Source organism: Pagrus pagrus (genome assembly GCF_965226575.1).
Source record: "Pagrus pagrus genome assembly, chromosome: 2".
Taxonomy (NCBI): domain Eukaryota; kingdom Metazoa; phylum Chordata; class Actinopteri; order Spariformes; family Sparidae; genus Pagrus; species Pagrus pagrus.
In genome coordinates this window covers 11,084,143-11,228,321 of record NC_140186.1, presented here as the reverse complement: position 1 = coordinate 11,228,321, position 144,179 = coordinate 11,084,143, and the positions used below count along the sequence as shown (strand labels likewise).

The window sequence follows — 144,179 nt, the reverse complement described above, 5'->3', positions numbered from 1 at the left end:
GATGTTCTGCCATGTTAATTGTAGTTTCTTTCTGTTGACAATGCAACAAAACAGCGTGTTGCTCGAGAAGCGTCCCCATTTCCCGCTCCATTTCTAAACCCTCACAAGACGGGCCAAACCGAACCTCAATTTCCACTTAAGCTAAACTTGAGGAGGAACCAACAACCCCAAAACCTCACCTCAACCTGACCGCAGTTCAACCGCTGCTGGCAGTCCATTTCATCGCTGAGATGTTATGAACCATTGGTTGAGATATTGTTTTACTTTAGGCTTTACTCTGTCTATTTTGGCACCGTAGAAATCAACACTGGCCTCCATGTTAGCTCCATGAATTACTGGCAAACCGGTTCAGTTTAAAAAGGTTCTCGAGAAAATTTAGTCTATTTTGACGGAAAAGTTTAAATAATTTGACGTGGAATGTTTCTTGAGGCGTGAGTGAGAGTCTGATTTTCCATCCAAATGTACCAGTGTTTAGCTGTGAGTCAGGTGCTGCCAAGAGCCTATCAAAGGCTCCTTTGACACGGCTTCTTGGGGGACGGCAACTGTGTGCAGTGCAACACTGACATCTTATGGAAAACAGGAAGATGTGCAAAGAAAACAGAATGATCAGAAATGTTGCAATGTGCATGTTTCTAGTGATTTAAATGATACATTTTCTAGTTATCGGTACTATATTTGGATCCATGATGTACATTTTTTTTTAAAAGGGTTAAAATAAATGTAAAATGCATCCGAGTGTGTTTAAAAAGTGAGTATCCTAGTCTAGTCTGGTCTATGATAATCCATCCATTTGATCACAAATTACTCTTTGGACTCAAACACAGTTTAGTACAGAAAACATTGCCTCGACCAACAAAAGCACACTTCAAGGAGATCAAATGCACCTTTGTCATAATAAAAACAATAATTTACATGAATCACTATTATTGTTAACTTCTCATGTTTTTTCCAGCAGTGGTAAACAAATATTGTCCGTGCTTGTAGAGACGTCCACCAATCACGCGTTCACCAAATAAACTTGTCAGCCTTCAAACATGAGACATTAATCACCATATTTATAAATATTTCATACTATACAGCAATTTCATTCGAGTATGCACTTCATCGCAAAATTCCTAATGGCTCATTCTTTTGTATTTTATTTTGTTTATTTGTGCAACAGCAATACATTTTGTAATCAGCCATTCCTGAGCAATAGAAGATGGAACAATAATGGAACCAGCAGATGTTAAATCCTCATAATTGGCACTGAAAACCTCTTTTACTTGACCACGCGCTGGGTGAAGGAACATAATAGGAGCACAGTTGACGCTTCTTGCACATGCAGTCTTATATTTATGATTGATATGCAGACATCCATTCATGCAGAAGCTGTTTAGTTTGGTAGAAGCTGGAACTTCTAGAGTTTCCCTTCTGTTTCTCATTATAGTCGTTTTCTCTCAGATCTGACTCGTGTCAGAGGATGGACTATAGAAGATCACTCAGAAGAGGGGAGCTGCAGTGCTTTGTGCTGTTGTCTGCATCCTGATGGCTGACATTTTATCACAAAGAAACAGAAAAAAATCTTTGGGTGAGTAGGTGAGTGGACATACATACTGTGGAGTAAAAACGTCCCTGCGGCATGCACAATCCATCCTGACTAATTATTGTAACGCTGATGTAATCGGGTGAGCTAGTGCAGAAACAACACAATAAATCTGTGAAATCACTGAGAAACAGGCCAGGAAACACTTGAGTAAAGACCTTGTTTATGAATCCCAAGCACTCACACACAAACACAGTACTGTGTTTTTTAAGAGCATATGACATGAATAAAAAGTCTTTTTTCATGAGGGTCATGTGGATGTTATCCAAAATGTGGAGCTTACCACTTTATAAATAAGTAATGGGTCTCTTTAGTTGTCTCTTTATGCTTTTGATGATTATTTTTGCACTTTATATGAATAGATATTTGAGGACATTTTTTTATTCATTTACAGCACTGGAAATAGTATGTGTCATTACATCCAGCTATACGCTTGCAGCCCAATATGCAAAATCGTTCACTGACCATCTTTCACCATTAGATGGCGCTCATAATCTACTTTAAGATTTGCTGCTCCTCTGTACCAGTGGGCAGTTCTGCCTGTTCACATTCTTCTTTATTCATTTATACAAAATGCTGATAAAGTAGTTTAATCTAAGATTCAAACAAAAGCTTTATTATTGATTGTTTTTATGTTTAACTGTTGGACTTTTTAATGGTTATGAAGTGTTGGGTTTTTGCAAACAAACATTGATATCAGACATACATAAACATGAACCCTTAAAGGTATGAGTGTTAATAATACAAAAAATATATATGTTTTAATGGCAAGACAATAATTTATGGATGCCTTCTACATGAATCCACACAAAAAGATATCACCTCTCATTTTCCAGAATATCAGGAGTGCTTTTCAATTGGCTGGAGATTCACTTCCTGTTCTCTCTGATGCTTGATCAAGATTTCGAAATAACTGAGGAAATGTTTTAGCTTTGTTACCTTAATTCAGGCTTGTTCTGTGCATTTAATCATGCTTGGAATTTCATATGTGAAATATTAATGGGGTTCAGGAATATCAGTTTCCTGTTCTCACTGAGGTACATGATGGCTTTGTGCTTCTTTCAAAACAGCACATCATATTTGTTTACGTTGGGGGACTTGGTGTAACTGATGTTTAGTGGACTTGACAAGGTTTCTTCTGCTACCGAAAGACAATGTTTATTATTTATCGACAAAAGGAAAAAAAACAAATCCTCAGAACTCATATAGATCAGGTCAAGGGAAGGTGGACCATAACTGGGCAGAGTGGGAGTGTTTCTCTGGTGTCCTGAGAGGAAGGACTGTTGTAAATGGTCACGATCGATGACCCCCTCCAGCCAAGGGCCGAGTCTTTAAACTGAAGGTGGAGGGGGGTAGGTGGAGGAGACGGGTGGTACACTTAACTGGCTGAAGGCAACACATGACACCACGCTCACACATGAGCAAAGCCTCGTTCAGTTCACTCAGGAATGAATTGAATGGGAGTTGAGACGGAGGATAATCTAATAAGGTTGGGCAGTTAAGTTTTCTGTTCATGTCCGATCCTGTTCAAGTCCCTATAAAACATATGAACCTCCTGTCCCTGTGCACACACACATACACATCTGTCCTGTTCATATGACAGCTGTAACCTCAGGGATCAATTATAGATTGGTGACATCATCACAATGTCTGGGTTCAGTTTCTGACCCCATGTGAGGAGGGAATTCCCAGGTTGACCATGTGTTACTGCTGTTGCTGTTGTTATGGGTTCAAGTAAGCATTGGCTCAGAAAATTGTTGGAAATGTGTTTTGCATGTTACAATTTTAGCAAGAGATTTGCAGTCACATTTGCAATGTGGTGGCAGCATTCATTTCATATGGTGTCATAATACCGCAGTAGAGCAAATGCCAGCGCACCACCCATTGAGTTAGACAAACATGGTGTCTTATTGTTTTGTATTTATGAGCGCCGTATTCCAAAACAGTTTCTTTTCTGTGGAAGACCAGTAAAGAAACCCAAATCCTCGACATATTTAGACGAGTACATGTTGAAATGAGTTGGCAAACAAATCAGACGGTGCAAACAAGAGCGCTCAAACCGAGGCGCAGTCAACATCACTCTTGTTTCTGACAAGGCAAACAGCAATCAACAATTTTGTAGAGTGGTGTACAGAGAACAACCTACTGCTCAGTGTCAACGAAACCATGGAGCTGATTGAGGCAAAGATACACACCCCTGTCTACATGAGTGGAGCTGAGGTGGAGCAGGTGAACAGTTTTAGGTTCCTGGGAATAAACATCACAAAGAATCTATCATGATCATCGCACGGCGGTAAAGAAAGCTCAGAAATGGCTTTATTGCTGAGGAAACTTAAGATAGTAAACTTCCTGCTGCGGCTGAAGAAAACCGCCCAGAACATCACTGACAACCATCTTTAATGAGCATCAATGATATCAGTGAGGTGAGGTGTCTGCACAGAGCACAAAGGAAGCTAAAGGATGCTGTCGTCTGGCAAGAGATACAGAAGTATCCGCTGACCTACCACTGGACCAAGGCATTTCCTTTTGATTTATGAATTTGTGTTTGACATTTTTACGTTTGAAGCTCCATCTGAGCTCAACTGCAGAGCAAAGACTTCAGAATTATTCAGCAAACATAGTAATCTCTGAAAAACATGCATTGGCATCAGTGATATCGGTGAGGTGAGGTGTCTGCACAGAGCCTAAAGAATGCTTTTGTCTGGCTTTCGTCTGGCAAGCGATACAGAAGTATCTACTGTCGTAACACCAGACTAGTTTTGTGACTTACTGTTCTTTTTATCCATCTATATATTTCATGTTTTAGGGTTAGGGTTGAGTAGAAAATAGAAGAAATAAAAACTTATACAACAGTGTTGTAAAAATGATAAGATAAATAAATCTCAGATACATCAAAATAAGTAAGAGACTTCCGCCCTGAAAGCAGCTTTTTGAGGCTGTACCAAGCTAGCTAAATGCTAATATCAGTATGGCAACATGCTACCACTTACAATGCTAAAATGCTAATGTTTAGTAGGTATAATGTTTATCATGATCACACTGTAGTTTATCATTTTAGTTTACCGACCCTACATTGGCTCAATAGGATTAAACACAAAGTAAAGCTGAGGCTGATGGGATTGTCAGTAGTTTTAAAGATATTTGGCGAAGTATTGAACAAATTGATTTTTTTTTTTTCAGATTTATTGAAATTCATTCTATGGGAACCACAAATGCCTGTACAGAGTGTCATGATCATCCATCTAATGGTTGTTGAAATACTTCAGTCTGGACGAAGTTGGTGAACAGACTGAAACTGCTGTCCCACAAGAATATATAAGAAAAAGTAAAAGAGATAATAAATAAAATAAATCATCAAAAAAACCCACATTTTTTTATTTATAAATTGTGGCTAGTGGAATTTTTGGTTTTTGTTTGCAATAAACAGAAGAAAATCATTTTTCACATAACCTTACCGGAGATAATGCAAAATATCCAAATGTCTATTCGACAACCGATCAGTCCCAGATACAACAGATGATTATATTTGCCATCTATCTGGGATATTGGCATTCAATCAATGTAACAGAGTTTTATAGAATCTCATCCATTTACAGCCCTTCCCTTTACTCTGTGGCATTTGACCTCTGATGTCTTTGTGGTTTATCCACTGCTGTAATCATTTTTGCTGCAAACAATCAGTCATCAGCTTTGTTTGAGGAGCTCTATTTTTGCCCTGCAGATCTGCCTTTGGAGGCCAAACCAGGAAGAGGTGATGTCATGATGGCTATCACTTACAATGCTCCAGCCAGCTGCAGATGTACAGACCCCCTTCTCTCCTGAGGTATGACCTCAGCCTGGGAGTACAGAGGGAACATCTGCTTGATGATCTGGTTAGCAGGATGCAGGCTCGATCTGATGCAAGACATTACACTGGAGAGAGCTTCCTTGCGTGATGCAGTGGAAAATATTTTTGATCAGTCTTCATCTACTATTGCTATGACTGGAGTCTTAAAATAGGTCAGAAACAAGAAGACGAAGGTTCATGTGTCTCGTCCTTGTACTGAAGTGTACTAATTAATTTGCATTGATTGATGAGACATTTTAGGGACTATTTACCTTGGAAATACTTTAATTCCAGTCAACATGGAAATACCATTGGCAAGAGGATCCAGCAAAACGCTGCCTATTGCTCGAGACTTTATTCTTGACCTTGTGATTTGACAAAATGGGTGAACACTATGGGTGTTTAGTCTTTCAGTTAAACCAACCAGATTTTGCCCCAACTAAATCAACCAACCAGTTCTGTAATTGCTGGCAAACTTTAATTCTGTTGTCTTCTTTGCTGCTGTCAGCTGTTGTTTCACTGTGACTCTCCTCCAACCCATTCACCTCCAGTTTATTGTATCCAGTGCCCAGGTTGAGCTCACCAGGGTCCACCCCATCTCATCCAGATGTTCAGCCGTCATCTTCATCTCCATCACCAACAGCATCTAAGCTCCATCATGGGGTTTCCTATACTCCTCAAGGCTTCACCTTCTTTCTTAAAATATAATGGATGTGACAAAGGGGCCTAATCACCAGAGATATTTCTCATGTGATGTGCACATTGCAATAAATATTTATTAATTCAAAAAAGAAGTCTTTTTCTGACTGAACTACTCCAAGTGCCCGACTGGTCGAAAACAGTACGCACACCACTTGCTTTATCTCTTAAGCCCAAAAAACCCCCCAATTCCAGTGAAAAAGAGTAAATTCCTGCGCACACTTTTCACCTCTGCAATGATAGATTTATTTAAAAAAGGTTGACCTTTCTTTCATGACTGTCTTGCATGTACTCCTCTTCACTGCAAGCACTCAACCAATCAGAAATGTTCAGCAAGCACCACCCCAAAGTTTCTGCACTATTGAAACGTAATACTTTTTGGTCAGTAAAATAATGCACCCGGCACCTAATTTAGACTCTGATACCTGCAGTGGAAACACACTTAGTTCCTCCAAAGCTTCCTGGGTAAAGTTACTGTGGTTGCTTTAAACACAGGCAGGCTTACGTGTTTCTCCCTGTTTCCACTCTTTATGCTAAGCTGAGCTAACAAGCTGCTGGTTTTAGCCTTGTATTTAAAGTACAGCTATGAGTGAAGCAAATAAGCAATTTTTTTCAAGATGTATGCAAAGGGCCAGTATTTGGTTTGCCCGTTCTGAGCTACTGTGCTGCCAATGCATGTAAGCTAAATCATTCTGAAGTCTGTTCCATCTATTTTACTGTCTCATGAAAACAAAACTGACAAAAAGTTGTCTTGTGTCAACCTGCAAGCCTTTGCTGAGCAGCTGAGCTCAGAAGGATCTTCAAAGGTAAAACATGTCAAGCACAAATTCATGAATCAAAGGGAAACGCCCTGGACTGGACGTCTGGAGGCTTTGCAGGTCTAAAGCAGAAAACCCCGGGGCAATTTAGAGTCTCAAAATTCACTTGACTTAGATGTCTTTGCAAAATGAAAAGAAAATGTAAAACACCTTTAAATTCAGTGTGTATGACTAGGACAAAATAGCACTTCCTCAGTGAAGAAAGGCTTCTGAGAGTGCACCTGTATAGTGAGGGACAGCTGGCCCAGATACAGGTGCACTGCTATGTGTCAGCCTGGAACAAGCGTCGGCAGTTGGTTGAAGTTCATCGTGTCACCACCCACTTGTGCAAAATGTGCCACGACTGCTTTGACTGACAACTGGTGCGATCTAGGGTTAACTGTCCCATCGAACAAGTGACCGTGACAGCTGCTGTTAGACACTTCCCCTCCCCAAGACTCGAACACTTCGACTCAATAAAAACCAGGGCAGACCACCCTCCACACTCAGGCCGGGGAATCTCTTTGCTGGGGGTGAACAGAATTGTGTGCGTGCATGTGTGACGTTGGGGAGGGGGGTTGCAGACACAGTCCTCAAGGGAGTCTCATTTTACACAGAGGGTTTAGATTAGAAACACAGCATTGTCTAGCGAGAGGAGCGGTGATCAAACCTTTAAAAGACCTGAGAGAACAATCAATCAAGTGTGATTGAGAGGCAGTGTAATAAAGTTAGATAAGGTGTGTGTCCGCCTGTCATGCACACAACTTATCAGTGAGCCTCGCAGCATTTTAATGGACATATCTTGACCTTAAAGGTGGCTTGTAGCAGTGCCACCCTCTGATTGGTGCATCCTCTGTCTCTGTGCGATGAAGGTAGAAGAGGAAAGCCGAGAGCCCCTGGAGACAGCATTCAAATATTACCACCCCAGACATTATTTCTAGAAGGACTTGCAAAAAGCCGCGCCAAATGAGCCACCCGTTTGAAATGCGAGCTGGCCTGATGCACTGCTGCCGTGCTTCGCATTGCAGCAAAAAATCTGACGGGGTTGCCAAGAGCCCCTGCATGGCAAAATGGATTGCATGTGTGAAGGAGTGTCATCTAAACACGAGTGTCGGTCATCGTAAAGCATTTCCACCCCGTGCTAATTCATGGAAGTCTATGGAGTTAATGTTGTAATCAATCCTAACCCATGAGTCCACTCTTCCTCCGTCTGGTTAGAGACAGGCAGTGCTCCAAAGTTTCTAAATGGCTCCCGATCTTCATGAACCCTTACCTAATAGAGCATACTACTAAGTGGTTTAAATGTTAATGTCCCATCTACACCTTTTAGGTGCAACATGTTGGCCCCGTAGTTCTTATCCTGTTTTTGGTCGAGGGGACAGAGAAGCCGGAGCTTTTCTTTTTGATTAAACACAGTCAGTATGATTATTTCTGCACTGGACAGTGGAGCAGGACTTACTGCCAAAGAAATACTGAGGTGACAGGATGAGAAATGAAATTAGTGCAATGCTTTTTATTCCTGAGCTTTGGGAACAGTGTGTGTAACAAAATAATCTAAACCCAAAGGTTCACTTACTAGCTTTTTGGACCTTGAAAGCAAAATGAAAAAAGAAATGAAATGTTTTAGATGTGACTGCTTGCTGTTAGAATATGTGCTTCAAAATTTAAACTTGGCAAACACTCTAAATGATCACATATAAAGGTCAAATGTGCAGGGATTGAGGAGAATCTATTAGCAGAAATAGACTATCATATTCATAATTGACCCTTCCTCTGTACTCCAATAACAGTTGAGCAAGCTTGGTACCTGGATGAACCTGGGTCAACTTTCCTGTTTCCTGTTAAACTTATATGTGCATAGTTTGTCTATATTTAAATGAAAAACAAGTTAACAAGATGGTCGGGACGTTGCTGGGGGACCTGTAAAAGCAACACTTGATACACGGTCCATGTGAAGACCGTGTATCAAGTCCATGTGGTTTATTCCGTTCCCAAAACCAAAGACAGATTATGTTCAATGTAAAGGGTGGATTAGACTGTGCAGTAGACCTCACCATCAGCTGAACACCAACACACCGTCACCAAAAACACCTACATTTGTTTAAAGGTAACATTACCATGTAAAGCCACATTATATTGACATCACAATCTTCACAGACACATTGCATTGTTTCTAGCCACATCTTACGTCAGCCAGTGTTAGAAAATCAATAGCTAACGAGCTAGCTAATGTATAACATTAAAAAGATTCGGAAAAGGACAGGTGGGTTGGTCCCTGACACATGACACTAATTATTGTTAGTCAGAAAAGATTAAGTATTTATCCATCCATTACATATTGTAGTCGTCTCAATCTGAGTCTATGGCAGACCTACTCAACTAGGGCCACTTTAAAAACCTCATTCTAGCCCTTTGATAATTTTATTAGTCAGCTAATGAGTCTATTATTAGCTATGTCTGTTGCTATACAAAAAAAAAATCTCTTATTTCATTAAAAAGTTTTAACCCAGGCTGTTGAAGCAGAGAGAATTTTTCAAAAATCAAGTTTTTAAAGGTGCATTGTTTTTTTTCCCTGTACTTTTGTATGTATGTCTCTTTTTCTATTAATAGAAAAAATAAGATTACAAGTACATTGTTTTAACACATTTAAATTCGGCCCTGTGGCACTTAATGTTTTTCGACTGATTTCACATCTGGCCCTTCTAAAATCATAGTTGAATGGGCCCGGTCTGTGACAACAGGGTGTTCTACAGATTGTGCAGCACTCTGAGACAAATGTGTAATTTGTGATTTTGGCCTTTATAAGTAAAAGGGAAGAATTTTTGCATCAGGGTAATGATCAAAAGGTAATTGGTGGAAGTTTAAACCGTGGTAATAACAATGTTCGATTAATATTATTCCAGTCATACTTGATGTTGACCAACTTGACTGGATTGGTGGTTTAAACTCTGGTTGTGCTTCCAGACTTGCAGTTTGGTTCATTCGTTCTAGACCGAGGAATTAAAAATTGTTGCCTTTTTAGTTCTGCTCCAGTTCTGGTTCTCACTGGCTTTTAACAAATGTACCAGGAGCTGTAAACGTAACTGTAGCCAGTGCGAACACAAACCAGTCCAAAGTTAAGAGGCAACATGAAATTATTTTCCCATGTTCAAGAACAAGTGAGCAGGTGTGAAAGTGAGCCACTGATATTTGAATTTTACCTTGTTTTCTTCACAGTTTAACCCTTTGTTCAACGTGAATTCACAAAATGTGTTGCAGTTTTATTGTTATAGTACAGTGACCATTAATGGATGTTGGAGGGTCCTGTTAGGCCAGTGGCAGCCCGGTTGGTTTGCCATATTTTAGTGGGCAGAGCTTCATGTGAGCTTACAGTGAGTTAGTGATTCATTTGCTGACAGGTTGATCTGTTTGCAGTTTAATTTAGAAAAAAGGTGGTTGTGATGAACTTATATTACTGGCTGAGTCATTATACCTCCCCATGTCATGTCATGGCTTCAGATTTACAGGGTGCTTACTGTATGTCTGTCAGCCGCAGTACAGGTGACCTAAGGTTAGCTTACTAAGTGACATGTACTCCAAGCGAGTGTCTCAGACAGCAGAGAGATGGGAAAGAGCTGTCCCCTCTGTTGGCCTTTTCTCCTCCCCATCAGTGGCTGGTGTCCCGCTGTGTGATGGCTCAACAATGGGGACTGTCATCTAATTGCATCCACATTCAGTTCTTACTACTGCAGTGCACGGCCATGGGAAATAACAACAGCCTCTCTTTGTCTGTTCAGAGTATGCATGAAACACATTATTTGTTTACCTAGTCTGCAGTGTGAATAATCAAACTGAGATACAGCCATTATCGCATCAGCTGTCATAGCCATTAGTGCTACCAGGGAGAAAATCTCATTTTTAAAAAAGTTTTGGTAGCTTCCTCGCCACTGAGACAATTGTTTTTACATTTCTAGTGGTCACATACTCCCGATCCCTGCAACTGCATTAGTGAATTTAGTGATGTAAAATACAATTTGCTTCCTGTAAGCCACTCAGAAAATGCAGATATTTGCATTGTGGCCTCTTTATGCAGCATACAGAGAGGACGGACGACACGCTTCAGCCAAGTAATTCAATTTGCCAACAAATCTTGTTTGATATTTTATGGGCAGATTCCAGTAGGCCATTTATTAGACTCAATGTATAGGCCAAAAAGGAATAACAGCTTTATCCTTGGTGGTTTACAAATGGCTTTGAAATGGTATGTTAAACAAAATTCAACAAAATATATATTTAACTTTGTTTTTGTGCAGTAATTCAGAAATAGCCAATGTACTCGCTGCTGATTTTGCTTCTTTATGTCAGTCATATAGAGGAATCAGTATTAAAATGAAAAGGTTTCAGAGACCTTGAATCATGTTTATGCAGAATTCCACAATATAAAATTATTCCATTACGATCATATTAATTTGACTTGTAATCAAGTATTTTTACCTTGTGATATTGCTGCTTTTACTTAAAGGTGCTATATGTAAGAATTAGTCACATCCACATCCATAACACATCCATGACTGTGGCTTCTGTTAGCTTGTTAGCTCAGTTAGCCATGCAGCTTGCCAGACTACCAGGGGAGTGTTAGTGTTCACACCACTAGCACAGGAGATATGGACGACTGGTCGAAAGAGGTTTTCAGGCCCGGAGCTAACTGGTTAGCATGCTAGCTTCTGTAGAAATCTCTTCAACACAAAACATAGATGTCAAAACTGTTATTTGTTCTCGTTCAGTTGATGATTTTAGTTAATTTGTGAATGTTTTGAACTAAAATAACTTTTACTCATTTTGCACCTTTAAAGGTCCAATTTGTAAATAAGTAAATTTTTGATTCTCATCCCCAACACGTCAAACGCTAGCCGTGTTTCCATTAAGCATTATTGTGAGCATTTTGAAGAATATAGCATTAGAAATTTCATCGAAAAGGCACAATTCGAAAAAACTTTTGTACGCTTGCTTTAGGTGGTTTTCGTCTTTTGGGAATCAGAGTTAATGTGCAAAATGTTTGATGGAAACATATTTGCCAAATAAACTCTGACATAGCGAACATTCAGCTCAAATCATTGCATTTCTTCATCGTCTCCAGACAGCATGCAAGATGGCCAATGCTAGCTGACATGCAAGAACAATAACGACTTGCCCTGTCGAAAGTTATTCCTGAAGACCTCTCTCCATTTTGTCTCCTGGTTTGTTTACTTCCACAGCCATGCGTGATGTAGCCACGTAGCCCACACCGCGTTATCCTCTGTCAAAATTACACCTTACGTAGCCTAGTTCTTTCGCTCAAAAACAGTTTATGGAAACACACCAGATTCACGTATTAATTATTTATTTTTTTTGTGCAAACTTTCAAAGGTTCGCTTGAACTTTGTGTTACATTTTATGGAAACATGGGCACTGACCCTGACTGTAGGTGGGGTCGGCCACCATCCCAAATGAATTTTCTTTAATGTTGCAGCTGGTGAAAATAAAGACACATTCAGTGATCTTATTATTGCAATGCATAATTTTGTATGAGCTGATATATGTTACAAATGTAAAATATACTGCAAAACGACAAATGTAGTCGGGTATTAAAACAAAAACATCTCAAATGTACTACACTGGATTATAAAGTAGCTTAAAATGGAAAGTGTGCTTAAGTAGGACTACATGTCACTTTTTATCCAGTAATCCAGCGTTAAAACCAAGTAATATCAAAGTAATCTATCTTTATGAGGATATTACTGGTTGATTAAGCTGTTTTAATACCATAAACTGCCATAAAGCCTGATAGAGTCTGCATAAACTCAGGACAGGCCCTTCCTTTGAAGCAATAGGCCTGTAGGTGACTGGAGAAATGAGTGTGCAGCTGCTGATTGTGTGTGTGTGTGTGTGTGTGTGTGTGTGTGTGTGTGTGTTTGCATTGGAGGGAATCCTTGAGCTAAAAAAGTTTGGGGAGCCTTCTTTCTATTCCTACACACAATCATCACCACCACCACCATCATCATCATCATCATCATCCACGCCCCTCCCCCCCCACCCCCTCCTCGCACTGTTTTCCCAGATTTATTCACGTGCAGCTCGCTCCCGCCTCACTCAGACATTCTGTCGCCAGCGCCGTGACGTCACCTACGCCAGGAGCCTCCTCCGCTCGGAACGTTTCCCTCCGCCTGTCTTCAAGATAATCTAGTCCCCCTCACCGCGGCGACCCTGAACTTGACTAACGAGCTCGCGAAAAACGCCGAAAAGGCTTTTTTAACATCAGTGGAGGTTTTTATTAGAGCAACATTTATTTTATTTGACACATTATTCCTGAATGATTAAAATAACGCCCGGGCTGATTAACACTGCAATTACTCCTGTGTTCATTTGAATGGCTGTCATGTAAGCTCGTGTGCACATCAGGTTTTTTTATTTTTATTTATGATAATATATTATACTTGTGAGGCATTTTCCACTAGGAAACCCTCATGCTTTCTGCACCATTTTCGTGCTCTGAGAGGGAACTCACCTCTGTATCTCTGTGTGAATCAGATAAGATATTGTACGATTATTCTGAAATGAGTCACATTATTTCTGATGTACATGCATGAACTGATTCAGCTGGGGAAATGACACCTCGTGTCCTCTGCCGCTGCCCGCCCGGAGGCTATTTTCATGCATTATCATGCAATATTAATGAGATGTGAGAACTGTTGGGAAGTTTCACTTTTGACATTGCAAAATCAAGCCTCTATACACACCCAGCATGCAGGCGAGTCGAGGCTGAACAGGTTGTGTGTGTGTGTGTGTGTGTGTGTGTGTGTGCATTATTGTCTTGAGGTGAGAAGTTGAGATGATGGCATGTGTAAGCATGCTCCTGTGCTTTACCCCTGCACTTGGACGCTTTTGTTCTCCTGACAACATAAATAGTGCTTATCATATCACAATCAAAGCAAGAGGGGGAACTTAGAGGCAGGCTTAACACGGTGCAGTTCAGGAGTTCACTACAGATAAACCACAGACTTGACTGTCTGTCAGTTAAAACTACTGCAAGACATAACAGGCCAACTTTGGACAAGTTTTATATTGAAGCTTAGTTTCAGGCATTTCCTGTCTTTTTGAATGAATATGAATCGAGGTTAATGGGGTTTCTGAGTCCTTAAATTCCCCCGTGCACATGCAGAGGAGTACAAAAATTAACAATCCTGGGAGCTTCTGAGGTGAAAGAGACCCCATTTCTCTCCTCTTTCTCTTTAAACCGCATCAAAACAACCCAACATTTCACCACCTTTACACAGGCAGCCAACTCAGACGTTTGAAAAGAAACCCTCTCTCTCTCTCTCTCCGCTGGTGAGAAAGCTTTGGATTTAGCGAGAAAACCCCGGCATTGTCTCGCAGTTACATAATCCGTTTCCACACAGTGAATGAAGATGTTTGGATGTGTGAAAAGTAGGTCTTGTTATTGTCGGCGATGCATCCCGCGGCGTGATACTGGTGCTCAGCGGAGGGTGAGGCGGCTCCGCGACTCGCTGACGCCAGGCCGAGCAGACCCAAGACAGGCAGAGAGAGCACACAGGAGGGCAGAGAGAGAGAGGAGGCAGAGCAGCAGGGAGAGAAAAGGTACTGTAAACTTTTATCTTCCTCTTTTTTTTTTTTTTCCTTTTTTCTTTAACATGCTAAATGAAAAGTTTCTGTGTCGGTCTCTTCAGTTTCTAAGGTGTGCGTGGCTCTCGTTTGTAAGGAAGTAGATCCCAACAGTAATCAAGGCAACAGTGTGTCAAACTTTTTTTTTCTTCTTCTTCCTTTTTACTCACAGTATCAGACTGGAGGTGAACATGTAGCCACATTTTCGTGAACGTGTGAGCTAACTGTGTTGAAAAGCTGCAGGGTTTTGAAAGAGAGTTATAGTAATCTTGTAATAAAGTGAGAAAGATTACTGTATGTTACAGAAAACAGCAAGTTTGATAGGAATATTGTGGGAGTGGACACTTTTGGACACTGAAAACACCATATATTGAGCTTAAACCTCTCGTATCAGTTGAGATACTGGTGAATGCACTGACATGCTGCTGTGTGCAGTGAATATTCAGGAGGGAATGAAGACTGAACTGCAGTTATTCAACACATGGGAAGGAGATGTGTCAGTGAAAATGCTCCTCCTCAACTGAGAAGTCTTCAAAATGCTACAAAACAAAGAAATGTTCATTTTACTTTGATATGAATCAGAGATAAGTAGCAATTCTTCACATTTTCAGAGGCGTTTTTTCTTTAATGAATGACTTAAACAATGAAACAGTCATCAGAAGTGTTTCCTGATCAAGTTTCTGATGATCAGCTTATCGGTTATTCGACTGATCTTCTAAGATTTGTACTCAATAGTGGTCTTCCTCTATCATACACTTGATAACTCACCATACTTGATGTCATTTAAGCCGTGTATCATGAATAAAGAAGGTTACATGCGTATTACACCACGCTGGTTACATCCTTTTACATCCTGCAATTTAAAATTCAGTCATTTTGACTGGTGCACACTCGCCGAGGCCTACTCCAGCCGGTGCACCAGTGTGCTTCACAGGACATGTGTCCCATGTGTGGTTTTAGTCAATGTGTTTATGAATTTGTGTCTGTCTTGAGTGTGCATGCGAGAGAGGGAGAAAGAAAGAGAGTGAATGAGTGAGTGAGAGAGAGAGAGAGAGACCTACAGCAGCTAAGGCTAGATCCCCTGACATTATTGAAGATGACATATCAGATTACCCATAGGACAGGAATTTGTCCTTGTCCGTGATTTACTTCCAATTGTTTTATCGTCCTGCGTTCTCCCGGCATGCAGCTTTAAATTCTGTTTGAAAATTGAACAAATGGTGGTTTTATAGGATTCAAATGGCAGGGTTAGTTTTACATTTTAAATAAACGGCAATGCAGATTTACTCACAAAACATTGCATAAACATTTTATTTGCCTCGATGTACCCTAGACAAACATCCATCTATCCATCTAGGATTATAGTAAAGACAAAAAAAAACCCTCGCAACTACGAAGTGTAAATATAGGTTAACAGCATTCCTGTATCTACAGAGTCAGTCACAACAGTAGTGAACAACGTCAAAACCCTCCTGTGTGTCTGCACGGCCCGGTCAACATAGCCTGCCATGTGTCGGGGGTGAGGTGTCCGCCCTAACACAACACTAACCCAACACTGAGTGCCAGGCATGGTTGAGATAGCTGCTTGAAACCCCATGTGTTTGCTAGTTATGTCTGCAGTGGTGTGTGGACTGGTGTGTCTGGGACACAAAGAATCTGATCCCAGTTCAGCCCTTCAAAGTCAGGACAATACTCACCACAGTTTTGGTGACAGAGGGTTTTTTTTCCCTAGTGTTTTTCCATGTCAAGTGGGAAGTAATGTGACTGTCAGATTTTGCTCGCTTGTGTGTTATCCTTACCAGGTCGGAGCTGTGTATGTGTTGGTGGTTGTTAAAAAAAAGTGACCCAAGCAAGTTAAAAGAGCCTCCCAGGTCGATGCCTTGTGCAGAACCTCATGTCTGACTGGTTATTTCACACTTTGCTCTTCGACTCTTTCATTTAAAGGTGCTCTGATCAGGATTTTTGGGGCCCATCACTGATCATAATTGCAGGAAGCAGTATCAGCCAAAGCCCATCACTGATCACCAATCAAACGGTTTCTTTACTTTATTAACAGCTATAGTTAGTAGTTTTCAGTGGCATAACAAAAACAACTAAAATGTTGAGGGAATATTAATAAATGATTACATTTATGTGATTGATATGAAAAAGTTATCTGCAAATCTCACTGGTTACAAGTTTCTGTAACGCCAAACTCAAAGTACTTTAACTCCAAACTGTACTCAGCTAAAGTATTTAAGTATTTTTACTGTCAGGATATGTCAGATATTAGCTCCATTAGCTGTTAGCTCCGTTAGCCAAACACACTGCAGGACTCTGTTGCTCACCGGCAGGTTACAGCTAACAGATTTTGATACGGATCCAGTGCAATATATTTGCAAGGTCTTGCCAGCAAGCTGTTTTTGACTGAGGGATAGATGGCAGAAGCCACGAACATTTCAGAATAGTCATATTTGGTCTTGCGCTAAGTATCCAGACAGTGACTGTACCGCCGACACAGAGATAACAGTAACAGCATGAGAAAACGCACTCCATTTTAGTCAGCGTAGTCAGCAGAAGTCAGTTCAGTTTGTCATTTTCGTCTTGAGCCTTGCAGCACGATATGGCGGTTTGGCAGCGAGAAGAGAAACTTGGGTGCTTATCTGATTTGCTTTTCTGATCAGCCTTTATAAAGACCTCTTATCTCCACTATTAAGAACAAATATCTGCAAATAATGATCGGTGGCAGATCAATCTGAGCACCCTCAGTTTCATAAATGTCTGCATTTGCTGGCTACTTGGGCTGGCAATTGAATCTCAAATCAATCTCATCAAAAATGTCTAAAATGCTAAATGTTCTCTTTTACCAATCGTCGACCATGTTATTTTGGCAAAATTATTGTGCAGCTGCTTTTGTTTTGAAACCTTTTAGCATTTGAGAACTTCTTTTGTTAAATGAATAAAAGGGTTTGTAGAAAAATACTGAAAGAATGAATTTTTCATTGTTAATCTGCCAGTATTTTGTTGGATGCATTATTTAATACCAGACATTGGTTTGTTTTGTGTAAACAAAACAAACATTGCTTTGATATTTTTCATAATCATATCAATACTGAAATGTCAAACCTTACTTTGTGACAGCTGCTGCTCTGGAGATTGTTTCATACATCAGTGCTGCTTTGCTATGATTTGTATTTGTGAGGAAGCATGTATATTGCGTCTTTGTAGTGTTACTCTTTACTCAGTAATGACCCTTGAAGGCACTTAATCGAGAAGTGCTCCGTGAAGAGACCAGATATATGTTGTGTTTTCCATCTCTCGCTCTTCAAAACACTCCCTGTCTTACATCTCTGGCTTTGCCATCACCCTCACTTTCTTCCCCTCTTTCTCTTCCTGCATCATTCCCCCTCTCTTCCTCTCTCTCTTTTTATCTATCACCCTCTCTCTTCCTGCTCTCCTCTGTTTATAGCCTGTGACTCCATTGAGCGGGGGCTAATGGAGGCCCCATCCAGGACCCTGCTGATAAATAATGTAGCTTCTTTATAATGCTCCGTCCCAGGGGAAGGTCCAGAGAGCATCATTACTGCCTCCTCATCCTACACAGCCCAGGCCTAAATTGATTAACAGACACTGGAGCGGTGCAAAATGATCCATGGGGCTAGTGTAGTGGCTAACAGCTCGCACCAGGTGGGTCAAAGCCTCCGCCTGTCAGTGTCGCATGATCCCACTCTGTGCTCCCATTAGCCTCAGTTTCTGTCCGGCTGGCTAACTGATGGCCATAACAAGCTACCGCTAACACAATAGCGAGAGAGCATTGCCTGGACTCGGCTGAAGGGAATGTCAAGAGTGGTTTTATGGAGCTGTTGTGTAAATGATGGTGTGTGTTTCAGCTTTTATGGGGAGGAGAGCAGCGGCCAAGGCCACTGCAGGCATCTGTGTTACTCTTCATTGACTGGGAGACTGGGTGATGCACAGACATATAGATATTTGATGGAAGAAATACATCTTTATTGAGCTGACAGTCATATAATCAGTGAAGAGAATAAGTGGCAAAGGATTAGTCAGTTGACAGAAAATGTATCATCTATTAATGATGATCAGTCATCCAAACTAGGGTTGGGCTGATACATGATGTCATTGACTCCTGAGACCTGTACCATCATAAGATCATGATTTTAAAGGGGCCCCACTAGACCACGAGTTGTTGACTATGTGGGAGAGAAAATTAAATGAAGTTTGTAGCTGCTCAATGCACAAACGCTACGTCTCCATGTCCTAATTGCCCCGGTGACTACAGTGGTGAGATAACTCCTTACACCTTACGGCAACTCTGAGGGGACACACTGCCTCAAATTCAGAAACACTGAATTGGAGGCATGAGTGAACTCATGATGTTTCACTGTGGACGTCGTCATATGCCAGTTCAGGAGACATCGCCCAACCATAATCCAGGAAAGAGAAGAAGAAGAAGAAGAAATAATTAAGTTACCGATAAAGATGCACGATGATGGCACGCCATCAGTATTGGACGATAAAGCCTTTAAAATGTCATCATTGACGTGAAATGAATATTATTGCTGAAACAGGTTTGAAAATAAGGTTTCTTATCTATTACTTTCTCTATTACAATCTAAGCAGTCAGAGCTTTGAAGGTGGGATTACAACTGTCCTCTCCTTGTGCCAGTGCCAGGAAAATAGCAGCACAAAAATGGCAACAAGAACGGATGAGATCAATGCAGCTGTTCAGGTTGTCATTAGTCAGTCTGCAGAAATAAATATGCATTTTCTCTGATCTGGATGCCTCGATAAACTGCTCTGACCAGCAAACATAGATCACATGTCATGAATGAAATCTCACTGTATCAGGAAGTGAAACAAGATGGTATTTTAGTGTGTTTGTAAGGGTAGTAACTGAAAGTGAAAGTGATGTAATCAAGATAAGATCTTTGAAGATGACAAAATGCCTCCCAGATTTGCATTGAAGGGCTTCTAGTTTGCTTTGAGTTTAAATATTCAGAACTTGTTTTGGCAGACAAGCTGCAAAACCTAAATGTGAACATCAATCTATGTAGAGTAAAACTGTCGGAGAGAAAGAAACAAACATCCTAGTCAATACATAGGTATAGGAACAGGGAGGCACAATGGCGCCTTTATATTTTGACTGCCTCACAGACAACTCTAAACCAGCATTGTCCAAAGAACCAATACAAAGCCATCAGGACCTTTTCAATAAGCATGCGGTCAGGCCAGCAGTCAGATATTTCTATCTGTCAAGGTTGGAAATATCCAAGAGATATGGTCTCCAGCTGCAGCAGGATGACACTGGAGGATTGTGAAGCGACAGATGTTACAATACGAATTTTGTGGAATCTTCCATCTGAAATGGATTCAAGGTCGCTTTCTGCAGCTACTCCTGAACTTTTGCTGATAGTGCTGCCGGTTACTGAGAAGCCATCAAAGCAGCTTTGTGGCTGGAAGTGGATCACAGAGATGCTCTGTATGTCTGGCTGGTGACCGAGGTACAGAGATGATACTGCAGTGTTTGCCTTTTGAACTTTAGTTCTGCATCAGGCGCTGACAAGTTCACAATGTAATGCAATACTAAACATCAACTTTTTGTGATTTCCATGTTATATATACATTTTAATAAATGTATTTTAATAAATTCTAATAAATAGAACAGCACAGAAATCCAGAAACGTTGGTGTCAGAACAGCGGCAAGCAGAGACCGTACCCTTGATATTTCTGAGTATTGAACCTCGAAATCATACTTTCTTCATACCAACTGAATTGTGTGCATAGCTTTCACATACCGAAAGCAGGAATTAAATGTTTGGTTTTAATCTTGCACTGTAGTGATAAATTGAATAGTCAATCGACAGAAATTAATCTGCAACTGTTTTGCTTGTCAGTGTTTTTGTTCAACTTTGTGAAGCGAAAATGTCAGTAAATGTAAAGGGTTTTGCTGCTTTTTGTTTTCTTAAATCACAGAAATCATAGGAAGATGTTTGGACATGTTATGCAATTCAGATATGTTAAAAAAGAAGCATGTTAATATTCCTCAGTGCAAAGTCCCAGAAAGGTATGGTTTGGTTTTAAGTCTTAAAACCATCACTTAAATAATCCTCCAATCTTGACAACTGCACTACAAAGGAAGGAGCACTCTTGGTGAGAGCGGAAGGTCGGTTAAAGAACATACCTTTTTCTCTCCTACCCTGCATGTGTTGAAAAATATATGCAGGTGTTAGCAAGAGGAAGTGATGTCACTGCTGTGCTGGCGATGACTGATACAGAGACATACATTCACACAATGTTTCCTGTTTCTTTGATGGGGGAGAGTTGTTCTCGTAGGATGCTAGCAGGGTGTGATATTAGAGTGGGGTCATGTGGCATGAAAGATATTAGTGTTGAGATATGTTTTCCCTTGACACACACACACACACACACACACACACACACACACACACACAGACAACCCCGAGTCCTCTCGTATGCCCCCTCTTATGTTAGTAGTTCTGCGTCACTTTTGATCAGCCAATGTGATTCGGGTGGCTAAGCTAAGTATAGGTGCAACTTGCTTCTTTCCTGTCAGTGTGGCTGGCAACACTAAGTGTCCTGGGCCCCCACAACACACACATACACTACACACAAACACACACACACTCGTTGTAAACAGCACCTGTTCTCATCAAACTTCCCTGCCCGTTTGTCAGTATGATGTAGCCGACGCATGCAGTAGCTGACAAAGATAGAAATCGCTATTCATCCCATAATCTGAAGGGCCAAGAATAACTACAGAGCAGTCTTAATGATGTATTTGTTCCTGCTAGTAGGAAATCCAATATACTGCAGGCTTTACTGTCAGAGAGTGATGCGTCCTCACCCATGAGTCAGTGTGGATAAAAGGTGGTGGATTTCTGACAAGCTGTTTATTCGATTCTGGGATTGCATCTCAACATTTATGCACAGCCGGACCTCAACCATAACTACGTTTTTATCTCTCTAATTGCATTCAGAAGAAGTTGAAAAGAAGGTGGAACTGGAAGAGCTCAATGCGCTCTTGTTTTCCCTTTTAAAAGCTAGAATGCATGTACCTCCTGGCTACTGAATTGCTCCTGTGGGACCCAATTGAATGGGCACATTTATCCTGGGGTCCACATGCACTTCCTTTTCATTGTCCTGCACATTGCCAGATTCCTGCCCAAAACCAGGGTTTGTTGGTTGGTGGTGTTGAAGCTTTATAGAACATTTGCCTCAGCGGGCGGCTCATTGAAAGTCTCCTTCCTCTGAAATCTGAAAGACCTTTTCAGATTTCACATACGTTTATGCAGAATCCTCCAGCAAAGACTTTTTTTTCTGCTCTAGTTGCTACAGAGATACTTTTTTGAGAAAGAGCAACAGAGAGGACTACAAAGCCTTTGACCTGCAGTGTCAAGTAAAACTATGGATTGCCAGTATGGATAAATTCAATCACTGCATCTTAAGTGTAATATTTCCATATCTATAGGGGGAGTATGGTAAGACAGAAGTATACTAGTACTTTTAATTGTCTTTCACTTGTTTTGTCCACAACTCAAAGATATTCTGTTTACTGTCACAAACGAGTGACAAACATTTTAGCTGGAAACAGAATTTTTCTTTTTTTTTCTTTTTACATAATTGATTAAATCAATTAACTGATTGTCAGAAAAGTAGGCGATTCATTTCATAGTTGACAACTAATGAATTCATTGTTGCAGCTCTAGAGTATTGAATAGTATTTTTACAAAGTGATTCAGATGTTAAACCTGCAGGCCAAAAATTCCTACAATTTGTGTAGGCTACATATTGTCAGTAAAGTCCTTGACTGTAAATGGCATTAGTAGGTGGTGGTAATGTGACAAGCTGTACGGACAGGAAGCTATCTGGAGAATCCGTTGTGACTCGTCTGCCAGTTTCCCAGAAGCCATGATTGACATGGCCATAACAGCTATAAAGGTGACATCATCGCCTCATCACGGGTCGTTCTGACAGTCTTCTGATGAGACATCAGTGGTGCTAGTGAGGCAAAAGGGGGAGAGGTAAAGGTACGACTCAACATACTGAAGTTGCTACAGTTTTGTGGGGGAAAGGACACAGCGAGCCGACTGCATGTGCAGAGGTGTGTTTGAAATGTCAGATAAATTTAGAAATACTCATCGGTGCTAACCTACCTCTCCTTTTCTTCTAGTGACTGTCAAGAGGATCTGATCTCACATCTTGGAAGCTGAGGATTATCTTAAAGTCCAAAACACAAAGCGATTTAGTCTTTCTTTTCTAAGACTGGACTGTCCATCACCGCTGCTCTCACTTCCTTTGGACAGAAGGGAGAGGGGAGGAGGGCGGCTCGTCCGACATGAACGTCACCTCACTCTTCTCCTTCACCAGCCCGGCAGTCAAACGGCTGCTGGGTTGGAAGCAGGGAGACGAGGAAGAAAAGTGGGCGGAAAAGGCCGTGGATGCTCTGGTTAAGAAACTGAAAAAGAAGAAGGGGGCCATGGAGGAGCTGGAGAGGGCTCTCAGCTGCCCGGGTCAGCCCAGTAACTGTGTGACAATCCCCCGCTCCCTGGATGGACGGCTGCAGGTGTCCCATAGGAAAGGTCTGCCGCATGTCATTTACTGTCGGGTGTGGCGCTGGCCCGACCTGCAGTCCCACCATGAGCTCAAGGCCCTGGAGTGCTGCGAGTACCCCTTCGGCTCCAAACAGAAGGATGTGTGTATCAACCCCTACCACTACAAACGAGTAGACAGTCCAGGTGAGTGATGTGATCAGTAGGGAGAGAGAACAATTGGATTGGTGCATCCTTCAACGTTATATCACAGAAGATGAAATGTATAAAATTAAACTCAATAGAAAGAATTTCTGATAAAGTTAATTTTTTTTTAAATTGTCATGTTTTATCTTTATTTGAATAGATAAATCAGAACAAGGACACAGTGTGTCATAGCAAAGTAACAAATACTCATTCAAAATGTCCCGACTCACATACCACAGTACATGAGTAAGTGAGCTTTAGTATGAGTGAGCGAGTGAGTGAGTGAGTGAGCAAGTGAATGAGTAAGTGAGCGAGTGAGTTAGTGAGTGATCTTAACCATGAGTGAGCTAAAGAGTGAGTAAGTGAGAAAGTGAGCGAGTTCGCAAAAGACTCAGTGAGTGAGTGAGCAAGTGAGTGAGTGATGAGTGAGTAAGTGAGTTAGCTTAAGAAGTGAGTAAGTGATCAGAATTGCATTGAAATTGGCAGCTACTGATCAGACAAGTGAGTAGCTAGATTTAAGGACGCAACATGGCTTTTTACTTGCCCTGGGCAGTAAGGCAGCCATTCAGGTTAAGCCCTGCTAGTGGTTAAGACCACATATCGTTTAATGTGAGCCCTGATTTGATGTTTTGCCTAGTAAAAGGAAAACGATGCCAAAAAAACACTAAACCAATTTACATTTAATTTGAGGAACTTTTTAAGCAGTTTTTAAAGTTTAAGTCCGACACCCATGTTCCTGTCCATTCCTTTCCAGTAATGACTTCTGCAGATGCATACTTTTTTTTTTACTCTTAGGCATCTCTTTATCTGTTTTCTGAAAGTTGTTTTAATCTGTTCAAAACACCAAGAAAAAGAAAATTAAAAGACCTGAGCATAATCGAGATAAGGAGAGATTTAAATAGAGACTGACTAAGCCTCTGAGCTGCAAAGGTAGTGCAGAAACAAGACATATCAAACACTACTTGGTCTACTAAACAGAAAATGAGGGTCAGCTGACAAGATAGAAACAGCTGTGTGCAGGGTGCTTAGTGTGTAAAGGGCCAAGTATGTGTGCGTGTGTGTGTGTGTGTGTGTGTGTGTGTGTGTGTTTGTTCATGTGTGTGTGGAGCAGGAAATTCCATCAGGGAGAGAATGAGGGCTTTGTTTTGGGCATGCTCTGTGCTGCTGGCCTTTTTTTTTTTTACATTTATGCACACATGAAAACACCCAGGCATACACACTCACACGCGTGTTACAAAACCAGCAGGCTATACACACACAAACACACCCATGGCTGCGCGCACAGATTCTCTGAGGATGGCTGGAACAGGAAGCCAGTCACCCAAACACAATGGGAGGAAAGAGTTGTTGCCTGCCCTGCACACTTTTTGTTTTAGCAGCGGGTGGAAGACGGGAGGGCTAAGGTGATTAAACCCCACAGCACCTGTCTGTCCACACTACCCTCCTCTTCTTCTCTCCTAACACCCCCCGCCTACACACACATCCTGTCAATCTCCCTTCACTATTCTACCAAACACCTGCTCCACATATAACCTTTGGAATAAACTGCTACATTGATGCATTGGCCCGCTTCAGCACACATGGGCTACCTGCAGGAACATTTGACAGCAGCGCAGGCCCCATCTAAAATTTCAGCACCAGCTTTATTTATCTGCGCAGATATTTATAGGCACAAGCGGAGCGTATCTGTATGGTTTGTATGCACTGCACCTGAATAGCCCTCACATCAGCCAGGATATTTACCCCAAGTGATGAATTCCTCAAGAATCGCTCAGCTCAAAATGTCTTTTCAGAGCAGAAACCTGAGAGTTTGGGCCAAGTACTGCTGGCTAAGACCGAAAGGCTGGAAGCTGACATTTAAAAAAATGCAGGGACATCTGCGCTCAGAATGTAAAAACATGTAGAGTGCCAGAAAGAGATTTCTTTATTATGTTGGAATAAAATAATTCAATTCTTATTGAGTTTGTATGGAGAGGTTTTGCATGTGTGTGTGTGCCAGATGATTGCAGTGCTGAAACACTTAGACGATTAAGCATTAGACTGAGATAAATGAAGTTCTTCATTAATCCCAGCTGTCAATTATCACAAAAGCCAAGTCACGTAAATCACAGAACAATGAAATAAAGACACTCGAGAAGGAAGTTAGGAAACAAAATCCATAAATAATAAACAATCAGCTCAAATAAAATATAATTTGAGATGCAAAGTATTGAAAGTATTCTTACTTTAATATAATGCCACTGTACATCACCCACATATGATCATTTATGGAGCAAAAAATGACTCTAAGATGAGTAGTAACTGCTTTTCTGACTTTCCATTCGGCTTTGGACTGTTGCTCTGGAAGAAAAAGCATTTTATAGACATTGTCTTTGTCCAATTGGAAAAAATTAATGCCTGGCATATCAAGGTACATCATCACAATGATGCAAAAATCATATAAAAAGTATTAGTAAAAGTATTGCCATTAAACATTCCCGCTCACTGACAACATTGCCCACAATGGCTACAAGTTTATTTAAGTCATAGTAGTAGTGCTTAGTGTCTTAACTGTTACTGTTAAAATTAATGAGAGCTTAAAAGCTTTCAATCAAATCTTTAGAAATCAAAACAGCTTTAGTTGACCTGAAGGATCTCTGCTCACAGGAGAAACAAACTGTCATTGGTTGCATAAAAGCACTTCCTGTTTTAACCATTTTGATGTCTTTCTCCCTCTTAAGTGCTGCCTCCTGTGTTGGTACCGAGGAACAGCGAGTTCAACGCCAAGCATACAATGTTGCCCCGCTTCCGCAACCCTCTACAACAGAATGAGCCGCACATGCCGCAGAATGCCACCTTCCCAGAATCCTTTCCTCAGGCCAACACAATGCCCCCCAATTTCCCCCATTCGCCGGCAAACAGTTACCCAAACTCCCCGGGAAGCGGCAGCAGCGCCACCTTCCCTCATTCACCATCCAGCTCCGACCCCGGCAGTCCATTCCAGATGCCAGGTGAGTACAAACAGTAAAATATTTTGGACTTTTCTTCCTCTTCCTCTTCCTCCAACAACAACTCACTTCTCTGCTCTTTGTTCTGCCCCCTTCCTGATGCAGAGACTCCCCCTCCTGCCTACATGCCCCCAGAGGAGCAGATGACTCAGGATTGCCCTCAGCCAATGGACACCAACCTCATGGCTCCGCCCTTGCCTCTAGAGAGTAACAACCGGGCAGGTAACCATGGCAGTTACTATCTCACACACACACACACACACACACACACACACACGCACGCACCCTCGTCCTTGTGTTTACGGTGATATCATCCACATAAAGCTGTCTGCACCTGCTCGCCTTGATCTGCAGGTGCAAAGATTTCTGGGAAGCCTGGATGTTGTTAAAGTTTTTTTTTTCTCCTGTGGTCAAACTTGAAATCCAAAAAAAGGAAAGAAAAACCTCAGCTGAGTCGATGCCATATCCTGTCAGATAAAACCTGCACAGTTTGTGGAAAGGACCTGCGAGTTTACAGTGAGCCTCTGTCTGTGGGTGCGAGCCCATGGGAAGCTCAAAGCCTCAGCAAATTAAGCCAGGCCTCAGAGCAGTTTTATGAGGTCTATAAAAGCTGGGGCTTATGTCATCTCTGCTGGTGGTAATGACTTGAAACCCGTTAACGATAAGATTCACTAATTACCTCCAACTTTCAGATCTGAAATGGGGTGCAGTAATTGCTGCTATCTCTATTTTGTGGTTTTGGCTTTATTGTGCTAAAGAGCAGACACATCCGAACCCTGCATCCGTGATCGTTAACGACCATACAACGGACGCGTCTTGGACTCCAGAGCCATCTGGTGTAGTGCTGCTGATAATTTCTATCAGTAATAATGAGAATATAAATGATACGTTAATTGCTGAGATCTGAGAACACAGTAACATTGCTAAAAGTCAGATGGAGTGAGGTTTTACAGGTGAGACAACAGACTGACTTTTGGCCGTGCCGAGCAAAACTACGCTGTGTGGATTTGCATTTTCATTACCAATTTAGATGGTTGTGCCAGAGATGGACTCTCTTTTGCCTCCAAGCCGGTCGTGGTGACATTAGATGGGCTTCGTCATCATTCAGGGACCAATGGTAGCTTCCTTTTCACGTTGTGATATCCTGTTGAGGTTCACACCTCATCTACTGGCTGGCTTAGAACCTGTCAGATGGTCTTACTAAAATCGCTATCATATCATCTTGATCTTAGCAACGACTTTGGTGAGCATAATGTTAACACAACCGTTATCACAACGGCCAGTTTGGCCCAAGTTGTAAACCACAACTTTCTCTTTGATGTTTCAATGTTTAATTTCTGCACACACACACCATGTAGGTGTTTTAGTTAAATGATTCTGACCTCACACTGGAATAACAGCTGGACTTCGGTCTGAACTTTAGTTTTCCACACCTGACCAACAAAATATCTGTACAGTTTTATGATCATGCACCCAAGGCCCAAAACTCCTGCCCACACATGGTGACAGCAGTAACGGGAAGAGCTGTTGAAATGTTTGCTGGAGGTGGGAGTTTGGGGAGTTCTTTTCTTTTCCACAAGCTGCATCCTGTACGGGGGAGCTGGTTTCTATTGTAGGCCAGCTCTGGGAAGGGGACAGACAAAACACACCTGCTAGCCAGTGCCCCGCTACAGAGGAAGTTTGGGAGAAGTATGTGCTTAGATAAACATGATTTATTCCTCTCTCTGAGAGAGGGTGAGGCCAGCTGGCACTGGCTCGCCGTCAGATACGACGAGGCACAGAGAGCATGGCCAGCCACCTTCTATTGACTGTTTTCCGGCTCAATAAAGGCTGGCACACAGACCACAGACAGTAGGCATACTTTAAGATGCGTCCGCATTGATTTCGGTCAGCATAAATGTACACAGATGTAGCCAGTGGGTCCTATATGCTTATTCAAATCATTGTTATGGGCTACAAGGGACAATTTGGACAAAATAATTGTGCAGATGAGTAAGATTTATAGCTAAGCTTCTGCTGGCATCAGTGTTTCCTGGCAGCTTGTCTGCACATGAGTCTGCTCAGAAGAATCTTAAATGTGCATTAAATGTGTCTGTCTGTCTCTGCATGTACTGCAAACTCACTCTTGTGACCTGTAAATGTGTCTCTCAGTTGATGTGCAGCCTGTGGCCTATGAGGAACCGAAGCACTGGTGCTCTATTGTTTACTACGAGCTCAACAATCGCGTCGGCGAGGCGTTCCAGGCGTCCTCCACCAGCGTGCTCGTCGATGGCTTCACAGATCCCTCCAACAACCGCAACCGATTCTGCCTCGGCCTGCTCTCCAACGTCAACCGCAACTCCACCATTGAGAACACCCGGCGGCACATTGGCAAAGGTGCAGTATGGAAAGCCCGTCAATGACTCCAATGCACAGACCGTCAACAGATGATACTAAATCAATTCATGCTGTCAATAGATGTTAGAACGGAACAATAACAACAAACTGAGGAAACATTTTAGTGTGTGTATTGATTTTAAAGATGACCACACTGATGTTTTGGGACCTTTGTTTTTGCTGTTGAAAGCGAGCTCTACTCCTGCAGGTGACACTTTATTCTCCCCCGTTTCCTCCCAGGTGTCCATCTGTACTATGTTGGCGGGGAGGTGTATGCAGAATGTCTGAGTGATAGCAGTATCTTCGTCCAGAGTCGTAACTGTAACTACCACCACGGTTTCCATCCCACGACTGTGTGTAAGATCCCCAGCGGCTGCAGCCTGAAGATTTTCAACAACCAGGAGTTTGCTGAGCTGCTGGCGCAGTCCGTCAACCACGGCTTCGAGGCCGTTTATGAGCTCACCAAGATGTGTACCATCCGCATGAGCTTCGTTAAGGTAAGAAGATCAAATTTTAAAAGAGAGAACAGTATTACCCTTTGAACTCTTCTTATAAATTGACTCAATCAAGTTTTACAATTGAGTTACTATTAATACTTAACATCAACGTGTCCATTGTTCATTTTTAAGTGTTAAACAAGTGAAAATTGGATTTAGAAAATCAATTTAAAATCAGTTTCTCCTTTTTTACAAAGTTTTATTTGCGGTGAAAATCTTATCCCCTTTAACCATCAACGTTAACACAGTGCAATCAATAAAGTATTAACATGGGGAAAAAAATAGGAAAAAGTACAACAAGAACAAGTAAAATCTTACGGCATAATTTAAAAACAATGTGTTTTCATGTATTTTCAGGGCTGGGGAGCAGAGTACCACCGCCAGGATGTGACCAGCACACCCTGCTGGATTGAGATTCACCTGCATGGTCCCCTGCAGTGGTTGGATAAGGTGCTAACCCAGATGGGCTCCCCCCACAACCCTATATCCTCCGTCTCCTAGGCTTCACTGTCCTCGGCCCTGCGGCTGTCCACACCCCAGCATTTTGTTCTAAGCAGCGAAAAAAGGGTCACAGATTGGCTTGTGGTTCGGACAATCAGAGTTTTCCGGTAAACTGAAACACAAGCTGATCTGAGACCAGTAGGGCTGGGCGGGTTGGTTTGTTCTCTACTTGAAGGATGTCTGAATTGGGCACATTTACAGTCTGGGAGAGGAGTAAGCAAAGTGAGCGTGATGCAACTGGAAGATACTTGATCTTTGTGACCAACTGTAATAATTAGACCATCACACTCATCATGATGCAAGTATCCTCCCTGATCTTGCTCCCACAATGTCTCTTTTTCATTGTTCTATTATTCTGACTCATTACTAGTCCGCATCTAAATATTCCCTCTGAAATCCAGATATACTTGTATAGCTACAATAATTATGGGACATTCCAGGTCACCAAAATTGGCGTCAGTTGCAGTCTACCGCCTGACTGCCGTGAAGTTGGCATGAAATGTACTTTAGGACATGTAAAAAGTTAGCAGGGACTTGGAGGTTGACCAACATTACTGAATTTTTTAAATCATCTCCAGATACTTAAACAAGTATGCCGTTTCCTCAAAGTGTTCCTTTTTTTTAAGGCTAATAAATTCAAGCAGTACAAAGTTGTAATAAAAAAAAAATAAAATCCCATATCACAGATCATAAAAAATAATAAGAGGGCAAAATTAGGGGGAGTTTGAGAGTTTAGAGTGGGGTGTAGTGTGGGGCATGGCACTAAAAGGGCATTTCAAACTATTCAGAAGAAAAGACTAATGTTTAAATGTTGCTCATCTTGTGTTACACTCGTGTTTCAAATGAATTTTACGAGAAAAAAAAAGAATAGTGTTTAGGTATATTCACTATTAGAGTATGTGCTGTGCAGTCTGGTTTTTGCAAAGCATAGTTTGGTTAGTGTAGTGTTACACATTTAAGACTGGTAGCTAAACACCACATGAAGCAGAGGCAAATACGAGTGCAGTTTAGTTTGTCCCCTGTTGTTGCACTCTGCAGCAAAATCAAATGTGTCAAATGCGGAGTCACATTGAGGACATGAATATTTCAGTGACTGCGCTTCATTCTCTGATTACATCGACTGAGCAAAACGCGTTAAATGACTGTTATGGGAAAATGTTGAGCATTCAAATTTTAATTGTTGACTGAGAAAAGGGGATCAGTTACTGACGTCCCTGTATGATTTTTTTTTTATAAAATGCAGATTTTTGCCCTTCAATTCTTTTATGCTTTGAGCAATCCTCTTTGCTATTAAACTGTATTACTCTTTACATTCTTTTTGTATTTTTTGAACGTTTCTGTTTTGTTTGTCTGCACTTTCACACATTGCATCTTTGTTTTTTTTTTTTGTTTTTCTCCTTTGTGTTTTTGCTCAGTAAAACTCCCAGAAAAGCAGTTTTATTCCATGAATATCAAGCCTCTACTGGAAGATTCAATAAATTTGTTTCATTACTTGCAACTTCTCCGTCTGTTGTATGATCACTGTGTCAGGGCATGTGTGTGTGTGGCGTTTGTGTGTCTGTCTCTTTAATTACAGGCCACGCTTGCATAGAAAAGAAATATGCATCATGGTATTGTCAGGGACTTTCAAAGACATGAACCACTCTCTGTGTGGTGTGTGTGTGTGTGTGTGTGTATGGACGTAGACCTTCAATTAGGGAGGCACAACAATTACAAGTGCATCTGAAACCCAACTGCACTAATGTTAAGCGTGATTGCGTTTTCCAGTAAAATTGCAGGAAAGTGCATGAAATCGTGTGTGTCCTTTGTTTTATGGGGGAACATTGTGACAGTGCTGGAAAAGTTACAGCAATCTTCCAGGAAGCTCCCCTGGAAATCACTGACTTATGTGTATGTGTGCGTGCAGGAGTTAGATTCGACTGCACATGACGTGGGTGGTTTGGTTGCACAGTGGTTAGTACTGTTGCCTCCCAAGAGTTTGCATGTTTCTCTCAAATTCCACAGACAAGCACCTCAGGTGGACTCGACTCTGAATGTCTGATGATGTATAGTATTAGTGAGTCTTCGATAAGGGTTGTGATGTACTTTAAATCCATCTTTTATTTTATTTTATGTATTCCAAACTCTGTTTTCATAAAATGCATTTCAATGGATGTTGATTTGGTGCATTTTTCCAGCATTTTTGCTGTCTTGAGTTAGAATAACTCACATTTCCATTGCTAAACAATATGAAGGCCCACAATTTTCTTATTATTTTACTGTCTTAATGTCCCATCAAATATAAGTTCTTGGTTATAACACTTGTTGCAGTAGCTTTGACAAGTCTCACCGCTTTACTAAATGTTTGCCCAAAACTTTGTCTGTAATGTACTTAATTAGTCCAAGGGATACACAAATTTCAATAATTGATAATTAAATCTTTTTACCAATGAGATGATGAGGATAAGCAGATGTTTGTGATTAGGAATCTACATTTTAATACAAACACAAACTGTATATTCTATTTTCATAATTGTCCAGTGATGAGTTTACTCAAGTACTGTGCTGATGTAGGTGCACTTTACTTGATTATTTCCATTTTCTGCTCCTTTATACTTCCACTCCACTACATTTATTTCATAATTTTAGTTGCATGCTGCATCAGAGTCAAAGACCTGCGTGTACATGCATGCAAATATATGCATTATTTTCTTTTTTACTTTTGATACTTCAGCACATTTATGCCAGAGAATTACTCATTCTCAGATACTTTGAAACTTTTACTCAAGCACTATTTTTCTGGGTGACTTTCATGTTTACCAAAGTTGTATTTTATCAAAATATCTTTACTTTTACTTAAGTACATTTTACAACACTGTGACTGTGTTGTAAAAGGCCAAAAGTGCTCTGCAGCTCACAGGGACACCAAATGGCGCATAAGAGGTGCTTGGTTAAATTGTTTGATAAAGAAAGATGCATTAGCTGCAGTACAATTTGGAGTCCACAGCCATGGACCTTTTACTATTGCTTAATGTTGTGTTTCATGGTTTTCAGGAAGGGAAACGTTTAGGTTCATGTGGGGATGTGAAAATTAACCTCTGCTGCCATCTGCTGGCTAGAGTAGGCTACTGTCATTACGTTGTCATCTTTACTTAATACTTTTCGAAAACGAGTTAAAACGTTTCACATTTGTTTTGAATGGAAAAACGATGCTTTACGTAAATTTTAGTGGTATTTTTATTCTTATTTTAAATATATGTTTATGTATAAATGAATCGCCGGAAGTATTTGTCGGGGGCGGGGACGTACGTCACCGGAAACCGGAAGAGGATGAATGAAACAACCGTTGTCATGTAACCTGTAACACCTCTATGCAGCTGGTACGAGGTCAGCCTGAATTCCTGTTTCAAACTTAATTTGAGTTTTTGCATGAAGCGTTTGTTAGCTGTGTTTCTGACAACTGTACTAACACTCGCAGGACGGACGAACGACGTCTGACGCAACGTTAGCTCAATGTCCAGCGGAAGATAACCAACAGTTTAGTAACTTTGGTGTAATGGAAGTTATCTAACCGTGTCACAGCTAGCTTGTTTCAACATGAGATACAAACAGGATCATGTGCAGCCTTTCGGTTACTATAATAACATTGTAGCTATAATGAGGTTAAATATTAAGCACCGGCTGAGTGTTTTTCACCCTGTCTCTCCTCCTAGATGCCACACATTCATCATAAAATGCGACAGCTTGGCTTCTCCCTCCTCCGCCACATCTCTTGCCTTCCCTCCTCACTGACTGTCCCCTCAGTCACCCGGTCATGCTGCCTCCACCGAGGGGTCCTCACCGGTTCCCAGCCCTGCCACCAGAGCCCTACCCCGGGTCACAGCTGCCAGCACAGGCGGGGTGTGAGCACAGCCCTCGGGCAGCACATACAGGACCTGAGTGCTCCTGAGCAGAGACTGTTGGATAAACTGTACGAAGGGCTGATCGGAGGTCAGCGAGCCTCTCTGGCCGAGTCCATCACTTTGGTGGAGACCCAGCATCCGAGGAAAAAGGAGCTGGCCCAGGTGCTGCTGCAGAGGGTGCTGGCCTACAGGAGGGAGCAGGAGAGTCAAAATGGAGGGAAGCCGGTGGCCTTCAGAGTAGGTGAGTGGTCTGAGTTTGAGTGGCTGAAGGTTTTTTGCATTTGTATGATTTAATGCAATCATTACATTTGATCTGACACAGGTTCTACATTTAGGGAGATGACAATGTTCATTTTTTGTTGACATTCTCACAGTAGCCCCAGGTTCAGTGTGTGTCAGTTTGTTTTTTAGTAATCTGATTAAACAAATCTTAATTTAGAAATGTGCATTTGTGTGCAGAATATAAACTAAGATTAATAATTTCTTTAAGAAGGTTTTGACATGTAACCCCTCTACAGGAAAGAGCCACAGCAATGTACAACTCGTGATATAGAGCTTGGATTTATCAGTGTCCTTCATGTGTCCTCAACATAGAAACACAGGCTTCTCCTGAATAGTTTTACAGATGCGTTCGCTCAAAAATGAAAACTCGGTCATTATCCACTCACCCTGATGCTTGATGAGGATTCTGCAAAGGGTGACCACACAGTAGAGTTTAACAATTGGTTATTGGCTACTGCATTTTGAAATGCACCTTGACAGCCGCAGTTGACTCCTTCCCTCAAGTTTTTACAAACACAGGCTTGTTTCTTCGACTTTTGACCAAAGAACCAAATACACCACATATTTTCATCTGAAGCTGTTGCTGTTGTTAAAATCATTCTCCATGTCCATGTACAAAACAACATGCAGTCAGTGAGCGCAGTGCACTGAACATGACTTTTACATGCAGATGCTCTCTAAACCTTGTCAGTCCAATGACGAGCTGCTTCTTGTGTGGTCATCAGTGTTAGTTTCAATAGTAGTTTCAAACTCACACTGCTCCTCCTCTTCTTCTCCACCAAGAAGGTGTCATTTGTTGCTGATTTGATCTCTTTGTTGATTTCTCAGGTCTGTCCGGTCCTCCAGGAGCAGGGAAGTCATCTTTCATCGAGGTGGTGGGCAAGATGTTGACGGCACGTGGACATAAAGTTTCAGTGCTGGCTGTTGACCCGTCCTCCTGCACTACAGGAGGTAACATCAGAGATCATACTAGTACTGATGAAGAGTTGGTATTGGGTGGTTTACAATGCACAGTAGTTATGAGTGGCAAATTGTAGTGAGATCTATAAATATGTATATTTTTCAGGTTCAGTAATTACAATAGTTTATGTATGTTTTGATGTATTAATAAGGCTTCAACTATAGTATTTGAAGAATCGACAGCAGCAATCCTCCACTAAATTTTATTAACTTTATTCTACAAATTGCCTCATCCATCTCGTTGCAGGGTCTCTGCTGGGTGATAAGACTCGTATGACTGAACTCTCCAGGGACATGAATGCTTTTATCAGGCCATCGCCGGCCTCAGGAACACTCGGTGGAGTCACTAGAACAACTAATGAGGCCATTGTTCTCTGTGAGGGCGCTGGATATGACATTGTCCTTGTAGAGACCGTAGGTAAGACACTGTGATGTCAAAGTTAATTTTCACTCCAGCTTTAATAATATTTTTTATCCCTAGAAGACAGATGTCTTTGAAGTCATAATCTTGGTTTCACCATGTTAGCTGGTTTTCCCTTTTGTAATATACATTGTTTTATATACAAAGTGTACTTTTTGGGATATTTTCTTGTCCTCTAGCTCTCCATCATTTCAAACTGGGGCAAATAATTTCACGATATCTTTAGGCTAAATTGTGAGACACAATATGTATAATTTCCAGGACTGGCAGAAGAATCCAACATGACAGCATTTTGACCAAATACCTCACACACAAATTCACAGTAGTATACCCTACATATGATGTCAAGGCTCTGTGTAACATCAACGTTTCAGAAGAGCGTCTGTTCTTAATAAAATAGATTAAAGTTGTTTTACCCGCTTTCTGCATGTATTACAAGCATGAATTTGACTCATCATGACTAATGCTTTGTTGCTGTACTCGAATACGACAACCATTGGCTGCTAATAATCTTCTCTGTCATTATTAAACATCAATATAGCCAATCTCACAGCACAGCTGTTGACTTCTGTTCAACATATTATGAGCTGCAATCAAATTTCATACTTGTTCAGTTGTCTGGCAGAAGTAAGCAGATGTTAAATAATAATATGACCCAAAATCACAGTGATGCCGATTCGCACAAGACTAATGTAATCACAGGAGCTCTGCGTTTTGGGAACCGTGGCAGATAATTTGCAGTGGAACTTTACAAATAAACGGATTAAAATCAGACGATCTCAAAATGATTGCAAATTACTGGAGGTCCCCAGGTAATACTAGTCTTGAGTTGATAGGGCTGAAGTGGGTAAAGGAAAGTATTAGACAAAAGTAGAACAGTCTGGTAAGTTCAGAAAATGACATCACTTTAATGTAATGAAGCCTTTTAAACCAGGAAAGAACAACAACTGCCGTAGCATGATTTAGCTATATCCAAAATCGAAGACAATATGTAGTCTCATATCACAATATAATTCTATAATAGTGGTATAATGCCCAGCCCTATATTAAACCTTTATTTTCAATTAGTTATTTCTTTATAAACAGAAAAATGGCAACTTAGCACAGTGCCACGTGTCCTTTATCCTTTCCTATTTATGTTCATCAGTGCGGCTGAGTATTGATACAGAATGTTTCGATAACAATGTCAGAATGACCTAATAAGCCCAATGTCACAAATGCGTCAATGTCCAGTGCTGTTTTACCTTACTATGTTAAAATAACATTGCAAAGTTAAAGAGAGTATAAAGTTAAAGTACAAAATTTTATTCAGAAGTCAGGAAATATCTGATCAAAGAATTGGAAATTAAGATAAACTATCTCTGCGAATATTCGTTTTAACATTTTGTACCTTTTGGTACTCAGTGCTTTACGTTGCTGTTACAGTACACATCATATTTTGTCCTATTTTCGGTCAGTGGTGACGGTGAAAATCTGTGTTTTGTTCACAGGTGTGGGCCAGTCAGAGTTTGCAGTGGCTGACATGGTTGACATGTTTGTGCTGCTGATTCCACCAGCAGGGGGCGACGAACTTCAGGTCAGTAAAAAAAAAACCCATCAATGTCAGACGTTATTTCAAGTGCCGCTAACTGGAAGAAAGAGAATATCAAATGTGTTCGGTTGAATAGTGCTGAAGGTTATGAAGCTGGTTCTGATAGTTGTATTAAAACAGTTCACTGAATATTATTCTTCACTGCTGTTGTCTGCAGACTGCCCTGGCATGTGTCTTGTGTATTCAGTAACCTTGGAGCAATACATTAAACAAACTTAAGACAAGGTTGTTTATTTTTGAGCATTCATCTTTTTCAGTTAAAGTTTTAGTAGAAGTCTTAAAATAGTTTTTGTTTTCTTATTTTATGTAAACATAAGTATGTCAGTCAGTTTATTTATAAGCTAAATTAATGATTTAATTAGCCTCACTCATTAGGATTAATATGGTGATTATTGTGGGACATTAAGCAGCTCGACTGACATTTGTTTCCATTATTGTAATTATGTCTTAATTGAAACACATTGCCACAGAAACATAAAAATTCAACGAACATATAAACGGTAAACATATGTTATTCAGATGAGTACAATATTCCCAACGGCTCAGGCAGTTTAAAGTGTTTAAACTGGCAGTAGACGACTTTTTTTGGTGTAACTTATCATTCTGAAGTAAATACTGAAAAAATGACCCCATCCACATTTTGATTTGTTCGCCGACTTAGCTTTTCGTCTTTTTACCGACCACTCAAAATGCTTTACAGCACAAGTCAGCATTATCCATCTCACACACCGATGATTATGCCTTTGAGCAAATTCAGGGTTCAGTGTCTTGCTCAAAGACACTCACACAGGCAGACTGCATTGGTCGGGGACCTTCCGATCAGAAGATATTGCTCTTGCTCCTGAACCACGGCTGCTCCTTTTCTCCATCATATGACTGAAGTTGAGCAAAAATGACATCTTTGTCAAATAAAGGCAAAACAACAATGACAGCCACTCCAGCCTTGGGTACCCAGCTGGTTACAGACACCTGAACTAAACCTGCACCTCAACAGGTGAAAGGCACTTTTTTCTAACGGCAAATAAGCTCAACTGCTTTCCAGGTTTTGGATCAGTCAGAAGTGGACATCAGTGAGGGACAGACAGCAGATTAAGAAAAAAAAATCTAAACTGGCAGCTGACCACAGTGAATCCATCCATCACTCTGTACACAGATCCCAGTGCAGATTAGGTGTCTAGACATCAGATTTATTTACAGTGTTTTGAGAAGTTAATGGACCCCCCCCCCCTCCCCCCCTTTTAATGCCAAAATCTCTGTCCAGGGTATCAAGAGGGGCATCATTGAGCGGGCCGACTTGGTGGTGGTGACGAAGTCGGATGGAGACCTGTTGGTGCCAGCCAGGAGGATCCAGGCTGAGTACACCAGTGCACTCAAGCTGCTCAGGAGACAGTCCAAGTCCTGGAATCCCAAGGTGTGTGTGTGTGTGTGTGTGTGTGTGTGTGTGTGTGTGTGTGTGTGTGTGTGTGTGTGTGTGTGTGTGTGTGTGTGGTGAGGGAGGGAGGGAGGGAGGGAGGGAGCCAAAAACAGACTGATTTAGCATTTAAAAAAATCAAAAAGGATAAGTGACAAGTGTTCACCGTTTGACCCACTGTGCGGCCGCAGCAGAAGTAATACTGCTCTGTAGACCCAACAAGCCATCACACTGAGAGGTCAGCTGACCCAGACGAGAGAGGGAGGGGGAGGATGATGATGATGATGGTGATGATGATGGGGATGATGTCACAGCATCATGCTTTCAGTACTGCAGTGTCTCACTCCTCCCCGCATGTCCCAGCTCGCCCGCCTGCGTTCCTGGCCTGTCCCTTTGTTTTCCCGGCCCAATGCAGCATCTGCCCACCGGGCAAGCTGCCAGGAAACACCCCCACCCCCTGCCCCTCCTCACCCCCCACTCCCACCCTCCCACTCCCCACTCCTGCTGCTCTGAATACTCTGCTGCTGTGTCATGCATTTCGCTGATTAGAAGCCTGCACACTCGACATAAAAGCTTGATAGGCTGCTCTTCATCGTCTCCTCTCTGTATGTTTCTTTACCTTTGCTGACTTGCTCTCTTTTGTGTCTGTCTGTTTGGCCCACCAAAATCTATAATTTAGTCACTCCCTTTCTCTTGTCTTCATCAGTCTGCCTTCTACGGTCTACCTTTTCTGAGCATGAAAGCTTAAAACATGAATGGCATGAATGCTACCTTGATTTCTAACATAAATAAGTGAGCCCTAATGATCCAGACTCCAGACTGACTTGGAATGAAAGTTTTTTTTGGATCCCAGTATCACAAAGCATGTCTCAAAGTGCTGTACACAGAATAAAAACCACATTAGCAAGCGCACAAAGATATCTTAGAAGTGAGATAACTTGCATACAAAGTAGTACATATACATAACCATGCACACTTAGACTGAGTAAAGTTGGACAACTGTAGTTTGGTATTTAGGTCAGACTAAGTGAGTTTGAAGGCGGATGTGAAAAGGTGTGTTTTAAGGCTGCAACTAACAATTATTTTCTCATTTGATTGATTTTTTTTGTAATATGAAATGTCAGAAAATTGTTTAAAAAAATACCCATGAATTATTCCAAGAGCCGTTGAGACATCTTCGCATGCCTTGTTGTCCAAAATCAAAAGAAACATTCAGCTGACGACGGCATCAAACAGAAGAGCAGCAAATCTTCACATTAAAGAAGCTGGAACCAGAGAGTGTTTGGACTTTTTTCTTTAAAATGACTTAAAAGATTTATTAATTATCAAAATAGATGTCAATCGACTGGCCGACTAATTACCCATGCAACAAGTTAACCATAAGTATAGGTTGTAGTCTGTGTTAGTGGTGCTTCCTTAAAGGGGCACTCCACCTATACTATATAATGTACTCAGTTTACTCATCACATTAAATACAGCTAAAAACAGTTGGACTTCAGTGTCTTCAGTGACACTGGATGAAATTACGTAAATGAAATCTCATCTCAAGATCTGTTTATTCTCAAATCTTCGTGTCTTTAAGTATTTGATTATTTTATTTAGATATTTAATTCATATCTTTAACTCCTATCTTCTTTTTGCAACTTCAAAGCACTTTAAAAAAAAAAAAAAAAAAACCCATTTTGAAAAGTGTTATGAAAACTTACTTATCAAAGTTTGAGCTTGGAGACTGCGTAGAGTCAGCAAGATATTTGAAAGCTGTTTAGAAGGCACGGAGGATCTTGGATTATGGGATTATTAGTGGGATAAGTGTAGGATCTGGTGCCTTTGAAGCTCAATCTGTCTCTTGCCACTCCTATATTAAAAAAAAGTGCAATGCTAAATTGTTAAAGCAGCCCTGTGTTGTCTGTTTAGTCAAGTTACAGCTTTCATAAAAGGTATATTTATCAAGAGAAAGTAGTTTCACTAAAAACTCTTCACAGTGATGTAGATTACCCAGAAAAGAGGAGACATTGTCTCTGGAAGAACATTTTATTTTAATTAACTTCTTTAATTGCTGTGGGCACAACTAACAAACCTACAGCCGACTCCATTCTTCTAGGGTGGAGGCAGAAATCTCAGACAAATACGGCCTCTTAAAACACGGCATCTGTATGACTAGACACCAGGAGCGGTGTGTTTTCTTTTTTTCTTGTTTCGTTCTGAACTGGCCCTCGGATAATTAGCAGAACGTGCAGTACGGTTAGTCTCACAAAGTTTGATTTCCTGTTTTTGCATCAGACTCAAATCCGATCCCTGTAAAATGATTAACTTAATGATGTAATTAGAGGATTCATAATTGGCTGTTGATCACAGGCCTCCAGTATTTATCAGGCTTGTCACATTCAACCTCGCCGATTGCCAGTTGATGTCAAATTATCTCCAAATGATACATGTAATTTCATTACACTTTAGCAGTCTGGAGATTGTTGAGCATTTGTGGGGATCAACACCGAGGTCTCTCGTCTCTCCTCCAGACTCTCCTTTCATATTCACAGGACAGAAGGTTAACTTTTATATAAGCAGTTTAATCGGCCCTAAATGTATGTATGGTCTACTCGCTGATGGCCTCGTTTGCGTATGTAGGTCATATAGAGGCATCAGCGTTAAATTGAGAAGGTTTCAACTCCTTGTAGTATGTTGAAGGAAATTCATTACAGCACTCCTAACAATCTTGAATAAACTATGTCATCAAAACAGGACTAAAAATACTATGACAATGGAAAAGTACATATCTGCGTAGATTTCTTCATACTTTCTTTCTCCATTTTTGCCTTTATTGGACAGCTTACAGTACAGACAAACAGGAAACAAGGGGAGGAATAAAATGGTTTAACTGGCAACAACAGTTTTTGGCTGTAATCAAAAGTTGTAGTTATCTCTATCAGCCATTTGGCTACCAGGACAACTTGAATGAATGTCCTGACTTTTTTTGTATTCATTAATCTGAGGCACTTTCAGTTCTGTGTCAGCTTTGATTTTGAACGTTGCCCTGAATTTCATCATGTGCTCTTGAATCTGTAGCAAGCCCTGACAAGAGACGTGGAGTCACTCGTACTTAAAACATAAGTGACATTTATCCCCAGGTTTCATGTGGGAACAAGGTGTTATGAGGAGGCAAATACTCACACGTCTTGTGAAGTGACATGACAGCTTCTCAGAGGATGGAAGTGCATCACTAAAAACATCTTAAACCTCGAAAAAAGCTTGCACCTTTTTAATTCTGTCTTTGTCGTGAGAAAACTAAACTGTTTGGTTTCGCAGTGTAGAAAGAAAAAATAGTTTTTTTTGGTTAAAAATAAAAACATAACTGAGACTTTACATCGTTTATTGGTTGATACAAAACACACATAAATCAAGAATGACATTTTAAAAATCAATGAAAATGCGTCGGAGTTAGCTTAAGTGCTAATTTGTACCCGTAGGCTCAATACAACTTAATAACGGACTTAATAAATAAAAACACTACTATACCATCAAACGAGATTTAAAACACTTATTGACGATTTTTTGTTAACCTACAACACTGTCAGATCATACATATATGCTTTTTTAATGTTTTTCTTACAAGTCTTCAAGTAGTGGGACAATACAATCGCCTCCGATAGCCTCCTCCTAAAACTTTACATACAAGATAAATCCAATCCATATCATAAATCCAGAGTACCACCGTGTTGCTTTAAATTCACTCCTGCATCCTGCACCTCTCTCTCCAACTCCCTCCTCAGGTGGTGCGTGCCTCCTCACACACCAGTGAGGGCATCCCGGAGGTCTGGGCCAAGATGGAGTCATACCGGGACACCATGCTAGCCAGCGGTGAATTCCAGGGCCGGCGGAGGGCCCAGCAGAAGGTTTGGATGTGGAGCTTGATCCAAGAGAGCGTCCTCCTTCATTTTCAGAATCACCCCAGTGTCAGAGACGCTCTACCCCACCTCGAGGAGAGGGTCACCAAAGGAGCCACCTCCCCAGGCCTGGCTGCTGACCTGCTTCTCAAAGCCTTCTCATCATCATAGTGAACAATGGGGGTTGCTCAGTAGGAGAAGGATGGATGCCTCGTGGCTGATCAGGGCCACTCAGTGCCAATGAAAGCCAGCACAGCGTGAGAATATGTGCTCTTGACTCTGTGGTTTGCACAAAAAGAAGCTGTCATGCTCTTTTTAGACTTGATTTGAAATTTAAAACACCTAAGACAGAAGTCAGCCCTCCACAGCTTCTGCATGCTTAAATCCTAATCAGGGAAGAGCTGAGGAAGCTGACAGTGGCTGCTTCTTGCCTTTAAGCTTCAAGAAACATCCATATTTGTGGACAGTGGACGGCAAAATAAAACATTTCAATCATGTTTTACTGTGCTGTGAGATATGTGACGTTACACTGCCAATGGTCTGTGTTTCTACAGCAGATACTAGATATTCTTCTTGAGCAAGAACACTACAGACCTCGATGAAATGTTTAAATAGGATTGGTATAAATATATTTGGGAGAGGGTTTGCACAATAATTACTTTTATACCATAGATACTGTCATGACCAATACTTTAGTGGAAGTGTGATCTGTGATGAGCTGTTTTATCTGACATTCTTGCCCCCCCTCCTCATACAGTGATCAGTAATACACACTGTTCGTCGCTTTGGTTGGCAGCGATCCGTTTTGGTATCGAGTGCCGAAACAGACGTAATTCACTCAACAATTTACGATAATTTCACACTGACGTAATTCAACTCAAATATGATTGATTGATTGATTGACTGTCAATTTCCCATCTACAAAATCTACATAGAAATAGATGAATTGCTGTGCACTTGACTTTTTTTTTCAAGTTTTTCAAAACATGGTTCAAATAAATTGTTTTGGAATACATTTCAATTTAATTGCATTGTTGTATATTTTGCTCTTTTGATAGCAATCATGCAACCGTATACATAATACCACCAGCAGCAACAATAATAATGATGATAATAATAATAGAATTCATGCACAAAGAGCTCTGGTGTCGGTGTTGGCAGATATCCAAAAATTCTGGTAACCGAAACTGAAAAAGAAGTTGAATTGTGCAACTCTATTTGTAACCCAGAAAGAAGAGCGTGATGAAGAGATCAGGCCGAGAGAAATGGGATTTGTTATGATCACTTCTTCCTCGTGTTGAACTGCCGTGGACATTGCTTTGATAACAAACACCAATTTTCTTCGGGAAAAGAAACTGGACCTTCAAAATATGTTTTATTCACTATTTTTTTTCCCCCTGTGTTGAATATTATATGAAAAGAATGATGTGAATCTTAAATGGATAAATGAATAACATTAAATCTGTCAGTACAGCTGGCCAAGCTCTCTCCTCTCCTCGTGTTTGCTCGCGCTATGAAAAAAAGGGGCGAGTGATTAATGTTACCTCTACGAATATTAGTCCTGAGATTTGTCAAAGATGTAATGAAATTTTTCTGCACTCTGGAGCCAGAAATGTCAGTGCTAGGTATCCTCTGAACGAGTCGGCTGCACAGTAACTTCTAATTCAGGCACGATTTAATATTGTTAGAATTCCCTTCATAATGCGCTGCACTCCTGGACACCACCAGAGAACTACAGACAAAGAGGAGAAGTCACACACTCATAACTCTGAAGCAACTTTATTAATTTAAACAGACACGCTGCTTCATTCAGGGTGAAGCAGCTCCAGACTACAGTGTCACTGACACATGCTTGTATCATCTATACAAGGGAATATATCCCAGTATAAGCTTAAAATATCATTGCGACTCTGGGTGACAAATAATCATTTAGTCTATACAATCGACCGACGGCTCAGTACCCCCCATAAATTGCGTTTATGATGATATTAAACAGAGACGCAACAAATCCTTGCGTAGAAGCTGGAACCCCCCGTGGGTGTGAGTTTCTTCAGCCACTAGAGGTCTCCCAAATTCCACTCAGCCCTGGATTCATTATCTTAATGACTGGGCCCTCAGTGCCAACCACCCTCCCCTTCATAACGCCCCCGCCTCCTGCCCTCCATCCATTCTTCATCGAGGTTGCCTAGGGTGCCAGGTCACTCAGAGGTGAGGACATCAGCAGCTGCCACTCTCCTGGAGCACAGGCTGTACTGTAGTCCTCGCCCTTAGTGCCAAACCCTCTTTGACTATTCTCAATCCTCGCTGAAAAACAGAAAGTAGCAATGCTGAGCGAGTACAGTACAGAGCACAGGAGCAGGAGGGTTGAGTGTGCGACTGTGCGCCTTTCAACCTCAACCCTCTCTTTGTAAATAGCCACGGGTGGAAAAAATGAGGTGGATTCAATACTAATCCACGCTTGTCCTTTGCTGGTGTGCTCTGGAAAATACGGCGCCTGAGCCCCCCGACCGCTGGACGCTCTCCCAGGTCGCTGCTCGTTTGCTCCCGCCTGCGTACAAGAGGAAGAATGCCCCTTGAATGCAGATGGATTCATTAGGTCTGAGTAACACCCTTCTCCTCCATCATGCTGACACAAACACATACACGCTGTAACTGCTCTGGCTTTGCGAAAGGGAACAGTGAGTTCTGCAGCTCTGGACACGGTCCACACGCGCACACATGCATATATGTACACACACAGTTGTCTCCAGTGTAAACAACACCATGCGGTTTCACTAAGGAAGATTAACTCAAATGCTGCCGGATCGTGTTCGGCCATTTTAGCCTAAGCACGGGGAATCATCCACATGTGTTAAGCATTTCCCTGGATCTCTTGAATGTAAGCAGAGGACAGAGACTGGCTCTTTGATGAGGTTTTTTCTTGTTTAATCGAGGGGGCTTGCATTGACAGCCTTTCTTTGTGTCAGCAGTCTGAAGTCAGAATGCTTTCCTGGCTCAGGAAAAAACAAAACGGTGCCCTCATACTGTTGTAATAAATCCCCAAAACTCAGCTTTTCCCCCCCGAAGCCTCAAAGTCTGAACAATGGGGCCTCGGCGAATGTCAGTAAATACAGCGAGCATGTCGTTGCACTGACGGACGTCTATGTTTCTCTTCTTGTTGGTTGAGCCAGTGTTATAGTTGGGTTGTTTTCTGGTCGGTCCAGAGCATGAGGGGAGCCTGACACCGAGGGAAATGTCACACTGGCCCTCATACCAGGCTGATCTGGGAGCTCTGTGTGTGAGTGCGACAACCAGTCATGGGCTGCTGATCCATAAAGCCTCACCCCGTCTCTGCCATGTTTGCTCTGCTCCTCACACACAATCACATGCCACCACACTCACCCCACCCTCCCTCCACACACACGGACAACCCCTCCTACACATCTTGTACATACATACATACATACAAGCCATCCATCCCCTGTCACACGTACACACTCGCGCACATGCGCTCGCCGCCTTGCCTTCTCGCCCACCCCGGCCGCTCTGCTCCGACTCGGCTGGCTGCACTGCTGTCTCTCTGTAGTGACAGATGAGTGTGTGAGAAGCATTTCCTCCAGGCTCGGGGCTCGCTTTCAAGACGGCTGCAAAACGATACAAGGAGCCACACGCTAATGGGGTTGGAGAGCTGCAGCGAAGCCCTGAGTGTGTGTGAGCGCGCGCTTCTAGATGTAACACCCCACTCATTATGCTGCCTGATGGGTCACTGTGCAGCCTCTTTATAAGAAGACCCTTATGGCGACATGTCTTATTATATCAACTGCTGAGATGGATGTTAATACCGGGCTGCACTGTGCATGCTGCGTGCTCTCTAGCCTGTAGAGTGATGAGACGTGGTTGGTATTCGGAGTGCGTCTCATTGCATGGGCTAATTCTATTTAACCTGGTGAAGTCTGCTAGATGGTACGGTCAGAATGCCCCAAGGAGGCCAGTATGTACCTCTGCTTTATTACCCACCTGAGGAGGCTCGCTCTCCCACACATGCACACTCCACTGTTTGCTATGTGTAATTTACTGGGCAGCCTGTGGGCCAGGCCTTCATCTGCAGGAAGGCGCGAATAGAGCCTTGGCGCCAGTAATTGGACTTTAGAACTGATTGGGGAACTTGATTGACCCCCGGTAATGGATTTGAGTGAATAATTATTTGTAGTTATGGTTGGAAGATGATATCAGGGAGAGAGAGACCAATCCCACCAGTGTGACTCACCCCTGCCGCCAGAGCAGAACGCTGCCAGCACTCAATTAATGAAATCCAGCTGCTCAGACTCCCCACGTGTAGTGGCTGATCAAAAAAACACACAGGGGTCTGGTCAGAAAAAGGGTTATCTTCATCCAACCTTTCCCTTTCGCACAACCGGCAGCCTGTGGCCCATCACAATAGTGATTATAAAATCTTCTCCACTCCAGGTACAAGACATTAAGGCTGATAATGTCTCCATTATTTTTTAACTGCCTGTGGCAGTGCTCAGCACAGCCCACGGCAGCCATGTTAATGAGACCTCTCAAGATGGCAGGCAGCGCCTCCTCAGGACACAAAATGCAATCACTCTTAATCCAGCACTTTAATTGCTGGCCAAGCCTGCCTAAGTGAATTCAGCTGTTCCATCTCTGCAGGCGAGTGGCTGCACATCGAGAACGCTCCGACATCATACTCTCAAAGATAAACTGGGCTTCAAAACAAATGGGAAGTGATGCGAGGTGGTCCGTCTTGTTAAAAAGCGAGGCTTGTTTTTTCTGGTTTGAGGGTGTCACACTGAGACTGAGAGCTCAGAAAGCACCGGTCGGATTTTTTTCTTCTCTTCCCTCACTGCCTTTACGCATAATTTCGAGCTCTCTTCAGAGGCTTGAAAAGGTAATATGCAGGGAGAACAGCAGCCACCGTCCGTACCTTCCCTCTTTTATCTTCCCTTCTTTGCTCCTTGATTGACCCACTTGCTCCCGCATCATTATCCTCACAGCTCTCCTCACCACAGTAAAGTTCTCTTCTCCCTCTCACTCTCCTGCCTTCATCCTTCCACCAGTCTTGCTGTCATATGTCCCTGTCCCCCATCTCTCCCCCTTCCTCGCTCCCTCCGTGTGACCCCTCATTGCCCTCTTGCCAGTCTCTATTATTTCTGGCTGCCCAGTGGCCTGGTCAGGCTGGTGCTCCGGGGCTCCAGGCAGCCCGTGTTATGACAGGTAACACCGGGCCGCACACTCTCTCTGGTAACACGTGGAGGTCAGCCTGTCATACCTGTCCACGGATCCACTGCGCACACACACGCACATGTGCGCACACACACAAATGCCATGATTCACCGTGTATGGATAACTGCCAGACAGCCCTGGCCGTAACCTTAGATTCAGCAAAAGTGAGCGATGAGGCTCAGTGGAGTAGAAATACACCTTTTCCCATTCTGTTCCTTTGTGCTTGCAAAACAATGTCTTTTTTTTTTCTAAAGGTCTTTACATGATGTGTTGCTTTTACAGCCTTGGCAACCAGTAGGAATGTTGTAGTTGTTCCTGTTTAGCACAGAGGAGGAGGATTTAACTGGATAGTGGCTGTTAACTACCGCTAGACTCCTCTCTCCTGGCATGGCCTGCTCCCTGTGTTAATGACCACTCACAGTTGCTGCCCTGAGGGGGCTGCGGGACAGAGTCAGCCAACATCAGACCCTCACAGCACCTCCAAGACCATCTGCTCAAACAACAGAAAATATGTTCCACATGTTATTTGTCTTCTGCCTCCATTGTTTTTGGCTTGTAGGAAGAGACAGCAAGTTACAATTTGTTTCATTCATAACATTTTTTAATGGAATGGGATTGCTTCAGCAGAGGGTCCAAGCCCGCTCCCTGAATGCATTTCCTGCTCATGATGTCTCATTTCTGTCCAGCTGCCCTCAATCAACTAGTGAATAGCCAAGTTTTGTAAGGTTCAGGGCCAGTAATGAGAACAGTCATCCTCTAGCCGACCGAACAAGCTCTGTCCACCCCGGACAAGATGGTAGCGCCCCGGTAGTCGATCAGCGGTTGTTGTAACCGTGGCATGTTCCTGGCTCCCCGTCTGATCCAGGGCAGTGCCCCACAATACCAGGCCTGTGAGGGCCAAGGGGCCGGCATGGGTTTGTCACGCCAGGTTGACATTTCGGGGAGCTTTGCCAGGACCACAGCACATTTCGTCCTCCTGGACAAGTGGTGTGGGAGCCAACGTGTCAACTCGGGCAGATGGGCAGGCGTCAGTGCCAACCGCACTGGACCGTACCGGACCGCTGGCCTGGCAACTGTCTGCCAGCCAGTCAGACGTAGCGCTTCCTGGCACATAGTGAGGAGGCAGGTGTCTCCCTCTAGCAGCGAGCTCTGGGAACATGTGTTTCTGCAGACAGTGTGTGAGACGGTAAAGAAAAGATCAAAGCTTATAACTTATTGCAACACAAAATAATTGACTTTATTATAATTTTAAAATAATTGAACGTACTATATCATCTAATATATTTATTTTGTGTGTATGCAGGGCAAATTTGACAAATTATTGAAACAAACGAGACAGAGGAGAGACAGCATGGGAAGGTAAAATAAGAAAACCCAAACTCAAATCAGACCACTCTACTTTCAAGCAACTCTCTATGGAAGTCTAGGGCTGCCAATACTGAAATGAAATTTGGTTTTAAAAAGAAGAAGAAGCTATAATTGCAGAATGTTTGTTTTTAATCAACTCTTTAGACTGAAAAATACCCCTTCACACATGAACACATGGTGAGTTGGAAATGCACACAATTCTCACAATTTTAGGCGCTACAATGCTACTTTAGATATTATATACATGGATCCTCTGTAAATTATACAGTCACAGCGCCACAAGAGGTAGCGATATTATTGGCCAATTTGGCCCGTTCAAAAAGTATGGCAATTAATTTAATTTGTATTATAATCGATATTCATTTCTTAATTCCTTCTTCAATAAAAAAAACTCCATCACTTTCAAAAAGTGAAGTACCGACAGCCAGACTAAAAGAATTTTTAAAAACTAAATTTAAAACATAAAAGTCATTCAGTTCCTCGTGTCTTAAGTCAAGTCAAATCACAAGTGTTAAACTTCCAAGTCAAGTCTCAAGTCATTTCTTTTTCTGTCTGGGTTTGAGGGAATCCCGGCGTTAATAAATGTCTGAATAAAGGGTTTCATTTTTACTAGAATTGAGCAAAAAATCTGTTCAAGTTTGTAATTTAATTTCCATATTTTAGCCTGCACATTGTCTGCGAATTTGTAAAGAAACCCTCAAGTTTCCATGTCATTTCATTACATTTGTGTAATGCTCTAAATAAACACAAACTTGCGAATGGAGTTTTAATTTTAAAGGTGCAACATGTAAGAATTGGCCACCTGTCAAAACAAATAGGGGGCAGCATATCACCAGAGTAACTGCTAACTACTGCTAACTGAAGCTGCTGTTAGCTACAGTAGTTAGCTCAGTTAGCAGATCAGCTAGCGATCCAGAGTGGGACAGGACAGGCTTTTGCTAGCTGGCTGGCATGCTAACTTCAGTAGATATCTCTTCAACATAACACAGATGTCATATTATGAAAACTGTTATTTCTTCACATTCTGTTGATAAATATTCTTACATATTGTACCTTTTAATTTTCATTTATTTCACTTTTTAAAACAATAAATAATAAAAATACAAATGTATGTTTTTTATTTTGACATGCACACAAATATGGAAATAAAACCTGATTGGATTATTAAATTTCAGCATTGGCAGCCCTGCTCTTCTGTAATAGTGTGTGTCTTATTTTTAGTATATGTCAGCTGTAATCTTCCTAATGTATTACTGCGAGCAATATATCTGTCAGTTCAGGGGTAACCAGAAAAACTGCAAAAAGAAAACAGGCCTATGCTTTATGGTCAAGGATGATTTGTGAGTTAACGTACGTACATGTTTGGATTTTTTCACACAACTAACACAATCCCATTATCTGTGTTAACATACACACACCTGTGCTTCTGTAGGAGTAAGCCTGTGTTGTGTTGCACATCGCAGCCAGGCCCGCTTGGAGGGAGGGCCATTAATCTTAGCTAAATCAAATAAATCAAGTGCACTTTAGAAAAGAGCTGTCAGTGTAATTGTTGTGATAGCCATTCCCGGGCTACTCCAGGGGGAGCTCTATTGAAAATTGTGCCAGGGAATGCACACTCGCCGCCGTCCAAAAAAATGCAAGGGGCTCTGAGGAAAGATATAGCCGAGGCTGCCCTCTGAATGAAGACATCTGAGGCTACTCAGTAACATGATGAACACTGCTGAGAGTGATGAGATTGAAGTCTGCGGCCATGTTGCTGTGGAGTCCACCATGGTGGGATGTTCGCACAAGGCCGCTGCAGCGTGGCAGGACCCGTCTTTGTGTTTGATCTTCCCCGATGTTAAATGTGACCAAAACGTCCCTAATGCTCTGCTCGGCCGTTAAACAATTTCGCTCAAGAGAAAGATCAAACCTTATCTCCAGCTCCGTCCTGTGCATCTGCGCAGAAAGAGCACAATTTGGTATTTACATTTAAAAGAACGCTCAACCCTTTCAAGGGAACCATATTGGTAGTTGCGGGGATGAGACAACGGAGATAAAAATGGGGATGGAAAGAGCAGCATGTGAAAAGGCTGCCCTGCCCTCGGCTTCCTTCGCAACCAATGAGGGTTAAATGACTATCTGGGCACCTTGGCAACCATTCCCGTCGCCCTTCGTCTTCTTCTTCCTCTAATTTGGCTGTGAACAGGTTGCGTCGGTCAATCAATCGTGTCTTTTATGTCTCTGTCAAGAAAAGATCTGCTATGAAAGAGTCTTGAAATACGTCTGCACATGTGAACAACTTAGATTTTTCTTTCACCCAATCCTTTTATTGTTTACTTTACTACACGTCCTCTCAAGCTAAATATTCCTTCTACATGTTTCTCAAGGTTCCAGCAGATGGTGCCAGACTGTGTGTGTTTGTGTTAACAAAAAAAATAAGAAAAAAGTGAGTGTTACCGAGTGAGTGTGTGTGTGTTACTTGATGTCTGTAAGTGTGCGTCTTTGTGCGACAGCGTTCTTGAAAGATGAAGAGAGCCACTGTCACTCACCTTCACATCAGGTACCACAATAACCAGCCGAGCAGAGGAGCGGGACTAAAGGCTTTTTAGATAAAAGACTAAACAGTATTTATTCCACGTTTGGAGGAGAGAATATTGTGATCACAAGCACAGCAGCCGTTTGTGCAGATGAAGGGTCAGGGTACTCGTATAATCTTATTTATAAAGTTAAAGTTAAAAATATGTATCAACTTCAGTTTTTCTTTGGAAGAAAACCTGCACAAAATCCTTCCTATTGAGGACACGTAACACAATCCACTCCTGCCTTCAGCCCCACACAAAACCTCCCCAAACGTGAAGAGTAACAAAGTAAAAGTAACGGGAAGGGGTTGAAAAAAGATGCAAAGACATGGATGGATGCGATTTCTGTTAATTTGTTTGACCCACTCTCGTCTCAAACGAGAATGGATGGAGGGATTCCCGATGTCCTGATTGGAAGATGGATGAGTGTGCAGCTATGGCTTTAATTGATTGAAGACAGGAATTCAGTTTAGGGATAATTGAATCATGGAAATCATTAAAAGCTCAAGTGCAGGAGATAATTAGGAGAGCTAACCAGGTTGTAATCAACCCTCGGTACGAATCATCTTTAGGAGACGGACAAAAAGGAGCTTGTTATCCTGCGATATTGAAGCTTTCATGACAGCTGATGTAAAACACCGAACCGCTCTCTTTGCACTTAAAGGCACGTTTAAGCGCTTTGAAGCTGCTTCTTTTCGGGTGACTCGGATCGTATTTATTAATAAATGACTGGTGTGTTTTAATATTTCCGTTTACTTTCTTTGCCTAATTGGTCTCCAGGCCGGTTTTCCCTGCTGCAGATTCCCAGGGTCAGCCGGAGGTCAGCGCTCCACTTCATTACTCCATCCAGGGAAATGAGGAGCCTGATTAGTTTGGGCTTGACCTTGGGCTATTCTGTTAAGCTCTCTCCAACCGAATCTCCTCACTTCAGATCTCGGCAGACTTGAATCATTGAAATCATCGTATCTCGCGGAGAAAAACAAGGGCGTGTGTGGATATAAAATTACCATCTTGTTGCCATTCGGTCGGAGAGATTTTACTCCGAGAATCTGTTGGCAACATCTTTAGTTTCAGTGTCACGGGAGATGTGGATGAAGTGTTACCCATAGAAACCAAGTAACCTATGGCTGGTGACTGTCATGGAGTGCCATGGTAACAGCAGAGCCCTAACTACAGGGGAGCTGGCTGGCTTGTGTCCTATCTATTTCAAAGACATGATCGTACTTAAGTAGAGCTGCTCTCCCACTGCCCATTACCATCCTCCTCCCGCTCCTCCTCCCCTTCCTCTCTTCTATAATGTGTTTGTCATCCAGTTGGAGTGGCCGAGCAGTAGCTTTATATTTGAGGCAGCACCCAGCAGGGGGGTATGATCTGCCCCCCCCTGCTGATTCAGGCCGCCCTAAGTCTGGGATGTGCCAGGCCCAGGGACTTGTGGGTAATTCTCCTCCCCCTCCCACCTCCCCAAAAAAACACCCCCCGCAGTGCTTCCTGAATCAGATTGCTGCTGACCCCCGCCGAGTGATGTCTCACCCCAGAGAACGGGGGAACAGGCGCAGCGGGGGGCCGGGCAGGCAGTGATGCTATGCCCCTGGGCTGGGCACCAAACATGCATGTAAATACACGTCCCACCATGCGTGTCCGACCTGATGTAGAGCGGCGAGTGAGTGGCACGCCACGCGATCATCTCCCCCCCGGATGTACCTCAGGTGTGGATTGTCTTTTCTTGAGCCTGACGTCTTTGTTTTTGCATAACACCGCACATCTCCAGCAGCCTGTGCAGACTTGTACAACATCTACGCACCATTAAGGACTGAATAAACATGGATTTTCATATTCACCAATTCATTTTGGTGCCTTTTTTTTTTCTGTCCAAAGATGAATAGATTTATGAATCAACAAGCAGCCTCGGCGGAGCTTTATTCTTTGCAGTTTTAGCCCTGGCTTCAACCCATGCCAAATCGATTCCAGAGGTCATTTTCTTCCTTCATTTTCTCTTTCCCGTGTGCCACTGGTCCTGCTCTGCAGCCCGAACTGAAGGCTGTCTATGGCAGGACTTTGTGTGTTTATTTTCTCTGTTGGAGCAAAAAAAAAAAAAAAAAGAAAGAAGGAGATCTGTCTCCACTTAGCGAAGCCTCGGCTCCTTCACAGGGTAAAAGCCTCGATGGTGAGGGAGGGGAGGGGGAGTCTTGATGCTGAGTGATGCATGAATGGAGTTTACTGTAAAAGAAGGGGAAAAAAAGGAGAGGGCAGTGAAGAATGAGGAGGTAAACATGGGAGGAGGGGCAGAAAGGGAGCGATCCTGTGTGATAGGAAGGTGTACAGTATATGGAGGTATAAAGGGGGGGGGGGGGGAGTGCTGAGGTAGATGTAGTGAGCAAAACAGAGAGAAAAAGAGACAGAGAGAGAGAGAGGCCAGGCAGCTGGGAGCTCCCACAGACACGCACTTCTGTCTAAGCAGCTTTCCTCTCAGGGCAGGGTCACGGCGGGTCACGGCGGGATTACACTTTTGGCAAACAAGAGGGAGCTCCTCTCTCACAAAGCCGTGCACGACTCCCCCATGACTCTCAGCAGCTGTAATAAAGCCAAGGCAGCCTGAACCTTCAAACAAAAAGCTAACACGCTATCGATCGACAGCGGCCAACTTTCGCGAGGTGGTGTCGAAAGGTCGACATTGTGCAGACAGCTCGGGCCGGGGTGAAGGGCTATTACTGGGATGAGGGAAAACTCCAGCGTTTAGTCTGATCACAGAAATTCCTCACTTTTAGTTGACAATTTCAGCAAACCGTCAGCGCAGGAGTGGGGTTATTGTTATTGTCGTCTAAAAATACAAAAAAAAAAAACAGCCCCGGCATGTACAGTGCGATATTTCAAATCAGAAAATCCAAATGAGGTTTTTCTATCCTTTCAATCAATAGCCATCCCCTGCAGTGCCTGCATGTCTCTTCACTTCCTAATCAACACTTCCACTCATGGGGAGGTCAGACGAGCAGGCGCACAAGTGCCCCGAGCGCTGCTTTGAACTTAATTAAGCAGCTTTAAACACAGTCGAAAAGATTCATTATTACACAGGCAAGATGAGCAGCGAGATGAGAACACGGCCCCTTCAACCGGAGGAGAGTCGGCTTCGGCTGGCTGTTGAACCCACATGGGTCAACACTGAGGGGCGCAGAGATGGAGGTCCCGTCAGCGAGGACTTGCCAAATCCCTACAGGGCTCCTCTTTTCCTAACAGCTCAAATCTAACTCTTGACTTAACACGTGGCGCGGACGAGACTGGATGCAGACGTGGACAGTGGTGTTATCCGTTAAAGCAGCAAAATAAAGGAGAAAGAGAGGCAAAAGATGGAGGCGTTCATGTAGGCAGGAAGGCTGCAGCGTGCCACCAGGGTGCTGTGAGGCAGGGCCTGTTAAAGGAGAGCTCCAGACCAAGGTGTTCTGTAGCTCGGGGGCTAACGGTGATAAATGAGTCCCTTAATGTCGGCAAACACTTTATCTCTGCTTCATCTGTTTTCATTAGGCAGGGCCAACCTTTGGCTGGGCGAGAACGTGCTGTAACTTTCATTACTACAACACAGGAAGGAGAGGGAGAGAGACCTCCCATCGGTCTAATAAAAACACCAGCTAGACACCATGACAGATCCTATTCCTTATTATTATGATGGCACGCCACCGTTATAAATTAGACAATGCTGCGTCCCTCAAAGATGATCACTGCTCTTTCCTCTACCGTCTCCCCGCTGAATCATATCTGCTCTTTTCTGCTGCTCTCATTGGTCTGAAACATGCTTTTCTGAGCTTTTCTCAGCCTTTATTTTTACGTCTTTACTTGCTATCCTCTCTGAGAGGAATATTGAGAGGCCACCAAGGCTTTTTGCAGGATTTGAGGTTATGTATGCAGTCCTTGTGAGCTGATTTGCATGTGAGGAACCTAGTCAGAGCTGGGTAATATCCAATTTGACCTCCAGTGGAGTCTTACAATAATATGATCATTTTCTGTCAGTATTTTACGCTGTTGTTCCAGTTAATTTAAATAAAATGATATTGAGCATTAAGACTGAACAGTTGTTCAATATCCAAACTGCAGGAGCTGCAGTACAAATGAAGCGTTGTGGTGCTACAGAGCAGGACTGCAGCGATACACCAGTTTTAAGGTATACCGTGATATCAAACTTGACGCTTATCGTACCGTCTGCATTTGCTTAACTGAGGTATTGGATTCTGATAACTGATAATAACAATAAGTGCTTGAAACCCTGATATTTTCAGGGATGGTTATCGTACTTTGAAAATTTTCCAGATGTGAGGGAACATGTTTGTTTGGTACATCATATTTGTTTTATTTGTTTTCCAGCGACAAAACGAAATGCAACAATTACGATTTTCACTAAAACCGTGACTCAAGTAAGTTGCAATCACAGCATCCGTCAAAATAATTTGAATATTATTTTTTAACATATTGCAGGTCCCTCATTATGTTTTCAGGTTTTTGGTTTACATAATTGAATTATTTTTTCCTACAAGTCAAAATGTTACAGTTAAGTGATATATATATATATATATATTTCATATCTCGCAAAGGAGGTTACCTGTTTCCGTTTGTTGGTTTGTGAGCAGGATTACACAAAAATTACTGAACAGATTTACACAAATCTTGGATGGAGGGTGTGTCTCAGCCCAGAACAGACCCCATTAACTTTTGGCACAGATTCAGGTATTCCTTCTTATTTCCTGTCACAGTGTAAGATAGGGCGTTTTTCAACATTTTCGTCATTTTCTCGGAATAAAACATGGATCTTGATATTTATGTGTCTGGCATCTCTGAGGAAATACAAAAGGGGACTGTTGGGTATTGGCGGATGTACGCACTCTACTGAGTGCCATTCTGGTTTATACATTTATTTGTTGAGTGATGCAAACATTGTTTTTAGAGGGTTTATTTCTTTCATTTTTATTTACTGTATATGGACTGTTATTTTTATTGGACTTTAAAGACTTAAATATGGCTTTATAAATATTCAACAGAGAAGATCTGTAAATGTACAACAGTATATTTTCATTTTATAAATTATAGTCAGCGGCACCTGAGTATCGTATCCATCCTAGCAGCTAGATACTTTACAGCATGCCTGCCTGTTCACAGTTGGCCGAATTGTCTTCGTAGCTCACCTTTCATCTTTCAATATGCAAATAAACTTTAAAGTAAAGATAAACAGAAATGAGTCTAATCTGTACATTGTATTAAATCATAAATTAAATCATACAGTGTTTCTGTATTCATGCATAACAGATACTGAGCATCTATTCACTGAAGAAACGAGCAGTAATGAAGATGAAGAAAACACGTTTGTCATGTTAAGCAAAGTGTCTGAGCTGGTGGATGAACGTGACGTGCGCCATCAAAAGAACGAACAGAGAAAGAGACAAAACAAACTGCTGTAATATCTGATGTAAGCTTTACTTTCAAATCCTGTTACATTTAGATCTGGCAAGTTGAACATAAAATAATGCCAAATAAAGAAAACAAATACAAAACCAAAAAAAGTACAAATGATCTATTTACCAGTTATCGTCACAACCCTGTACAGCCTTAACAATGGAGTAATAAAAAAAAGCTTTGTACAGCACATACCAATCTTTACCGAGTGCCAAAAGATAAGATAGTTGAGCCTTTTTCTAATCATAAAATACAGCCAAACGTAAAGCTAACTGATTGTATAGACAGTGCAGTGTGATGCTAACTAAATGCAACCGAGGGAGTTAGTTTTAAACACAATTAAGTGCTAAAGAACTATAGAGAGGGCAATGTCATGCATACTCTGAAGTGCTGAAAAGGTAGTCAAGCTTTTTAGAAAAAAAAAAAAAAAAAAAAAGGTCACTGTGCTGCTTTACAATCGGGCAAAAATAAACAGAATAAGTGCTTAAGAATACTGGATTTCAGAAAGATAGAGCCCTGTCGCCTTTCTAAACATTACACTCAAACTAGAGGGGACATAAAGAAGTGCAGCCATTCATGATTAACTCCGTAATAAAAGGCAGACATTTTTAAAAGGTGTCAAGAGTGAGCACTTTTTTTTTTTATCTCCATCTTTTTTTTCTCTTTTGGACCCTGACAATTAGTTTGACTCATTCTCAGAAGTCTCAGGTGGTTTCCTTCCACCAAGTGGCACTAGAGTATAAAAGATAACGTAGATAGTACAAGGAGAGAGAGAGAGAGTGTGTGTGTGTGTGTGTGTGTGTGTGTGTGTGTGTGTGTGTTGGAGGGATGCTCCTTTCACTCCAGAGACAGCATGCCAGACATTGACAGAGCAAAAAGGAACAAACAAACAGCAGTGTAAAGGGGGACAATCGAGGCATCGCTCCAGAGCAGGAAGTGACGGATTCAATCCTAACATCACATCTTGCGGCGAGTTAACATTTTGGTCTTGACAATTCATGTTCTCTGTCCAATCAACTTTTCTTTTTTTTCCGGACATGTTTCTAAGTAGAAAAATAAAAAAAAGAGAGAAGCAACAATGATTCATAATCAGAAAATGCATGAGTAAAATAGACAAAAGGAAAACATAAGGAAAATAAAAAAACAATCCCTTTACAAATAAGGGATTTTGGCTTGAAGACCACTTACAAACACAAGTGTTATCAATAATGGGTAAAGCTTTGTTTCTTTCAAAATAAAACGCTTGTACTATGCTGCCCCTATCACGCAAACACACTTCTTTTTGAGCATCTTACGGATAAATACATATTCTCTGAATCAAAAAGTGCAGCACTGTGCAAAATTGGCTCATCACAATTTAGCCTGGGACCTTTAGTTCCCAGGGAGAGCTTGACCTCTACCGTCTAATTCACGCAATTTGTATTCATTTACTTTCTCCGATTTCACAGAGGCAGACCCTTTTGCACCGCTAGAAATGTCTACGTGTGAAACTAAGGGGTGTTGATTGAGTCATTTCCAGCAACTACTGTCCATTTCACAGTACGGTAACTTGGTGGATCTAAGTTTGCACTTAGGAAATAAAAAAAAATGGAAAATTAAAGGTTTAAGTGCTTTTGGCTTGAAGTGTAACTACATTAAGTGCAATTAAAACTCAAAAGGTTGACAGGAGGAGGAGGAGGAGGGGGCAAAAAGCAGTACCATGTCTGCCGGCCTAACAGAAGCCAGTGCCATTGAACACAACGCTGTACAAGTGAATGGCTTTGCTTCATCATTGCACCTACAGGAGTTTTTCTTCTTTTTTCTCACAATGGGTTCTCTATGAATGTTAGTAGAAAATGTTTTATTATGATGTAAAAGGCTCAGTAAAAAAGTAAAAAAAAAAAAAAAAAAAAAAAAATGAAAGACAACAAAATAAAAACCAAAAAAGACACAGAAGGCCACCAAACACACTAACTTTCCCGTCTTTTTCCAGCACAGAAGACGTCCCTGTTCACACTTCTGTATCGCTTCATTTTTCATGTACATAAACAAAAATACATTCATTCAAGTCATTTTGGAACAGTTTTTTTTCTTTTTTTTGTACACAAAAAATTACAAAAAGCTCCAAAAAGCACCATTGAATCGGCCTGTGGTGACCATGCCTGCGGGTAGCTCGCTAACCCGGAGCCGGTCACCTCCACAAAACAGTTATCTCATATATCTCTTCTAAGTATAGGTGCGTCATACATAGTTCTGCATACGAAGCTGCTCTGATATCTACCTGGTCTCAGAAAGAATTCATGTTTTTGTCTATGAGTGCAAATTCATTGGCAATTTATATTCACATCTAATTATAAGGACTAAATCTGTACTGATTCCCGTCATGATAGGTCCGATTGAATATTTCTTATTTACATTATCACAGCTTATCTTCTGTTGTGTGAGCTTACAAAAACTTAGCTAGGAAACCATTTGAATGTGATTTATTCTGAGGCGGAGGCGATATCAGGCGGCAGCTATGCATAATATGGTTTCACCATTATACAAAAAACCAACAGAAATCAAAAAGATGGGAGGGGGAAGGGCTACAAAACTATGTACAAGACTGATAAATAAGTAAGTGCGTGGTTTGAGGCGTTGCTTTGGAAACGTGCCTTTGTCAATGAAAAGCATTCCGTTTCATTGGTTCTGTCCACGTTGCACCGCTAACACTTCAGGATATCTCGAATTTTTAGCTTCCTAATGACGTCAAAGCTAGTTGAATCACAGAAACAGGCATGCTATTTCGATGCATAATAGCAATAGACAAAAATGCACTAAAATATAGCACTTGCAAGTTTTCGTTTCGTCTTTTCAACTTTTTATCTCGTCAAACGACTAAAGAAAAATATCTATAAAACTGAGATACATTAGTTTCCTCAGATAATGCAACTGGGTCCAGGTCATTCAGACATTTAAAAACAGAAAAACAAAAATGTAATAGAGAGTAGTAGTTGAAGTAGTAATAATTCAATTGATAGAACTGATAAGAAAAGCAGCTTTTTGATATAAATGCATTTTTAGCATGTACAGCCTTTTTCTCTTATAAATGTTTCTTTTCTTTTCTTCAATATGTTTGTCTGGTCCAGCTTATTCTGCTGGTCTGATTGGAAAAGACGTTTGCTCCCACTGCAGTGGTCAAGTGTCATTCACACCACCGTCCGAGGAGTGAGGGAAAGAGCGAGGAGAGGCGGAGGAGAGGAGGTGGGCGAGGTCAAACAGTCTTGGCCCTCTCCATCAGTCCCAGGTAGGCCAGGAAGGAGTGTTTGTGGGAGGTGGGTGAGGGTGGAGAGCGGGAGGGGGACGCCGAGTTGGAGGAGAAGAGGAGAGGAGATGTGGCGGGCCGCCATCTGGAGTGGAGGTGCGAGTGGAATGTGAAGCGGCTGTTGTGGGTGAACAAGGTGGTGAGGGGGATCAGGTGCGCCTGGTCGCAGTTCCTGTACTGCTCGAACACGTGGCGGGAGGAGGGGAGGAAGAGGGAGGGGCCGCCGCTGCTCGGTCCGCCGAGGTTTCTGGTGGCGTTGTTGCCGTTAGTGCTGACCAAGCAGTGCAGAGAGCTGGTGGCGTCCGGCTGGTGGGACTTACCCAGCGTGAGTGAGAGGGCGACGGACTGGAGCGCCTGGGACGCCGATAGACTCATGAGAGGGCTATTACTCCCACTCCCCCCGCTGCTCCCTCCTCCTCCGCTGAACAGGAAGTTCTCCTGGCTCTTTCGCAACAACGAGCCTCCCAGTGATGTTCCCTGGAGTGGCAGCTCCTCTTCTCCTGCCTCCTCATCGTCCTCCTCTTCTTCTCCTCCTAAGCCTCCGCCCAGTCCCCCCGCTCCTCCACTCTGGTGTTTCTTGAGGTGGCGGCTGAAGACGAAGGGGTGTGTGGTGGTGAAAGGGCACTCTTGGCAGCCGAAAGTCTGGCGCGGCGCGTGCTTCAGCTTCTTGTGCAGGTTGAGGTTGTCCTTGCGCTTGCAGCTATAAGAGCAGCGGTCGCAGTGGAAGGGCCGCTCGCCCGTGTGCACACGCACATGCTCGATCAGCTTATTGGCCGTCTTGGACAAGTAGCCACACTGCTCACACTTGTAGTGGTTGCCCAGGCGGTGCCCGCGCATGTGGGCCTCCAATGAGGCCTGGTCGGGCCACAGTCCCTGGCAGATGCGGCAGCGGTACTCCATCTTACAGTGCGTCTTAAGGTGGCACTCCATGGCCGCTGGACGATTGGTGGAGTAGATGCAGAAAGGGCACCTGGGTAATGCAACACAAGGGAGGTAGGGTGGGAGAACACGACACACAAAAGCAAAGGACAGTTGAAGAGGAAGCGTGCAGTCAGAACTCAAATAACACACCTTGAAATTTCATAACACAAAATGATGAAGAGGAGAAGGACAGGTAAAGGAAAAGTGTGTGTCATGTACAGTTCTGTGTGCTCATGGTGGTATGTGTGGCAGTTTAATGGTGGGAGAATTGAAGTGATCAGGTATATGTGTGTGTGGAGGAGGAGGGTGAGGGGTGGTGACAGGCTGGAGAAAAGATTGGAGCAGTAGGACATGAAGGGAAATGAAGGAATGGAGTGGCACTTACATTTAAATAGCACCTTTCATCTGCTCTGGGCCCCAAAGCGCTTCACAAACCCTGCAGAACAGAATCACCTCAGAAAAACCTCGAAATGGTCAAGGCCCTCTCTCCCTTTCTATACACTGCTACAATTCTAGAAATACTTCACATTGCTCAAGTGTATAATCGTGTATACACTGCTCTAGAAAAAAAAAGTCTTTATCTGGACTCGAGGGTCAGAAAATATCGGCAATCAGAGTTTGTTTAAAACTTCTTTGCCGTTAAGGTCCATTAACTTATTCTACACCTGTTTGGCAAAATCCCGCCTGCTTTTGAAAGTAAATGTATATAAATATAGATGTGGTTTATGTAAATTAAGAGACTGTGTAAACCTTGAAGAACTGAAAATATAACCCACATGTGCAAATATAAACAGTACAGCAAAGAAGTTGACTTAAAGCAGACTTTGACTAAACTAGCTATAAAAACAATATCAAAAGAGCTCAGTTCTTCCATCGCTGTTCTTCTCCCTTGAATAAAAAGAACCTAAAATAACCTGCTTCTTTCCCCTTTGAATGCTTGCTTAAAGAAATCAATCTGGCTTCAAAAACATTAAAACCAGACAGAAGAAACATTTATAAAACCTCCTGTACATGTATTCACGCACACACTAACAGCTAGCAGCAAATCCTCAAGTTGGTGACTAAAGATGCTGTGTGAAGATCTTTGAGCTATGGAGGGGGCTTCTTGTGTGTTTGTGTTCTGTCTAAAGTATACGTCCATGTAACTGTGTTGGCAGTTCCCTAGTTTACATGTAGTGAAATGCTACCGCTACTGATGGCTGCACAAAAAAAATGCAGAATACAGATCTTTGTTTATGACGAGATGAGGCGATAATCATAATGATACTCGATGGTTCTGCACATGCACAGGCTGAAGTTATGAGAACAACTGAAAAACAAAAACATGGCGTGTTGTTACTTGATATGAATCTGCATTTCCCCCTAAAAATGTAGGCAAATATTGTCATGTGTGGAAGTTTTCTTTTTTGCTGTCTGAATTTGCATCTCAGTACATGATTCTGATTGGCCTGAGCTCAAACACTAACATCATCAGTGTGTGGTGTGGATGCTGAGATCAACAGATGGGCTTTATGTTAGCTTGACAGGCCTGAAATGGGACATAAATGTGTCACAGTACAACAAAGGCTCCTGTGGGACTGGAGTATGGAGATGGAGAGGGAAGCATGTGAGGAGACTAGAGCTACAGAAACAGTGGATATTAGAAAACAAGGCTGCCTGATCAATAAAAGGTCATAACTACAGTATATCTATGCATGCATGAGTGCTTGTTTATATATTTGAGTATGTACGGGTGTGAAGTGTTTGGGATGCAAACTACAGTGCAAGTTAAGGGTGGGAGAAAGATACTTTCAGTAATCAGAATTTAAACTCTAATTCTCGACATTGTGATCACCTGTAACAATTTTGTAAATTCAGGCTGTGCCGAACAGCTGAACCAATTGAATGGTGAAACATGTCGTAAACATCTGTGACATTGATGTTTAGAAGCTTGGCTGCTTCTTGAGTTTTTGGGAGGATGGCTGAGGATGAGATAATGGAATAAATTCAACTGTTTGTTTTAATTATGGATTATAAATTGTCACACACTGAAAAAAAATTAATCATGTATAGAAATAAACAATTTTGCTGCAATCGATAATCATTTTATCATCGCATCGTGGCTAGGGGTGTAACGATTCTGGGACGCGATACAAACAACCACCACCTTGAGTCATGGTCCCGTCTAATGGATCCGCGCCGCTCTGTAGCCCCAACCTACTACCACCGCTGCCTCAAAACTTAGTCTTTTACTTTCACTTTCAACATGGCTCACATGAACATGTCAGTAAGCCCATCAGTCCTGTCCTCAAAAGTACAAAAACTGCACAGAAACCCATTTCCCCCTCAAAGCGGCCTCCCTTCACGCCTCAAAAATAGAGTTTTGTCGGACTGTCAGTCTGCGGCAAACAGCTGCCTGCTTCTGTCAACGGACTGTGCTCAATATGTTGCATTCAGTGGCTGCTCGTAAATTACAAAAGCTGGGTCACATTTATCACATCAAACTTTTTAAAGACTTTTGACAGTGTTCTGGGGACCGTATTTTCCTCTGAGAACAGCTTGTTTATTCAGTTATGGAAAAAATAAATATTTCTCACTTTGTATTATTACCCCATTAACATTGTAAATATACCAAAACTACATAGTGCCCCTTTAATATGTAGACTGGTCATGAAAGAAGTGTATATAGAAGTGTGTAAAGTGAATCTACCTTCATAGTGTTCTTGATATTCCAAATTGAAGTTGATTTAATAAAAACCTGACATCTTTTTCTCCTTTTTTATTATCTACCAACCTCAACCCTGCCACTGACCGGACTGTACGAACCAAACTGTGGATAAAAAAAATACTATAAAACAAAATCTGAGCCAAACTGTGGATTTAAATAAATAAATAAATAAATAAATAAATAAATAAATAAATAAATAAAATAAAATCTGAACCAAGCCGTGAATTACGAGAATCGTTACACCCCTAACCGTAGCCATCTGAATCAAATGGGATTGTCAGGTTCCAAGAGATTCCCACCCCTAGCAAGTAAGGTTTGGACGTTTGTATGTTAAAGCTTTACATTTCACAAAATGCATGCAGTCTATTAAAAATGTCAGATCAGAAATGTCATATATATATATATATATAAAATTATAAATTAGGATTGACTTGTGTGACTCTAGTATATGATCTTACAAATGTAAAGAGCTGACATGTATGGAGTGTGTTCACGTGCTTCTACATGATTATCTTCTAGGGGTGTGCCAACACATTTTATACAACACAAAGTACAGTATGCAGTATATAGTGTATCTGTTTTTGGGGGAGAAATTAAGTAGCTTTCTGGGATGCAGGTTTCATCACATATTCTTGTTTGGCATGGCTGTTAGCTGTGGGCAGTGGAACAACAGACCCTGAGGCGAAGCCCATTTCCCTCTCCCTTCTGTTCATTGCAGCCACTGCAGACCCACAGACCACTGTCTAATAACTTACACTTGCCAAGAGAGGCTGTCAAGCTAAACTACAGCTTGTATCATTTCATTTGCTGGCTGCAGATGATGAACATTAAAGAGAGGTTAACTGATTGAGGACACATGGCTGGAATAATCTTCAAATAGACCAGCAGTCTGTGTTTCTGTCTTATTAATGAAAGTTTACAGGTGAAATCTGTATGGCTGGTATAATCAGCTCTTACTAAAACGAATCATGTGAATGTCAGCAAGCTTTATGTGTTTGAAATGATTTATCTGTCTGTATCCTTAAAGTTCATTTATATGCATCATTTCATATATGTAAAGTAAGTTAAAGACTGCATGTTAAATAAGACAAATATAAATATGCTTTTGTTGGCACACCCCTAGTATAGGTCTGAGTCTGTATTTACTGTATGTGTGTTTTTGTGTGCAGTGAATTTAAAGGGTAGGGGGGGTGAGGGAGGGGGAGGACGGGCGGAGTTAGGAACCTCTGTCTGTACTTGCTTTCCTTACTTGAGCCCTCCGGAGGGGACGGTGTGGCACTTCTTGTGCTCCAGCAGCTGCTCGGGCGTCTTGAGGAACTTGTGGCAGACGTCACACTCGAACATTCGCGTGATGAGGTGGATCTGGAGGTGCCGCTCATACATGTTACGTGTCTTGCACACAAAATTGCAGAAGACGCACTCGAAGCCTGAAGAGAAGGAAGAGAGGAGAGGGTGAGTTAAGACGGAGTTTGTTTTGAAATGATGTTGAATTTGATCCTTTTGTTGCAGAGCGGTTGTGCTCTTCATACTCAACATGACTAAAATCTGAAACAAGAGTTCAGATAAAGAGAAAATCAGTTCGGGCTGAAACTATCCGTTATTTCATTGTAGATGAATCTGTCAGTTATATTCATGATTAATCGATCAGTTGTTTGTTCTATAAAATATCCAAAAAATAGTGAAAAATGTTGATCTGTATTTCAGAAAACCAAAGATAACAACTTCAAATGTCTTGTTTTGTACACAACCCAAAGATATTCAAGTTTACTACAGAAACCAAAAAATATTCACATTTACGAAGCTGCAATCACAGAATGTTGACTTATTTTTTGCCACACTAGACAAAACATCCATTTTCACAAGGTGAGTAGTACTCCTCGTCACTAGTAAACTGATCTTTATATGTACTGCACTGTTAAATTACTCAATGGAAAAAGAAAAGTAAATCAAAACAGCCTGGATTAGGCCTCATTTGGCACAATTAAGGGAATGGAGTCAAGATGTTAATTTCGACACTTCAGGACTCATTTGCAACTTTCTGAAACTGTTCTAGATTCACGGGTGTATTTTTGTATGACAAAAGTACTAATGAATGATCCCTTCTCTTCTTGACACCCATATTTAGTCTGTCACCCAGTGTGAGCAGCTTTCTGACTAAAAAGCAAGTGTTTTTAGTCCCGATACAACTCCAAAAGATGAAGGTAATTAGACGTTATGATGGGCTTGATGGCTTTAAAAGGCTCTCAAAACTGACTTTCTCAATCAGCTTCTTGCTTCTTCTTCAGGGACGAACATATTCGAACGGTTTTCTCATTTCTTTTTTTTCTTACTGTGAGCTAACTGGTGTGAGGTGAGCAGGGCCAGTTGGAAAAAGCTGACTTGATTTACATGATTTAGCGACATCTGAATCATAATTTGATGACGGTTGGAAGGTTCATATATACTGGTACAGAGAAATAAAAATAAAATGAAATGATGAAGTTAATCTGGTTACAGTGGTTCCTACAAGTCCTTGCCTTTGTCAGACTTGTCCTCAGTTCCTGATCCTGAGTGGCTTCCAGAGCTGGACTGGCTGCCTGCGGAGGAGGGCGGGGCTAGCAGGCCCCTGAGTTCTTCGTTACCGTGGGTGAGGTCTCCGCCCTCCGAGCTGTTGAGTGAATCGCTGAGGGCCGAGAGAGACGAGGAGGTGCTCTTGGTCTCGCTGAGGGGACTCCTTGAGTTCAGACCTGGACACACGGGGACAGATAGAAAGTAAGAAAACTTTTAATAGATGTAACGTAAAAGGTAAAACTGTACCCTTTGCAGTTAAAACCCACATTTTTCATGGTGAAAAATCAGTTTCAAGAGCCCCATCGTTATGCACATGCATACAGACAAACAGAATAAAAGCAGGCAGCCTCCACAGTCTTGTGCTCTGGCTGAGGCCCCGCTGCCAGTCAAATCTAGATGCAGTGTGCTTTTATTGATCCCTCTCTCTAAGTCCGCAATTCACTGGGAAGAGAGAGGGAATTAGAAGGGGAGGGGGCGAGACGGAGGGAGGGGTGAGGAGCGCGGGTCATGGCCGAAGGAGCTAAGATGGCGGGAGCATCTCAGGGCACAGCTCAACAAAGGGCATTCACTCTGGAGGGAGTGAAAGGAGGGAGAAAAGGCTGCACGGATCCTGAAATGGTTGACCTATCTTTATAATACAGACACACAGACATACCAGACAAACTCTAAAACATACAGGGATGCATACAGCACACATACAAAGAAATTGTAAGCCATAGATGATGTGATTAATTACTTTCAATCAAATCTAAATATACGGGGGTCATTCACATCACAGTATTAGCAGCATTTTGAATACAGTATTGAGGAAGCTTTTATCTCCTTGGCTGCAGTATTTAACATACACTTGCCTTCTCTTACAACATCCAAAAAGGCTAATGTCACAGAATGTAAGCAAAGAGGAAGACGCTGCTTTCTGAGGCAGTGGGCCTCGACCTTGAAAACGCACCTCAACTGAAAAACATTTCATTTTCTCTTTTACTGAATAGCTTCGTCTGCGATTGCCTGGCAACATTCATGATATAGGGAATGGAAATAGAGACCCAAAGTCTGACTGTCACATAATTCACCACCTTCCTCCACTACGGAGAAGTATACCCGACCAACCCTTTAACCGTGTGAGTCCAGCCTTCACAGGGGGTCAGCCTGAACTATGACACCTGCTGAGCTCAGCCATCTCCTGCGTGGGCGTGTCCAGATAACCAGCCTTTTACAGTCAGTAAGGATCCTCTCTAAGTGGTGCTTAGCCTCTGAAGTATAGACACTTTAACAAACAGGGCTGGACCGTGAAAAAATTATTGAAATCACCACACATGGAAGGTAAGTGACTAGAAGCCGCACTCCTGTACATTAGTTTGTTTGGTGGTGGTGTCCATCTTGTGTGAGACTGAGATAAATGCCAAGCCGGGCTCAGAGACTTAAAAGATGGCCACAGTGGCATCGTAAACCCAGCTCGTCTCCAAAGGACCCAGGGCCTATTGATTTTTTCCCCTCAGGCACGATAAGGGCCAACCTTCTCAGATAAACAAGGCCACTGTGGCCTCTGAAAGACCCCTCAGCTGTCTAGGCCGGACAATCCCACCCACCCACACACAAGCACACACACACACACACACACACACACACACACACACACACACACACACACACACACTGAGGAGCAGAGGAAGAGCAAAACGTCAGCAATAAACTGGACAAAGCTGTTTTAGACAAAAACACTCATATCGACCACCAGGGGTTCACACCAGCAGCTTTAAAAGTCCAAAGAAGGTCGGCTGGAGGAGGCTTGTGTGTGAAACCCAATTCTACTGCTTTTCTTTCCCGGCGCCCTCTGAACCGACACTGGACTGTGAGTTTATGAAGTTTAGGTTACTGTCACATTAGGATGTTTTGACTTGAAACAGCCTTTGCTGATTTCCTTTCAAAACAGTAAAAAGCCGGGAGGTTACAGGACAGTCGATAAGTATGTAGACAGCATTTATGTTGTGTTGGTTTTGTACTGAGGCACAGTAGATCTGAAATTAAAGAGCTGAATTCATTATTAGTCAGTTACTCTATTAATTAATTGCTGATTTGTGTACATTATTATTTTTGCTGATTGATAAATCATCAGTAGGAATGCACAATATATATTTGACCGATAAATTATCGGCCCAATAATGGAAAATTTATATAAAAAAATAATAGATCATCCATCATGCTCACATCTTTGCCTTTCTTACTCTCAGATGTGCATAATCTACAGGTTAGAAACTTTTATATTTAAACACAAAGATGTGAAATTATCAGTTATCTTATCGGTAAAAAAAAACAAAAACATGGTTAATTACAACACTGAATTTTTATGATAAGAATTAGTGAGCTTTACAGAAGCTCACAGACAACAACTAAAAAAGATCAATAGCCAAAAGTTCGCTTAACATTAGCTTTTATGTTGCAAACTGCATTGTTTGACTTTAATTACTCATGCACGCATGTGACCTCCATCCCACTTGCGGAGGCAGGTGGCATGTAAAACAAAGAGGCAACTGCGGGAGTCGCACATGCAGACAGCGGAACGAAGTCTATTTTATTTAAAACAAAACAAAAACTATTTCGAATAATCTCCAGTGTTGCAGAAAATACATAAATTCAAACACTTTCAGTGACACATGCTTATTCACCTCTATTTTATTTTAAGCTTTCAAGGCCTTGATTTTTTTGCTCAAATTTCACCAATTTTAAGGTCCCATTAGAACCCTGAAATAAATTAGCTGCAGTCCTACATGAAATATGAATTGTATGGGTACAACACAGAGTTTGAGCTTTAATCTGAGTGTGTGTACACCTACAAATTAATAACGTAGGAACTGTAACCCTTCATTGGCTGAAAATGGAGGGAACATGTATAAAAACACTCCAATTCTTAAAACCCTTCAATCTGAAAGTCGGCTCTTTAACCTCGGCCGTTGTTTAAATTTAAACCCCATGTGTTGGAGTACAGAGCCAAAACAATAGAAAATGTGTCACCGTCCAAGTACTGCACTGTATTTCTATTCTGAGCTGTGAACAAGAGCCACAATGTGTAAGCTACCACCCACTCTAACATGTGAGAGTAATTTTGAAAATAACTCCATAAATCATTTTTTCTAGGGGTTGAATCATGTACTTTGCTACTATCCAGTTTGAGAACCCGGCATGAACAGCAGAAACGAGCATTACTGCTGACACGATTAGTCAATTGATCAAATGATTAATCGACAAAAAAGACGAAAACGGCAACTATTTTAATAATTGCTGAAAAGCCAAACGTGCAAGAGTCGGCTTCTCACCTGTGCCGATTTTCTGATTTTCTGTGTTTATGTTTTGGAGTGTTGGTTGATATAAATCAGGAAAAAAAACAAATCTTTTTACTAACAAAAATAATATATAGAATAAATTATATGTTAGTTCCAACCCTTCATTACACCAGCACATATTTAAGACGTTATCTTTATGATGCTGTCATTCAGAACCAGTGGATCATCAGGGATTCTTCTTTACCTGCATGTCCGGTACTAATGTGGTTCTTCATGTCGTTCTCCTCCATGCAGACGTAGTCACAGACGCTGCAGCAGAGCGAGAACATCCACTGCTCCTTGTCCACATGGAGCGACATGTGGCTGACAAACTGGGCGTTCAGCTCCGTCTGGAAATCACACACATGGCAGCTGGACAGAGAACAGAGAGGAAGAGGAAGGAAGATGGCAAGAATAACAGTCAGCTTTAGTGTTATATTATGTCCGCATAAATTGGTGAGTGGCACAGTGCGGATACATTTATTTTAATTTGTGAAAGATGATTGAAATACAGTATTTCCACACCACAGACATGGTGCTATTTGATTTCTTTTCAGATCATTAGCCACATAAAAGTATTAGAGCAATAGAACAACATTTTGGGAAATACACTCATTCATTTTCTCGCTGAGAGTTAGATGAAAAGAACACTCTGCAAGGAAAATATGAAGCTCCAGCCAGGAAGCAGTTTTAAGCTTAGCTTAACATCAAGTCATTTTAAATTACATTTTTAATGACAAATCAAATGTATTTATTTATCATTTTATTATTTTACTGCTATTAATTTTACCTTAGCTCTTTATCTTGCTGTCCTACACCGACCTCTGCTCGTTTGTTGGTCTGTGTTTTTGACATGCAACATAATGGTTGTTGCTTGTGTGATTGTGGACAGGGTAAGCTGCAAATTAATTGCCCTCTTTGGGATCAATAAAGTCGTCTGAATCTGAAAGACTGTAGGCAGGGGGAAACAGCTAATCTTCATATGCCAACATGTCTAAAAATGACTAAGGAGTCACTGTGAGGTTGCCACACAACCTGCACAGACTCCAGAAAGTCATTACTCCTGTACAAAAAAATAGTTCTCTGGGTTTACTGGCTAGAATCTCATTATCTGCCAATAACTGATAACATTAATTTTGCATTATCAGGCTAATAAATTATCAGTCAGATTTAAATTGTGCATTCTTAATTTGAACAATATTTGTTGTCATTACTGTTTTCATTCTTGAACTATGCCTTTGATAACTATGTATTTGATAAACAGATGTGAGTGTGGTATTGATTTTCTCATCTAACTCTCATAAAAAGAAGCAAATAAGCATAATTTCCAGATAAATGATTCTCAAGAATAGAAATTGAAATTGAAAACAAAGAAAAAAAGAGCAGCTGGTGAAGAAATTAAACCAAGGATAAATTAGGAATATATAATATGATTAGAAATCAAGCAACTGATACAGATAAATCAAAAAATGCCTTGCTTCCATCATCTCATATTGTCTGGATGCATCCTAAAAAGGAGTTAGGGGTTGCGTTTTGATCTGTTATCACTACCTGTAGTAGTAGGGGCAGTTCTTGCGCTCGGCGGCGTCAGCTGTAACAGCGCTGACAATCTGCTCAGCGTCTGTGTTGACCAGCTTGACAGAGTGGATGGTCAGGTGCTGATTGAGGTTAGCCCTGCACTTGGCTGCGTAAGGACACAGGTGACACTTGTACTTCCTCTCTTCTGCAACCAAACACACACAGACACAAGACCTCGGGTTACTGTAAACATTACCTCAGATGATATTTCATTAAGTCGTGCTCAGCCTCCGAGCCTTTAAAGCAAGCTTAAACCTAATTACTTAACGCCTAACCCTGCCTCACCTCCGCCTGACCCCGACTGCAACTCTGATCCTGGGAAAAGGAAGAAAAAAACACCTTGTGATGTCTGACTAAATCAGCCTTTCTGGGAAGCTGAATATTCCTGTAGATGCCACAAGATGGTGAAAAAATGAAGCGAGTCCAGATGTAATTTCACTGTAATTGTGAGCAATATAAAATCAAATAAAATACAAAAACACAATTGTTCCTTTTATCTTACGACAAATCAACATAGCACATCTTCTCCCTCTTGCTCCCCCTCGAACGCACACACACACACACGCTTACACACACACACACACACACACACACACACACACACACATGCTCACACACACCATTTGCCCCAAGGACATGAAGCCAGGCAACCTTTATGTCGCCGGGGAAACCAAAAAGACCATCACACTGACATATGCCCCTGCTTCTGCTCTCTGTGGTGTGGCCAAGCTGTTCACAGCCAACACTCTCAGATGGTGTGTGTGTGTGTGTCGTGTAGTGTGTGCACGCAAAATGTGAGAGCATGTCCAATTGTGTGGGGGCATTTTGTACACGAGTACACATTTGTGCGCCCAGTGATTTAGTCTGTGATCTCAAGTAGGTTGCATTAATTTCTAATCCGCCGTTAATTTGCTTTAAATAAAACTGTGCAAGCAGAATATTCATTCTTTCTTTTTTTCTATTTTGCTAATAAGGAGCGAGAGATGGATTGCAGAGGACAGTGACAGGGTAGAATGGATCAATTTGGAGCAAAGAAGGGCCAGGTTTGAAAACACAGTGTAATCAGGACACAAGGGAGTGAACAGCCTCATCCTGAGGAAGTCTCCCGTGTCTGTGAGTGTGAGGGAGAAAGTGAAAGAGGGAACCAATCGTAGCTGCATCAGAATTACTGGCGTGTGTGTGTGTGTGTGTGTGTGTGTGTGTGTGTGTGTGTGTGTGTGTGTGTGTGTGTACTCTGTGAGGCATCCCTCTAGCTGGGTAATTAGACGGGCAGTTTTCCCAGTGAGACTAATCATGGTAGTAATCTCTTTAAAGGAAGGGTAATCTAGTCTAGTAAGCCTTATTTACTTACTGTCGGCAGCACAAACACATGCACAAACAGCAGCCAACATCTATATGCATCCATCTATACATTAACGAACAGGTGTGGCGCAGTGATGTGCACATACGCTGATGATGTCATTGTATACGTGCGTGGATTTACCTGTGTGTAGCGATAGATGTCTTGAAAGAGTCTGCTGTCTACCGAACACCTTGCCACAGACAGGACAGGGGAAGAGCTGCTCGTTTAGTCTCCACTGGGCGATCCCGTTTCCTGGCTCCCCATCATCCTTTTCTGAGTCTGGAACACACGAACGCAGAGAACCATCCTCATCATTCACTGCTGACACAATCAGCCACAAATGCATCTGCAGGTGGACTAAGGGCTGTGAAGTCATGCTGTTATAAATCAAAGTAACTTTAGTTCAATATATATTGATGTTGAAACCATAACACACTGCTGTGGTATGTGCCCATGTCCCAGTTGTGGTGTTTTGGTTGTTTTTTCAGTGCATCTGGGGCATTTTGCTTTTAGTCAATAGTAGACAGTTGAGAGGTGACAGGAAAGAAGAGGACAGGGGGGAATGATTACAAAAAAGGTCATAAACGACTTGGGTAAAGCTGCAATTATAGTAGAGTATAAAGGATGCTTCAAAGCTTCTACGTTGCTATGGTAATTGATGTCCAAATCATCATTTGAAGGCAGGAGACATTGCATTCGCTGAAGAAAAAAAAAAAAAAAGGGGAGCTGTTATGAGTGGAAGCTTGTGTGTCCAGTGTGAAGTGTGAAGACATGCGTCGCCCACCCCCTGTGATGTCTAAGCTTTAAATAATCGCATGTGATTCTCACTTAAGCTTCAAAGCCCCAAAAATTGTACTCGGGACAGTCCTTGTGCGTGTCTTAACTAGAGTCTTTCTGAGAATAGTAACTGAGCCCGACCCGAACTTGACAGCCATTCTGTTTTTTAGTACGCGACTCAGGTCTGACACAAGTAAATGTAAGCTGAAGCACTGAGTTAGGAAAGTAACAAGTAGCAGGTCAGCTGAAAGGAAGGAAGTTGCTGCATCTTGCCTAGAAATAGTCTGGCGCGTAACCCTCAATAAAACCACTTTGGTTTTTGTATGTGACATTTAGCGAGTTGCAAAAAATGCTTGTAAGGTGCCCCCAACTTCTAAGCTAACCTGTTTATTCCCAGAAAATGTCAAACTATTCCTTTAAAATCTCAAAAGAAAATTAAATGAATACATACATAAAGTAAGACATTTTCTACCCAGCTGTTATAACCTCATACGGTATTATGTTTCTGTGAAGGTGCCCATGTGCCCTCCACCCACCCATCAGTCCTAATTTCTCCTATGGAGACTGTGTGGTTTTCCATGCTAATCAGCCTGCATGCTACACACTTCTCCTCCGGCCTCCACCCTACTGCACAGAGACAGTCAGGAGAGGCTGGAGGGCGACGGGAAATATGACACAGACGAGAATTAAATGAGATGACAAAGGGAAAGAAACAATACACTCACATAACATTTTGCGAGAAGTGGAGGAAAATTCGATCTGTAGTTAATGAATGGTTCTAACCTTTAAGATTATGGGCCACATCCTCAAAAGCGTAACATTATATTCACTCATTTGGCTGCTTTAAATCGTGACAACTTAATACTATCTGTTAAAGTATCACATCGCAAAAACTAGAACGCTGTGAAAATGAGCCACAAATCTATTCCTTACCTATGTAATCATGAAAAGTCTCATTTCCTTCAGAGTCAGGGAAACAACAAAACAACTGATACACTGTGGGCTAATTTGCTAACCCACAAGATTGAAACCTGTCTGCTACCGTTTGACAGATGCTCCTTGTCTAGCCTGCGGGAGCGATGCAGTGCAAATGCATTCTTAATGTCAACGGCAAGCAGCAGTCCTTTGCTCTAAAGCCTGCAGCATACACAGATCACTACTGAAGCTCTCCTTACTGCATGTCACCCCTCCTTCCCTCCACCCCTCTATCAAAGAAATAGGAGTGACTGTAATATTCAGATTATAGAATCTTAAGAAATGAAGTTTCTGCTTTGAATTTGACCTCTTCACATGAATAGGGCACAGAGTAATTCACAAGGGTAAAAACAAATTGACTTTTGTCAATGTGCTATGCAACTTTCACAGATGGAGGCTCGATTATCTCTTTTTTCTTAGCATCTATAATGTTCAAAGAACATACTACACAGCCTGACCTTTGCCAAAACATTCGTATTTGCAAGGCGCTACAGAAAGAAAAAATATTCTTTATGTCACTCAAGAGTTTTAATAAAGGAAAGAAAAACTTAAAGTTTTAATTATTTGCAGATGGAAATCAGTGCACACAAACTTGACTTTACAAAAGAGAAAGAAAATGACAAAAGGAATGAAGTCATATATCGCACAGTGTAAATTCAACAACAAGGTGTGGGAGCTCCTTGAGGTCACATTTTTTGATTAAGATTACTTTAATGGACACCTTTAGTGGACAACTTTTTAAAAAGCCATTCACTAAAGGTGTCCATTAAAGCAAAGGATGTTTTCTTGCATTCATGTGAAGGTATTTTGTGAATCAAATGTTAAAGAACAGATGCATTGGCTTTGGAAGGTGGTATGAAAGGACATTTTACTATAATTGCACTGACTCACAGACCCTTAAGCATTTTTTTTTTCTGTAAAGGTCTCAGATATTTAATCCCCATTCTCACACATCTTTTTTGAACTGTTAAAGCGAACTACAGCACGTTTGGTTTGATATAAGCATAAAAAAATAAAAATAAAATTCATATTTTACCAAAGGAGAGTGGCATAATTAAATGTTATTGCTCTGCATGTCTCATGTTCTTTTGATTCGAGGGAAAATATCATTTTAAGGAATACCAAATATTTTCTGATGACTTGGAGTACTGAAAAAATGTATCCGTTTCTCCTTTCTACTGTAGGTCTCACTGCTGTAATAAAGGTGCATGAGGGCACAAGTGTGTGTGTGGTTCCTCACAGGAAGTGAAGGTGCGACAGAGGCAGACATTTGTTAGTGCGACCTGTAGGTCACAGACTTTCTGACCTCCTGCATTAGCTGAAAATCTCCTTCTTTCCCATGATGGCCCTGATATCTGTCTTCGACCGGCTATTCACTCTTCTTTTCTCCAAACTCGTCTGTGTGTCGCTAATTCTGAGAATCATTGACCTTCTTATGGGGCTTGTAGCTGAAGCTTAGCACATAAAAGCATTAACTTGTCCTGACTCACAAGTGAGACTTGGGGATGGCCTGGTCAGGGCAGTGGCTCGAGGCCACGACCTGGCAAACAGGCTGATGATTAAGCCAGTTAGGGAGTGGCGTAGGCCTTGAAGTGGTTAATGGTTTAATTAGCGCTATTAGAGCTGGAGAGAGAGGGACACAAACAAGAAATGAAGGATTGTACTAAATCCCAGACTGAAGGGAGAAGACAGCAACTTCTGAGGTCTCGCTGATGCCACTCAAACTCCTACTCGAGTATTCTTTCTTTCTTTCCTGCTTAAAGGAAAAGGCTCACTGTTTTTATTTTATCAGTTGTTGCACACAGAGAAATAGTCACTTCAGTCCATCAGTGAATAAAACTGCAGCCCTGAGATCCTGTTTTTTAATCAAAACTTGACTATGATAACCAGGGGTGTCACGATTCGATTTGACTTTCGATGTTGAGGTCACAACTTCATTCGATTCAATTTACGACGTTGAGTTTTTCAGCAGACACCTATACAATTTTCGCTACTGAGTCTTGATTTGTACGGATCAACAGATTACTGGTTAGCCATTTATTTTTGTAGAGGTTTGACCAAGTTTTTTTTTCAGTGAAAAGGTTAAGTGGGTATTAAACACCAGGAAGGATACATGCATTCAGAATGGTCTTTTTGCAATGCAACTGAATTTATAGTTAAAACAAGGCAGAGGGAAAAAAACACTCAGTTTAAGTGAACTCAACCGCACCATCAGTTCAATTTTCAAAGGTTATATTAGAGCAAAAGGTAAAGATAAATCTGAGCTCTTTATAGTTGAGTCCAGTTCCCTATGCAGATGAACAAGTCAACTTGCCAGGGACCGATATCGGCTGGTTCATTTTCCAGATGCCTATATATACACTGCATAATGTTTATAAGATCTAAAATTCACATTTCAGTGACAGGCCATTAAAATAGCTTACAACATGTTATTTCTACTAGTCATTTAAAAGTCAGTGATTTACAGTCAGACACTAACCTAGAATTGAATTTTCCATTAAAAACGGTTTCTGTTTGCTGTTCATCATAGTTCTTAGAAAGAAAATTGGAATCGGCCAAAATCGGAGTTGGCAAGTCAGACTTTTTAAAAATCGTAAATTGGAATCAGCCATGGAAATTACAGTTGGTGCACCTCTGGTTTGTTTTGTTTCAGTTCAGTTTATAAAGTAACAAAAAAACTGAACTACTAACCAATTCTTGTTAACCAACACCAAAAAAAACCCCCACATAGTTATGAGTTAAATGATCCAAAAAAACCCCCAAAGCTTTTGTAAAGAAGAGGCAACAAAAGGACAAAGTGGTCACCAGGCTTTCGTCGACTCAGTTACCTTGGTGAGGGATTATAGACAGCTGTCGCACCTCTGGAATTTTTCTGTCAATGACGCCTTCATTGTTGACATAACTCCAGAGGAAGTCAAAATTACTCCATACTGGCGACTTCAGAGAAGCAGGACGAATTTTCTCCATTTTCTCCATCTCTGGCAGTGGTGACAAGTTGAAAACTTTAGCTGCAAGCCATCAGTAGCTTGTCTTTGGAGTGTTTTTTTTACTGTTTATTTGGACGCACGCAAGTAGGAAGGGCTGGAGAGAAGAAAAATTCTGGGATGCTTTTGGTTTCAATGATCAGAATTGAAAGCTCATTTCACTAAATTTTCATTTGATTTCCAATCAATTTTTCCAATTCCCTATACTAACACAAGTTCATTTTCTAATATGTAAATACAATTTTTTAGAATTGTTTCGAGACAACCATGACACAGCAGCCAACTATCACTCATCACCTTAAAATAATTTTACAACCAGTAAACTGTACATACCAATATTAACACCACAACAAACTAAACCTTTGAGTCTCTTAATACTAGGCTCTGTAAGAGATGCCAACTAACAGGAACGGATGGTAAAGTTCACCCAACAACTAGAAATGCTTACCAATAATTGGAGCAGGGGAAATAAAACAGGGAGAGAAAGAAAATAAAGGCACACTAAAAGACATGAACAGGTGTAGATGGACACACATGAAGCAGAGAAAAAGAGTAAAACTGTACAACAGTAAAAGAGCGAGCTGCAGAGGCTGGATCTGAAGCTTAAACACACAAGGGAAAAGGGGAGGTGGGCTGGGCGAATTAACTTTCAGGACACTCTTGACACCCAGAAGCCAATCAGATTTTCATTAACTGGCAGAGGGACAGGCAAAGCTGGCACAAGCTAATTAACCTCTGGATCTCTCACTGCCAAAGGAACATGGAGGGAAGTTCTGGGATGCCAGGGAAGAGGGGAGGAGAGGGAGACAGGAGGGAGGGGTGGGGGGATGCCCTGGGCAGAGGCCTTCAGGTTGGGGAAATGTGTGAGAGTGCAGAGAGGCCGGATGGAGCTCTAAATATGAGAGGAGGAGAGGGGAGGGGGAGATCATGTAAAGTTGGAGGTGGTTAATTGTGATGTGTCCTTGTGGCCTTAAACTCGGATTTAAAGGTTTTTTTCCCTCTGTAGTAAAATGTTAAGCAGCCCGTCAGGCTTCAAAGAGAAGGTGAGAGTGAGCGTTGTGTGCGTGCACATGTATGTAAAGTGCATGTATAATGAGCATAATCAATTATTTCTCTAAGCTACAGTGGGAATAACATGAAGCCTTAGATACATGAACACACTGTACTATGAATGATGCAGCTGGTAATATTTACTTGTTTTGGTCAGCTACAGATTATTTTCTGTCTGTTATTAACTCCACTATGGAGGTTATGTTTCCAGCCTTGCCCGTTTGTTGGTTGGTTGGTTTGTCAGCAGGATTACACAAAAACTACTGAAGGGAATTTCCATGAAACTTGGATGGAGGATGGGTCTTGGCCCAGGTTAGGCCCAATTAACTTTTGGTGTGGATCCAGATAAAGGAACAGATCCAGGAATTGTTTGTTTAACATCGCGAGATAGGGCGTTTTTCAACCATTTTGTTAATTTCTCAAGAAATAATGCATGGATGATAAACATCAAGTGTATTACACTGGGTACAATTTGATGCAGATCCAAATAAGAAATGTGCATGGGTGGAGGTATGCGCTCTACTCAGTGCCATTTTAGTTTTTTTGATAATAATCTTCCTGTGAAACCAGTAAAACAACAATTGTGCTGCTGCCGCTAACATCTCTTTTCATTATCGATTAATCTGCAGATTATTTTATCAGTTAATTGGTCTATGAAATGTTAAAAAATTGTGAAAAATACTATTCACAAGTATTTTTACAAGATGATTGTTCAGTTTACTGCCATTTTAAATCACTCCTTCAAACACAGCTGAATAAAGCTGCTTCGCTTGGTTCCAATGCTCTTATTGTTGCTTTTGTTTTGTTGTTTTTCCTATTTTGCCTGTTTGTTATATTTATTTTGTAGTTTTTATATTCATATTTGTAATACTTGAGACACTTTGTCTCTTTTCTCCATGTCTTTTATTTGCTCTGTTCGGTGGGGTTGAACCAGAAAATTTTTGGCATGTTTGTCTGGAAAATTATTAAAGTTCTTTGTTGATTATCATAATAGCTGCTGATTAATTTTCTGATCGACTGACTAATCAATCATGCGACTAAACACTGCAGCTCTACAAGACAATATGATCAAGGATAATCCTGCCTGCAACAAAGTGCCAGTGATATGTCTGTGTTCCTCTACTCTACATCTCTATTCATGGTTCTGTGTGTATGTGTGCTGTGTTTTTTTTTCATGTGTCTTACCATGAAATGCTGCCCTGGTAGAAGAGCTGGCCTCTGCGGGGGAAGAGCTCTTGGAGCGCGAGTTAAAGGGTGATTGTCTGAAGCACTCGTCCAGGAACGGACTGAAACATGAAACATAATAATAACAGTTACATGGCTACTAAATAAACACATCTTTCAAACTACATTTAAAAATATGGTTTATTACCTATCAATAAAAACATTTTATTATTCACATTTATTATTCAGTATTTCTGACTCACCTGTTTATTCCCACCATGTTACCGTCTTTGTGGTTGTTGGATTTGCTGACTTTTTCTGTAAAAACAACAAAAAAACGCCTGAAGTCAATACAACAACATTCATATTGTAGTTAACATTTCTATTCATTCATCGCTTTATGTATTCAAATCTGCGGTTATTTATTTCCCAAACATGACCACCTGCTATCATGTGACCATCCCTGTGACAACTAACGACTTGGCCACACTACACAGCGTTAAAAGCCGTCAGATCTCTGTGCTGTTCACACTACACAACTTTCTGTTGGGAGTCTTGCAGTTGCTGTGCTTTGCATGCTACATGACTGATCAGCAACTGGGGTCACACACTACAAGATCACACACGCGAGATATAACACGGGAGTGACGTGGTCCAAGCAGTCAAAGTTGTTTGTGTGCTGATTTGTAGCGAGAAAACAAAGATAAAAAAGAAAAGAATACTTGTGAGAAGATGGATCATGATGCACGGACAGCAAGGATTATTAGTGCACTGAAAATGTGAAACTGCCTGCTCGTATTGTGGTTCAGCAAGGACGACACGGTTTCAAATACTGAAAAACTTGATTGTATGTATTCTGTTGGAAACTATAAGCTATTATTGTGCCTAGTCCATATGAACAGATGCGTGATAAGCCTGGGTTAAGAGAGCTACTGTGGATGACAGCAGAGGAGTGTCTGCTCTCGTTGGCTGTAGCCGTTCCTGGCTCCCCAACCCATCTGCGGCCAGATATTTAGCCTGCTAGATATCCAGCAGCCGTCTGTGACATGCTGGCTAACTGTCCCTGAGCTCCTGGATCACATCTTCCAACGGTTCACACATACCGATTCATGCATGCCGATCTGCCTCTGATCTGGGGCTTTTTGTCAGTGGTCTCCAAAAACTGTTACAGAGTGGAAGATCAGGGCTAAAATCCTGTAGTATGAGCTCAGCTTAAACAAACTATGGATGATAAAGAACATGGTTGTAGTGGACCTGTAGTTGAGAAAATGCGTTTTTTCAAAAGGGCAAGATTTAATTTTCACGCTTGATTTGTGCTTATATTTTAAGTCCTGGGTCCACCGTACAGAGCAGATATTTAGATATGACAAGCAGCCACTATAAATTACACTCTGTTAAATAGTTACTCAAACTTTCCTGTACATTTGCCATTACAGAACAGAGAAATAAATGCTATATAATCCTGAATCCACCATGTCAGCAAGGGTGTTCCAGCCATCTGGAGAGGTGGGAGTCTCTGTGGTGGGCCTGCTGACCTTTGGGCCAAAAGCAAGGCCAACAACACCAATATTAAAAGATGAAAAAGAATAACAATCCGCATGGCTGGTCAGATCTTCAATGGACTACCCAGCTGGCACATGTGTGTTTTTGTGTATGGTTGCTCTCTTGTATATAAATAAGAAAGTCTGCTGAAAGCGATTAATCAGAACAAAACATTTTTAATATCCTTCAGGTGGAATAAATACAAAGTTTGTCCAACTGGTGAATATCAAAGTAATCTTATCTGCTAAGAATTCCCCCCTCTAACATCAGCACCATCACTTGCTGGGCTGTTTATCTCGACTTTTACCAACTTCTAAAAGCTCAGAGGGTTTTCTTTCTCACCCGCCATAGCAACATGCTGCTCAGATTAATGACACTGTACAAGGTGATCAATTATTCACCTGCTGAGCAGAAGCAGACAGCTCCTGATGTGTAACAAGCCTAACATTTTATTTCACAAAAATGTGATAATATCTTCTGACAGTAGTGGAGGCTCTTTTACAGGTGAAGTCTACTGGAAGTCTACATTTGCTGATTTTAAGAGGTGGGACCACGAGCATGATTTGTTACATCAAAAATAATTCGGAAGCCAATCCGGTTCAGATGTTCAGCCAACTCAAGTGTGAGACATCTTCTGTCCTGCAGTTAAACTTGTGAAAGTTTGGATAAGCCATAAAATTTAAACTATTTTTTCATGGCGGAGTGCTGAGGATAAACTGAGTTGTCTCAGCCTGAGGAAAGAAGGAGGTGCTCTGTTCTGTGATGGTACGGTACTAAATTGATGTTTACTTTGATTCATCCTTGACATATTTTGTCCAAACTAAGGGGAAGCCAGAATCAACAAAAATGTAAGTACCTTATAACAGCTTTAGTGTAAAAATATTATGACAGATTTCAAAAAGGTGGGACGCTGTTCTTCTCACTTAACGTCTTACAGGCATCAAATTCAAAATGATTGTGTATTTACAAAAAACAATAAAATTTCAGTTTGAACATTAAACATCTCGTCTTTGTAGTGTATTTAGAAGAATATAGCTCAAAAAATATTTGTAAATCATTGCATTCTGAGGAGGTATGTGCTTTAAAGAGTGCCATTCTAGTTTAAGTTTGTAATATTTCAAGTGAAAGGTGTCAATAACTGAACTGCTGCCTTTTGGGTTCTCGCAACTTTACAGTCTTAGCAAGGTTCACACACCTGCCCTTCTTGCGCCTACGATCACACCTATTTTAGAGTCATGATCACACTTGAAACCGATTCTCTATGAACTGTCAAATGCTAGGGGAGTTTGTGCTGCATGCACCTGTAGCGACACATAGACAAGAAGAAATGAGAAGTCCAAGTGCCGTTTCAGCATGAGTCACTTTAAGTCCGGAATGGTCTTGTTCAGAACATAGAAATCATTTCTCAGCGTGGCTGAGTCTTAAACAGAAAATGATTTTAAGAGGTTTTTAAGTGGTAACTAAAGCGAGAGTTGTAAAATCAGCTAATGCTACTACTCGGGTGGCTGATGTGAGCACGGACTACGGGTGTTCAGCCGTAAAGAGCGCTAAACAAAATGCCTGAGAATGGAGCCATATGTGTGAGTTTCAAGGCGATGTACTGAAGTGAATTTCAAAGCTGCAACCATCTCAGTGTTCAGAGCGACCTTGCTACTGATGTGTCTCTGAGGTCCTACTGCTCTGGGTAATTCATATTGATTGCTCATTGTGTGACAGCAGCCAGCTCTGTTCCAGTCCCCCTCACATTCAAACCCAGTTCTAAAGGGGGGGGGGTCGCGCTTGTCGCTGTTGCCAGGCTAGCGATGCCCCGGCCTCCCTGGGTGGGCATACTGTGTACCCCTGCTGCCCTCTCTACCCTCCTTATCCTCTGCCCCCCGCTACAACCCCCTCCACCCCACCCTACCCTAAACACCCCACTCCGTCACACTGCTCGCCAAGGACAGAGGTCTCTTTCCACGTTGCCATGGAGATGCCGCACGGGAGAAATGTAAAGGGAGGGAGGGAGGGAGGGAGGGGAAGTGCAGGGGGTGGGGGGCGTGTGCAGCCAAGTGTGCTTGAGCCGGCATGTCTGAAAACGAGTCAAGGGAGAGAGAGAGAGAATGAGAGGAAGGAGGAGAGGGAGGAGGGAAGAGAGGGGGGCATTTGTGCAGACACCACTCCCCATGGGGCCTTGTGTGAGTGTGTAAAGGTGTGCATGCAAGAATGTGTGGGAAAGAAAGACTGTCAACGTGTGAATTTGTGAATATGTGTGAGAGCAAGAAAAAAAAAAAAAGAAGAAGAATTTTACACAAGCTTGTTTCTCTATGTGGCATTTAAGCGAAGCAATCACAGGCTGGATGGAACTGGGGTCACAGCCCAGGACGACAAGCTTGACCCCGCCACCCCCCACCCCACCCCCCGCACACACACTCACATCTACACCTTTCCTCTGGGGGACAACGGTTCCACCTCAAAGCTCTGTCTTAATCTAGCAATACAAACAGCTGTCTGCTGCTTCAATGTCACTTTCATGGCCGTACAGGTAAAAAGCAGGATGTCATTACATGTCATATATCCTTGACTTTACTACAGAGCCACCAGAGGATGGAAATGGAAACATGTAGGTTTTATGGTTGAGTATCAAAAGCTGTCCAAGGTTTAACGCTGCCGTGCTGCAGGGAGAAAGAAGACGTGTTGCTGTGTGTGTGTGTTGTGGATCTACTGTTGTTCAGAGAACAGTGTGTGCCTGACGCGTCTTGAACGAACATACCTGACAATTTGAACAGTAGTTCGGAGGCCATTTTGACCGATATGTCCTGGGAGAAGAGGTCTTTCTGGGGGCGGGCCAACGTCTCAGGGAGGTTGCTCATCGGCTCACTCTTCTCGCTCGCCCCTAAAGTGCTGAAGGCCAGCAGGTGAGAGGCAGGTGGGGTGAGTTCAGAGGGGGGCGGGTCCACCTCCATGGGCTCTGCCTTTACCTTCACCTTCTGGAAGTGGGCATCTTTGTTGTTCTCTGCAAAGGATCAAACGAGGAATATTACTGGTTAGATTCTGCATAAAAAGGTTCATCTGTTGGACATTATTGAGGAGCAGAGATGATGTTTTATTCACAGATGAAGGTTACCGTGATCAAAAAATATAGAAACCTCTACAATGTGATAGGTTCAAGGCTGTCCTACTGTATTTCATTAAAATGTACAGGGATTCACATTTTTGGTCATTCCATGTATATACACTCAGACCTCACATGAAGGCTGGTTTGGTCAACGACTCACAAGTGGCCCTAACGACTCTGTAAGGATACCCCCCACACAGAGTTTAACGCCTGCACTCCCCTTAGAACTGAAGAAGCCTCTTGGATGAGAGGTGAAACATCTTCAAGAAACTGAAACAAATCCAGTTGCCTACGATACAGCACTTAGAATTACCATGACCTGCATGACTGAAAACCTTCATCAACATCAGACCTCAAAATTACTTATACTTAGAACTAGACTGGCACTGAGTAGAGCGCAAACATTCATCAAGGCCCAGCAGTCGCCTTTAATTCAATCAAGCCTAATCCTGTATCAAATAAAACATATTTAAATTCGCTAGATCCAGATTTTTATTTGGATCCACATCAAATTGTACTCACTCATAGTTACGAGCAAACAAGATCGAACAAGATTCATGCATTATTCCCTGAGAAATGAACACATAAATGTTGAATATCTCGATATGTTAAAACAGAAATTCCTGGATCTGTCCCTTTATCCGGATCTACACCAAAACTTAATGTTGTCTATTCAGAGCAGAGACCCATCCTCCATCCAAATTTGGTGGAAATCCGTTCAGTAGATTTAGTTTAATCCTGACAAACCAACAAACAAACAAACAAACAAACAAATGGACATGGCGAAAACATAACCTACTTGACGGGGGTAACTACTTAAAAAAACAATGACCAGCAGGCAAAAAAATGGGAGATCTAAAAAAGATGAATGCATTTTTGTAATTTCCTTGTTAAAATAAATGTATGTAGGCATAATGAATTGTAGTGAAACATGTAAACATGCATAATGTATGTCTTGCACCTGTCAGATGCAGCTCAAACTCACACAAATCACACATCCGCCTCAAAAAGCTCGATGATCAGCAAAACATACAACAACCTCAATCATTAGAGGCTCAATCAGGATGAGGGAAAAAATCCACAGAGAAAGAGGATGGACAGACATGTAACAAATGGAGAAATGATTTCTTTCCTTGAATGTTTAAACAGATAATTTTCAGATAAGAATATTAAACACATAAAATGAACACTCTTTGACTTCCATCAGAATGTACAAGCGTTCAGCATAAAAGCATCAAAGATGATGCATGAATGGAATTGAAGCTAAAAGAGGGAAGTCCAAAAAATCAGTCAAAACATGAGCATTGCAGCTAAAGCCGAGCTGAGCCGGTTAGCATCTTGCTGTGTAATTATTAGGGCACGAGGGCATCGAGAGGTCACACTCTCGCTTAGGGGGGGAAGAGGGCTCCTGCAGCTCGCGTAGGTTCACTGCAGCAAACAGGAAAGACACTAAAACGCTTTAAATCCTAACTGAAAAACAATGAATTCTGTGTTTATAATAACTGCTGGACATCAGCGTCTCTGATTGAAGGTAGCTTTTCAGGACATAAACAATGGCCTGAAATGGTGAAAACAGCTGTTGACTCACTTCTCACACAAGTTCAAAAGGTGAGGCGAGGCTAAAAATAGTCGAGATGGCATCTGTTAGGAATGTCCCGAGCCGATCTGGAGAATCAAACACCGACTCTGCTCTCTCAACGGATATTAAAACAAAAGACTATAGGCCACTATAAAAAAATATTGGAAACTATTAAAAGGAAACTGTGTGGCAGGCTATATTTTCTTAATGCAGAGCTGTTCCGTTGTCAGAAAGTGGCTCTCTAATGGTCTCTGTGGCTAAATATACTCGATTAAATGTAGGCCTACAGTAAGTATACTCTGTGCAGCTGCACGAGGTGGAAAAAATGAATAAATAAACTTGGATTGGAGGGAAAAAAACACCAGCTAGTATCTGTATATCCAAGGTATCTGATCTTTTGACTGCAGCGGTGGCAGGAGGCAGTGTCTCAGTGTGGTGACAAGCAAGAGCAAGACAAAAGCAGTGGGGTTGATACAGTGCTGCTGACATGGCGACTCAGCACGATTATGGGATATATGAATTTGGCAGGGCATCGGGAGCAGTGGGAGGGGTGGGGGGGAGGTTAGAGGAGCTGGAGAAAGAGTAGGGAGGGAGGGAGATACAAGACAGTAACCCTGTGCTAACCCTGCCACCCCCCTCCCCTCGCATTCTCCACTCCTCCGCTGAACGAGGCCAGTGTGTGACACCAAGACTGGACCTACAGTCCATTGTGCGCACGTGTATCTACTGAATCAGTGTTTGTGTGTGTACACTACTGTGTTTATGTAGATGAATTAAACTCCCCCTTGCCTCCTCCCTGAGGTCCAGGTGTCTGGTTTAGTGGTAGTAGCCAGCATGTGGGGGACACTGACAACCATCAGCCCCGCTAATCCCTTAATCAGGTGGCCGGAGTTGGCCAAGAGTAACCTAGGAGAGGCTGATGGAGGGGCAGAGCAGAGGAGGAGAGAGACGGGAGGGCGGAGGGTGAGGGGGGCACGGCTCTGCAAGGGTCAAACAAGGGACAAGCGAGCCTCCATCACTGGATCACCAGCCCAACGACAGAGGCTGAGTGGACTGCTGTGCTCTGCGAAAACACACACACACGCAAAAACACATCCGCGTACGACAGGGCACGATACGGACTTGAGCTCTCAGCACAGGGACAATCAAATGGAGCCGTTACAGACAGATCACATAACACAGAGAGAAAATATTTGATCGTAAACACGCTGACAACATGTTGAAAGCATCACATCACGGCAGGGTAGATCAGAAGTCTACCTGTCACAAAATGAAAAAAATAAATGAAAATATGGCCGCACTCGCATAGTGATAATAGCTGTGGCTTTTTGGTCTGGGTCATGACCTAATGTTCTAAAGCCATAAAAAGCAGCCCTCAGTCTGCCTCCATCCAGCGTGTGCGTGTGTGTCTGTAACGGAGTAAGTGAGTGTGTGTGTGTCTACTTGCTTATGTGTCATCCCCTCTGGTGCAGAAGCCTCCTCTGTGATACACCAGCTGCCATTAGGCCACAGATTCAGGTCCAGAGGAATGTGTATATGTGAAAAAAACTGCCTGTGCCCGCTCTATAAAATAAATATCATAGCTTTTCTTCTTTTTTTGTGTGTTAGTGTTGATTCAGTTCCTCTTAATATTACTTCAAAGTGAGCCAATGAAACTTGGGAAATAAATGGGGTTAAACCGCAGGCTTTTAAGTCTGTGTTGGTGTGTGTTTTACAAATGTGCAAAATTAAAACTGGCATTTGGTGGTTTACATTTTATTATTTTTTTGTGGTATTATTTGTGAAATATCAAAAAGCAGGGAAACAAACCTCTAATGTTTCATCTCGTCTAATTTATCGCATTTGTGATAAATCACACATCTGTCCTCTTAAGGCCCAGACATACCACACTAAAATCAAAGAACTCGCTGTGGCGAAGGTCGACTGTTATGTCGCCTCATGTCTCGGCCAAAAAGCTGCATTTGAACACACCGCAAAGACTTCTACAAGCACATTCTGCAAACTGTTCTGATTAAGCTGCATTTTTTGACACCGCTCTCGCTGACAAAGCCGCTTTTAATCAAGAAAACGTTGACAAAAAGTTGCAAATGGCAAAGAGGCGGAGGAGAAAAATAAGGAGTGACCACATTAAATGGGTGAAATCATGGATACCACAGCGGCAGGCTTAAGAGTCTAACCCTAACCCTTCTTTTTCAGTTTCTCTTTTCAGGTACTGATCATCAACTGAACAGCCAATCAGACTGATTTATCTCACCGACGAGCCACCGCCTTTTCTACGCGCTCAATCGGCCAAAAAGCCGCCAACTAGGGCTGTCCAATGACTAGAGTCGTGGATGCTCACTGACGCCCCCCACAATAGTGTGTCAGAGCTTTTAAACATAAGACAGCTACAACATCCTCCAATCATTTATCGTTGTCATTTTCAATTTCAAAGACAACATTTAAAGAGGAAGGGTACACAAAAACAGAATTTAAAAGATTCCTTTGTCACATCTGGTGTATATTGTCCCGAATCTTTAAAACTTTTATTGCCAAATTCTGTGAGCATTCCCATTTTTCCCGGAAGGTTTGTTGAAGAGCAGGTGTTACAGTTAAGTACCCTTGCACACCTTCTGGCTGTTGTTTGTTTGGGAATTAAGCAGTGAACCTTTAGTTTTATTTTCGGTTCAAGATTTAAATCTTTGCCTCGACAAATGCACATGGATCCTACTTGTAAAGCACAAGTCTGGATTAGGTAAAAACTTTTGACCCCGTGTGACCCTTAACCAAGTAAAAGACTGCAAATGAAAGCTTCTTTCAGAACCATGTGGTCTGTAATGAAACCATGTTGCACAGTTTTACAATGTGTCTGAATGCGATCTGTATGCCAAGTTCCTCTAAATGCACTATACATACCTTGTTCCTTCTGACGCAGCACTACTCAAGTTTTGAGTCAGAATGAAAGTGACTGGGGTTTGTGCGATGCTCTGTTTTTAGTGATCAACTTTGACCTCAGGTGTCTACTTGAATCTGCACAGAAGTGACAGCCTGTTTCACTGAGAATGTACAATAGGAGGGTACAGACCCTGGATGGATCTGAAACTAGACCTAGACAAAAAAAAGTCACATACCATTAGTGAGTTAATGCACGCAAAGTCAATTTATCGCACTGCTGTGATGCATTGGCAGCAGAGGAACAAAAACTTGGACAAACAGACAGACAGGGGAGGCAGACAGACAGACAGACAGTGGGAGAGGCAAAGAGGAAGGGTAAAGATTGTCAAACAGTGCCAGGAAAAGAACACCCGAGGGTAAGAGAGGGAAGAAGAAAGTGGGATGAGAGAGAAGAGCTGGGGGAGGAAAAGAAGGATGAGGAATTGCTAGAGCCTAAATGACAACCTCTCCACCCTCCCCTCCGCCCGTTATCTACCCTTCTGCCTGCTCTGTTATTCGACATCTCTCCATCCCTGCCCCCATCCCTCGCTCTCTCAATCTCTCTATTCTCCTGCTCTCTAGCCGACCTGCTCAGACAGGGGTGAAGAGTTCAGGCGCTTCAAAGGCTGCAGTGTGGAGACTGCATGTCATGTGGGAGCCACAGCAGCCTTGCCTGCAGACTTCACAGACAGCTGCTGCTACAATTGATCCTCGACCAGCTAGCTCTGGGTAGTTCAGCCTTCCAATGGTCACAAGCTGCAGCTACATCTGACTCTGGAGCAGCGCGCTTGATAAACAGCCCATCAAAATCCAGATATGGCCCTTATAAAGCCGCCCTAAACAAAAACATTTGGCACATGCCGGGGCTGATCTGTGGCTGGTGAAGCTTTATCATACGAGGTCAAGACAAGAGATGACAAGTGATTGCCTCTGTGATTCTATCAATCACTCCTTCTACCAACCGAGGAAACAAACACACAAACACACACAGCAAGGGGTGAGAGGAATCAACTCTGCATTTCTGTAAATAGAACTATAGGCAGTGATGAGAAGCCAGTGAGACAGAAAGAGAAGACGTGGAGTAAAGGAGGGTGGGAGTAGGAGAGGTCAGCGAGCGGCCACATTGAGGGGGCATGATGAGGACACTGTCAGAGCCGTGTAGAGCTTAACATAAAGTAATACTGTACAGTAATGCCAGTGTTGTGACTTAAATGGTGACCTGCTTACAGAGTCCGCTGTGTTAAGCTTTACTGAGTAAATAGTGAATCCTTTTATGTCAGGATGAAGATAGATAATGAGCATTACATTCACTTACTAACTAAAAGAGTAAAGGCTATATATTTCAATATATAAATAAATGTTTTTATATAATAAATATTATTTTCAGCTCTCCCTGTGCTTGGTTTTTCATCCATTCCTAATCTTGCTTGATAGTATTTTCTTCTGGAAGCCATAGAAATTGAGGCTTCCCATATAATTTAAAGCTCCTGTTAGTAAGATTGTACAATACTGACACTTTGGGATCGAAGGTCGGGTCGGCCGCCATCTGATAGCATCGGTATTTGGTGAGTTAGGAGACCCGAAATTCAACTGTCTTACCAACATGAGCTTTAAACTTTTGAAGGCGGCATCAATCATTTAAAAAATCTTGGACATATCCCTGATGGGCCAAGTAAAGACAATGCCTTCCTCTTAAAGGTCTGGTGTCTCATGTTTACAGTTTTTGTTTGTTTTTTGTCCCTTATTTGCCTTTTTGCCCACAGTTCTTGTAATGTGGAAAATCTGAAAAATTTTCAGAAATAAAATAGAAGAAACTATTTCTTTCTTTTGAATTAAATTCAAGATTTTATATAATTTTCTTTGTCACATTACAGTTGCTGAGCAGCGCAACTAGTGTTGATATAATTTCCAACCTTTAACTGTGCTTTACTGTCCGTAGGAGTAGTGCAACAAAATGTAATACAAACAAAATATTCTAAGGCAAGGTGTTGGTGTTTTGGTTATAATTGGCTGTTTGCATGCTTGACACTGAACAGCTGTAAGAGTCGATACTTTGGTCATTCTATCAACTGCAATGGACGTGTGAGTGGTGCAAATGTTCAGCAATTAAACAACAACATGTAATAAATAACAAAACATAGTTTTAATGCAATTTAAGCAACAATGTCAATAAGCCCGTCTGCATCTGTGACCGTAAACTGCTTTCAGACTTCATGAAAGCCTTCCACTTTGGTTTACTAAATCCCCTCAGCTACCTGAAGGCAGCAGGTGACGTAATGTGTGTATCTGTATCCAATGTCATGCCAAAGAGCAAAGCCACTATGCACCATGACACACTGTGGTTACCTCCAGGAAATCAACCACAACCAACCAGCAATAATCACTCTGGTCTGTTACAGCACTGTTGGTATTCTTCTACTTTATCTGTTGCATTTTAATTAATGCATTTTAAAGGGCAAAACAGAGAATGTTTCAGTTAAATTTAAAAGTGGAAAGAGAAAAGAAACCCAGTCATGCAACTGTCAGATTATCCAGCTGACAGTGAGAATATCCACGCTGCAGGCCGACAACATGTGGTATGTCAGTTGGTTGTGGCTCCTGCAGTCGAGGCAATCATGTGAAATCTTTTGAGGGGAAGCCAGGTGGAGCTGGCATCCTTTGATTATAAACAGCGTTAATTATCACTCAATCAATCAATCAGCTTTGGCCACTGCTGCAAGACCTGCCAATGCTTCTGGAAATCAACACCCACTTTCTAGCTCCTCGCTGCGTTCGGCTAATTGTTCTGACGCACAGACAAAGACCGAAACAATACACGTTCTTATAAAAACTACGAGCATGTACTCAAGGAAACCATGGATAAACACCAGTTAACATTAAAGCTACATTTGATTGGTAACCAGAAAAGGCTCATGTTGCTTTGTTCATGTGGAAGCAGGCTGTTATTGTCTGCAATATGAACTAAAAGAACCTCAATCATCAAAAATGTGTTGCTGCCAGTTTGATTCGAAGTCTTTCTGCACCTTAGTGGTCAAAATTGCTTAATGCAACTTTTATTAGCAAGGTAACGAGCACTGCAGAGGGGAGAGGGCCTGTAAAATGTCCTCAGAGATGGAGGGCCTGTTCCTAAGGAATGAGGAATGAGTTAAGCCAGTACAAAGTGTGATTTCACACCTATAGTGAGGGTGGCTGGATGGTGAGTGGGTGGCACGGCTGTTACCCACACGATGCCAGTCTGCCAGGGCACCACCTAGGGCCTTACACCCCCCCCTCTCCTGCCTTCCCCCTCCCTTCCTGTGACGCCATGTTCCCCTTGCCCTGCAACACCAGTGCCCATCTGCTAGGACACGTTAGCCTCTGGCGCCAGGGACTATTTAGCCCGGCGTAATTAGCCCCCAGACACCAGCAGCCTGGTTTTAAACAGATGTGGGGGAGGTAGCGCTAGCAAGGCGACTCAACACGACCAACCAATGTTTGATAAGGAAGGGGTGGGGGGGGTGGGGGGGTGACCTAGTTAAAGGGATGATGCAACTCATGTTACAGCACAATGGCCAGTAATGATGACAACCCCACTTGCTCCGATTGTCCAATGCCATGGCCGAGGAAGGATGAGCAACAGAAATCTAATTAGGCTGTGTCCATTTGCTGTATGACAAGCAAGACTGAGAAAATATGCACTTATAGCTGTTTTGTACAAAGAAAACGCTTTTCCTAAAATCCCCATTGTGATTTCCCTATTCTGGTATTCTCACTGGGGCTGACCTTTAACAGGGGACAGAGAGAGGTCACTGTGTAGATGCCCTTGAACCTCATGACCGTAATCACACGTGACTGTAACGGTGCTGACCTTTCCCTGGCTCTCTCCTTTCCTCCTCGCCATCTTTTCCTCCTTCCCTTCCCCCTAGGGTCATTTGAGGGTCCAGACTCTTGTCAAGGCTGTCACTCTAGACGGCCCTCTCCATCTACCGCCCCCGCTGTTGCCATGGCAATGGACGGCACTGCGCTCCGAGGACTGTGTGAGGGGGCAGAGGGAGCCAGCGGACGGATGAACGCTGCAGCATCTTTCCCTAACCTAGGTCAACCTTGCAGAGCTAGTGTAAGTGATGGGAGGGGATAAACGCCGGCCGTGCTGCTTGAGGACCAAATAAACTGGCAGGATAACATCAGTGCAGGGGATTGGAAAATGGCAAAAATGACGGGAGAGAAAGAGGGATAACAAAGATGAAACAAAGAACATAGGTTGGAGGCAGTACAGTGGAGGAATTATATACAGCCCACATCATTCTCTCAGTTTTTGTCTCGGATTTAACACAAAGGCGAACGTCTTGAATTAGGTTTTTCTGTTGTTTTTAAGTGGTAATCATGTCATCTTTGTCTTCTTTACACAAAAGCACACTCACTCACGCACACACACGGGGGAAACGTGACCTGGGGGCAGGCAGTGGAGCAGCACACGTGTAGTACCACAGAGCTTCAAGCCAGCATGAGTCACTGTGAACACCAGTCAACCCAGAGAGAACAATGGCAACCGGTGTGTGAGGTGTCTGTCAGGCACGCACACACTGGCACAGGATGAAGAGCGGCGGATGGAGAAACGCCCCACTGCGCCACCATCAGACTGCCTCTAGCTTTGGTTTTTAACACTGTGGATGGATGCATATTTTCACAAGTGTGTCACATTTTATGGCTGCATAATTCTAGCGTACTAATCATTCCAATGTTGAAAGCAGTCTTTTTTTCTACAGGAAATGTAGTTCATGAGGCCTTTAAAATACATAGTTAAGGGGGGGGAAAAAAGGAAAAAAAAAGGTGTATCATATAGCTCGGGAAACCAGCTGTGTTGGTACAAACTGATACATACTTCAGCAAATTTCATTCTTGACAGCCTGAGAGATACACTCCAGCAGCCCACAGCGGACAAACACCTGTCCATAACACACTTGAACTGGCCCTGGCGCTCAGGAGTGATTTTGTATGTAGGCTAAAACAAGCAGCAGCTTCAACGTTATCTAGCAGCGATGCAAACTGTGTAGTATTCGAAAAACAACAGCGCAGCAGCAGCACACGCACTGTGCCACAAAATAAAGAGCTAGGTTTGAGTCTCTGCCTGAGGACTTGTTAGCAACATTCTTGCTGAGCTCAAACCAGAAGCTGTAAAGGCTGAACAATGCTGCTCTGGATGATGTCAGAGTGGTCCACACAGGTTGAAACATGATGTGTGTCAAATATCTTACTGTTTAACTGTTTGGCATAAACTAAGAGGCGAGTCAGGGTCGAGTTAAATATACAACACTGATTCCAAAAAAGTGGGCAAATAAAAACAGAATGCAATCATTTCCAAATGAACTCTGTTCACCAACAACGGTTTTATAGTCTTCCTAAGCCTGTGTCGTGATATCCTTTACACAATGGTGTGTTTCACAAAGTGGTGAACCTCAACCCATCCTTGCTTGTGAACAATTGAGTCTTTCGAGGACTCCCCTTTCATAACCAATCATGATACTATCACCTGTTACCAATGAACCTGTTTACATGTGAAATGTTACAAACAGGTGTTTTTTTTCACCAAATCTTTCTTTGGTGCAAGACTATGGTGTCAGCTGTGTTTAAGTCAATGGGAGATGCATGGACAAACACACTAAAAACTTCTGATGAAGAGATGCCTCCAGGAAATGAAAGAACAGACGTCAGAGAGTAGGTTAACTACCGTTTTTTTCCAAATTATTGAAAGGGCTGATAATATCATGACCAAACGAGGCAGGTCTGACCAAATATCACTGATGAGACTGAAATTACACTGTGAATAGGAGCGTTCCCCAAACAAAACTGAGGGGCAAACAATGTGTTGATAAAAACTGAGAGCCTTCATCAACATTTGTGTTGCTGGCATCAAGTTCATAATATGCATAAATTTACTAAAATCAATGAAGTTGATGAGAGAAAACATTAAATATATTGTCTTTGAACCGTTTTAATTGAAGTTATGTGAAAAAAAAGGATTAACAAGTGATCCCATTGTGTTTCATTTACGTTTCAAACAGCATTGTTTTGAAGACATCAGAACAGGAAACTGTTGCACAACACAAAGCAGAACTGAACCTCGACATACTGCTTCTTGTTCACAAAAACTGGGAGAAAACCATAGATGCAACGAAGGGGACCGTAGAAAGAAAATGAAGGGTCAAGACAAGTTACCCGAATATCATCACTGAAGATACAAAGTCTTCGCAGCCACAATCTGAAGGCCTCAAAGAAACTATTTCACCACATATGCTTTTCCCCACAGGTACACTTTGCTCACCTTTGAGAAGCCCCCAATTTCAGCTTGGTTAGGTGTGCTATGGTAGAAAACAACAAAACCCTTTTATGTGTCACAACCTGAGCTGCTATTGGCTGATCTGACACTCAAAAAGCCGACCGGCACCACAAATATCAATAACACAGTGCATGAACTGTTCTCTCTTAGAAATACTTTTGGATAGAGGACACGGATTTTTAAAAAGGTATTCAAGGTTGTTTGCGTAAAGTTTTTTTCACAAACTTACAGAATGCGCACCCAAATTTGATGATTTGTTTTTATCTAGAATAATAACAATAATACCTGAGAGCTTAATCAGCAGCTCAGAAGCCACCTTGACGTTGATATCCTGGCTCAGCAAGCTGTTCTTCGCCATGGGACTTCCTTCCCTTGGTTTCAGTGGCCCCAGGCGTTCAGTCACTGCTGCTGCCCCCGCTGGTCCATCCTGGCAGAAAGTCGCAGGGAAGCTTGGTTGGACCTGGTTCTGGGATTGAGAGGATGGTCTGGGGCTCAATGCCTCCTCCACTTTGGGCTCTTCCTTCAGGTGGAAAGGAGACTTGAGGGTCTCTCTCTGGTTGGCCGCTGCAGACAGAAAGAAAAGAAATTGAAGGAATGGTGCGATATGAAGACAGAGAATGTAAGGGGAGACTAAATACTGGTTGTGACCAAACAAGTGAGGTTCGTAGTAAAAACAAGAGGCCAGGTGGAGGCTCTTTCTGTTACAGCATCTCAGTGTAAGACAGCAAAAAGTCTCTAAAATTTGCATGCACTTAAGAGCCACGTACTGCATTCTGTGTACCTTTTATCCTTCAGCTTGAGATGAGCATCTAACTTTAATTTAATTTGACGCTAACTGATAAAAACAAACAGCAACACCTGAAGTTGAGTTTAATATCCCACAAGGACATTATATCAACATTTCTTGAACTTGAACATCTTTTATGAGTGAAGATGACTACACAAACAACATAAAGTATGATACATGAATGTGCAAATTAAACAGAACAACAAAGTGGCCCACAGTGGATTTTCACAGTCTTGTCACTGCTACAGACACCACAGTTGGCGTGCTGTGGGCCAACACAGAGGGTGCAACCTCATGACTGTCTCTCTCTCTCTTGGTCTTTAGAGCATCCACAACAAACTCCCAATTCATTTCCTTCATCTTTCTCCTCCATACTGCCCCCCTTCACCACCCCATTAATTTCTCTCCACTTTATTCTCATCTCTATTCTACTTTAAGTCTAGTTTCCTCATCCCTTCTCGCCCTGGCCCTCGTCTGAATCCTCTTCAGGCGTAAGGACATGAAATAATTCCTGTACTTCTGTAGAGCAAGATAGCAATCGGCTGAAGCCTTATCATGCCATCTCTGCAGTGTGTAGCCTAGGTTGGGGAGTGAACTGTCACATGGATCCCTCTGCTCTAAAGTCATCTTCAAGAGAAACTGGGCCACATCTAATCCGCCTAAGATGAATAATTAATAATTAGACATGGAGCAACTTCCGATAGTCGCCAAGAAAAGAACAGCGGGGCAAGCGTCTCTCTTTGTGTCTCTCAGCACGCTCCACTACACTCTGTGCTAAAACAAAGGTTTACACAGGCTATAGCTTACAACATTGTTGAAATTTTAAATGGCTATAAAACGCAGAGAGACGATGTGGAAGAATGTTTTTAAAACACATTCTGTCAGTTTGTGGAAAGTTATTTGATATCTTCGTTTTATTCAGTGCAACTATGGGAACCATGGGGAAGGTTAAAGGATACTATTGTCCACTACTGTAACCTGATTTACTACAGGTGCACCGTGCCATTTTACAGCACTAATTACAGTACTAAGTATTTCATGAAGTGGACTGGCTGTTGACAGCACAAATCAGCATACATGACACTTGAAACTGTTACATGAATGCATGCACAAATTTTGCTTCTAGCACCATTTTCTGTCTGTTGCTGTATATGTATTTTTAAAATAAGCCATATTATTGAAAGCTTTTGAAAACTTTTAATCATTTTATTTTTTGTAAGTTTCTGACTTATATAAGATGATAATTATCTAACTAATCTAATTAGTTAGATGATAATCATCATCTGCTTTCAAAAGAAGTGGAGAAACAGCATGTATCTGCACAAGCATGAAGCTTGTGATAAGTTTGTGTTGGAACACATGTTCACTGAAATGTTGCTGTGTTTTTGTTGGCAAAAGTAAACACAAATTAGTCAATCTGGATGCAACAGTATCCTCAACTATAGTGTTACGATTTAGACTGTTTTACACACCAGTTAAGAATCAAACCTGGCTACTAAAGCAAAGTTTAAAAGGCAGTCTTTTACATTTGTCAACTACAATGGTTACTCAGTACATGTGTGCATACCCCTGCCAAGGCCCAACAGTCCCCTTTAATTCAATCAAGCCGCATCCGATATCAAATAAAACATATTTAAATTCACCAGATCTGATTTTTTTTTGGATACCAGCCACCTAAATACGCCTGTTTTTTTTTTCAATCAAGTTCTATGCATTATGTCCTGAAAAATTAATGAAAATGCCTAAAACACCCTAATTTGCAATGTTACAGAAAGTAAGAAAAATATCCTGGATCCTTCCTTTTATCTGGATCCGTACCAAAAGCTAATGTGATTTATCCTGGGAATATGATGTCATTTTGCATTTTGAAATAAGCAGATAACAATAACAATAAAATAACAAAGTTGGGGAGCTTCTAGGGACCTACTTCTGCAATTATCCATATATTCAAATCAAAATTCAAATCACATTTAAGTAATTTAATTTTTTTTAAATTTTAATAATTAAAGTTGTATTAATTTGATTCCAATGATGTTTGATTGAGACAGAGTAGGGTACCAAAAAACATATCAAAATGTCATCAACACCCAACCCAACCCTTGACATATCAACAGTTTTCACATAACATGTACACCACTACTATCTGTTTGTCACACACACATACACACACACACACTCATGCACGTACACAGACACAGGGCATGGATATAAGAGAGGCTATCACTCTTGGGCAGACCGCTGTCCAGTCTCCTCTGGCCCCAGCAGAGATCTGCTCCGCTCCTCACCCTACCGTCTCACCTAACATCTCTAACCGCCACAGGCCTGCCGCCCCCTGCCCGCATCATCAATCTGTGCCGGCTCCAACCCCTCTGATTAATGATGATCTATGCCGGAGGGATAGAGGGCTCAGGGACAGGGGATACGGGGCAGGAAGAGGGGACAGGTGCTGGTGTTTTGACCACCCATGTGGTGCCACAATGCCACAGTGCCACTCTATGGCAGGCTTGGGCTGTAGTTCAAGAGGGGGAGAAGGAAGAGGTTGAGCGGTGGGGGAGGAGGCGGTGGCGGGGGGTGGGAGGGGGGCAGTGACCTTCAAGTTCAGGGGCAGTGGCGCAGGGTCGCACGCAGCACCAGCTGGAAATGTCACACCGTCAGATGTCAGCGGGCAGGCTAAGTATAACCTGGTCAGCACCTGGAAGGACGTCCTCTAATTAGAAGCGTGTTGGGCCATGTCGGATCAGACAGGGACAGCACACTTGGTCACCGCCTTACAAACACACATAAAAATACACTATCCTGTCTACCCACGCAGACACATACTTATCTTTATCTTCGGAGAAATGCTTACTTTGTGTGTCAAGCTGCTCTGCACATAAGCTACTGACAAATACACACTGAACACAAACTTAGATTCTTAAATTCCTCTTCTCTGTGGCCTCACGAGAACAAAAACAACCCCAGGACGTGCACTCACACACAAAGTCACACCACTCCAGTGACCTTTTGGATTGTCGCTATAAATAGAGTGTATTTCCACTAAGAATCTATGTTACATAGCCCAATGAATTATTTAGTAGCCCAAACCAATGGGCACGTTTTTTTTATTTCTCTAAGCTCAATGACAAAAAAGACAGAGCACAGTACCAACAGGAACAATTCAGCTCACACTTTGGCCTTTTGTCTGTCCAAATTTCACAATCACAATAGCATCATGAGCATCGAGTCTCTGGCAGAGCATCTTGTGAAATGAACACAGATCTGAGGAGGAGGTAGGCGTCTCTGGGTGACTTGGCATCTCTTCTGTGAGCTTCTTGCCTGTGTGAGTACGTACCCAGGCCAATGTCAGCCCCCTGACATCGCATGATACTGTACGGATGGTTCTAGCTCCGGGTTGACGATGCTATCAGTTTGTCTCCATGTTATCACACCCTTCTGACACCTGCCACCAATGCTACTTCCATCGCCGTTCTCTCGCCCGACTCTCTCCCCTTCGCCACGCTTCTCTCTTGCGCCTCATCCGTCTCGCTGCCAGGCGCTTGTCCACTCCGCCTCACCTCTCGCTCTGTGGCCAGGGCTGCCGTCAAATAACTTCATTAGCTTTCCACCTCTGTCACGCCGGCCTGCTCCCCCTCTGACAATTGGCTGCTGTTTTCTCCCGGATAAAAAAAAGAAGCACAGGGCTACGTGGGGCAGGTTGAGAACCCAACAATAGCTGACAGTGTGCTAGACACTGGACAGTGATACTGATGGCTGCAGTGGGGATGTATGGACCAGAGGTCACACACAAAAGGCCTGCCTGTGTCTGCTCATGCGGAGCTGGAAAGCAAGGGACATGTAGATTAAATCTAGATGTTTACAAAAGAGACAAAACTTAAGAGAAGACATTTCAAATTCTAAATATTCTGGTGCAACAAAAGCAAAATATTTTTACACTTGAACATACAATTGATGCTGCAATGGTGTTGTCAAATAACAAACTGTCTGTCACCAGGATAATGACACGAAAAAATAATCCATGCTCTCAAAAATCCGTAACAGTATTCAAAAGGTCTAAAAATGTACAATGTTAAAATTCAAACTGCGCCCCATTTCACTGTAACCAAAGCATTGCATGCAAGATACTCTCCCAGGAAAAAGATAAATAAGACAACTGCAGAAGCATCATGACAGATGCAACACCTCCCACAACCCCCTGCATGCCAATTATTCACACCCAGCCAGGGTCAAGCTCGTTGTGCCTGTGTCACCGCAGCGGGAGGTGGGGGTGGTGTTTGGAGGGTGTGCAGTGCCCACTGTCATTATTAACTCAGGGTCCACTGGGCACAGGGTAGGGGCTGTGCATTTCAAAGTGCTTCGGTGGCTTTCATCTCTGAATCAAAATGTGGATCACACTGGATCGCTAACGGTTGTGTCAGCGTGCAAGGATAAAAATCAAAGGGTATCAGTACAAGACTCAATGGAAAGCAGGGCAGTCCAAAAAAATGATATGCTTATTATGTCAGAGGTCAGGAAGAGTTCACTGGCTTTTAATGCCTGGGGAACTCGATGCAACTCCCTCTTTGCCTCCTTCTCGCTCTCCCTCACATGCTGTCACTTTATCTGTCTCTTTTTTTTTATCTTTCCCTCTCCAGCTTTTTTCTAGACCCCCCATTCCCTCCACCCCTCCCTCTCCCAGGCCTTGTGGGATTGAGGCACTGAGACAGCAGTGTAAAAGCAGGAGGGATGAGCTGCTCGTGTACACATTCAATCTAGGTTGGCAGGGAGGTCAAAAGAAATGGAGTCTAGAGGTCCCAAGAGGAACTTCCTCACCTCTCCCTCCCTGGCTGCTCCGTGGCATGGGTAAGTCTCACAAAGATCTGAGCCCCGTTCTTCTCAGTTTCATAACCCTCCATCTTTAACTCCGCCCCCCAACAAAGGCAGAACTTTGTGATCAAAGCAGCAGTATTCATTAAAACCCGTCATCATGCATTCAAGTTCAACATCCTCTCGCCCTGTCTTTTTATATCCCTCCTCATTCTCCTTGAATGATGCCCTGACTAAGATGTCCGCCACTTGACACTGGACTGACATTGCGAGGAGCCATCTTGGCTCCTTTGGGAGTTGCCTCTGCTTGATTGTGCAGTCTGGGAGTGAAGCGCAACTGGCACCCAGGGGGCATCCATGTGGAGCCGGGGCGTGCGAGATCGAGGGGGAGTTAACTAAGCCGGCCCAGTCCCTGTGCATCCTGGCGGGGTCACAGGATGGCGCTGAGGGCGCTAATCATTTCAAATTATGAATTCCTTTTTAATTATGAATTATGCATAAATTTTTAATTAATCTAATGTTCCCAGGGTTTTTTCCTCCCATCCTCGCTCAAGATCTCAATCTAATTACACAGCATTAAGTGGAAGACTGGCAGCCGTAGCCTCGACCCCGACGCTGAACCTCGGTCAACCTTTTTCCATCAATCTTGCCATCGTCTCCAAGCTCATCCTTTGATATTGTGCAACATGGTGAAATGCATCTAAACACGGCCTGGACCTAGTACACCTTAGAGCAGCATGTTTCTTAAGTTTGTTTAAAAAAAAGTGCTGTGTCATTATGTTAGAAAGCTGAGGGAAATTCCATGTCACATTGCAACTTTACCAATGGCATAAAAATACTGAACTGAAAGAGAAATTTTAAGTCTTAAACTACCTCATGAATGGCACATATTACTGTTTACACTGCTTTAAGTCAAACAGCATCAACTGCAACAACTGCAATCTGATTCATTTCTGAATGAGGCTCTCACCAAAATACAGTCGCTCTATGTAAAGCATCCTAAATACAGCTTCAGACCCACTTCTAGGTCATTTTTTGTTTCATAAACAATTATAAATACCATTAAATATATACCATTTTGTCAGTCATATTAATACTGACACATGCAAACACAACTGTAAGCGGGAAAAAGATGTCTAGAGGTTACAGATCTTTAAATCCCCTGACAACTATCAAATGTGGGTGAGAAAAATTAATCCCTCAACTAGTATTGAGGTGCCCTTGAGCAAACCATTTAGTCCCCAACTGCTTCAACGGAGCTAATCAGTGACCAACAGGAGAGGACTTTGAGAGTCATTTTAACTGTGTGCTAAAGAAATCCATCATACAGCATTCATTCTTGGATGGATAACTAATCTCAAAAATTGTTTGACATTTGGGTATTATAATGACATTTTTAAGCAAATAATAAGCAATTCAAAAGCAAACCATTTATCTATAAGATTAGATGTGAACATACTGTACTGCTCTGATTTAGGTCATGACGTTAGTGCTGCACAGTGGCACTTGAGTTGATGTTTAAGAACATCTTCGACTCTGCTGCTACCAATCATGGTGGTACACACAGTCATTTCTCTACATCAGGTGCACTATAACTGATGAATAGCAAAAACATCATCTCCATTGACCATTTAGCAGTGCAACTTTTAAAAGGCATGAAGCCACTCAAGCTTCACTTTTAAAAACTACTGTAAGAAGAAAGCTCAATATCAAATTCCAAGCATACCATGCAGGAGTAAGGAGACTGAGAATGTTCTGTTATTATGCGAAGAATGTCTGCTCTCTTTTGCTTACTCCAACACACCTTCGTCGTACACAGAAGCGGCATGACACAAGGAGGGTGCCAATAAATCAGTTAGATGTGCCAGCTTTAGGAGTATCCACTATTTGAGCACGGATCGAGCCACCATCAGTGAGATGTGTTGTTTTTTGAATGTAGATCCTTTCTGTGTGTATCTCAGTGTTGTACAAGCTGGACAGCTTTTTGTGGGATGTTATTGGAATATTTCAAGCCTGTGTGTCTGTGACTGCCTACTATGTTTTTCAATAACAATATGCAGTATGTACAGTATACAATATGTGTACTGGCAAGACCTTTTGATATGTAGGTGCTACTGTACATCATAGAGAATTTGAGTGCGGAGTGCACCTGAGCAAACTTTTCCCATACAAAAAGGCTATTTTTCTGTGTTTATTTAATGTTTAAAGTCATTTATTCATTTAAATTAAATATTTTTGTTCTAATATACAGTATTTTGTCTTCCTCAAATCAGTACCTATTCAAGTTTTGAATTCTTTGGGTGTTGTCCTTACCAGTTTAAAAAGGCATGTGGTACTTGTGAAAAGGCTAAAAGTCCATGGCCTGCTTTCCTACTATACTCATGGGAAAGACACAGAAGCCAAGGTTGTGAATAACCCTGTGTACAAGTGAAGGCATGCCTGATATCACCAATCTGCACAATAATATTTAAAGTCTGAAAAAACATCAGCTCAAACATACGTGTCTAGAGATGCACCCAAGACCCATGTAGCGTTATTTCGCACAATTGTGTAAACTATTTCTATTCAAACACCAGAGGGTTTTGCGCTTTTTTTCCCCGTGTTTATGTCCATAAAAAGTCTAAACACCTTAATGTATTTGCAGCTGTCAAAAGCTAAAACTGTCTATTCATTAAAGGCTTGAACTAACTCCCAGACATTTTAGGCTCCCATTGTTTTAAAATCCATTAAAAACAGCTCACAGAGACGTACTGCAGCCTTGACCTGAAACGATAAACATAAAACTGTTTACACTTCTTACGAGTGTTATTTCTGGTGACAGCGAAAAATCAAAACAAAACTTAAGGCAAAAGGGGAGACAACAGAACGAAGATCAGAACGCATGTCTTCACGTTCAAGTCTGGAAGAAGTGAAGCACTTTTTTGATAAAAGTGCAACCGCAGCGACTGGAGTTGAGAAGTCAAGTTGAGAGAACAGCACAATAAACAGAACAATTATGGATTACAGGAGTCAAGCTGGTAGTGTGACTGTGGAAGCTGTTTTTCTCAAAACCATTTTAGTTGATGCGATGTGTCTTACACTTGGACAGTTGGAGGTTTAGTCCTTTTTATAGGCGATAATGGCAATATGGTATACCGACTTTACACTGGTGTTAGGCTTTTAATTTTGATAGACTCCTACAGGCTGGTGCCATTATAAACAGGCTGCAAAGTTAGTAAAAATAAACACAGGGATGACACATAGAACACATTAGAACTGAAATGATTAGTTGTTTTTAAATCAGTTGATTATCTGAACGTGAATTGTCAAATCTTTTGATAAGTCTTTTGTCTTATGTGTCTTTTGATAATGATAAGTCGTTTAAAAGGCGTACTATGTAACATTTTTTAAGTTTTTGGAGCCAGAAGTGAACATTTTTTATCGAGAGACTGCAGTTGGATCCGACTGAGAACCCGAGGAGATGCCATGGTAGCCACTTGTCAATCACAAGGTAACCACGGCCAAAGTTTACCCTGTTTAATTGTCTATTTTACTCTAAATGGGACCATCATTTACAAAATGAACACCATGCTATATTTTAGAAGACATTAAACGAGTGAATGAGACCCTAAACTCATCACAAAACTGTTTACAGAGATCTTCTTCTCATAAGCTTACATACAATCACATTTCTTTTTGAAACCAGTGGAACTGCCACTTTTCAGGCCCGAAAGCGCTGTCCATATTTTATACAGTAAATGTATATGTATGTAAATATTGTTTGGCTGTTGGTCGAACAGAATGAGCTCTGCAAACTTGTGATGGTCACGTCTTTGCTATTTGCTTAAATTCTAGTAGATTAACCAATAATGACAATATGCTGCAGCGCTGGACTGCACTGCATTTTTCATTTTATGAAAACAATGATGCTAACCTGAGAGCTTCATAAGCAGGTCAGTGGCCGTCTTGGTACTAATGTCAGGGCTGAAGAGGGAGGCTGTGGTTGGACCACTGGGACTGGATCTGACCCCGACTCCTACCCCAACTCCAGGCAGGTCCAAGGAGTTTGCACTGCTGCTGGGACGATCCCTGCACATGCTAAAGGGGGAGAGCACAGACAGATCTCTCTCCAGTGGCTCCTCCTTGATGTGGACGTGATTGGAGGAGGCCTCGAGCGGCGGCGACGTCTGCTGCTGAGTGTCTGAATGCAGCGGGGACACCTCGGTCCCCCTCAGGTCTGCCGAGCCGCTGTCACCCATCAGGGAGCCCTCGCCCTCCGTGTCTGTGGTGAGCTCCTCTTTCACCTTGACGTCTGTGCGGGGGAAGTGCTGGTGGCAGCGCATGTGAAGTTTCAGGCTGAAGTGACGGGAGGAGGTGAAGGGGCAAAGTTCGCACTGAAACGTCTCACCCCGGTCCTGGTGCTGATGTACCTGGAAAAGGTGGACAGGTTGTGTGTCAAATCACTGCTTCACTGTGGCGCTACAGAACATCAAGAGCAAAGACGAGATTCTTTGCTTCTTCTGAGTTAAAATTGTCATTGTTAAAACACCAACAGTGTTTAATTATGTCATGTAGAGGATATATTACAAGTTTAACGAAAGCATGCATATCCTTTAATGTTAATAATTATATTCCAAGAGCCATAATAGCCACTAATTAAAGATGATGTGAGTGAGGGTGATGGAGGTGCAGAGTCACAAGATGAAGATATCATCTCACCTTCATGTGGGACTTAAGATTGTCTTTGCGAGCACAGCGGAAGGGACACAAGGGACACTGGTGGCTTTTCAAGCCTGTGTGGATGACCATGTGTCTCTTCCAGTAGCTCTTGCGTTTGATGACCAGTCCACACACAGGACACTGAAACGGTTTGCCTCCATCCTCAGGGGAGCCTTGAGGGCGCCAAAGAACATTGTTACCTTTTACAAAGAACATTCAAGGAGTTTTAAAAGCCAGTCATCAGTCTTTCAGTGTGTGGAAATATATACTATGCTGCTGAAATGTACCATTGTTACTGTTACAAAATAAAAGCCATGCCTTTCCAAATGCAGACTACAGTATTCACAGATCTGGAGGAGACAGTTACTCCACACCTAATGGTGAAAACTATCAAGGGAAATGCCAGCTGGAAGCAATGGAACAATGGGAGTAAAAACTCAAGCATGTTTTAGTATCTCGATTATTGTTGTTGGCTTCATATCCGGCATCCATTACTGTTTAATTGGTCTTATTAGAAAGAGGCATGATTGCATTACAAATTCTACAAGGGCCTGTCAGGATGGCTTCATAAGTATTCCAGTGCCGTTCCTTGAAAAACATCTGGTAATCAGTGTTTGGTGAAATTACTGTGCTCAGCCATTCATTGACCTGAGGTGTAAAACCTCGAGACTGCCTATTTGCAACAATAAACCGCCATCTGCGGCCCAACCTCTCCAAGCACAGAACAGATCACAATGCAAAAATGACTTCTGCTTATTCTGAGTCGAGCCGAGTGAAGCGGAAATAAAACAGGGGAAAAGTGTGTGGGTTTCGTGCCTTCATCTTGGTGCTTAACATACCTGTTTCCTATCTAATCACAACCATGTTTTATTTAAAAAAAAAATTTAAAAAAAAGGGAGACTTTCCTTGTACATTCAGAGCACCCGACATACCCTGCAATACAGTTTTATAGTGGAACTGGCAAGGGACGACAATAAAACAAGACATGACAGTCAATAATCAAGGTCACATTTTTCAGTCTGGCGACCAAACAACTACCTGCATTTTTACAGCGCTGCTCGACCTTGACGGCTCGTGGGTTAGAGCAGACCCCCTTTTTAGCATGCAGATCACAGAATATTACATCGACTGCCTCATCTGTCTGAAGTCAATTTGATCCAGCCATTTTAGATTTGGCGGGGTTGCGACACAATCCCTCAAAAGTGCCCATCCATCTCCCTGAAAACATTCTGTTCTCCCTAAAGGCTACTTAGTGAGAGCCTGCACTTTGAAGCTTTCTCTCTCCCTGTGCAAGAGTGAGATCTCTGTGTGCACCATTGTTTGGGTTATATGTCTACATCTGAGTACACACTTACAGAATATACTGCATGGCCATTTGTGAGTAACAGAGAGAGCATGAGAGGGAGAGCGAAAGAGAGAGTGTGCACGCATCTGTATCCAGTCAGTGGAAAGTATGATGTGTTTGGCCTTAAGTCTGCTGTGCTGATCAGTGCAGAGGGCTCTGGTTAGTGGGGGTTGAAGCCAGGAGGAGGCTGCCGAGATGGATATGGACTCCAGGGCTCCCCACTGTGCCGAGCACACACTGACGGCCCCCTTTTGGCAGCACGCACATCCGAGCACAAACGAGCTGGTCTGGGAAGGCAGTGAGGTCTCAGTCGGAACCCCCCGTTGAGCCCACAGACCATTTCCCAGACTAGAAGGCCAGCCAGGGCTGTTTTCTCTCGGCTATGCTCTCTGCTCGGCTGACAGTTAAGCCGAGGCTACACCACTCGCTATTTCAGCGCCAGTGAGGTGAGAACAAAACCATTACAAAACTAGAGAAAACATGTAATGGAAGTTCAGAATTGTGCTTCTTCTGATTTTTTGGTGACAAGTAAACCTGCTACTCCACACAATGACAGCAGAAACATTTTATCTTCCACTGCAATATTAGTTTCAATGTATCAGTACTAAGAGTTCCAATTTGCATTTCATGATATAAGTTTTACTCTTTTGGTGAAGGCTGAATGGGAAGAAGTATAATGACTGGGGAAATATTTCTCTTGAACTTCAGGTAAATTTGTAAGATTATTATTCAAAAGAACAGGGCATGGTGAGGGAAGATGAAAACTTTCCATAAATGAAGTGCAGCTGAAAGGATCTTGAACTGTCGTAGTCTCTTTCTTCTATACAGACATGAGGTCATTTTATTTCAGTGTAGCAACCTTGTTTGAGCTTAAGTAGCCTCATTCAGTGGCAGCAATTGAGTGTGTTTTCAGTGTTCTGTAACTGTGGCTAAGCTGAGCTCCACTCTTATTATTTGTATCAATGCAATAACTGTAGTATTACTAGGACTACATGTGTACCGATTGCTTTAGTTACATTATTTCCCAAAATTACCTGCTTGGCTGTTTGGTTTGCCTCTGCCCTTTGGAGTAGACGGCAACAACAACTCTAGGCTCTGGGTTGGTGTAGAGGGCGTTGGAGCCTTCTGGTTTTTGTCCAGCAGGGGCTTCACATCCTCTTGGAGGACCCCAGGCGTCGCCAAGGAGGAACCATCCTTCTTCTCTGCCAGCAGGTTTCCCGCTGCCCTGGCTGCCACCTCTTTGAGCAAGGCAGCCGAGGAGGTCATTGACACAAGTGAGAGAAAGGAACTGGCTGAGCCTTGGTGGTCAGTAGGAGCACTGGCCGTTGACGAGGCTTGGCTTCTCTCACTGACTTTCTTGGAAAGTGCAGCGAGGGTAGAGCTAGCTGACTGTGGGCTGAACGGAGAGTTGAAGGCATCAAAGCGCACCACATCATCTCCTCGACCACCCGCTCCAAGAGCGGGCACTGCAGATGAGGCAGAGGTGGAGGAGGACGACGAATTTGTTGAGGAGGAGGCCACGGCATTCTTGTCTTGAAGTACAGCATTCGCTGCTGCTTTTAACTTCTGGATTGCAGAGTCCGGGGACAGGCTGGAGCCACAGGGCGTGGAACAGCTGGCTGGTGGCCACTTATCTGCAACACCTGCCCATACAAAGCCACTGCCATTGCTAGGGGTGACAGAGTTAAAGGGGTCATGGGGCTCTTGCTTAATGTTGGTAATTGAGGGTGCCAAGGAGGCTGGTGAGGCTGAGCCGCTGTTGTTGTTGTTATTGGCCAGTTTTCGAGCAAGAGCACTTAACTGCTGGGCATGGTGGGAAGACGGGGAGAGGGTCAAAGGGGGGGCTAGACCTATTGGTGGAGACTCTCCCCCAGCACCTCCCCTGGATGACCGTCCCAGGAGATCCCCGGTGTCAAGTTTCAGCGACCCAGCCTCTAGGAGGCGCCGTAGGTTGCTGCTGAGGGGTTTTCCCAGGGCACGAGATGCTGCCTCACCATACAGTGATGATACCACAGAGGAGAGTGTGTCCTGGGTCGAGAATGCACCTCCATCCAGTCCAAGAAGTTCCAAAGAGGCACGATGGATGGGTGTGGGGCAACCCAATGAGCTCTCACCCCCGCAGGTATCTGGGTCCAAGGACCCAGTGCTGACTCCAGGCCGTTCATCGGGAGAGGAACCCCTGGCCAGGAGGAGCTCATCCTGGGTGTCTCCATAGGACGACGACTCTGAGCGTGTGTCAGAAGCATTCCCAAACCAGCCTTCCTCCTCCACAGGACCGTCATCTGGCCCTCCTTCCTCGGTGCTGTCCAAATCTGTAAGAGGAGAGTGAACATACAATATACAGTTAGAGAACAGAAACAAATGCTGTGTTGTGGGACAAAGGTATTAGGCAAAGCATCATTTCCACTCAAAGTACCCTCAACTTTTTGACCAAGGAACTACATTTCAAACAACTCCTTCATCCCGTCATTGTCTGTGTTTCCACCAAAGTCTAAGAACCCACGAAGATAAGGTAAATTAGTCCATTGATGTATGACAAGGCAACAGTTCTTTTTAAAAATCATTTTTGCATGCCTCTATACACACAATAAAGGCCTGAACTCGGTAACTCCATGTAGAAGTGTTAAAGCACAAGCAAAGCACAGTTCATGGAGTGGAGACATGGCTAAAGTTTGTCTAACAGTTGGGCATTATCTTTTTGGCTGAACACTCAAGTATACTGATTAAGAATTGTAAACATCAAACATTTATTACGAAGAGTTAAGCAGAGGGCATAGTCATAGCCTTTGGCTGACAGTAGATCGCTTTTAACATTAGCGATTACCATTTCCTATTCACTTTTATTATTTCACATTCTTGCTTGTCTGATGTGGAAGCCTAATGAAGACTACTATTTTGAACATTCAAAAACACAGTTGCCTGCTCAAAGCAAAGTCAAATGCTCAGCAATGAGAGCACAAATGACTTCCAACACAGATTCAACCTCTTTCTTATATAATGGCAGTTTTCCACAAGGCGCATCAAAGATGTTTGAGTAATTTAGATTTTTCTGTCCTTTTTTTAACCATATTTTTCCCACCCTTGGTCTGGAAGAGTCTAGTAAAGGGGTTACCATGACAACGGAGTCCTTCTGGGAGGCTAGACAGCAAAGATTAGGGTAATGGAGGTTACAGAACTAGATTAATATTCATGAGCCTGCAGATACCACCGGGGAGCCAATAAGGATAGGGTTAAGGTCACCAAGGGTCATTAATATACACTTCATGTATCAATATTCATAAGCAAAACATTACAGCTTGCCAGACAAGGGCGAACAAAGAAAAGTGAATATTCCTGATACATATTAACAAACCTCCATAAGAATATGTCAAAAGCACCAAGCCTGGGCAAAGCAAAATGTCAAAACTGACTTTTTTTCTGCTGCTCTTTGGGTTACTGTACACAACCTCACAAAACATCTGATAAAAAAGGAAACAGCTGAGATTTCTGACAAAAGTGGGCACTTACAATCATAGAGCAAAACACAAGGCAATAAAAGAATTATTTAAAATGTCTCACACGCCAACATACATATATCCACACACGCCAAGCTGTCTTCGCCCTCGCGACCCTGACAGAGGACTGGTGGGTCTGTTTACAGGCAAAGGAAAAATGGTTGCCAGGCAACCCAGCCCCAGCAACCTGTTGGGATCATTAGAGTTGGCTGACATCTGGCCAGCGTGGCTCACCGTGGTCCACAAAGGTGACCACGATCACAACCCGCTATGACCGCTACTCTCCTGCTGCAACAGATATCAAACAGGGCTTACACACTTCCCAACATCTTATCATCTGTCTCACACATACACACACTCCATGTTACTTTTTTTTTTAAACCAAAAGCTGACGGAAAATGTCAAGATGCCACAAACCAACACAACAGATTATGTTATAAAGCCAAATTGTCTATAAACCTACGTCTAATGGACTTCACCTAGACAAACATACAAGATGCAAGAGACCGATTAGCATAAACAGCATACATGACCCTTTTCATGTCTTATGATTGTTATAAAGGTGAATGTAAACTCCATAATGCACTGATTGTGAACCCAATTTCCCATGCTCCTCGAAGCCATTTTGCCACCTGAGTAGGGTTAACAGGAAAGAAAGAGAGGGAGATGGAGAAAGAGCCAGTGAGTCATGCAGGGCAGGGCTTGACCCATTTCCATGTGACATGTGAAAAGCAGCAAGAGCCACTAATGGCTGTAATGTGGTTAGAGGGAAATCGCTAGATTGCTGACCCGAGGTCTCAGCTTTGAGGCTGAACTCTCTTGCTTCCAAGGTTCACTCTTAAATCTCAGGGTTAGGTGCAACTGGACGCAAGACTACACCACTAGGCTTCTGCCGGAGTGCTACAGTGCATCGATGCACTCCACTACCATGGCTTTGTGTGTCACAGGCGAACCACCCCCGTAGGCGGAATGACATTTCCCAAGGTCATGGTCTCCGGCCCAAGCTCTAAGGGGGCTTCGTCTGAGCTCTGTACTTGCTGCTGTATGCCCACCGCACACATGGGGACAAACAAATGCACGTGCACACATATGTTTAAACTACACAGCCAAGAATGTGATTTAACGCTGGAGTCCTGCCCCCACTGCAATTTTTTTTCCCCTGACACACATTCAACTGCTTTGCCTCCAGTACGGCGGCTGGCTCGGCGACAGTAACTGCAACCTCCCCCAAGTGATGGAGGCATGGAGATACGGGCCGAGGCGGCAAGCGTCTGCCACTGAAAGGGAACCATTTAGCGGTGTAATGGCGGGGATGACTTGCATGTTGAGACAAACAGCTGCGGGGTGCTCAGCAGTCTGGATCTGTTATCACTCACACATGGGTGATTCAGTGGTGCAGTGGCGGGGGATTTTCTCTCTGGGCCACAGGGATGTATAGCGCCACCACATTATAGACAAAGAGAGAGCCGTTACAAGTCAAAGTGCAAGCTGAGGCTGCATTAAGAGAGGACCGTGAGGCTTCGAGACTGGCTAAAATAAACTGCCTTGAGATTGAACAGAGATGTACAGTGAGCAGCTAAAAATATTTTGATGTAGCACCTCTGTGACTTACAGTGTTTGGGAACCTGCGCCTTGTGTTAACCTGTCATAAAAAAAGGAGACAGAAAGCTCACAGCCTGTAACTACAGCTAAAAACAGTTGGACATTACAGGTAGTGTGCTTGTTCATTGTTTCACCACGCGGTGCTGTCAACAATCTCCATTTGTGAACTTGGCAAGACTATTTTGGCCGTGGCTTTTCTAGGTCAGAGAGGGGTGCATGTTGTGTGTGTGTGTGTGCAGGCACATATGTATGAGTTCGGTACAGGAGTCAGCCAGATTTCCCTGTCACACAAAATGATCGCTGGTAAGGGGAAGAGCGAAGGGCTACTGGAGTAAAGGTAGGTCAGGAGGTCACTCATCACATGACTTGTGTAAGGCTGCTGACTAACATCTCTCTCCTTCTTTCTTTCTTTCCTTCTTTCTTTCTCCCTCCCTCCCTTTCTCATGAACACACACACATACATACACACACACACAAAGCTATTCTGTGACTTAGCCAGGCATGAAAATTGGCCTCACTGACCCCAGGCCTGAACGGGGTATGGGGGGAGAGGAGAGGGGGAAGGCGAAGGAAGGAAGGGACAGATAGAGGGATGGTTATGGGAGGGGCTGATTTGGCTGGGCAGGAAAGAAGAGGAGGCCATTAGCCGATTAAGGCTGGACAGGGGTGCATCGATACTGTGCTGATGTCAAAATGAGAGCCATGGCCATGAGCTAATATAGCAATGAGAGTAAGAGAGGCCAAGAGAGAGGTAGTGCAGGTCGAGGAATCGCTAAAATCTCAAAAGATTGCTGACCACAAAGCCATAAAAAGGAGAGAAAACATAAAAGACTGCCACAACGTACCAAGACTAAAGCCACCACATGTACATCGCCAAAATGATTAGCCTTACATCTTCCCTGCTATGAATGGGGGGGGGGGGGATTGCCGTGTGCATGTGTGGGTGGGTTAAGGAGGTAGAGCAGGGGGTGAGGACATAGGAAGGAAGGCAGTAGTATGGATTTAGTGAGGAAGGAGCCACGGCGGTAATTAAGTGTCCGGCTGGGCCCTGGCGGGGGTTGCCACGGCCGCGGGCTATGCTAATGAGCACGCCCGGCGGTCAGGGCTGCCTTATTAGCGCCTGCTGGACAATATGGTGGGAGAGACGCTCTACTGGCGGGCTCACGTCTCGGCAAATGACTAACAGTCCTCCCGAGGAGGAAGGTAATTCCATTAATTGGGACACACTGGATCAGGATCGCTTCCCTTCACTTTTTTCCGTAATCTCTCACTTGCTTGATCTCTTTCACGCCCACAGGCTTTTTTCATCTTGTATATGTCTCCCATCATCCCTTCCCCCCTCTTTCTGCCGTCTCCATAAACAGCAATGCAAATACTAAAAATAAATTAATAAATAAAAATAACACAGATGCTCTAAATAAATCCAGCTGGATGTGTGGGAGCTCGCAGACATACATCCCCTCCCTCTCTCCCCGCTTCACATTAAATTATACGCCATCAATCTGTTAAATGCTGTTGTTCTTTTGCAGGAGCAACATGATAATTGCTCCAAAGTTTATACATCATGTTATTTCCATTAGGAAGTTGATGAAACATGACAACCAACAAGGTTACGGGCAAGACGTGTGATCACTGAAGCAAAATGCCGTACAATGGAGCAGGTAACTTTTTTACTTTTGAAGAACTTGGTGGTGTGATGGTCCATGCCCTGTGTTGGGACATACATTCCTTTAAATTCACCTATTTAAAAGAAGTTGGTTGTATGCATACATTACGTAATAGTATACATACGAACATTATGTAGTCAATTATACTGTATAGAAGTTGTCAAGGCCTTTACCTATACTGACTTGAGAAAAACTTGAAAGACCCTTTTTGTTCCTTCTATGCAAATATAAGCTAAACATCCCTCCAGCAATTGACATGTGTTCTGTGCATTGATCAAGGTTCATGTTAGACATTCAAACATTGTGAAAACTCCTCCATTTCATCTACAACTGCCTCTGTTACCCTGTCCAACTGGTAGTCTGTGACAAAGACATAAAGAGCCCATCTTTTAGCTGGAATCTGAGGTGAGGCGATACTCTCAGTGAGGATCAGGGTTCAGGCAGCAGGGCTATATATAATGGCGGTTGAGTCGTATTGAAATGTAGTGCAAATTACCATCTGTGTATTTTCGGCCTTGGCCTCCGTGGTTTGTGGGTACTTTGGGCGGCATGCCAGAGGTGAAACAGGAAGGAGAAGTGTTCTTGGAAGAGAATGAGACGACTGAGAGCCCCAGACCTCTGAAATTCCTCATTGCAGATGAAGTGCACTTTACCCCCCGGTTTATTTTTCCCTTCCATTTTTAGCATCTCATGTTAAAAAAAAAATACTTGCTCATAACCTCAAATGTGTCATCAAAGCTATGGATCTAAACTGCTGGAGGGAGCGAAGTGGTATGTCTATTGCATCTTTGCAGCATAAACTGACACACATTACAAAGATTGTGATGAGAGGAGATAACAACCCAATCTGATTAGTGACAAGTGATTGTCCTGATATAATTCAATCCAGACTTAAAAGTATGTGTGCAACTTAAGTGTTGTGTGTTGTACATGTGTTTGTATTATGTTTGTATCGCTAAAATATAAATTTACTGTGTGCCTGTATTGTTGTGACATCTGGACACATACAGAATAAAAGTTAAAATAACAAACCTATTTTCTAGATTCTGATTTATTTGCTGCCAACTATCAAAATCTATGAATTCAGCTCGATTGCAGAGAGGTGTTTCAAACTTTTCCCACATTCCCAGAAAGACAGTCAATTTACATTGCACATGCAACAACGTCCTGGTGCAAATGTGTGAATATGGTGTGAGACCATTACAGCAAAGCCTGTGTTAGTAACTAATTGCCCAGAAAGAGGCATTTACAACTTTTTTTTCATCTCACTTTAGAGCACCCTCTGTAGTTGAGCACAGAGAGTATCTCACTAAATGATTCGGATTATCATTCTAGCAATAATCTACATCCCAGGCTTCAAGCAAACCGTGTTACCCAGCTAATGACACTAATTGGTGAGTGAAAGCAGGCCAATGTTCGCTGTCACAGTCCCAAAAACAGCATCAAAATGTTTGAAATGTCTAGTACACATGAGACTTCAAATCCCATCTCTGTCTACCAATCCCCATTTCAAGTGACAAAGGGCAGTCACTTTCTAATTACTTCACATTACTATCAGAGATTTTCAATGTCATGTTTGTGTATTTTGCTTATTTTTCTTCTTCAAAAGTCTACTGGAAAACCACACTTTTTCACATTAAACCCAAGCTAAAGCTTCTGTAAATGGGGAGAACTGCAACACTTTAGGAAAACAAATTAATAAGTAAAAGCCATTAGAATCACCAATGATATGTCTAATGTGTCAGACAGAAAAAAAAGCCTGAAGGTATAAAGACCTGGTGTCCAGACTTGAAAAAAATATATTTCAAATGTTTTGTTTTAACTTGAAATCTGTGTGTGCTAAGCCAGTTAATGCTATACAGCCACAATGAAGCTATCACTACACTAGTCGTGTCCTGTATTACACTTAAGCAGCATTTGTTATTTTAGCCAAATCCTTCCTCAACTGGGTTGTAAAGTTAACCTGAGTTTAGAAAGTAAAATGAAAAATGCTGACTCTCACTCACGAGGAGAGACTGTGTCCAGCTTCTGCATATGGTGTTATTCAAGTGCCTCCTCTTCGTAACGATTAACCACTTATCTACAAATAGCCAACGGCAATAAAGATCGTCCACAGCAGCCAAACATGATGGAAATTACGCATCTTTATATAACCAGATCCAAATTGTCAGTTTGCCAACATAGAGGCTTGGTGTCGCTAGCTTCGGTCATATCATGTGCATTTTGGATAAACGGAAGGTAAGGTGCTCAATTGATACACGCAAATGCATCGCTCAATTTCTATATTTTTGTTTAGCGTTCAACAGTCCGTATTGACATGCCATCTTAATCTATTTGTGCAGTTGATTTCAGTTGTGAATGTAAGATGCAAATATTTACTGCCGATCATTGGGGAGACATCAAGGAAATTACTTTAATTTACTGGCCTCCAACATGGCTAGCTATTACCAAGACTTTCAATGCTAGTCTATTGACAAATGATTAGGTTCTTAAAATAACCTTAAAGACATGTCAGTTCAGTGGCTAATCTAGCTGATTAAATACCAAATCAAAATATTTCATCAAAATCATAATTCAATATTGCCAAAAATTCATTCCAGTATATCGTCATATCATCCAACCCTACATGATGGCAATGATTTCTGACAAACACAGAGATGCTCGATTATTGTATTCATGGATGATTCTGATGCTCATGCAGGTCAGAGATATCATGTGCATTAAAAATCAGACAGATTAAACCCACTGATACCACTGACCAGGGTCAAAATTAGCACCAGCCACTAGCCAAAAGCTGTAATGTGAAATATGCAGTCAGTGGCTGGTAGATTTGCTTCACTCACCAGCCAAAAAACAATGGTAATCTATTGATCTGCTGGTACATTTTGAACAGTCAGTAGCCATTTGACCAGAGGACAAAAAGCTTAATTTTGCACCCTGTGCCTGACAAACGTATGATACACATGATATATACCCCAAGCACATTCATGTGTAAATAACTCTACAAGCTACTGGATCTCGGACCAGCTGTATGGTGGCACTGATTCTGACTGGGTATACTTGAAGGACAATGGACCTGTGCTACAGCAGAGATACAAGTATTAACTGGATAATTATAAAGTGAAAAGTACTTAACCCCGAATACTGGTATTCCCAAGGCACTGTTTTGGGACAATCAACTGGTCCCGGGTCAACATCTTACTAGATGATTTTACTGACAAACCTGGTGACAAATTTGTTATCATTATTATTATTGTGAATGACTGGTCCACTGCTTGCACAGTTTTTGGTAATGATGAGTCATGCTTTTTATTGGATCTGCTTTACAAGCACTGACCTACAGTAAGTAGCCATTAGAAAAGAAGACCTCATGTCCGACAAGGTTGTACGCATTTCCTCTCATCTTTAAAAGCAATTCTATGCATCAGCTCTCCAGCGATTGAATATGAAAAACTACAAGATAATTTGACAATTCAACAGTATAATCAGCTACAGCAACAGCTACAATCTGTGGATCACCACTACAGGTTTATCCAAAACGGACAACATAACCATTTTAATAGTCTGAAAAAATAGGCAAGTATTAAATGTCAAATGTAATATGTAGTTTCTTCCCATTCATTGTATATAATTCATTGGTTTGTCGGTAAGTGAGTGAACATTTCTTGGCATAATTATCAAAATACCAACTGCCTGTGTATTCAGAAATTGTTTGTCTGCAAAAGGTTTCTATTCAAGGATTGCAGGGAAGTAATCCCAAAACAGATGAGGGTGTTGGGGTCTTTAAGAGCAGGGTGTCAGTGAGGGGTATTACTCAGAAGCATAAATCTAATCCCAGCATTTAAAACTGCTGACCAGCCTTTCTGCTCATAAAGAATCATTTGGTCACATGGGTTTGGAAAGTGCTAAATTTCTTCAAATCATTTCATGTTGCATTGCACTATTTTGTGTATTTCAATCTTTACTGCTTAAGTCCTCTTTACATACCGCTTTTAGTTATTTGTTTTAGACATTTTTAATTGTTCTATTGTAGGCTAAATACACAATACAACCAACATTGCTTTAATTTCAACACAGTCTTTCCAGAATTTGTAATAATTTGTGTTGTTATCATGAGTCATAATATAACACTTCATTTATTGTAGATAAAAGCCAGATGCCAAGTCTGTCTGCAACCAGCCAAAACACAGTCCTTTCATTTTTGAAAAAGAAGTAGGCTATTCAGGACACTATTGAGACGGCATGTTACCTCAAACAAATTAAGAATAACTGGCCTTCATTCTCATAAAATAATTACTCAAAATTAAACCTTTGAGTTTAAAATTCTATTTTTGACTGATCCATTTACACCATAGATTTCCGAACATGTATGCCTGCTGCTAATGTACATGAAGAAAAAAAAAAAAGGTTGCAGGATAAATAGGCCGCACCGCCAGTAACGTGTCTAAATGCTATACAACGTAGACCAATCTCTTGATTTTGTGAGAAAGTGCTGTTCATGTTCATCAAGACTTCAGCCGTTCTATCTCATAGGAATAGGCTTATGTGGGTGGCATCCTTCTTTGTAAAAACTGAATACAGGCAAACACACGCAGCACACTTTAAAACACCACATATGGTAGGAAAAAAACTTTAGTGTTTTTCCATGCACATGTGTGAAAAACACACACAAAAAAAGATGCCTCTGACACAGACGTGCTCACAACAACACATTTCTTTTTCAATAAACGGCCAATAATGGGCTGCGCACTTACAATGCACTTGCTAGCGTTACATTTCGACCAGATTAATTTGGCGTGCCGCAGTGGTTGTTTTACAGGTATTTCAGTGTTTCCTACAAATAAATCCAAAATCCAGCATGATGATAACCAGTTTATTACAGCTACAATGGAGGCATTACAGCTTTTCTTACTTTCACAATTTCTTCTTCTCAAACACTGAGTAATTAGCATATGCCCGCTGTTCAACTAACATAACTCCCTCGCGTATTTGCTTTATATCAGGCAAAATTGTCATCAATACAGCTCACATTACCATTTCATGTGGTTTTGAAAACTGCTAATTATAAGCCGCCTGACGTACGAGTCAGATCCCATCATTTTTTTCTTCCGGTTGACAAAGTAACCTCATTCAACCAAGACGTGGATGTCGCACTTGCATTCTCAAGTAGACAGGGTACATTCTTTGGAACAAGTGCGAAAAAGAACAGGCCATCACCCCGCTGTGTAGTTTTCTGGCATACTGAAACTCCTCACAGAGGTGATTGTGTGTCTGTGGAAGAGAAGTGAGAGAGAGAGTAGGAGGGTGGAAGGTGGGAGTGTGTACAGCGTCCATGTATTGTTTGTAAATCGCCCTATTGGCAAAAGGGACACTCGGCTCTATAGCAGCCAGTCCACCCAGGGACACAAAGCAAGGTCCGGTGGGAGGTGGGGGTAGAGTGTGAGAGGTAATTCTATATGTGCATGTATGTATGTATGGGGACAGCGTGTTAGAGCGATGGAGGCAGTGTCTATTAGAGAATGGGCGACAAGGGAGAATGAGCAGAGCAGCGAGGAAGACGAAAGGGGGAGGGAATCTTGAGAACTGAGGGGAGGCTGGAGAAGATGCCTTTTTTTTAATGCTGGTATTGCTTTGACGGCTGTTTGGCAGAGGCGCCCAAGGCAGTGCCTGCTTGGATTTTAGCCTGTCACTTAGGACAGGGACACTAATCAGCATTGGTCCCGGTCCCTACCCCAGGAAGAGGGGGAGCACTTTCAGGCCATTATTAAAAAAAAGGGAAAAGGAGGGAGCAAGAGAGGGAGAAGAATTGCTGTGGCACAGCAGGAAATGCTAACCGCTAACCTCATTTACATGCAGGTCCAGGGAGAATGGGGGGGGAGCTTATTCCGTTTCCAATCTCCATGTTAAATGCTGGCCAGGGCAGCTGATGGGAATGAGAGGCATTGTTCACCCCATGCTGCTCTTTCCCTCCCCGTTACACCAATACCTGCCTCGCCTTTCTTCAAGGTATAAAAAGAGACATTGCCTCAGTAATTTCAATCTGCACCTGAAACCTATATGAACCTGACATGCTATGTATGCGGCTGTTTACTTTGTGCAGACTGTGTACTGCAACCCTCATAGGTCTATCTGTTCTGTCATAACCAGGTTGTGACCCGAGGCTGCCGCATTCAAAGCCATCCTTCACCCACTGAGTCTGTTCTGTGGCATAATGATTGCTATGACAACCATCACTTAAAGCCACGGGTAGGTGGAGGAGAGATGTCAGCTTCTCGTCTGCTCTTCTGATGATCTCATTTCTGGCTGGCAGGTACAACAAGGTCAAACCACTGAAACTGGCAAAGTGGCTGCTTGCTACATGCAAATGACAGAACCCGAGTTTCCAAACAATTACACTGGCCTGTCCAAATCGACACGGGGCTAAGCTCGGAGAACCACAAGGTGGGGGATAAAAAAAAAAAAAAAAGAAAAAAAAATTCAGGGGAGTCAGAGAGAATGAGATGTAGAGGGAGGGATGCCTGTCTTTGGCCAGCTATGAGCACTAAGTCTGGCTGTGCGTGCCAAATGAGGTTTTTAAACGGTTTTTCTGGGAGGATTTGTGCTAATCTAGAAAACCTTCTGGAGGAAGTGCAAATACATCTGCCGCTGACCACTCCCCTGTAGAGTACGAGGGATTAATGACATGGCAATCTGAACCAACATGGCCCCCATTCAAAACACTCGTGGGCAGTGGGAACATACGGGCAATCATGAGCTGAGCCATCTGATTGACTTCTTTTTAGAACAACTTGCTACCTAAATCCATTCATTCATTTAGAGCTGCAACGATTAATCAAATCAAACACTGGCAATTTTTAATAATCGATTAACTGTTTTGAGTAATTTGCGTAGGAAAAAAAAAAGTAAAAATTATCTGATTTCAGCTTCTTAGATTTGAATATTTTCTGGTTTCTTTAGTCCTCCAAAGTCAATACATTTGGGTTGTGGACAAAATAATACATTTGAGGACGTCATATTGTGCTTTGGGAAACACTGGCTGACATTTTTCACCATTTCGCGACATTTTAGAGACCAAACAACTAATCAATTCATTGAGAAAATAATCGACGACCATAAATAATCTTTAGTTGGAGCCCTACGTTCATTATCTTACCCTGTTATTTCTCCAGATTAATTTGCAGGGTTTTCCCTAATATTATAAAGCTTGGGTGCAGCACCCTAGTCATTTTGGGCAGCACCTAAACCAAATGAGTGAACAAAAACAAATTACTTTCCCAGATCTAATGGTAGTATTTGGTCTCCATCGGACTTCTCTAGCAAGTTTTGTCTTTAAGCTTTTCGGTTGTTGTCAATTTATTATCTGCTTGAGCTTTTCCAACTTTTTGTACACAGATATGGTGTTAAAAATGATATGAAATTCCTTTTTTTTAAAAATAGAAATAAATCAAATACATGCAATTAAGTCTCCCACAATCCTCGAGAAAGCACTGATTTATTTCTACTTATGCTTATAGTTCTTACAGGTACCATAAACTACAGGGCTCTTCACTCACAATGACATATTCAGTGATTAGCTAATCTCATTAGCATCACAAGGGCAAAATCAAGTGACCAAATACCCTTGGTAAACAAAGACAGGATGAGACCCGCATCAAAGTGCGCATTTAATGCATTAAGAGAGGCTACAGCTACGTTGTGCAAGAGGGGGAGCCTCCTCCACAACATTGAATTAGTCAAGACGCTCACCTGCGTATTCAGCATCATAAATAACCTCACACGGCAGTGACAATGGCTTTCTCAGAGATGACATCACGTCAATGATTTTAACTTCTCAGGATTTTTGTCTCGCAGCCAAAACACTTCCACTCTCCTTTTAGAGATGATATATTGTTTCCCTAGAGAGCTGTCACTGCCTTATGGTCCTACTATCCTGTGTCTGTAACAGCCCCCCCCCTCCTTCCTTGTACTTTTAATCTCCCTATAAAACTGATCCTACAGCCCAAAAAGCTGCAGACACGCAGCTGTTAGCCCGGGCTAGTTAAAGACATTAGCCTGTGCCTTGCTCTTGACTGCCTAAATGTGCAATGTGGAAACACTTCCACACCAAGAGGAGAGAGGGGTTAGCCTGGCTAGTGCACTAAAGGCTAACTAGAGCCAGGCTGTGCTTGAGAGAGAATATCTGCATGCATGTGTGTAAGAGGCCTCCTGCCCTCCTCTACCCACACAGGAAGTGAGGTCATCTCATAGCACTGCGCTGCGCAGAGTGCATTCAACGAGGGCGACAAAGATCAACGTGTTGGCCAAAAGCCATTTCAAGCCCCCTGGCAAAATATACATACGCTGATAACCTTACACTGAATTACCACGTTTTAAAAAGTAGCTTTATGGAGAATTAATGTATAATATGCAAAGCAATATGTTTGTAGGACAGTCAGAAAGCAACAAGCAAAAAAGAATGCACAGCCAAAAACAATAATCATATGCCCCTTTGCGCCAAAAACTTCCCTATTTCACGTACTAGTTAAAGATGTACCACATGCTCCAAAATTTCTTCACAGCCCACAAGCGATGGTCTTTCTTCTAAGACAATTGAGGGAGTTCTTTATATCTCTACAATGTAATTTTAGTGTCTTTCTAGGAGTGAAACGTGAGACAGAGTCCAACAATAAATCACATCCCTGTTTAGAGCGGGCGTCTGGCACGACTGGCCGGCTTCAGCTCCCCAGACCACCACCTCCTCTCCACTGCCGCTGCCTCCTCCTCCTCCTCCTCCTCCTCCTCTCCTCTCATGCTCTCCATCCCTCATGCCTGTTAAAGGCTTGTCCTGCAGGGCCTGGATGCACTTGTGTGGTACAACAACAGAGAAACCGCCCAAAGCTCTTAACAGCTCTTCCTCTCCACTTCCTCCCTCCCTCCATCTCCACTGCTACCACCACCACCACCAGCTCCTCTCTCCCTCTCCACTCTGCTCTGTCTTTCCCAGCTGCACCGGCGAGCTGTTCCGTATGAACTGCTGCCAGCTGAAAGCCTGCTACTCCTGTGAGATTGCTATTACTCAGTGCAAGCAGGGCTCTGCGTAGCCAAAGGGCTGCTCTCCGAGCTGTAGATCTCCATGTTGTGACTTGTCAACACGGGAAAAATCGTTACCAAGGCTGAGGCACTTCCATTCCACACAGAGGGGGTCTGATTGAGACCAGGCAGACAGACAGGCAGGTACTGTACTGGAGGTATTAGGACGACTACTGTTACCTGGTTTTGTGCTGCATAGGATTCTCTGCTTAGAGGAGGCACTTTGAAGTTATTAGATAACAAACATCTGAAGAAGGAAAAAACACATTCCCACAGTGAATTTCAACTTACGCTATCGATATTAAATTAAGTAATTTGTAATCAGATGCTGAACAGGATGAATCAGAGGTTTTCTTCTGAGAGACAACATTTTAAAGTTGAACGATTCATGGAAACCAGAGATGTAGTGTGATAACGTTGTGCAGGGATCATGGGAGTTGTGGTCTTTTCACAACCACCATCTGACACCAAATCTGACAGTGATTCAGGAAGAAATGTTCTCAGACAAGGTAATTATTTGACATATTATTTGACTTATTATCTAATCTTTCCTGCATTTCCCCAGAAGTTAAAGCATGAGACAACCAAATCAAACCACTACCTTGGATAAAATTATAGATTTCTCTGGGTTTGAACATTGTTGGAAACATTTGAGATGATGTCAAATACACAACTCAACAAAAGGTCTAGTCATTTTTAGACATTTCGATGTGGAAATGTTACTCATTAAAAGTTTTTTGATTTTATAATTTGTACTAGACTGTGGTGTACCAGAGTAACAGAAAATACTTTTTAAAGATGCCAGCAGACAACGAATGAATCACAAGCTGGAAAGAACAAGTTTTTGAATGCTTATTATCCCTAGTAAATGCAGGACTGTGAAACGTTTTGCTTCTTGCACTGAGAATACCTGCTGTTAAGTATAAATGTGTTTTTTCTGAGTTATTCTTTAAAATAAAATTACTGTCGCTGTGGTTTTACAGCTGTATGCCTGCACATAAATCAACAAATAAATGTTTTAAATCAGGCAAAATAGGTCAAATAAAACACCAATCTGACCGAGCATTAAGTAGCAACTTTTATCTTTGAGAATGCTGCAAACCTGTAACAGATTCAATACCCACCCCATGGACATACATATTAATGCACATAATAATATTCAAAAATCAAATAAATGTATTAAAAACAGTCAAATTATTACTTTTCTTTAAATAAAGACACTGTCATCATTTTGTAAATGTGCCACTTAATAACTTTGGGTGAGCTACTTTAGACTTCAGGGGCACAACTAGCCTCTTTTACATGCACATGTAAACACTTTAACAGCTCTTCTGCAGAAAACTAAATTATTAAACACTCGGGTCTCCTTCCAGTGACCTCAAACATTTTCTAATCAAGAAAATTTGCGGTTTATACGACAAGATAAGAGCAGCCATTTAGGAGTGTAAAAAGTGAGCAAAATTCCACGGTGTACCAGGGTTTCAGGTGAAGGTTACACATGTTTTCGGACAAAAACATGGGTTTTAATTCTTGCCAAGGTCACGTAAACTTTTTTCTGCTTGTTTGAAGAAAAAATCCAGACATGTGTTCATGTTACTTTTGAATAGATAAAAATAATTGGAAAAGGGTGAAAACTGGGGAATGGTGCTATGAAACTGATAAAAAATAAATTAAAAAAATACTTGTATTCTGGGTCAATAAGTTCACCAGTATAACTCCAACTTAACTACAACACCATGCTCACCTGTAGTAACATTTTGGAAGGATCTTTGATTGTATGCCTGAATACCATACAGTGTGTGACTAACTATTTTGCCATACTCACACTGATAAACAATGGCATTCATTAATGCCTGAATGTGCAGCGGGAGGCAGTCTGAGCACCATGCAGAGAAAGACTGGCACCCCAGCTTCGATACCAGACACACTTGGGTTATGCCACCACAAAGGCATGTTTGACATATCTTTTTGCAGAGGCATATCTTACACTAACTTTGGTTGAACAACATAGACAAACGTTCTGTCTTATTCACTAAAGCTCTGGCTTTGCATTATTTACTCGTGCCATCCTGTCTGTATGTAAAAGATGTGCTGGGCTACCATGACTGTACCACTTTTTCCTTCCTGATACCTATTCCGACATTTGAACTTTGTTTATTGGTAAGTGTGCTTATCAGATGCCAGCACAGTTAAAAAATATTATTTTTCAAAATCTGTTTAGATTACAACTGATCTTTTAGGCCGATGCCGATACCAACACGAGGGAGGAAACAATTCAAAAAATCAATATATTGGCTGATATACACACATTTTTTGCAATGATTCCTCAAATGTAGTTATCCCAACACTTGTGACACAGACATTTAAGAAGGAGACAAGTTATTTTACAGTTTAACAATAAACTTTATTGTCTAAAATGACATCAGTGCACTGATACAATAAACTTTCCAGGAAATTTAATAATCATTATTTAGCCCCAAGCATATTTTTCTGCATTATATTACTTTTTTTTTTTTTACATATCCGTGCATATCAGACAACATATACATGTATACAGACATATCTGTGATAGGCAAATATATAGGTCGGGCTCTGATCTGTATACCACTAACCCTCTATGGATGTTAAGTTACATGAGTCGCCTGCCATTTATGGTTATTGGCTATTCATGCAGTGAAAAAATCTGTTAAGTTGCATACATGTATGTAGGACATTGCTGAGAAGTACCAGGGTCCCGTTTTTAATAAATAAATGATGTGATATCGGATTGTGCATAACCTCGTGAACTTGCCTGTACCCAAGCATTTGGTGTCATAACAACACTTGGCTTGACAAGCATAGCTTACATGCTAACAGGCAACAACTGGAGCGCCATCAAAGCTTTTCTGTCAAGACACAGAACATACTTATTTAGTTCACCTGGTATACTGAGGCTAAAGCACTGCACAGAACAATTTGACACGAATGCACATGCTGTTATCATTTGTGCAAAAGCTACACCCTTAAACATCAGTTATGAATCTTTAAATTTAGTGTCCTGACATGTACAAGAATCTTATTTTAATGAAGATGTGACTTGCTTGGCTACTTTTGAGCTGAGAGAAAGCGTCTTTATTCTTACCTAGTTCTATAGTGACACTAGACTGTACTACAGTATGTGAAATAAACAGGCACATAAATTCACAAAGAGCTTTGGAAAATGGTATTTTTAACGTTGTATTAACCCTGAATCTTATCACTTACATGATAAACCTCCATGCTGCAAATGTGACTTGCCAATTGTCTAAAGTAGCGAATAAGGTTAACATTTGTGTACAAAAGATCCAGACCTTGAGGCTCAGCGACTTCTTTGAAACCAGGCCAATTAGACCTTACCCAACTGTTTATTCACAGTCTGTGTTTTCATTTACTCTAAAACACAAAAGACAGACTTCAGTTTGGCCGCAGAATATGAACGTTCCCTGACAGCAGGTTTCTATGGTCTCTGTTACAGCGTATGGGGAGTGAGGCATCCACCACCTTTCCCCTGCCCTTTAATTCATTTCTAAGTTAAAGCCTGTGTATCATTATTCGCTTGAGCTCCATTCGCCCGACACCACCAGAGCACCCAAGCCCCATCAACTTGGGGGGGACGTGGCGGTGGTGGTGAGGTGGGGGATTCTTGGCAGAAATTCCCCACAAATTTTATGCCAAGAGCGAAATGGAAACCTCCTCTCATTTTCCTTTCCCCTTATACCAATGTTTTCAAGCCCCAGCCCCACCAAGGTCATTATAATCATAGCAAGTGGAAGGGAGCCAGTGACCCGCCATTACAGTAAGGTAGAGAGCCACCCAGTCAGTCGGCTATTGGCTGATGAGGAGGAGCAGAAATCTGTCCATTTCAAATGAAGAAAGCCAGGGGAGAAGGGAGCAGAATACAAGCCTTCCTCCAAAAACACTTAAGGTTGTGCTCTTTATGATATGGACTCTCAGTATTTTTGACATACTCGCCTACTTCCCTTGAAAGGCTTTGAGGACAATGATGACGACTGGTTGAGAAATAATGAAAAAAAGCTTTTTAACCCTTTTATATCATATTCACGGTAATAATGTGCACTTAATGAGCACAAACCATGCCAAAAAAAATACAAAAAATCAATTTGTTTGTATTCTTATATCAAAATCCAATCATGTTTTATTCCTATTAAACAAAAAGGATGTGTGCTTACGTACGCTTCAACCAACCAATATCAACCAATAATATCATGACATCCACCCATCAATTACTCTTCAACTTTTAGCTGCACAGATTCATTAGTTGGCTAGCTAGCAACACCAATGTATGTTGGCGTGCCTTCAGGTGTTTGCCACGGCACCTTGTTCAATTTCCTGTAAAATACCATGATTACGGCCTGCTGGCTAGAACTTATTCACTTTCAGGAAAGTTGTACAGTGACAGCTCCAGGCATTTTTACAGTGGACTGCTTCAGCAACTACATGGAGCATACGATGGGCTTCATCTCTCTCTCCCTGACGGATTCTGCTCTCACGCTCACTTTTTAGGGTTCAAGTCAAATTCCTCCCAGCGTTGTGTCCTTCATGCCTATTCTGTTTCACTTGGAAAGGCTTCCGAATACAGAAGCTAAATACTCTCAATGCTCGTGCCTTGTTCAACCTGATGACAACACAGCCTATAATGTGTGCATTTTGGCTTACAATGTGCCAAACAATACTGAATATCAAGCCTTATTCTGACTAAACCTTTGTGTAATTTTTAAAGTCAAAGACACATACACAAAAAATAAGACCTAATAAGCATTTTGACTAACCTTAACTTTTAAGAGTGAGTAATAAAGCAGCAAAATTACACAAACAATAACACGCTGCAAGGTCATAAAGAATGGCAGTTTTCATTGTGGCACCAAAGGTCATGTTTACTTGTCAGAGTGAAGGCGCCATACTGTACTGTGACCTCCATAGCCGGCTTATGTACCCACAGACACACACACACAAACACAAACACACACAGGCTGCGTATTCACTTTCACATGTGCACACACACACTTAAAGAATAGTCTCCTCTCACAAGCTGTGCCACAGACAATAGGACAGTGCACACTGGGCTGCACAGCCCATATATCTGGGTCTGTGCTAAGATAAAGCACCTCCAGCATTAAAGCCAGTGTATTAGCTTGGCCTTTTTCACCACAGATGAAGAGATTTGAAGCTCGATATTGTGCTTGTTGGCTGGCACACCACCAGGGTGTTGTTGGCTGAATAATGAAAACACACAGACTGACAGCGAATGGCATGAGGTGACACTTCCATTCTAGAGTGGGAAGATCCAAAACAAAGCGCAAAAAGCTTCTGACAAATTCATACTTTTCGGTGACAGTTTGTTGACTGAGGAGGGAAACAACTCCTAAATCAGAAAAAAAAAGGCTTTCATTTAAACCCCGGGAACACAGGCACAGCAGTGCTCCTAGTACAGAGCCTACACGGGAGTACATGATTACAGATACGTGGGTGAAGATTTTTTTGTTGCAGACCAATTACAAAGTTTAATTGAAAGGTTGACATGGGCTACCTTTGGTCTTCTTGGCCAAAAGATGGAAAATACAGGACTTCATGTTTGACTGATCCAGACTATATAATGATGACAGCATGAAATACAGCTTTCACACAGCACCTTTTTCAAACACAAGTTGTTTATCGTTAGGGAAGCTTTAGTGAACACAACCTCATTGCTGGATCTCACAATTATGTTGTCCATCATGTTCTAACATGTGACGATGATTTATAAATATAAATCACAATCAAACCGGTTTAACTAATTGTTTATCTTACATTTTAAACTAACAAAGCATGTCCTTAAATATTCTAATCATTATGAAGCATCTAAAAATAAAAAATCATAGTAGTGAAAATTCAACTTCAGGGTACATTTGGATGTTAAAATAGACAATCAATTTCTATTCCTTAGGTAGGCAGCATCGCAGCAGGTGCTAAAACATGATGTTACGTCTGCTCCACAAACACATAAAATCTATTCCAATTTTGCAATATTTTGAGACTACTGACTCATATCAGAATAATATTCAAAAACTATTAATATACATGTGTCCCCGTTAACAAGGTGACATGTCATACAATCCTACACAATGAGTCACTGCAATTACCAGAGAAAAGGCACTTATTTTCTTATTTAGAAGGAAAATGAACAACTTATCAAAGTATCAATGGGCTGTACTGTACTCCATACTGGATTTTTTATCAAATCATGAACAAGTTTACAAACGCCCTGGAAACATTTTCACACATATTCTTAAATTAAGTAGATGAATGTCAAGAACGAAGAAGGGAAACTCAGGAAAGGGCAACCTGTTTCACGTGTCGTAATGAAAAACTACTGCGAAAAAAAGCTTCATGATTACACTTTACCCTTTATACACTTCATAAGACACAGATTCTGGTTACTGATGAGTAAAATAAGTTCAGTAGACAAGGTCCCTAAAAGAAGTCTCAGTATGCAGAGTGTTAGTAAAAAGGCTGCAAAGGGTCACGTTCGGTTATATATCATGACCCTGTTCTGTGCAGTCCAACCATGTGGCTTACAGACTCCTTATGCAGCAAATCAGGGAAGGCTCACTGTCCAAATATCCCCCTGTCACTCACACACACACACACACACACACACACACACACATACAGTCAGTCACCAGTGTCACCCAGTCTCGTCCTCTATGCCTCCCAGCCAACCGCTGCAATTTCCCAAGTTCAACCCTAGGTCAAGCAACTGAGCAGTAGATCAGTGAGCATTACCATTAAAAAAATAAAGAAAACATTGGCGTATACTGTGTGGAGCTGCAGGAATTCCTCTGATGTACATTTGATTTAATGTGTCAGAGATCTTAAACTGTGACAGGTGAGGGAGCGCACCCCTGCCTTGAACCCTACATAAGAAAGCTGTACGTCAGTAAACTGAGTTAAGGAGACAACTTAAAAGTGTCTTTTCTGGTCGTGGCTGGTTATGCCGAACAGCTGGCACGGTCTGACATTTAAGAAACGAAGAAGATAAGTGTCATAAGATAAATGTACCGAGCCGTCATTGATTTAAAGATGAATCACTCAGTTATTCAATACATTTGCATACCAATGTGACTAATTGAGATGTTTGCTTACGCATGTATTGAGCAGAAATGATCAAGAGCATTAAAAAAATGTCACTCTGGGATAATTCCTTTTAATAATGGTTGTCATTGCCCACTACCATCCAGGCAATCCTCTAGTGGCCGGAGTGTGTTATCGCAGCTTTTCATTATCTGGACTGATAAAAGGCACAATACGAACATCCAAGATACCGAGGGTCAAATGTACAAAAGTAAACCAACCTACTAGCAAAATCAACTCCACGGGAATTACAGTGTGCTTCTGCTGCGGCAGGGTGTTATTTCAAGCAATGTAGAGGAGCATTACAACTGTCGTTTCCTTTTTCTAACCGCGTTATTGATCGTAGTCTGTCTGCAATGAATGGCTGCAAAGGGAAGGGGGGGAAAACCCTGAACTTCAGGTGACCGACCATGGCTCTGACATAGCCTGCATGCAGACTGGGAGGGGTAGAAAAAAAAAAATACATTGACTCGGGAGAGAGGGGGGGAGAGAAGAAATCTCTCCATACTTTTTAAAGTCGACGACAAACAAGCGCGAACAAATTGGGTTCCGCGATATGGAAGCCAAACTGTGAGGCGAAAGTTAGACGTTTATCGCCGAGGAAATGAAGTTTACCGAGCGTTGCTAGATAGCGCTATTGCTAACTAGGAACACTGGGGTATGGGTAGCCAGACTCTGGCTTGTCTGATCCGACTGACCCTTCATTTTATTGCGGCCAGACTCCCAGATCCTCCCCTTTCTACCCGAAAAGCGACCAAGCGAGAGGCGAACACATTACCGAAAACGCTCGGCCGTTGTTCCTCACACACAACCGACACATATGCCAACTGACCGCAACCTTTAACGGAATCGGACCTCTATCGATTTATACTCTTTAATAAAGCCACGTATCATTTATCCACTCACTGCCTGGCTAACGTTACCCATCGCCAACAACATGGCTGCCTCGCTCGGACCTAAAAAGGGAGAAATAACCTACGCCGAGTCTTTTGTCTGTTTCACCTCTTTAACCCTAAACTACTGCGCAAAACACACGGAGAGCCGTTAAAATGGAACAAATCGAGTGAACGACTTACGTGAAGGCAGGCGCTTGGGTTGCTCCTGCTTCCTCCTTGGCATTTTCCCCCGTTTTTAATCACATTCTCGTCCTTGTTTAGGGATAAGAAGAAAAAAGGTTTTTCCCATTGAGACTGGAGGCGCCAGTGATGGCAGGGACTTGGTCGTGCACCTGGCTTTGCTCGGTTTAAAGTGTATTGTTGGGGAATGGGAACACAGGCGGAGGAGGTGCCGCTGTTGTTGTTGCCGTGTCTTGACTATGGCTGCTCTCGGTGCAAGTGTGTCTCCGAGCCCCTAACTAACACTAATGCAGGGATCAAAGGGCAGCAACAGCAGAGCAGACACACTCACGCGCGCACGCACACTCACACACTCACTCACTCTCTCTCTCGCACACACACATACACGCGCGCGCTCTCTCTCTCTCGCTCTCTCTCTCTCTCTCTCACACACACACACACTCGCTCACACACGCGCTCACGCACGCGCTCTCTTGCGCGCACGCACACACTCGAGGAGCTCGCCCCCGAGAGCGGCGTACGGACAAGGTGCCCCCAAGCTTTCAGGGTGTATTGCTGGAAAGAAAATGTATTTGAAAAAAAAAAAAAAAAAAGCAAAGAGTATAATTCAGCAGAGGGGCCATATTGATGGAGTCGAATTACGGGAATCTATTTAATTTCCCTGCAAAAGAAAATGATAAAATAATAATAATATAACAGTGAGTGACGATGGTAATTTATGCGAATGATGCAAACATGAATGTCCATTTAGACGCCATGAAATGCGTAAAGCAGAGGCGCGTTGAAGCATGGATTTTTACATGCTATGACCAAATCTTCATTGTAATTAAAATGAAATATAACATTTGCAACATGGTAAAAATTAAATGTAGAAAAGGCTTTTCTTGACTAAAACACTTGATTTTGCAAATGTATGCATTGAATATATCCTCTGTAATAGTAATAACACTTTGGTAAATGTTTTAATAGTAATATAGTACATTTTATATGCTCAAAAGAGAAAGACATTTCAAGCCTCTCCTCTGAAAAGTTTCTCCCAGGCTTCCATTTCACCATCATTTATAAACTGTATAAGAGTTGCATAAAGAAAAGCAGCACCTAAAAGCTGCAGTTTGAACTTAAGCTTAGTTAATAAGAGGAAACATCCACATGACCAAACATCCTTTATTTAAATCTGGCTTATTTCTGCCATCACCCCCTTCTACCTCTGTTCCCCATACACGGGCTTCATACATGTCAGGCAGCTAATTTAAAAACTGCCTGCTGAGTTTTACCTAAAATTTGTCTATTAAAAGAACAGCAGAAAAAGAAAGGTGCATTGTGTGGGAACCAGAATGAAATCAGGTGGAGGTTTTTAACAGGTGTCAGTGTCAGAAAAATGTCCAACAATTATCCAACCCAATGTAGTCATCTCCTCATCAAAGTTGAGAGACCAGAACTGGCCAGAGCTGAATCCTCCTCCCTCTCAGCTGGGTGTTGGGGCTTTTTCACAGCGCAGGCTGTCCCCCACTCCCTGCTGTTGGACTCCTCCAGGCTGCGTTCTGTTGGCCTGCCGCGTTCTTTCACACCTCGGCCGTGTGTGAGGAGAGCTGTGTCTTCATCCCTCCATCCTTCCATCCTCCAGTCCTCCTCCTGCCATGCCTTCCACCCACCCCCAGCGGAGGCGCAGGAGGCTCGTTACCGTGGCAATTAGTGAAAAGCCCAAATTAGCCCTCTTGGCTGTCCACAGGTGACAAAGACACTTTGCATTTCTGCTAATTAGGAAACAGAACAACATGATTAAATGGGGCCTATCAGGAGGAGAGTGGACAAACATGTTCCACAAATAGAAAAGAGTTATATATTATTGCATCTCCTGCATGAAACGATTAAGACATCCCATTAGGTTTTTCATTTGTGGAGGGGATAATGTGGGGATGCAGTGCTGAATGTTATAATGGTTTATGTTGCAATTTTAATAGACTGTGTGGAGACAGCTGTGTTCCTACCTGCACATGCGGATGGACAAGCACTCTGTCCAAAGAGTGAATGACCTTCTATGAGGAAAAGTTAAATTCTTTTTGGTTTCTGTATTTTCTCCACATTGTCTGTATTTTTTTTTTTTTTTGTGGACAGTACAAAATATGCATATGGCAAGACCTCTAGACGATTTCTCGAACTACCTCAGGGAAAACGACTCTGTTTAAGAACTCAGATACCTAAAGTTCTGCTGGTAAAATATTCCACTTTGACAAAGAGTTTGTACTACATATATGTGATTTTATGCCAGAGCACTTGATAGAAATAAGTTGTAAAAGATGGAAAAGGTTACTTTGAGGGCATACGCAGACATTTGGTTCAGAGCAGCTACCTTGGTTTAAAATGCAATGCAGACAATGCAGCTCTGGTTTGCACGTCTTGATGAAACCACAGATAAATGTCTTTAGATCTCATGGTCATGTTTGATCCTTTTGACAGTAATGAATGAGCAAACTGAATTTACAGTCTTATTCCAGACTTAAATCAGTGTAGACATTCAAATCTTTCGCCTCCGGTGCTATCATGCCCACTAAACTTTTTCCACAACAGAATTATAACCTACATTATAGCCTAGTAGTGTTTGTCCTGGTGGTGTTTTTGTTCCCAGTTCACTTTGGTCACCGTGGGGAGGTCACAGCCTGTTCTCTGACCCCAACAATGCCAGGCAGCTGAGGTAATGCTGGCACCAGTACAGTCTGCTGATAGTAGCTATGGCAACACTGACATGACCTCACTCAGGGTTGAACCTAAAGGTCATTCCCCATTGCTCCAGCTATATTACCAGTGACAGCTCTCAAATTTCCCAGCTGGAATGCACACTGTACATTATACATTAATGGGAGCAGGCTAACACACACACACACACAAACAAACACACACAATAAGCACTGTGTATTCTAGTTTTCTAACGAAGTGAAGAATATATTTGAGGTCAATTAGAATTGTTTTGTCTCACTTCCCAATAACTGGTGCAGGATTCCTGCTTTGAAAACAGCTCATACCGTCGGCTGGCATTATTACTACTTATTAAAATGGTTCCCTATAGTGGCACAACAGTTAGAGGGGGCTAAATGAGTTTCAGGTGCTTCAGTGGAGGATGGAGCAGACTGGAGAGAAATGAGCTAACTTGCTCATGTGCCTTGGGGGCAAACTGAACATCCTCCAGCTTCTTCTCCTGCTCTCTGCCTCTTTTTTCTCCCTCTCCTCTATCCTCCCAGGCCCTGTCCTGTGCGGGCAACGCTGCTTGGGCTAACGTTAGGCTCGGCCAGTCAGATGTTGCCCTGGGGTAAACAGAAACATCTGTCCCCTGCCCAGCCGTGACTGTCGCTGAGTGATAAATCCTGGGGTGGCTTGTGCCAGCGCTGTCCGGCGTGCCACCTGTCCCCCTCCTACACAATATCCCCAACCCAACCCCTGCGCATACACGCGCACACTTCACCCTATTTGCACTCGTCCGCCTTCATCCTGACAGTGTGACAGAAGCAGGTGGTTCACTCCCTTTTTGCCCTCTGGCCTTCTATGCTCTCGTCCTCGGTTGGCACATTTATGCAGGGAGCGAGAAGGGTTGTCGCCTCTAGCAAATACCAACGGAGAGATCCCTGTACCAGGTTATTCAGCGGTGGTGGTCCTCGGGAGCTCAAAAGCCTATAGCAGTCGTTTCCTTTAATCAGGCATAAAGTCTGCAGATCAGATAAACTAAGTTTCACAAAGGTCAACAAAATGCTCAGTGAAAAAAAGAGATTTCAGAAGAAATGCCCTGCTTTTAACTTGTTTATGATTTTTTTATCCTACAACCCATCTGACCTTCTTGTAAATTCAGCTGTCAGAGAAAAGCATGCGCACATAATGTGTATTAATTCATACTTTCTCCCGTCTTACTCTCCCGCTTCCACTTCCTCTCTCTGCTCCGCTACTTTTACTAGTGCGACAGAGGCAGGTGGCCAACTTCCTGCCCTTTGACCTTCAACAGTTTCCCCTGCAGTAAGGAGACAGTGCAAACACACACACACACACACACTTCCACACACACACACACACACACATACACAGAGGAGGAGCCTAGGTTGCCCTGGGTGAACTGGGGCAGAGGTCTTGCAAAAAGGCCCTGGAGGGAAGCGAAGGTCCTTCGACTCGGGGACAAGAGTTATTTTAGCAGTGCCAAACCTGACAGGCTGAATGATCATCCCCGCGGTGCCAACACATCAGTGAATATGCACATCAGAGAGAAAGAGAGACGTACAGTATGAAATACAAAAGCTGACTAAAAACTGAGAGGCTGATCAGTGACACGCCCATCGCGAGCACAGTTCTAAAAACAATGTGCTCTTTTATCATTTCAAGCAGTTTTCTTCCAGTGCATTTTTTCACATAAACTCACAAAGCAGTAGGACAGTAACACTGCCACCTGTCTATAAATCACTTTTTTATTCCAGAGGCTGGGTGAGCAAAAATAATTACAAAAAGTGTTACGAACAGCTATTCATTTGACCACCTCTCTGCCCTTGGCTACTTGACTATCTTTTTTCTTTACAATATGTTTGAATTTATCTTGCAAAAGGCCAGTGATAAATTATTTTTTACCATTTAAGATGATATCAAATGAAAGAGCAGACCAGCGTTCGAACGTGTGCTCTTTTGAGCTGTACTTCAGCCTTGTGCACGTCTCTGTGTGTATGATTTGCATGTTTGTTTTATGCCTCTATGTGTGTGTAAGAGGACCCCTGCTGATTAATGTCACTTCATATTGTAATGGAGCGTGCTGAACATGTTCTGATATCTGTAATGTGTTACCAGTCTCAGCTTGATTTTACTGCCATGGTCTAATAGGATATTGCCACGATCACAATTTGGATTAACTTCCATATCGCTGCTGTTAAACCGAGTGAGGTTTGTATGTGTGCGCACACAAATGATAGAGGAGTGGGGATGTCTATCAGGGTGGGCTGCTCTGGTCGATTAATTTCACATTCACCACCTCCTTCATAATGTAGCTCTTCTATTTGTCACCACGATAGTTTTCATTATGAACAGTTACAGCTGCTGTTTTTTCCTCTCATTGATGCTGCGACGAGGGAGGAAACATTTTTGACCCTTTGTAAAATAAGACACTGCTGTTTGAATATGCTACGGGGGATACTGTACCGACAAGTGCTTTCTTTTATGATTGGCTTGCCTCTGCGCGCACACATACACACACACACACAGGTATAACGAACCCTAGTAAAGAGGTCTGGCATGCTTTTGTACGAACATTTTTTTGTCAGCAGGGAGCAGGGAACTCTATGCAGAGGAGGCTGCCCTTGCTCTGTGAGTCCTTTGTCTCCCCGCATCCCCAAGCTCCACCTCTCTCTCCGCCAGCCCTCCAATGGGAGAGCCTTCAGGTGTTGACCTTATCGGGTGGAGGTCAAAGCCAGGTCAGGGATCTGTTGCTAGGCTACCATCAGATAAGTGGCTAGGGTAGGCAGCAGTGAGTAGCTCTGTCATTCAGGGCTTGTCATGTAATCTTGTTCATTTGCAGACAATTGTCTGGACGTCAGAAAGGCTATCTGGCCCATACTGTTGTAATGAAACACATTAAAATATTAAAACCGGCCATGCTGAGCATTGGCAGCTCCACTTGGCACATGTCTTTTTTTTACAGTCATGCCAACTGTCAGGCAGTAACATGAGCCCCTTAAATACGCTTGTGTGGTTGGCTGTGTCGAAATTTCAGAGTTGTAGAGGATAGAGGGGTATTCATTTGGGGTTTTTTCTTTTTAATTTTGTCCTGCATCATTTGATTTATTTGACAAAATAAGAGCTCTTTAAATATGCCTCAGATTACCACGATGCGATTCAACAGTTACACGTGGTCATTAATGCAACCTAACAAGACAATGTTATCTGTGTCTGTAAGCATTTTTGTAAGTCGTTGCTAATTTATGTATAACACAAACTTAATTACATTCAAAAATGTGTAAGCATATGTAAGTAACATTTTAATAAAATCAATACAACCTTGTGATAAAACTATAAAAGTGCACTATTTAGTTTTGGGAAACTAAGAAAGGTAATACTTATTTATAATATTAATTAGGTAATAATACAAGCTCAGAAATATAATTTTTTTGTTTGATATATTTCCATAACTGTATAAAGAAGCTGTCCTCAAAAGAGAATAAGGTCCCAAGAACAGCATTTGAAGATAGATATGTGTCTATTTAGAAGGTCCTGCAAATATAAACCAGGTAAAATTGTATGAAATGGTGTTCTGTGTCCTTTGTTTAATATTTTTTTTCCCCAAACTACATGGTGCACCATTAATTTCATCAAAATGATTTATATAACCAGTGCTAAAAGACTTCATATATCGATTGGGAAAGAACAACTTTATACTATTATCCATCTGTATGTATTTCTCCTGCAAATACTGTACATAAATAAATAGATGAATTCATTCATGACTCATTTAGGGGTACAGGTGGGAAGGCATCTTGTTGTTTGCTAACCTACAACCTTTAAATAGAGTACAAAGAGTGCTACAGCAGTCTGTTTGAAGAGGGAGGGGGGAGGTGGGGAGGAAGGGAGGGAGGGAACGAGGGAGAAAGAAACAGAGAAAAAGAGAGAGATAGTTGTTGCATCTTCACACAAACATGGTCTGTTCTCCCACTCTGCCATTCCACCACCTGGACCGAGCTATGTGGGAGACTGCGCCACACAGTGATGAACGACACCAAACAGGACAATTTCTGTTCACACTGTGGGTCATATGGAGTAAGACGGCTTGACACAGCATCTGTGTCATATCACAGGTTCCTCTTTGGTGACACCTGCATTTTGTCAATGTCACCCGCTCGGCCGTTCAGGTTAACCGCCAGGGCTGGGAGGAAGTGGCCTTCGGAGGGAGTGTGAGGAGCAAGACCTCAGACAGTTAGACATAAAGAGACCTAGATAAGGCACGTGGCAATTTATCCATGCCAGTCCTTGTACTGTAGCTCCAACATGGGATCTCGTCTGTTAGATTGGCGCATTGTGAAAAGAGGTTCTCAGTGTCTGGGCGCTTGCCAGCTGACATTCCACGGAGACAAATTGAGAGAGAGGCTCCGGCAGATTTATCGGGCCATTGGCTCGCCTCAGGAATTCTCTTGTAACATGGCACTCCTGTGAAAGGGATAAAGAAATTAGTGTAAAACAGCCCCCCACGCCCCCTCTCCCACAGCACCCGTTTGGATATCGACTTGTAACCCCCCCCCAGCACACACACACATACACACTTCCTTATTTTATATAAAATGTGGATGAATACAAGATGGATGGGTCTGTGCTTCAGTCCTCTTATTTCGATGAATATTCAAGAGGGTGGGCAAGAGAACGGTGCTGTATTCTGGCTGTTGAGTCACAGGTCCTCAGTGGCAGGAAGCACTGCTGGTCAAATGACAGAGAGAGAGAGAAGGAGAGAGAGACATGGCGGAGAGAGAGAGATATGCGTGTGTGTGGGATTTGAAAGGAACTGCTCCTGGCTGTCTTGGATATTTATTCCTTTCTAAAGCAATGAGGTGTTTGGAGAAAGAAGCCAGTTATGTTCCTAATGCTACAGTGAGAACAGGGAGCATTCTTTTGCACTTGGCCTTACAGACTCTCGGTCTGTGAATGTGAAAGCACGTCTCCGCCTCTGACCTGTTGGTGATCAATAGAGAAATTTGATTGACTTTTTCCAAACTGTCTGGAAAACAAGATCATCCGAATACGCTGTGTGTGTTGGTTCTTAAATATTCAAACCATACATTACGGACGTCATAACCTAATGAGGATTAATTATTAATTACAGCTATAAGCATCCCTGCTGGAGATTCACTTCCTGGTTTTGCATACAATAGAGCCCTAATGCCATCCTCCATATCATCTGTCAGCTTCTAGAGGTTATCTGCCAAGTTGATGAACAGAGAGATTGGCTATGAAACACAAGGTGTGACAGTATTGCAATATGTTATAGTATGCAGGCAGAGCTCATCAGGAAAGAGAGGACGAGCGGCTTTGTTCCAAATGTCACGATGCATATTTATGGGCGCGCTGGAGTGGCCCCTTGTATAAGCACCATTCACCATCTATCAAGCAAAACCACTACAGTGTCTCTTTGACAACTTGGTAGGATAGTGTTGTGTGACTGACAAAGTGATCAAACTGGGCGATCTGCTCATTGCTCGAGCCAAATTTTCCTGTGAAATTGACTGTCATTTTGACAGTCAAGACAATAAAGCATGCTGAGGTTAACAAAGTATAATTATTAGTTACCGTGCACATAATTATTTTTTATGACAGGATGCTTCTAGGCAAACTTCTCCGCACAAGCTTGTCATATTGTTTGAAAGATAAGTTTATTTTAAGGATTGTTTCATGCTCTTTTTTTTCTTCCCTAATGTGACAGAAAGGAACACTGGATGTGGAGCTTTAAAATACATCCCCTCTTTGCCTCAGATTGAGATGTCGAAGGGAAGTGAGAGAGGATAAGGTGACATGGGAGGGTGTCAGACAGAAAGACAGACAGACAGCCAGATACAAGCAGAGCCCTCAGCATAAGCTCCACTGAGCTCCCTTTCCACTAAGGAGGATCTCAGGAGAGTTGTGTGCTGGCTGGCTGCGCCTGGGCCATATAGCACAGGATGGGCAGTCTGACTGTCTGTCTGCGGTGCCACTCCTTGGGGAAAGAACATGGCTCCAGGGCTGTAGCTGATTTGAGATGGTCCCAGGACTAACCCCTGGGGGACACCAACCAGGCAGAATTGCTTCTCTGAACCTCTCTTTTTAGGCTTTTGCAAGCAGTGGGGCTTGGCGGCTGTGGAGAGACGGTACAAGAGGAGTGCTTTCATCTTGACTGTGAGCAGCTCAGTGGATTTCCTTCAAATTACAGGGAGTGATTACATCCCACCTCGTTTTCCCCGTGCCACCCCCTTCTCTCAGCATGGGGCCCCCAGGCAACCAACCGCTGTCAACTGTCAGTGCTCACAGCTGAGTCATTAAGTGGAAGTTGAGGGATGTGTCATTGGAAAGGAAATAATAAGGAGCAAAACCCAAAGCACAGGGACACCCGTTGCAGCTTATGGGTATTTTACCAGTGGTTATGAATTTTTATTCTTTATTGTACAGTTACAGGCTATGACGAAGGGATTCAGAGCTCTTATAGGGGATGCATAGAGGATGGATGTGGAGGTCTGACCACCTGTTTGGTGAGCTGTACAGTTAAATGAAGAGAGGGCAGGCATGGAAGGACTCACAAGAGCGTCGAACAAGTCTGCCGTTTAAAATAACCCTCAATGCTACAAAGGCAACAGATCCCAGCATCAAGCCATGCAGCTGAGGTTTCCTAGTCCCTTTGATGGAAGAAAGGTTTCCCATCACTTCCGAGCTATTACCTCCATACAGTTAGGGATTACACAGAAGCAGGAACAGGGACACTCTGTCAACCAATCTGTTTTTTATTTGAAAACTCCCCGAAGCTTTTCCATTATCTTCTCCATATCAAGGCTGACCTGAAGAGAAAACCTGGCTTGGAAGGGTCAATGCAGTCTAGACTTTCTCCTCATCCTGCACAGCCACGACCCCCACCTACACCCCCATCCTGCATATTGCTTTAGTATACAAGAGGGATGCGCCCCCCCTCCTTATTCCCACTCACCTCCAGCCCCTGCCTCCTTTGGTCCAGTCCTCTATTTCCCACCTACAATAGCATCGCCTGTCACCATAATCTTTCTATTTCACTGGACCGCCCCTCGGGGTTAAGGGGTCTGGAGATGGAGACAGGATTTGTCACTCAATTGACAGCACTGCTGTTGTGGTTTCTGGCTGACCACTCTTATAGTCGACGGTCAGAGCATTTTTGATGAAAAGTCACTCACGATTTGGCTAGACATAGATTTTTACGATGTTTTTGAACAATGTTTAAGAAATGTGGCCTTATACAGCTGATGAGCAGAAGATTGACTGACTGACTGACTGAAGGAAAGGAGTTAAAAATATCTGATTATTCATATTCATATTATTAATTATGTAATTCAGGAGAAATGAATTATAGGACAGGTATTAATTACAACGATGCTGCGAATAAGCCAAATGTTTACACTGATATTATCGCTGCTATTAATACCACTACTGCTGCTTCTGCAACCTAAAAATACCACTACCACCACCACTACTAATACTTCTACTACTACTACTACTACTACGACGACGACTACCAATCACAAAAATATGTTGTTGGTTATTATGTACAAGCTGTGAACACGACACTGATGTATTATCAGCTTTTACGTAACTTGATATGGCAGGGCTCCAAACTAACAGTTTACACTGGCTGCACTGGTGTGCCTTTTTTAATTTAGGTGCACCCAGTAAAACATTTTAATTTTGTAAATTTCTTCACAAATTATTTAAATGACTGTAAACAAGATGATTTTCTTCAAAGGCAATTGTTTACACATCCAGTTGGTGTTTGTTTAAAATATTTTTATTGGTAAAAATGTTTTAATCTGACCTGCTGAATATCAGGTCTATATATATAACTTGGTGCAACCAATGAAAATTTTACTTATCAGCAAACAGTCGCCTATTTACACATCAAGCAGTTATGGAGTAACATTAGCATTCATTTTGAGCCGTTTGTCTGGCCAATTGATGAATCAAAGTCAAGTCAGATCTTGGTCTCCACCAACTCCTGAGAGAAATGGCTGTCTCATTGGCAACTAATTTTCACCAGGCAGTCACTTACTTCATCAGCTATTTTTCATGCTGGGCAGGTGGTGTACAGTGGAATTTCTAAAAACAATAGAAACTGTGAGGCTGAATCAACAGTAAAAACAATGAGCTGAAAGATGCTAAAATGCTCTGTGGGAACTGGGGAACTGCAGAGTCAGATAATAATTATCTGTGAGTTTGTCACCAAGAAACCCCAAACATTAGGTACATTTTTAGTGGAGCAGATTTAAATTATGAATGAAAGTAAAAACAACAAAAAGAAACAATACAAAATAATAATACATTAAGAAAAAAAAATACGAGAAGAACCTGGAATCAAAACAGGAAAATCTACATCTTAGACACCTGCAAAATTGCAATATCTAAGACTGAGTGTGACAAACTTTTCCAGTGAGGTTGTAAACTGGCCTTCAGAGGACATGCATTTGTATACAAGAAAATTAGCCTAATTACCAGTGATAACCATAAATGTTTTGTTTCAATACTGATTCTCATCCATCAGATTGACCTCGAAGCAAAACAAAGCCTTTAATGTATTCACAGGAATGTAAAAAAGCTTTGGCATTTTAGAGGTGTACACCTACGCACTTTAATTCTAAATAATGTATAGCTCGCAGAATGTGTGGCCACCATTGACATGTAATCCGTGGGATGTGATGGTTGGACGATGATTTTAGACCACAGTGTCAATGTTTACAATTAACCTCTATTTCAGCTGAGTTGTTATCGTTGAATTTTCTGCAGGTTACCAGGAAGAGACACTTACCTCAGGGCCTTTGGATACTACGATTTGTCCGTGATTGCTCAGTTCAAGTTCTCATCGCCTGCCTCGCCAAGCAGCATATTAAAACATCTGCAACAAATGCCAAGGAGGACGTAGCTTCGATCGTAAGTTTTATTTAAACCACAAACTTTATGACCTGGGAGAAAAAAAATCAGCACATTATTATAACATTATTGGTTTTATTGTATTAGGCAGTGAAATTATGGGTAGTTACATTTGGTGCATTCACGGACAGAACTGCATAATGAGTGTGCCACGTTTCAAATAGCAAAAGGCCACTTTCTATTACGACTGAGGCCATGTATTATGATAACAAAGGACAAGTGAATGTAAGTGCACAGAGGTCATTTTTGAAGGCGGCAGAAATAAACTGTGAGGTTTTTTTTTCTCTCCAAAATTTCCTTCAAAGCAAGCAACAACGAAGGGAACAGGGGACAAGGGGAAAAAAAAATCTTCATTGAATATTCATTAACCGGTGCCTAGGTGTATACATGGCTCTTAACTACTCTTGTTTATGACTTAAGGACTTGTAGTACTGACCTTAGTTTAACACAGCAGCAGATACCAAATTAACCTCTAGCCTCCACAGGGCTAGCCATGCCCTGCTAACAAGCAACCTGTCTAGACACACAAGAAGTACTTTATGATTCCACCTCTCACAATCCCTCTCTCTCTCTCTCTGTCTCTCGCCCTCTCTCTCTCTCTCTCTCTCAACCTCTCTGTCTCTGTTAACACGTACTGGCACATCCTCCCTCCCTCTATCCTCTTCTATCTTTCACCTCACCATTTCATCGCTATTTCCCCCCTACACCATTTTTCATGTACCTCCCAAGCTGTGCAGTGTTTGGGTCATGCACCCAGCAACTAGAGTTTTATCAGATGGTAGACTTTCTCTTATCCTTCATAACATAGCCTGGCCAGAGGAGGGGAAAAAAAGAAAAGATGTGAAACCTCTAGGATGCTAGAGGTACTGCACTGACAGTGCACTCACAAAAAATTAAGAAAAATGGTAAAGCTATGATGCATTAAAAAATATTACTGTATACATTTCCAAGCAGATTTCCATTTAAGAAAACTATAAGACAATGAAATCCCATATGAAATCCCATATGACATATGTATATAAAAATATATAGTGCGATAGGGTCACTTAACTCATTTTTGGGCATCATATACACATTATAAGCACCCACAACATTGTTTTATCCTACAACTGTGAAATAATCTTCAATACTCATTGAGACATTTTCAATCATTTTACTTTATATAATTTACACTGATATCATTAATGTCTTTCCCTGTTTTTCCCTGATTAAGAAGAACAAACAATAACACAGGGTTGCACAATGATACTAATGCTAAAGTAGTATTAGCATCAGTATCATTGTGCAACCCTGTATTGTAAAACGACAAATAAATTACCTTGATTCCTTAATGTTTGCTTGATTGCTTTATCTAAAATTGGCATAAAATAGTGAAAAAAATGTTCTTATAATTTCCCCAACCTGAAGTGATGCATTCATTTTACTTATTTTACTTAACTGACAGTCTAAAACCTCAAAATATTCAGTTTACGATCACATATGACAAAGAAAGGAATACACTCCTCACAAGCTGGAAGCTGGAAAATGCAAATATTTGAAATTGTTGCTGGGTAATTTTCTGTTAATCAACAGTTAATTTACAAATTAATGCAGCTCTTCTCACAGTCAGCACAAAGATCCCGACGTTGCTCGCCCTCCTTGCTGGCAGATCAGAGTGCTGCACATCTCATGAGCAACTGTTCAGCAGCAACCGCTTTTCATCAGGACTGTAAAAGTTTTTACAGGTCCATGATGGCTGTACTATAAATACGCACAGTGCAGGAACACAGCAACAAGATTCTCCCACAGATGTGGCACACATGTAGCTCTGTGTGACTATAATAGGGCTGGGCAAAATGTAAAATTAACTTCTCTCATCTCTCCAGATTAAGTTTTACGACACATTTCTAATATTGACATCTTGCTTCATAAGAATGATTTTAAAAAAACTAGGTCACAGCAGGAGATCATAAATTAGTATTTTTTAGTATTAAGCTTTTAAAGGAAAAACAAAACAGGTGCCAATAGGATGAGCATTTGAATGTTTAATCAAAACAATGCTGTGTTATCCCAAATTATTCCATATTACCTATACTCTATTATAGTCAA

The 144,179-nt window shown here is 42.2% G+C and overlaps 3 protein-coding genes across 5 annotated transcripts; 2 read left to right on the top strand and 1 right to left on the bottom strand.

Annotated features, from left to right (window-relative positions):
* The first annotated feature begins 14,425 nt into the window (after positions 1–14,425).
* On the top strand, positions 14,426–31,158 carry smad1 (SMAD family member 1). 2 transcript variants are annotated; one of them, XM_084377533.1, is made up of 7 exons: positions 14,426–14,521; positions 22,735–23,299; positions 26,020–26,289; positions 26,392–26,508; positions 28,438–28,662; positions 28,903–29,159; positions 29,517–31,158. In XM_084377533.1, the coding sequence occupies exons 2-7, from the start codon at positions 22,900–22,902 to the stop codon at positions 29,658–29,660; spliced, it is 1,413 nt and encodes a 470-aa protein (XP_084233659.1). In that variant the 5' UTR covers positions 14,426–14,521; positions 22,735–22,899; the 3' UTR covers positions 29,661–31,158. The 2 variants fall into 2 exon arrangements, with proteins under 2 accessions (XP_084233659.1, XP_084233660.1); XM_084377534.1 differs by lacking the exon at positions 14,426–14,521 and adding an exon at positions 18,021–18,211.
* Positions 31,159–32,941: 1,783 nt separating this feature from the next.
* On the top strand, positions 32,942–43,108 carry mmaa (metabolism of cobalamin associated A). Of its 2 annotated transcripts, none has more exons than XM_084340900.1 (7): positions 32,942–33,026; positions 33,353–33,782; positions 34,652–34,774; positions 35,031–35,201; positions 36,695–36,780; positions 38,057–38,206; positions 41,974–43,108. In XM_084340900.1, exons 2-7 carry the CDS (start codon positions 33,353–33,355, stop codon positions 42,256–42,258), a joined length of 1,245 nt encoding a protein of 414 aa, XP_084197026.1. In that variant the 5' UTR covers positions 32,942–33,026; the 3' UTR covers positions 42,259–43,108. The 2 variants fall into 2 exon arrangements, with proteins under 2 accessions (XP_084197026.1, XP_084197025.1); XM_084340899.1 differs by having other exon boundaries at positions 32,966–33,019.
* Positions 43,109–56,677: 13,569 nt separating this feature from the next.
* znf827 (zinc finger protein 827) lies at positions 56,678–130,843 on the bottom strand. Its single transcript, XM_084340892.1, has 14 exons — positions 130,458–130,843; positions 107,435–108,712; positions 105,056–105,228; positions 104,271–104,766; positions 95,053–95,331; positions 83,615–83,857; positions 79,587–79,641; positions 79,345–79,445; positions 72,515–72,652; positions 71,005–71,176; positions 69,659–69,825; positions 66,103–66,312; positions 64,836–65,013; positions 56,678–60,928 (listed from the first exon to the last, which is right to left on the bottom strand). The coding sequence occupies exons 1-14, from the start codon at positions 130,498–130,500 to the stop codon at positions 59,908–59,910; spliced, it is 4,554 nt and encodes a 1,517-aa protein (XP_084197018.1). The 5' UTR covers positions 130,501–130,843; the 3' UTR covers positions 56,678–59,907.
* Between the last annotated feature and the right edge of the window lie 13,336 nt (positions 130,844–144,179).

Excerpts from the sequence above, each read along its gene's own strand:
- smad1 (XM_084377533.1), top strand. The coding sequence starts at position 22,900 with ATGAACGTCACCTCACTCTTCTCCTTCACCAGCCCGGCAGTCAAACGG. Across the intron at positions 28,663-28,902 it reads CCGGCGGCACATTGGCAAAG|GTGTCCATCTGTACTATGTT; the intron begins GTGCAGTATGGA and ends GTTTCCTCCCAG. Across the intron at positions 29,160-29,516 it reads TCCGCATGAGCTTCGTTAAG|GGCTGGGGAGCAGAGTACCA; the intron begins GTAAGAAGATCA and ends ATGTATTTTCAG.
- mmaa (XM_084340899.1), top strand. Across the intron at positions 35,202-36,694 it reads TGTCCTTGTAGAGACCGTAG|GTGTGGGCCAGTCAGAGTTT; the intron begins GTAAGACACTGT and ends TTTTGTTCACAG. Across the intron at positions 38,207-41,973 it reads CCAAGTCCTGGAATCCCAAG|GTGGTGCGTGCCTCCTCACA; the intron begins GTGTGTGTGTGT and ends CTCCCTCCTCAG.
- znf827 (XM_084340892.1), bottom strand. The coding sequence starts at position 130,500 with ATGCCAAGGAGGAAGCAGGAGCAACCCAAGCGCCTGCCTTCAC. Across the intron at positions 95,332-104,270 it reads CCTGCTTATGAAGCTCTCAG|CGGCCAACCAGAGAGAGACC; the intron begins GTTAGCATCATT and ends TTCTGTCTGCAG. Across the intron at positions 69,826-71,004 it reads AACTGCCCCTACTACTACAG|CTGCCATGTGTGTGATTTCC; the intron begins GTAGTGATAACA and ends TTCTCTGTCCAG.